The sequence below is a fragment of the Malaya genurostris genome, chromosome 3 (genome assembly GCF_030247185.1).
Source record: "Malaya genurostris strain Urasoe2022 chromosome 3, Malgen_1.1, whole genome shotgun sequence".
In the NCBI taxonomy this organism is placed as follows: domain Eukaryota; kingdom Metazoa; phylum Arthropoda; class Insecta; order Diptera; family Culicidae; genus Malaya; species Malaya genurostris.
Window position 1 is genome coordinate 98,948,901 of NC_080572.1, and position 121,896 is coordinate 99,070,796.

The following is a 121,896-nucleotide window of genomic DNA, read 5'->3' on the forward strand; positions in this document are numbered from 1 at the left end:
CTGTTGGTGCTCGAATTTGTAGTAGTTTTGGTTTCCAAAGAAGTTCTGGGATGTATTTACTTCGATTTGCCATATTTTAGTCACTTTTTATAGCCAAGCGTCACAGATTTTCAATACATCGATGAAAGAATGAGAATTGAAATTCTGCTGTTGCTACCTGAAGACGTTAGTTTGGTTTCATCTTATCACAGAGGAAAGAGTGACGTTGGCAATTATGCTCTCTCATTTTTTCGATGAGAAACGAAAATGCTTCGTCTCTCTTCGTTTGTTTTGGTGTCGGTCATTTACGAATGAGACAGTAAAACATTGAAAATGAGACTGCTGGAATGGTTTCTTTCATTGAGAATGCGTGACAATTTTAAGCTCTGCTACTATATACAAGGAAATTTTTGCAGGGCTTCATTTTCAGTGAGCATAAAAAAGGTCCCCCCACATATCGTACAGAGGCCAACACCGTTAAGACTAGCATACATCACAGTATGAGTAAATTCTTCTAAAAATGAATTTTTGTGGGGCACTAGTCCACCTACGTTGAACTGCGCGAACTATTTACTATCGGTTCACCTCTTATGTTATGTAAAAGTTTTTTAACACAGATCAGCTACTTGCAGGCTTTGTAACAATGCTTGAAGCCAACAATTTATTTTTCTCGACGTTTATCAGAAAAATTACTTCTCATTTGCCTGGAACCGATTTTTGGTTTGAAGTATATAAATAGCTGTAATATTTATACTTTTTAGTTAGTTTTTCGCACGGAATGTGTAAAAAGTTCATCAAAGATGAACTTGTAGTAATTTAGGCTATTACTTATTGTGTTGGTAATTTTCACCCGAAATTGAGTGGGGCTCGATTTTATATTGTGCTGGAGGATGAGAAGTAGGCACAATTCTGTTTTTTGTTTTGGCAATATGTATAATGGCAACACTGTTGGTAAATTAAAAAAATAAACACAGTCTAGATGACAGACTGATTGTTTTTGATAAGGTAATGTGGCGCCATCATGACATGTGCGAGTAATGTCCCAACTACAGGAATATTCGAAACGACCATTAAAATGATTAAAGAATCCAATTTGAGTGTCCTGTCTGTTAGTTTGTGTTGACAATGACAATTCTGATTTGATCCAACCAAAGTCTTTTTTTAAACTACTATCAAACGTATGGAGGACCCATGTTCTAGTTTGAAGCAAGCATATTTCAATTGAATGGGCAACAAATCCTGTTGTTGTTTTAAACAACCAGGATTTTTCAGTATTGTAGGTACTTCCGGCACCGAAACCCGAGAAGCGGTATAATCGAAGTCGGTTCGTATCAATGTGGTAGAAACAGGTGGGGCAAACACAATTCTTTTGTGTTAGTGAAATTAACTTTGCTGCAGCAAGCCAAGTAAAACTAAAAACCACGAGCTTGCTTTCGTCACATCCATTTTGGAATATATAACTACTGCTTCGGAGCCGGAAGCCGAGAATCAAGATAACCGGAATCGGTTTGTTTGGTTGTCTACTGATAATGACTATCAATTGGAGTAGTTTTGAGGCCAGTCTAGATTTTGTTGTGTGTTTTGTTTCGCCGCTTTATGTGACGGTATCAAATTTTAAACTATTTCAACATACAGGGTAACAGAGGTATTTAGGCCACTTCATATATTTTGACCCATCTAACAAACTTTATGGATTTAATCGATGTTAAGTAACCCATGTTGCATAAATTTGAAGCTAATTACATTAATTTTCGTATTGCGGGAGGGGTTTTCAAAGATATAACAACATTTGGTGGATATTTTTACAAAGTGGGCCAAAATAAAATCAATCCTAAGGTGGACCAAAATACCTCTGTTACCCTAATTCCAGAACCAAAAGTCGAATCCGCATGAAATTCTGAAGTTTTGTATGGGATTATAAGATCTTTTATTTTAACTTTATTTTGTTGAAATCACTCGCGCCGTCTCTGAGAAAAATTGATATAAATAGGAAATGGAATTTTTACACTAATCGCCATGTAGTTCCGGAACCGGAGGTCGAATTAAAATAAAATTCAGGAGCTTTGTTTGAGACAATTAATCCTTTCATTTGAATATAAGTTTGTGAGAATCGGTTCAGCCGTCTCTGAGAAAAGTTAGTGATAACTCATTCAGTTCGTGTTCGCATCTCATCCGACACAGTCGAAAATAGCTTACGGCTGAGACGACAGAAACAAAGACAATACAGTGTAGTGAACAATAGAGTATACGAAATGGGCAAAAACGATCTACAAAGGCCTGAAACTTGGCCTACAAGACCAAATTCAATTTGCATTGATTTCAAGTTAGACCAGCAGAAAACGAAATTGGAATCTTACTTAAGAAACGAATATATCTCCAATGCGGTAGAAACATTGGTTTATATCACATTGATATATCTAGACGTTAATTATGTAAGTGAGATTCAATTCAACAAGGCATCTAACTCTGTGTACATTATGTTCAAACGTGAAAGAGCCGCATCTGCATTCGTTTCGGTTAACAACGAGGTGCACAGTGTCGAATATGATACCTAAGGTAATTCCATCTTACATCATTTGTGGTCAAGGTGAGAGACATCCTTGTAAAACGCTAATTACCTTGAGATTCAGCTGATTACATGTCAGTTTTGTGAACAACCCGCACACTACGGTAAACCATGCTCTGAAACTGCGAGAAGGACATTTTCAACAAGTGACAAGGACAACCGATCAGGAACGGTAGCTAGTGAACCCAGTACTTCTTCAAAAACGCTTTTAGCATCAAACCAGCAAGCATTGCAGTCAATGTCCAACAAAACGTATCTAGAGCAACTAGCTATGAGCACAAGACTGCAAACAATAGCGAGAAGAGAACCGAAACCACTGACTATAATACGTTTGACAACAGCAATACGAGCGATGAAGCAATGGATGACACGACGAGCCACGAACACCCCTCTCTCAGCGGCCCTGTATATATACAACTTATATAATTCATACTCTTCCGCCAGGTGTTAAAATTTATGCACTGTTTTTCGTCTGATGTTAAAATTTAAACTCTATTAGTCAGAGTTCACCTACAATTTCTTTTCAAAGTTGATTATATTTCATATTTTTCTAGTCACGCGGCGAATGGCCATAATTAGGTTAAAACTGGGTCAAAAAAAACATAATATTTGTCTAGTAAGTTGAATGAGATGAGTCTTATTCACAATGTTTGAGGTGGTCATCAAATCTGTATGAAATGTTCAGAACGACGAATGTAACAATGAGAGATTCTCTTTGTTTACTTTCTCTTTCGATTATTACGGTACTGTTAGTAATCCTTCACTCCAATTATTTACCGATAATAATAACCAAAGCTATCATCTTTGAATCTGCACTGAAGAAATTACCGAAAAAAGCAGGAACGTTTCGCAATAATCGAAAGAGAAAGTACACAAAGAGAATCTCTCATTGTTACATTCATCGTTTTGAACATTTTATACAGAAATGTTTCATACTACAAACAATTCATTGGCATTTCAAATTGATTTTTATAAATAACGTATAAAGTGATTACAAATCATTCATTAATAAGACATAAAAATAAGTTACAAAAAACGAATCAATTCGAAACAAAAAAATCAGCCCTTGCATTTGTTTATCTAGCGAAACGAAAAATTCACCGCCGTTGCATTTGTATGCTTTACGGTAAACGTGGCCAGAATAATGACCGTTGTGGTGGTGATACGATTTGGACTATTTCCGACTATTTGTAGATCCTTATCAACTGACCTTGCTCATTGTATGCGTACACTGGACCCTGTATCGGTTCAACCGGCGAGTAACGTAATTGAGCTGTGAAACCCATTTGACGACGATCATCTTCAGACTGCGAAGTTGAATACATCACCCGTTGTAATTTGTTATCCTGACCAACGATATAATATTGACCAGAAAAAGCATTAGAAACAGCAATAACCGGTCGATTATCTTTCTGAGTTGGATCACTTTGATCTTCTTCGTCTCCATCATTAGATTCCGGTTGTTCCGTTGATTGATCATTGGTTACAGGTACATCTTCATCTGCAGTCTCGTCGGTGTCCTGATTAGGTACTCCATAAGCTTGATCTGGTCGAGTGACTTGCTGTTGGCGTCCAAACTGTACGTAAGTATCAACAGGTAAAACACGAAGCTGTCCATTTAGAGCAAAAAATGCTTGCGTTTGTTGTCCCGCAGTTTGTTTAGAGGCAGTATTTGCGAAACGATTAGCACTGAGCCGTGCAGTTTGTTGCTGCCTGGATCGTTGAAAATCTTTGAACTGATTGTCTGGTAAACCCTGAACACGGATTGGATCAAGTTCCGGCTAAAAAAGAACGCATGGGAAACTTGAGTTAAAATAAAATTTCATTTGTGATAATTTCAACCTGATCAGTTGTTGTTGGTGGCAAGTACTCGTTGGATGGATTTTGGTCCGTAGTAGATTCTACAATCTGTCCAGCATGCTCGATATTCTCTTTCGTGATTTCCACTTCAGTTTCCTGAACTACTGGTGCTCCATATTCGGAAGGTAGCTTAAACTGTGCACCTTGTGGACGCCATCCAGACGGTGCATACCCTGCGAATGGCGTTTCCGCAGTTACCGCACTTAGAAACAAACACAGTACTAAAAGTTTCATTCTGAATTACTTCTCAGTTCTGGACAGACTGATAACACAAAATTCGTTGCGACTTTATATTTATACATTTTCTGCTGAAGCCATCTTGCGAACATTTGCTGAAACGTGCGTGTCTCGTTTCAAGGAATCGTGGCGCTTAATATGCAGGATAACACCCACGCACAGGGGTCGGCTGTCATAATGATACAACTTACAAGTTTTAAGTTTGATTGTCATTGTGCTGTCGCACTATGCCGCTTAACACTTAGCAGACAATTGCGTTATATTGATGGTTAAATAACCTTTAATAGCCTTTGATCACGGCTAATCCATTATAATACAAAGTATTTTTCAAAGACATTGGTGATCTATGTTTCATTGTTTTTGTTTCGCTTATCAACCCAAAATACAACTGCCGATTGCATTCGTATACCTTGAACTTGAAAAGTCCGATGTTGATGCATCATCAATTTTGACTTCTGGTACAGGTGCAATCGCACAGATCGTGATGATGCATAAGCCGAAACAAACTCATCAGCATGCAACTCTCATACGAAGACCGGTAGAGGCGGTTTATCAATCGTATTCGAAACTTTTTGAATGAAGTATTTTAGAAGAGACCCGTTTCATTCAGTGAGTTTCAGATAGATTGATGTTATTGGTGGATTTGGTGTTGTGGAGAGAAACTCTGAAAACGTTTAACTAGTTCATGGAAGTTTTATTTTGGTGATATTTTGTCATTGATTATGACTTCGATGATTTCATAAACTAGTAAGTGTTGTCCAAAGTTAATGAAATCGATTAAAACCCCTTTATGTGCATTTCATGTTCATTTATTTTATAGGATCAATTTATTTCCTGGACTTTAGGAAAGATTTTTGCACTTCTGTTATAAACCCTTCATTTCAGCTCTATTAGTCCTCTTATATACGCAAACCATTAGTTAGAGTAGGATCTTTCGTCTCTGTCTCTGATTGACTTAGAGAGTAAGATAAAATTAGAAACCATCGCTTCGAGTTTTCGTGTCGTTATAACAGCAGAGCAATTCCAGAAATGCTTAGCAGATAATCAGACTCGACCTTCTCCGATTTGGATGAAACTTTGCTTATGGCTTCAGTATGGCAAACCATAAGTTTTGAACCGATTGAGAGGTCAATCCGACTCACCGCTGATTTTTAAAAAGGGCGTATGTATTTTTGCATTTCACAAAAATTGCCTTTTCAAATCGTTGTAATTCGGAAACCGTTAATTGTACAAAAATGGCATTCAGGAAGAAGTTGTATGGAATCGATAGGGCACTCTAAAAAAAATATACAATGAAAAATTGTTTTGATTTTTTTCTCAATAATTACAAAATAACCCGAAAAAGTTAAATAAAAAGAGCATGGTTTTAATTTTTTTTTGATAATTTTTATTTTAAAGTTGTTATTAAAACCTACAGATTGATGGCTATCCCATCCGTGCCTTTTGAAAAATGAAGAAGTTACAGCTAACACAATTTACAGATATATTCGAAATTTCAATTTCTCGTTGAAAGATAATCATTTAAACAGTAGAATATTATTCTACAGATTAAAGGCGATAAATTTGTTCATGATATACTTTCTTCTAAAAGTAGCTGTTCTTGAGATACTTGGATATTTAATTATAACACCATTTTTTATATTTCCATCAATTGTTTATTTGCTTGCTATATCTACAATTATTACATGTACATGAACAATTCTTAATTATATTTATGGTTTATGTCTGACGGAGCTGCCTCGCAGTACAAAAACAGAAAAAAATTTGCAAGTCTCTGTAAATTTAAATCAATGTATAACATTGATGCTGAGTGGCATTTTTTGCAACTTCTCATGGTAAAGGACCATGTGATGCACTCGGGGGTAATTAAAAGCGAATGGCACGACGTGAAAGCTTGGCTAAACTACATGAACACCCAATCACAACTGCAAAAATTTATATGAATGGGCAGAGCAGAGACGTCGAGATGCATTCACGACCATGTCTTTTTGATATGTGTCACAAGAAGAATATGAACGGGGTGTAACCGAGTGGAGTAGTGTTTATAAGGATACCAATATGATTCCAGGCACACAGAAATACCATTCTTTCCTTCCAATTTCAGAAATCACAATCATCACAAGACTGTATTCGAATGACGATGCACGTAGTACTCATACAATTTTCAAAAACTTAACACCTTAAATATAATTAAGAATTATTCATGTACATGTGTACAATTAATGGAAATATAAAAAAATGGTGTTATAATTAAATATCCAAGTATCTCAAGAACAGCTACTTTTAGAAGAAAGGATATCATGAACAAATTTATTTCCTTTCACCTGTAGGATAATATTCTACTGTTTAAATGATTATCTTCCAACGAGAAATTGAAATTTCGAATATATCTGTAAATTGTGTTAGCTGTATCTTCTTCATTTTTCAAAAGGCACGGATGGGATAGCCATCAATCTGTAGGTTTTAATAACAGCTTTAAAATAAAAATTATCAAAAAAAAAAATTAAAACCATGCTATTTTTCATTTAATTTTTTTCGGATTATTTTGTAATTATTGAGAAAAAGTACGGGTGTATAATGTCAGTTACATAACTGGATGTCGTGGATACGAATAAAACTGACACGATTTCTTTACACTTTCGAATTCAAATTGATAGTTGATCGATTGTGTGAATTGCGAAACTTTCCCCTTATTCAATACTAAAATTTTCAACGATTTTTGACGTCGAATATCTCATTTCGGATTTGCATATTTCATTGAAAGAAACTATCAAGATGCTGTACAGGATTCATTTCTGCCTTTTAGAAGGACCAAATTGTGGAATTCTCTACGATATTTCGCACAGTTCGGAACATTTTTCTCGAACGATTTTCGCACAGCGAAAAGTGCACGAAGCAAATCAAATTATTTTGGATTTTCATTATACTGATGATTTCTACCTTCGATTTGCAAAGAAGTAATCTTAATAGTTCTTTAGAAAACATTTAGAGCCATGAAAAAGGGCGAATTTTATATAATGTTGTCCACTTTTCGTTTTCTTTCTCTCCAATGCAAACGATCAGCAGCTCTGCTGTCTGGCGCAATTGCTCTTGCTTGAACCACACTAGCTTTGAGAACAAACCGCAAATAGTACGGTGAGAGCTATGACCTGTGCGTTTCTTTTTTCAACCACGCAGAAGGTGCGCTCTCCGATGCCGCTGCTTGAACGCGTCTTCTCGCCCTGACATCTGCTTCCATCTAACGCACAAGAAGAAATGATCGATTTTTGCATAAATATCTGTTTATTAATCTTATTTTTGTGTATTACATCAACGTTTTACAGTACAAGTGTTTTGACCCTTTGGCCTTTCATCTTTGTTGTTCATACGATTCGTTATTATTACTAGGTGTTTTAGTCACTCTTGTTTTACAAACTAATGTTTAATCATAATATTTATTTAATCATAATATTTATTTGATCGATTTTCGACCACAGTTCCCCTTTTATATCGTTCAGTTGAAGATATGTATCTGACTACTTCAAAATCGTCGTCCTTGTGCGAAAAACCCAAGCGAAAGTAAAGATCATATTTTTGATGAAATATTGAAGGCGACTGAAGTGATCATATTTTTGATGAAATATTGAAAAAATTATGTTGCTGTCGTTAATACAAGTCGAGATATTCACGGTTAAGTTCTGCCCATTCTTCCATATGGCTAATTTTGAAAAGACACCCCATAGTAAAGTAAGTCGTATTCACGACAAAAAAAATTGTTTTGGCTTTTTGTTCTCGGAATCGCAATAATCTTTTTTTTCCACGAGATTTCCTACTTTCGTAACAAAATATCTTGATGTGTTTATCGTATGCGCTATCTTACGAATACTCCAGTTTTTAAAGTTAAAATTCCCATTCTCTCGGATTTGGTTGCATCTCTTCGCGCGTCTCTGATTATAACAAGGCCTCTAAGAAAAATAAGGAATGTCGGGTCGATCCGATCGACCGAGTGTAAATAGATCTGTAGAAATCGTTAATTAATTTTGATGGTGACGGCAGAGATGCTAGGACTTATTAAGTGCTGAAGACAGTTCTTTATTGCAGACCTCGCAGAAAGGAAAATCGAGTTTTTCACAGATATTCGTCGAAATTTACAGATTATTGTCGTGAACACGACCACAGTTAACAGATATACAGTCTCGAACAAAATTTTTCAAAATTCTGTGTGAATTTCAAATTTGATATACGTTGGAAACATTACTGCCACCTACTCGACTATTCGCCGCGTTCTTTCAAAACGTTCCACTACGTTCCGGAATGATAAAATCCTTGTTGCGGCAGCTTATAATTCGACTGGCAGCACTGTAGAATAGTCATTGTAGGCAGAGATGGCATTTCACCAGAGTGATACACGCTAGAGTCAGATTTTTGCCACACCGAGGATGAAAAAAACGAAGCACCGCACAAAGAGGAAAGCGCACTTCTTCTCAGTGTCGAATAGACAGCATTTGAGTGTGTGCTTGTGGTTAAAGCAGCTGGCGCGAGTGAAACACATTCTCTTCGCATGAATCGCTCACACGCGCTCTCGTCTAAATACACCCAAGTGACCACTGGCGCGTGATGGTGAGCGAACACTTCTGTGAACTTCAATTAATATAGAGTAGATCTGGCCTTGCTATGAAAAATTTGCAAGGAAAACCGAAAATTTTACGATAAATTGTTTTATTTAGCTGATTTTGCGTGTCCACGCTTCATCTACGAAAACCATACAGCAGAGTGCTCACCGGCGTGTACACCTCTGTGAAAGTATCTGCATCCACCTCGGAGAATTTATTAGCTAATGCTCTAGCACTTTGGTGCGATTCAGTGGAAGAGGTAAAAGGAAATAAACAAACGCACTCATGATGTGTGCACACTCTATACAACAGTGGTGTATAAATGTGAAAGAGAAGAGCTCTCGTTGAAGTTGTCAGTGCGAGGGGAGAAATTTTGCTTGCTCTTCGTCACACAGAGGAGATAGACATCTCTGATTGTAGGAATAAAGAACAACGAAAATAATATAATTTACTGTCAAATAATCATTGCGCAATAACGTAGCTAGAGTGAATTTGGTGAACATTATATCTAATAATAAATATTCCACACGATTTCTAATAATAAATATTCCACACGATTGAAGACGTGTTAAAGACGTTCCATTCTAACATATTTATCATTTCAACCAACAGCAAAACAAAAATTTAGCGTGTAGTGAATATTCCACCCAAAATTGTGTTTCCTGTGAGAGCGGCACCCAAAGTGTTCGCTACGCTGAATGAGCAAACACGGTTCATATGTGACCCTGTATATCTGTTTTCTGTGATACGACTTTACTATATGGGCGCCGTTTCGAAATTCACTCTGTACAAGAATGGATAGAACTCAATCGTGAAAATCTTTTGTACTTAACCTAACAACATATTTTTTTCTACAAGCTATCGAAAATATGATCAGGAATTCGTGCCTAAATTTTCCACATTGTTAGATAACCATGAACAACTCAACAACAAGGTTTCCTAAAGCTGTCGGAAACAATGAGTAAAACTCATCACACTTGCTCGCCTTTTTCGCACCCGGACGACGGTTTTGAGAGAGTCAAGCACATATCAGTCCCGATATTCTACTAGACGAGTATAAAAGGTATCCTTTGATCGAAAATCGTTCATTTCTTCTAGTGCGTTAGACGGAACAGGATGTCGTGGTGAAGTTCTTTCACAAACATCAGTGACTACAAACCTGGTATAAAGCGTGAAACGCTCAGATTGTGCTCTCAATTGGTGTTCGGTCGTTGGGAGGAGCAATCACCAGCAATGAAAGCAGACCTTTAGGGTGGTACAAATCTCAAACGCTCAGGTCGTGCTCTCATTTGGACGTCGGTCGTTGGGAGAAGCACTCACTAGCAGTAACAGCAGACCTTGTACGTGGCACAAATTTTTAAATACTCAGGTTGGACGCAAGTCGCCTTTAGTTGCTGAGTACTGGATCTGGACCCGGGAACTGAATTTTGGATTGATTACTCTAAATAAATTCTAAAACTGAATTCCGATTCTATTCTTCAGCAGTGAAAGCAGACCTTGTACGTGGTACAAAATCTTAAATACTTAGGTTGGACTAGACCCTGTCAGCTTGGAGCGAAGTCAATCTTCAGTTCAGCATCGCCATCACACGCCCACATCATCAGATCCGAATGGATTCCGAATCAATTCCGAATCGGCGAGAAATTTTCATTCGGAATTTCATGTGGAAATCATAATGGATTCCGAATCAATTCCAACTCCAGTCCAACAACCGATTCCGAATGAACCGGTTCACCTACAACCGGTTGATTCGGAAATCATTCGGAATTGAGTGAGAAGATGCGGACTGAATTGTCAATTCGTCTTCTTCTTCTTCTTTCCTGATTTTGCACGTTTTCGTGCTGATTTTCAGTTTATTTTTAAACGAAAACATTATATAACTGAATATACAAATTTAAATCTTCATGTTTTTCGGATATACAGAACTAGTAAATAACCAGTTCTTCTTAGAATCCCAACATAAACTATTGAAATTCGCTGGAAATTAACAAAACGGCCTACCTTAGTCAGCATCATCCATTCCTCTAGCTGGAGTGTAGTGAAATGGCTTAAGTCGCTTAAATTTCACACTAACACATTCATAAAATGGGCGAATATTCAATGACATTTATAATGTCACTGTCAATCAGGTTGATCGAACAACCAACTCAGGCGAAAAATCTAGCACTGAACCGATCGAGCACTAAAAAATCATGCAGTCGAGTAAGAATTCATTGCTCATTCCGTCATTTCGATAATGTGGGCGGCATCACATTCAACATATCATGTCAATTGTATGGGTGCGCAACCCTGCTATTTTGGCGCGCACGAATTTGACATTTTTCTCCCCTACTTCTATGTATAATATTCGATGCGGGCTCGTCTGGGGGCGACATGCTCGCAAAAAAGGATGTTGCCAATGATTTGTTCGGGAAATGTGAGAGCTGGAAATCTTGTTAATATGATGTCTTTGGTTGGACGCAAGTCGCATTCAGTTGCTGAATACTGGATCTGAACCCGAGAACTGAATTTTGGATTGATTACTGTAAATGAATTCTAAAACTGAATTCCGATTCTATTGTCCACCTGAATTCTGAACTTTATTTCAAGCTTAGAATTTAGCTTCAAAACTTAGTTTCACTATATTAAAGAGAAAATCTCTTGAGGCTTGTTTGTCCGATTGCATTCTCGTGTTACCAACTGAGCTAATAAGGGGTTTCTCTTTTACAAAATTACCGTGGCTCACCAAGGGCCACCATCGACGATGACCAGCGTGCGAGCCACAGCGGCGACCATAGATTTAAGCAAATAGTAATTTAAAATTAGAAAATGCCATCGGCATCTTCGAGCTTAAGCAGTGTTGTGTCTTTAAACTTATATTATTAATAAAATAACTGGGTAAATATAAAATGTAAAAATTGACACGTTTCACTTATTCTAGCCAGCGCAGTTGACTTTCCGTGAGCTAACCTTCTTTTACTCTATTTTATTCTGTCTAATTAATTTTTGCGTTAAAATAAGTGTGACATTATATCAACTTATGAGTACAATTTTAGACATTCAAAAGTTTCACGTATTCGTATTCACGTCATCCAGTTATGTCTTTGACATTACCCATCCACTTTTTAAAAGGCCATGCTTTTTTCTGCTTGATAAACCAGTTTAGTGTATCACACTTGAGCTGTTTTTCTAAGAAAGGCGAATCTTACAAAAGTAAACAAATCGAGTTTCTTCTTCTCACGAATGAATCCTTCAGAATCCTGCAATTTTGCCTAGAAATTCCCCGCTTGTGAGGAATTCTGGAAACCGTCAGAAGGCTGGCTGCATTCCGGCTGCTGTCAAAATTGACCAGGCGAAATTGCGTCATTATCTCGCCGTACATGTCTTGTTTATTTCCCTCCTCTTTCTTTTTCCATTTTGGTAGTGAGACAGTAATGTTATTGGTAATAACTTTTTCCATGATTAGTATATATGAAGGGCAATAACTTATTGCCTTTCATATGTATCTTTTATTGAAAAAATAACACCAAGATGCTTAAAATGTAGAACCGATTCAAAACGGTTCTGCCAATCTTGTATGGCAAGAATCCGACAGAAAAGAACCGTTAATAACCGCTAGGCGAAATTTTCTGCCGGAAACGGTTGTTGCATTGTTGCCAGACTTTTGCCGGAATTGAAATGACTGGCAGAAATAGCCAGCCGTCTGGGGGGAAATCTGCCGGCCGCGTACAAGTGGGTCAGATTCTACAAAAATTTCTTTCTTAGTAGTACAAAGAATCTTAAAGAGCGAAACTGTCATTCCATTTGTTTCCGTAAGCTTCGTCCTCCGCGTTCTATGTCAACAAACAGGGCGATACTTCAATTGCTAGAACGGAAGAGCGAAACTATTTATTTCCGTTATTTTAACCAGCCAATTTCACGAAAAATACTCGAGAGCGTAACTTCATCATTCACACAGGGAGCATATAAGTAATCAAATCGTAAAAATGCAAAACTATTTTTATGTTGATTCATTCGGTGGATTATAGGAAAAGTTGAAAAAATTGCATGCATCTTAGAGATAAACCAACAGTTCATCGACTTATCAAAAATTGATCTGAGAATATACGATAATTTATAAATAGCAATTGAAATCAAAGTCGAAACATACAGGGTAACAGAGGTATTTTGGCCTACTTTAGGATTGATTTTATTTTGGCACACTTTGTAAAAATATCCACCAAATGTTCTAATATCTTTGAAACCCCCATTCTGCAATAGGTAATTTAATGTGATTAGCTTCAAATTGATGCATGGGTTAATTCCCAAGTAATCATATGCATTATATCACTGCACATTTACAACTCTATTTTTACATTGTTAATGTATAATTGCACTAATCCTACATACTTTAAAGCAATGTGCATTACATTTGCATTCAAAATGTAACTGAGCATAATTTTACAACAACCTTCCGCCGTGCTATATATCGAAATTCAATGCTATATTTTGGAGCAACGAAACTTTAATAGTAACTATAAGAGTAATAATCCTATAAGAGTCTAATAAACGCCCTTTTCCTCCCTTTAAAAACATGTACAACTCCGCTGCATTTAATCAAATTTTACGCGAACTTTGAAAGCTGAATTAATATAAAATTATAATGCGTCGTGTTTACTTGGGTTAACATCGATTAAATCCATAAACTTTGTTAGGTGACTAAACGCTGCCAGGTGGAAAAATATAGCTAGCAGACATTCTGATGATCGACTGCCTCACCGCTGCCAGATATACAACTCAAACGATACAACCGTATCCACCAGAACTTTTCCACATTGAAATCTTTGTCCACGGATAACAGATGTACAGGCTCGAACAAAATTTTTCAAAATCCTGTGTAAATTTCAAATTTGCTATACGTTGGAAACACTATTGCCACCTTCTCAACTGTTCGCCGCGATCTTTCAAAACGTTCCACTACGTTCCGGAACGATAACAAAATCCTCCTGCCAGTTGTAGAAATATTCTCACTACAACAATTTTAACACTTATCACACGATTTCCCTAAGTGTTAAAGACAATTTTATTTCCATGTCGCATAAATCACACGAGAACTCGATCGGAATAAAACAAAAATAAACTTTTCATTTTAACCAACAGCAAAACAAAAATCTAGCGAGAAGTGAATGTTGCACCCAAAGTTGTGTCTCATGTGAAAGTGTCACCCAAATAGTGGTGGCACCTCGTGTCGATCGTGGTGACATCTGCAAGTGTTCGCCATGCTGATTGAGCAAATTTTACACACAGTTTATATGTGAGCCTGTATATCTGTTATCTGTGCTTTGTCATTTCCAGCGAAGGTGAGAAGATGAAACCGCTCGGCTAACTTAGATACAGGTGACTTTGTTTTGTCAAATTGGATTTGATAGAGTGACTATAATCAGAGTGGCGACAGCTGTTCGTTTGGAATGACAGCTCCCAGTTCCAAACGAGCAAACGACCAGTCAATTCAATGTAAAGCTAATGGAATGTTTTGAATTGTTGCCAAAATTACGGATGAGATGTCGTCACTCTGGTTATAGGCACTCTAGGATTTGACAACCGTCACTGAATCAATTTTGGTAGCCGTCTAATGCCATGGCTGCTCAGGTAGCCAAAACGCTATGCGGGGTTTCCTCCGTTTACTGTCAATGTTAGTTTCGCCTTTATTTGAAAAACAGTTCATTTTATAAAAAACTTAAATTCCGCAGATATTTTCTCGGATTTACAACCTTTTTCAACCCTGTCTGAAGATATTTAAATTTTTTACCTGGCATCTCTGTTGGCGTCAGTGTGGTATCGAAAAACCCGAAATAACGCGGCACCGAGTTTGTTTGATTGAGCGCTTATAAGTAAGTTCTTGACAATTTATATGTGGTTTTATAAAATTGATTTAATTGAAATTAGTGTCGTTTCATTTCTGGTTATTAAACTAGTTGTGCTTCTGAATGAAATCATGCCTTTTAATGTTTCACATAACCCTATTTCTTTTCATCTTGTAGGTATATTTCACCTAAAATGCCCAAAAATAAGAAGGATGATACTTCTGACTCGGACTCCGGACCAGATGATGTGAGATAGAATTGTTTCGGGTTTGAGTGGTTTTTGGTAATGTATATTTTTGGTTTTAGTGTACGCCGGCCAAGAAAAGCAAAGCCGTAGGGGGATCGAGCAGTACTACCAACGCTAAAGGTGAAGAAGAATGGCAGCTGGACCGGAATCGCAAAATATCAATCAATGAATTCAAAAATAAGTTGTATGTCAACATTCGGGAGTACTACGAAAAAGATGGAAAAACATTACCTGGCAAAAAGGGTATCAGCTTAACTGTGCCTGAATGGAAGAAACTGTTGGAATATGCGGACGAGATTAACGAAAAACTAAAGAAGTTCTAAATCCGTTTGTTTTCTGCTAAAGTTTAACTTTTTTCTCGTATGTTAAATGTTTTCTAGTTTCTAAAGCCAATTTTAGAAACTGTTGAAAGCAATTATAATATGCATTTGTTCCTGATTTGTTATACTTCGTAATAAACTTTCATGATAAAGTATGATAGTTATAAATTGAATAAATTCCAAGGCCCCCATCGTTTCACGATTACGATTTGTTTTAGATTACTTAAAATGAATACTAGTATTAAATGAAGTTCAATTGTAAACTAAGAACAAAAGTATGCATTGTTGTAGATATCATTTATTAAAATTGTCAATTATTCACATAAATTTAAAATAAATACAGTACATTCAAGGTATTAATTTAATACATAGCTCTTTATGGATAAATTTGACGTAGCTAGTAACCGGGATTTTATTTCAAATAAATAGCTACCAGAGTGCAAGTAATGAGTACTATTGTAAATGGGGTCCAGGTCTTTAAAAATCCCATCAAACCGACGTGTTTTCCGGTAAGGAACATCCAAAACGCTAGGACTACCATGTTCCAGTTGGTATACTGTTTGTATTTCATTAATGAAAGAGCCATGCCAACGTGCGAGTGACAATTGTCGCAGAACAAATTGTGCATTCTCGTTCCATAAACAACCGATGCTTTCGACACGCACTCATCCCATTCTACAACGCCTCCATTGACGAAGGCTGGATCTAGTTGAAGGTATCGGGTGGGCCGACCAAAACCCATATTATCCTCCGAAACAAAATATGGTCCGGCAAAGTCACGAATAACTCCCGTTGACATAGCGATTCCCATGTGCCCAATGAAAGGGAAGAACCAGGTCAGCACCGGAATCGGAGTCCATACTATACAAAACGGAAACTTGTCGGTGGCAAAGTTTATTGGAGCGATGGGACCACTCGAGCTATCACACGACAGCCGTCTGCCGCGATCCATTATAGTTCAATTTCGAAAACTTTATAATTTCACGAATTTTTGGTCAAAGCTTCCAATAGGATTCACTGGCGATGTAAACAAAAAGTATATCAAACGAAATTTGACGTACGTACATAGATGCCAGCAAAGACATCATATTAACAAGATATCCAGCTCTCACATTTCCCGAACAAATCATTGGCAACATCCTTTTTTGCGAGCATGTCGCCCTCAGGTGAGTCCGCATCGAATCTCATACATAGAAGTAGGGGAGAGAAATGTCAAATTCGTGCGCGCCAAAATAGCAGGGCTGCGCACCCATACAATTGACATGATATGTTGAATGTGATGCCGTGCGATGGCGTTGTTGAACTGAAGATTGATTTCGCTCCAAGCTGACAGGGTCTGATGCCAGGTAAAAGGTCAAATATCTTCATACAGGGTTGCAAAAGTCAGCAAATCCGAAAAAACTGCAGTTAGCAAGTATGGTAGCAATTTCTCTATAATGTATGATACGCAAAACTGAAAAAAATCTACAAAAACTCGATTTTCAAAAGTCTGCACAACAAAAAATGTCTGCAGCACTATATACTAAATCTGCAGATCTGGCATCTCTGCGTACGTATATAATATTTTATGAATGAATGTCACAGATTGCGAGTCACGATGTCGAATTAGCACTGGTGGCGAGAAAGGACGGGTTTGGCTGTGTTTCTGCACTCAAATAAAAGTTCACTTTCGATTCACATGAAAAATCACGTAAAATGGTATCAAATGTCAAATTGAATATTTTACGTGACAAAAGTGAATGCAATGTTGCTCGAATTTCAAAAATGCAACGAACGCCAGTATTTTTCGTTTCATAGATTTATAAGAAAATCTAAAATATTTCCCATTTGACCAGTATTTAAAATTGTAATTTTCTGGTATCTAAATTTAATATAAACTGAAAGGTAAATGTGATATGAATAGTACATTATATTTCTTCTATGAAACGCGTAACTCTTACTGGATTATGCATTAAACAGCTTTTAAATGTCAGTCCATTAAAACCTACGTGAAAAGTAGGGTGGAAAATATTCACATAACTTTCCACGTACCTGCTTGTGATGAATTCTGGCAACCATCAGAAGGCTGGCTGCATTCCGGCTGCTGTCAAAATTGTCCACGCGAAATTGCGTCATTATCTCGCCGTATGTGTCTTGTTTTGTTCTCTCTTCCTTCTTTTTTTTTTATTCGACTTCATTTGATATTCGACATTTTCGCATGTACATACAAAAAAACGAATCTTGAGACGAGGTAACTGAGATTGAAATATGTATGTTTGGTAGTGAGAAAGTAATGTTAACATTTTCCATAATTAATATATATGAAAAGCAATAACTTATTGCCTTTCATATGTACTTTTTATTGAAAAAATATAACCAAGACGCTAATAATGTAAAATCGATTCAAACCGGTTCTGCCAATCTTGTATGGCAAAAATCCGACAGAAACAGAACCGTTAATAACCGCTAGGCGAAATTCTCTGCCAGAAACGGTTGTTGCGTTGTTGCCAGACGTGTCTGGCAAACATACCCAGCCATCTGGGGGTAAATATGCCCGCCGCGTACAAGTGGGTAACTATAGCATGATTATTATTTTGAGTGTGCTATCCTCACTAAAGTACACTGATAATAATTTGAACGATCGATTCATATGTAAATAGCATTTCAATTTAATATGCTTTTCCATTTCAATACATAACCAAAGCGATTTGTTTTAAGATTTCATGTGCAAATTCACTAAGATGCAAAATGAGATTATTTTTCACTTAGCATTGGTGTCTTTTTCTTTTGGGTGTGATGTGTTTTGCTATTGAATCGAACTACATGTGTTAAATACTTAATTTTCTAGTGAAAATGAGTACAGCACAAATGTATGTGCAAAACACTTGATTCGGTCAACTGTGTTTCAATTGAAATCTATATGAAAAACAATGTAACATTGATATAAGATTCATGTAGAATCTAGAGGTAATGATATATCTTATCATTTTGATGTGCATTTCAGATAAATGTAACATGATTTCCACGAAATATCAACAGGTTTTAAACTCATTTTTTGAGTTATTTGTATGGTTTCATGAATTTCATGTGTTCTACAAGTAGTGATAGTTCAAATGCTTTGCATATGATAATAGCGTGCAAATTATTTTCAGTGTATGGCGCCGTGATCCACGCAAGTAAACATCGGAATAAAACATGGTTAAAAAGGCGGGTGGGTAATGTCAGAGACATAACTGGATGTCGTGAATACGAAAACAACTGACATGTTCCTTAACACTTCCGAATATCAATTGTATGAATTATGTACGCATTCCCCTTTTTCACATTTTTCGCAAAAACAAAGAACGCTTCACTTGATCTCGATTACTGTGAATTTCACACAGCGAAAAGTGCACAAATCTAAGCAAACTGTTCTTGATTTGCAGTAAACTGAGGATATTTCCCTACGATTTGCAAACAACAAATCCTAATAGTTCTTTAGAAAACTTTTAGAGCCATTAGAACGGCTGATATTGTGCAATGCTCTCCACCGTTGTTTTTTCCCAATGCTAATGACTGGCAGCTGTGACGTAATCGCTCTTGTCGAAAGCGTGCAGACGACACAAAACACATCTGCTCGCAGTGGCGATTGAATCCAAACTGATTGAATTTTTGTTAAGAGATTTCCTTTTATGTGATTTCGTTTGTAGCTTTTTCACTAATGGGCGGTCCTAACGGCTATAAAAATAGCCGCATACAGAATTTTATTGTCGATTATTTCATTTCGGATTTGCATAATTTATTGAAAGAAACTATCAATATACTGTAGGGATTCGTTTCCAGCATTCAGAAGAGTCAAATTGCGTAATTCTCTACGACATTAAACTCTAAAACATTTTTTGCAAAAAAGGCTTCACTTGATCTCGATTACTGTGAGTTTCACACAGCGAAAAGTGCACAAATCTAAGCAAACTGTTCTTGATTTGCCGTAAACTGAGGATATTTCCCTACGATTTTCGAACAACAAATCCTAATAGTTCTTTAGAAAAGTTTTAGAGCCATTAAAACGGCTGATATTGTGCAATGCTCTCCACCGTTGTTTTTTTCCTAATGCTAATGACTGGCAGCTGTGACGTAATCGCTCTTGTCGAAAGCGTGCAGACGACACAAAACACATCTGCTCGCAGTGGCGATAGAATCCAAACTGATTGAATTTTTGTTAAGAGATTTCCTTTTATGTGATTTCGTTTGTAGCTTTCTCACTAATGGGCGGTCCTAACGGCTATAAAAATAGCCGCATACAGAATTTTAATGACGATTATTTCATTTCGGATTTACATAATTTATTGAAAGAAACTATCAATATGCTGGAGGGACTCGTTTCTAGCATTCAGAAAGGTCAAATTGCGTAATTCTCTACGACATTAAACTCTGGAACATTTTTCGCAAAAACAAAGAAGGCTTCACTTGATCTCGATTACTGTGAGTTTCACACAGCGAAAAGTGCACAAATCTAAGCAAACTGTTCTTGATTTGCCGTAAACTGAGGATATTTCCCTACGATTTTCGAACAACAAATCCTAATAGTTCTTTAGAAAACTTTTAGAGCCATTAGAACGGCTGATATTGTACAATGCTCTCCACCGTTGTTTTTTTCCCAATGCTAATGACTGACAGCTGTGACGTAATCGCTCTTGTCGAAAGCGAAACTAGCTGTGCAGACGACACAAAACACATCTGCTCGCAGGGGCGATAGAATCCAAACTGATTGAATTTTAAGTTAGTTAGTTAATTGTGTTTATTTAATAGTTTATGTGTTTTACAATAATTTTGTACATGTCAAGTGTTTCAGCCTGATGGCTCTTCATCTTCAATTTTTCCTTTTACAGTAATTTGTACCGATGTGAATATTTCAATGAGTTGTAATTTACATTGCAAAGTTCGAACTTTTGTTTGTTTTAATTATTATAAAATCCTACCTACTTATGTCTAACCCTAATCTAAAACATTCAAAGTTTGAATTATACCAATTTCTGAGGCTGAGCACCTCTCTCCAAATTTTCTGCACTGATGTTCAAATTTTGTTTCTATGATATCCAGGGAAGCCAGTTCATGTACCTCCGTGGTTCTCGTCCGAGGGGGCAGTTTAAGGATCATTTTCAAGATTTTATTTTGAACTCGCTGGAGCTTTAGCTTGTGTGTTCGAGCACAACCCCGCCAAACGGGGACTGCGTATTCGATTGCGGGGTAGATGATTTGTTTGTAGACAGCCATCCGATTCTTCAGGCACAGTTTTGATGTTCTACATATCAACGGGTACAGAGACCTGATGAGTATGTTACATTTGATGATAATTTTTTCAACATGCGACCTGAAGATCAGATGTCTGTCATACGTTAGTCCTAGATAGACCACCTCGTCGGACCACCGCACGTCAGCGCCACCGAACCGAATTCTGCATTCGTCAGACGGAACAAGTCTAGTTGATCTCGAATGCGGAAACAGGATGACCTGAGTTTTCGCCGCATTGATTACAATTTTCCAGTTCGTGAAATATTCATTTAGAGCATCCAGACCCCTCTGCAATTTGTTCTTCAGAATACTGACGACTCGTCCATCATAAAGGATGGCCGTATCGTCAGCAAACTGTGACAAGACACCACCCCCCGGAAGAGGTGGGATGTCTGATGTGAAAATGTTATACAGGATGGGACTCAGGATACTTCCTTGGGGCACACCTGCAGGGATGGAAAATTTGTCCGATTGAACATTTTGCAGAGAAACCTGAAAAGCTCTATTTGAAAGGTAACTTTTGATGATCTTGATAAGATACATCGGAAAATTGCATCGATGCAGCTTGAACACCAGTCCATCGTGCCACACATTGTCAAACGCTTTTTCGATGTCCAAAATCGCCATTGCTGTCGACTTGGACACCGACTTATTCCGTCGAATGATGATGTAAGCTGATGGGTCGATAGCCTTTGGATAGGGAAGGATCTTTCCCCGGTTTCAGTACTGGGATAACTTTAGCTAACTTCCACATTGAAGGGAAGTAGCCAAGGTCCCAGCACCGGTTGAATATTTTTGCAATAAAGTCAAAAGAGCGGAAACTCAATTGCTTTAGTTCGATGTTGAAAATGTTGTCGAAACCGGGGGCCTTCATGTTTTTGGACTTTTTCACAAAAGCCATCAACTCATCTGCAGTAACTCTTGTTTCTTCTGGAACTAAGCTGTCTGATAGCTCAATCTCGGCCAAGCCATCGGCAACGGCCCTTTCGTGTGGACTAACAATGTTGAGTCCCAGATTGTGTGAACACACAAACTGCCGCCCCAGTTCGTTAGCCTTCTCGGCAGGTGTTACTAAAATGATTCCCTCATCCGCGCCCTCAGGCGGAACCAGTGGAGGGATTGGTTTTGGTTTTTTGTTCAACACCTTCCCCATCGACCAGAACGGTTTCGAATGGGGAAGGATTTGTTGAATTTTTTGTTCGAAATTTTTATTTTTAATTTCCACCATCCTTCCCTGGATAACCCTAGTTAAGTTGGTGTAGGTGGTCTTTTTATCAAGACCACCTGTACGTTGATACTGTCTCCGGTAAATATTCCGGAGACGAATAAGCTGTTTAGTAGTGCAGTCAATTTGGAGAGAAGTACTCACCCTCTGAACAGTTGGTATTGATCTTTCTCTGGCGATCGTGATTGCCTCCTCGATGTTACTAATGGCCATGTCGATTTCCACCGGGGTGTCCAGTGGCATATCGACATTGATGTTCTCTTCGGCTAGTTGCTGGAAAAGTGGCCAGTTTGCCCGGTGGTAGTTGTTTCTGCGAACGGTTGGTGATGACACTGGTGCTGTTCCGAAGGACAAAACCACTGGATAGTGGTCTGATGACAGTTCACTGAAGACGGCCGGAACGTTGTCTATACTGATGTTGCTGATGAAAATGTCTAGAACGGAATGGACTCCCGATCTAGACAGTCTCGTTGGAGAATCCGGTGCCAGGATGTTGTACTGGCCTGCTTCCTGGTGTTCGGCGAGGACGACACCGTTCCGGTTACGCCTTCTGTTGCCCCATCTTTCGTGGCGCGCATTCAGGTCACCACCGATGATGTACTTGGCCTGCCGTCGGGTGAGCGTTGACAGATAGTTGTGTAGTATTGCAGTAGTACCATCCCGGGTGCTGGATTGCTTGGGACAGTATACTGCAATGATGTTGATGGGGCCTCTCGTGCTCTGGATCTGTACCCCGACGGCCTCCAGTAGTCGCAGTTTGAATGCTGGTAGGATCTTGTGCTTGATGTTCCTCTTGATGGCGATGGCAACTCCTCCTCCACTAGAAGTTGCCCTATCAAGCCGATGAATGCGATGTTCTGGGAGATACACCGAGATGTTTGGTTTTAGGTGTGTCTCCGTGATGATGGCTATATCAATTTCCTTCTCGTGAAGGAACTCGTTCAGTTCGATGGTCTTGGTCCTTAGTGAGCAAGCGTTCCAGTTTAGCAAATTTATTATTTCACAGGGCATATTCAATAATAAATTTGCCCAGAATATTAATTTGCTCGAACCGTGTTTTACAGCTCCTAAGTTTGGTTGTCATCGTTTCGAAGATGGTGAATAACTGTTCGGCAGTGAAGAGGTCCTTATTAACTGGCCCTTTATTGAGGTTGCCCCATCCAGGTGGAGGAAGTGAGGATGGGAATTTCCCGGCAGGGGTGGGAAGTTTTCGTCATCCATCTTAGGAGCTGTTTTTCGGTTCGGTTGTTTACGGGTGGTAGCTTGCTGTCGAATCTTCAGAAACTCCGTTCGTTTCGGGCACGATTTACTCGTAGCGGGATGTCCACCTCCGCAGTTGGCGCATTTCGGTTCTGAAGCTTCTTCTGCGAGGCATTCATCTGTGTTGTGAGCCCCGGCACATTTTAAACAGCGACTTTTGATGTGGCAGTTTCTGGCACCATGTCCATATTGAAGACAGTTTGTGCACTGTGTTACTTCACGATGAACTGGTTTATACTTGTCCCATTCTATTACGATGTGGAATAGTGTTTTAATCATCTTCAATTGGCTCATAGTTGCGGAGCCTTTCTCGAGATGGATTAAATAGAGTTGGTCACGGTATTTGTGTTCTTTATTGTGTCGTCTCATTTTGTAGACGTTCATTGGCTTTAACTTAGCCTCCAACAGTGCCAGTTTCAGCTCCTCCTCCAACATATCCGGCAGTCCGCGAAGAACCACTTTCATCGGTTTGTTAGCAGCAATATCATGCGTAAAAAATTGCGCCTTTGTTTGTTTTAAATAACACTCTACTGCCTTGTAGTGGTTTATTGCCGGTACAACAATTTTGTACCCATCCGAGCATAAGCGAATTGTTGCTTGCAAACCTTTGCTAATCAAGGTGTTAAAATCCGATCGGAGGGTCGGCGGGAATCCTTTAACGTAAAAGGGCGGTAATTTTTCCTTCTTCTCTACCCCCTCTTCTGGGAGTAACGCGTACGGATTGTTTCCAAGCAGCTTCTTGGCACAACTGTCGTCAGTTTTCCCATCATTGGGACGTTTTTTCGAATGGCCGTTAGAAAGACCTTTTTTACCCATATCGGGTTCCACAGCTTCGCGAGACAACGCGACAACAACTACAACGAATTAACGGTTAAAGAAAACTTGTGGTGGTGATAAGACCGGGAAAAGCACGTCCGACCGTAACGGTGGTTCGATCGAGAATGATTAATGGAACTGATTGAATTTTTGTTGAGATTTTCTTTTATGTGATTTCGTTTGTAGCTTTTTCACTAATGGGCGGTCCTAACGGCTATAAAAATAGCCGCATACAGAATTTTATTGTCGATTATTTCATTTCGGATTTGCATAATTTATTGAAAGAAACTATCAATATGCTGTAGGGATTCGTTTCCAGCATTCAGAAGAGTCAAATTGCGTAATTCTCTACGACATTAAACTCTAAAACATTTTTTGCAAAAAAAGGCTTCACTTGATCTCGATTACTGTGAATTTCACACAGCGAAAAGTGAACAAATCTAAGCAAACTGCTCTTGATTTGCCGTAAACTGAGGATATTTCCCTACGATTTTCGAACAACAAATCCTAATAGTTCTTTAGAAAACTTTTAGAGCCATTAGAACGGCTGATATTGTGCAATGCTCTCCACCGTTGTTTTTTCCCAATGCTAATGACTGGCAGCTGTGACGTAATCGCTCTTGTCGAAAGCGTGCAGACGACACAAAACACATCTGCTCGCAGTGGCGATTGAATCCAAACTGATTGAATTTTTTTTTTTTCAGTATATATGTGTATTTATTCAGCATTGTATGTGTTTTACATTTGATTTTACAATGTAAGTGGTTCAGCCTTTGGCTTTTCATCTTTGCTACGCCTAATTTAATGTTAATTATGTTCTGATGTGCATTTTTGATCTTTTTACATTATGAAGTTAGATATTCTATTTGTTTTAATGATTAAAATAAAAGAGCCTACCTACTTAACCTAACTTAACCTAATACATTCAAATTTTGAATAATTTCAATTTCTGAGGCTGAGCACCTCTCTCCAAATTTTGTGCAATATTGCTCGAATCTTTGTTCTAGGGTATCCAGGGAGGCTAGTTCATGCACCTCACTGGTTCTCGTCCAAGGGGGCAGATTAAGGATCATTTTTAGTATTTTGTTTTGAATTCGTTGGAGCCTCAGTTTGTGCGTTCGAGCACAACCCCGCCAAACGGGGACTGCGTATTCGATTGCGGGGTAGATGATTTGTTTGTAGACAGCCATCCGATTCTTCAGGCACAGTTTTGATGTTCTACATATCAACGGGAACAGAGACCTGATGAGTATGCTGCATTTGATGATGATTTTTTCAACATGTGACCTGAAGATCAGATGTCTGTCATACGTTAGTCCTAGATAGACCACTTCGTCTGACCACTGTACGACTGCGCCACCGAACCGAATTCTGCATTCGTCAGACGGAACAAGTCTAGTCGATCTCGAATGCGGAAACAGGATGACCTGAGTCTTCGCTGCATTGATTACAATTTTCCAGTTGGTGAAATATTCATTTAGAGCATCCAGACCCCTCTGCAATTTGTTCTTCAGAATACTGACGACTCGTCCATCATAAAGGATGGCCGTATCGTCAGCAAACTGTGACAAGACTCCACCCCCCGGAAGAGGTGGGATGTCTGATGTATAAATATTGTACAGTATGGGCCCCAGGATACTTCCTTGAGGCACACCTGCAGGGATGGGAAATTTGTCCGATTGGACATTTTGCAGAGAAACCTGGAAAGCTCTATTTGAAAGATAACTTTTGATGATCTTAATCAGATACATCGGAAAATTGTATCGATGAAGCTTGTACACCAGGCCATCATGCCACACATTGTCGAACGCTTTCTCGATATCCAAGATCGCGATTGCTGTCGATTTGGATACTGACTTGTTCCGTCGAATGATGTTGGTAACTCTTGTGAGTTGATGAATGGTAGATCTTCCTTTCCGGAACCCAAACTGTTCCTCCAGGAAGACACCATGTTGGTCTGCGAATGCAAGGATTCGGTTTTGGATCGATTTCTCAAACAGCTTAGACAGGGCAGAGAGTAAGCTGATGGGCCGATAGCTCTTAGAAAAAGAAGGGTCTTTTCCCGGTTTCAGTACTGGGATAACTTTAGCTAACTTCCACATTGAAGGGAAGTAGCCAAGCTCCCAGCACCGGTTAAATATTTTAGCTAGAAAAGCAAATGAGCGAGTGCTCAGATGCTTCAGCTCGATGTTAAAGGTGTTGTCGAAACCGGGGGCCTTCATATTTTTTGATTTCTTCACAGAAGATATCAGCTCATCGGCTGTGACTCTGCTTTCCTCTAACACTAAGCTGTTTGATCGATCCACCTCGGCCACACTATCGGCAACGGTCGCTTCATGTGGGCTAACTATGTTGAGCCCCAGATTGTGCGAACACACAAACTGCCGCCCCAGTTCATTAGCCTTCTCAGCAGGTGTTATTAGAATATTTTCACTATCTGCACCCTCAGGTGGAACCAGTGGAGGGATAGGTTTGGGTTTTTTCTTTAGGACCTTCGCCATTGACCAGAAGGGCTTGGAAAGTGGTGTTATTTGGCGAAGGGTATGTTGAAACTCTTTGTTTCTTAAATTTGTCATCCTCTCCTGGATAACCCTAGTTAGTTTGTTACAGGTGATCTTCTTATGACGATCACCTGTACTTTGAAATTGCCTCCGAAGGATATTTCGGAGACGGATGATGTATTTAGTGTGATTGTCGATTTGGAGAGAGGTACTCACCCTGCTTTCTAACGGGATCGTCCTATCTCGAGCAGCAGCAATCGCTTGTTAGATGGTTGAGAGCGCCGAGTCAATTTCCGCCGAAGAACCCAGCGGTAGCTCGACATCGATGTGTTCATCTGTGATGCACTGGAACTGGTTCCAATCAACCCGATGATAGTTTAGCCTGGTGTGCTCAACTCGTTGGACTGAGGAGCTAGCTTCAGCCACCACCGGATAGTGGTCCGAGCTGAGTTCCTGATGTACAATCGGCTGGGAGATGTTGCTCAGGTTCGTGGCATACAAGTCCAAAGTAGCGTGGTTACCGGAACGATTGATGCGTGTTGGTCCATCCGGGCCCAAGATGACGTAGTGCCCTTCGTTGGCGTCATTATTCCAGATTTCGCCATTTTTGTTGCAACGAAGATTTCCCCATGATGGATGTTTTGCGTTGAAATCGCCGGCGATGATGAACTGACCTCGTCGCCGAGTCAGCTTTCTGATGTAACGACGAAGAACAGTTGTTGTATCGTCCCGGGCTGAGGCTTGCTTTGGACAGTATGCCACGATGAAGGTGATGTTACCAGCAGATGTTGTTATCTCCACTCCAACAGCTTCGATGAACTTTAAACTGAAACTCGGCAGTAGACGGCAGTAGATATTTTTTCGGATCGCAATCGCCACACCTCCCCCTCTGGTGTTTGGTCGATCCAGTCTTACCAGGCGGAATCCCGGTATGCTGATGCTCACGTCTGGTTTGAGGTGAGTTTCGGTGAGGAATGCTATGTCAGTATTTTTCTCTTCAAGAAAGGCTCCCAGTTCGTAAATTTTGCTCTTGAGAGAGCAAGCGTTCCAATTAAGCAGGTTTAATTTAACAGCCATTTTCGATGACGAAAAGACCAAGGGTATAAATTTGTTCAAATTTTGACTTGCAATTGCGTAGGCTGGTCGCAAGTTGTTGAAATAATGCTGCGAGTTGCACAGGGGAGTACAGCGGGGAAGTGCTCTCAGAGGATAGAGGCGGATTATTCGGCAGTTGCTGAAATTGCTGGTTGAGATTCCCCCATCCAGGTGGAGGAAAATAGGGCAAACTTGGTAGTGGTTGACCATTGCCTTGTTGATTTCCGTTTGGATTTGGAAGAGGGGGGAAGTTCATCTCCTTTATGTTAATCGGTTTCGATTTCTTATTCGGCTGTTTCTTCTCCATTGCTGCTTTGCGTATTTTCAAGAACTCTGCTCTCTGCGGACACTCTTTACTAGTTGCGTGATGACTTCCTTCACAGTTTGCACATTTGATAGCTGTTTCCTCCATCAGTTCACATTCATCCGAACGGTGTTTGCCTGCGCAGTTCGAACAACGGCTTTGGATGTGGCAGTTCCGTGCGCCATGACCATATTTGAGGCAATTTGTGCACTGAGTTACCTCACGGTGGACAGGTTTGTAGCGTTCCCATTCGACTATGATGTGGAAAAGAGCTTTGATGTTCTTTAACTCGTTTAGCGTTGTAGAACCTCGTTCTAGATGTACCAGGTAGAGCTGATCCCGGTATTTCACGTTTTGGTTATGCCGTTTGATCTTGAATACTGCCAATGGCTTCAGATTATTATCTGCCAGTTCCTTCTGGAGCTCTTCCAACAGCATATCCGGTAGGCCACGTAGAACTACCTTGAATGGTTTACTGGAAGCGATGTCGTGGGTGAAATACTCCAGCTTCATCATCTTCACGTAGTTCTCTACTGAGTTGTAATGCAGTCGAGATGGTACGATGATTTTGTATCCGTTTGCACACATACGGATTGTTGCTTGTAAACCGTGGCTGATCAAGCTGTTGAGGTCCGCACGAAGGGTAGCAGGAAAGCCCTGTATGTAGAAAGGTGGTAGTTCCTCCTTCTTTTCAATTTCCTGAACTTCAAGTCCAGCGAACTTGTTTTTGCCTAACAGGCGTTTGGTTGCATCCGCCTCGTCTCCGCCGGCATCTGGATCATGCTGACGTTTGCCAGCACCTGAGCTGGATTGCCCTTTACTAGATCCCGCTTTTCCCATTACTTGGGATACCGACGAACTAGCGAACAACGCGTGAAAACTTTCCAAATACTTAACACTTTCAAAAATGCGTCTTTACTCGGAGAGAGCTAAACACAGAATAATGATTGAATTTTTGTTGAGATTTCCTTCTATGTGATTTCGTGTGTAGCTTTTTCACTAATGGGCGGTCCGAACGGCTATAAAAATAGCCGCATACAGAATTTTATTGTCGATTATTTCATTTCGGATTTGCATAATTTATTGAAAGAAACTATCAATATGCTGTAGGGATTCGTTTCTAGCATTCACAAGGACCAAATTGAGGAACTCACTGCGATATTCACCACTTTTCGGAACATTTTTCCCGGACGATTTGTTGTACAGCAGCAGATATTTTGTTCTCTTCCTTAGAACGCGTTCTGATTGGCTGGTGTTGACATGGAGCAAATGAGACAGGTTTTTCAATAGTGTACTATTGAAATACTGCAATGCTTTTGCTATACACGTTTAAATTGAAAAATTTCGATTCTATTGGTAGTTAGATTATATAAATCCTTTCACAGATCACTGAGCTATGAGCTTTAAAAATACGAGAAAGGCAAACGCGCCTTATGAATTATCCTCTTTGATACTCGTTTATACCAAACATTTCAGAAAAGTTTAATTTTGAATTATTTGAGACTATGTCACAAAACTGAAAATTTTATCATAAAATTGTGATCATATTTCCATGTCGGCATGTCGCAAGTATTATGTTGATTCATTAGATACAACAATAGATATTCACGATCAGAAACTTATCACTCTCTCAGAGGGTAAATTTTGAAAAGGCACCCCATAGTAAAGTAAGTCGTATTCACGACAAAAATGGGTTGTGTAGAGGTACAGTAAAGTAAATTCCGCATAATTCTTTAGGAGTATTATTATGGTTTTAAGAAGAACCGAATAGAAGTCTGGAATAGAGAACTGGACCCTGAGTTCAAGACCTAAATTTAGATCCAATAACAGACTCAGAATCCAGTTTCAGTCGCTGCTGGTTCTCGCCTTGATGGCCAGCAAGCGAATGAGAGATGCGACCTGAGCGTTTGAGGTTTTTAACCACGCAGAAGGTGCATTCTCCGTCGCTGCTGGTTAACTCCCGCTGCTGCTGGTTAAGGTCCTCTCGCCTCGATGGCCAGCAAGCGAATGAGAGATGCGACCTGCGACCACGCAGAAGGTGCATTCTCCGTCGCTGCTGGTTGATGATTCCACTCCCACGACGTCTGCTTCCATCGAACGCACGAAAAGAAATGATCGATTTTCGCATGCATGCATTGCATAAATATCTGTTTATTAATCTTATTTTTGTGTATTACATCAACATTTTACAGTACAAGTGTTTTGACCCTTTGGCCTTTCATCTTTGTTGTTCATACGATTCGTTATTAATATTAGGTGTTTTAGTTACTCTTGTTTTACATACTAATGTTTAATCATAATATTTATTTTAATTATTTATAAAATGTCTACCTACTTATAACTATCCCTAACCTAATACGTACAAATTTTGAATTATTTGTATTTCAGAGATTGAGCACCTCTCTTCAAATTTCGTGCAGTATTGTTCGAATTTTTGTTCTAGTATATCCAGTGAGGCAATCTCATGTACTTCACTAGTCCTTGTCTAAGGGGGTAGATTTAGAATCATCTTTAAGATCTTACTTTGAATGCGTTGAAGCCTAAGTTTGTGTGTTCGTGCACAACCCCGCCAAACAGGGACTGCGTATTCAATTGCGGGGTAGATGATTTGTTTATAGACAGCCATCTGATTCTTCAGGCATAGTTTAGATGTTCTACAAATCAGCGGATACAGAGACCTAATGAGTATGCTGCATTTTTGAACGATTTTGTCAACATGTGACCTGAATATCAGATGTCTGTCAAAGGTGAGTCCTAGATAGATAACTTCATCGGACCATTGAATGACCTCATCACCGAATCGTATTCTGAATTCGTCTGATGGAACAAGTTTTGGAGATCTGGAATGTGGAAACAAGATGACCTGAGTTTTTGCTGCATTGATCACAATTTTCCAGCTTGTAAAATATTCCGTTAAAGCGTCCAGACCTGTCTGTAGTTTATTTTTCAGAGCATTAATGACACGACCTTTGTAAAGAATGGCAGTATCATCAGCAAATTGTGACAGAACACCACCACCTGGAAGAGGTGGGATGTCTGATGTGAAAATGTTGTATAGAATGGGACCTAGGATACTTCCCTGTGGTACACCAGCAGGAATAGTAAATCTTTCTGAAAGTGCATTATTCAGAGAAACCTGGAATGCTCTATCTGCAAGATAATTTTTGATAATTTTAATAAGATACATGGGAAAATTATACCTATGCAATTTAAACACCAGGCCATCGTGCCACACATTATCGAATGCCTTTTCAATATCCAATATTGCCATGGCAGTCGTTTTGGACACTGATTTGTTTTGCTGGATGACGTTGTTAACCCTTGTGAGCTGGTGGATGGTGGATCTTCCTTTCCGGAACCCAAACTGTTCTTCCAGAAATATATCCTGTTCATCTGCAAAAGCAAGAATTCGTCTTTGTATTGACTTTTCAAACAGCTTGGATAGGGCAGAGAGTAAGCTGATGGGCCGATAGCTCTTGGAAAAGGAAGGATCTTTCCCCGGTTTCAAAACTGGGATAACTTTAGCTAACTTCCACATTGAAGGGAAGTAACCAAGCTCCCAGCACCTGTTAAAAAGTTTAGCTAAGAAGACAAATGAGCGAATACTCAAATGTTTCAGCTCAATGTTGAATGAGTTGTCGAAACCTGGGGCCTTCATATTTTTGGATTTTTTCACAAAAGCCATCAGCTCATTCGCACTTTCCTCAGGAACTAAGCTGTCTGATTGGTCAACCTCAGCTACGCTATAAGCAACGGCTCTTTCATATGGACTAACAATGTTAAGTCCTAAATTGTGAGAACACACAAACTGCTGGCCTAGCTCATTTGCCTTCTCTACTGGTGTGATTAAAGGTATTCCTTCAGCTGCGTCCTGGGGTGACATCAGAGGAGGAATAGGCTTCGGTTTTTTCTTAAGCACCTTCGTTAAGGACCAGAAGGGCTTTGAATGTGGGAGAATTTCTCGAAGCTTTTGCTGGAAGTTCCTGTTGCGAAGCTCAGATATCCTTTCCTGGATTATCCTAGTTAAGTTGTTATAAGTAGTCTTCCTATCTAGGATGCCAGTTCGTTGATACTGCCTCCGGTAGATATTCCGAAGTCGGATGAGTTTCTTGGTGACACTGTCGATTTGAAGAGAGGAACTCGGCATATGTTGTACTGGAACCGTCCTATCACGAGCGACTGTGATTGAATGCTGGAAGGAAGATAGGGCCGCATCGATTTCCATCGGGGAATCTAGTGGAACATTGATATTAATAAGTTGGTCGGCGATTTGTTGAAATTGGACCCAATCGGTGCGATAATAGTTCCTCCGAGGTTGAATAGGCACTGTTTCTGGTGAAGATCCCAACGTCAATATTACTGGAAAGTGGTCGGAAGAGAGCTCGTTGAAAACAACCGGAGAGCTGTCTATGGCGATGTTGCTGATGAATATATCCAAAATGGAATGAACTCCCGATCTGGAAAGTCGCGTTGGTTGATCCGGAGCGAAGATGTTGTATTGTCCAGCTTCGTAATCTTCGGCAAGTACGAATCCGTTTCGATTCTGTCTTCTGTTTCCCCACAGCTCATGCCGTGCGTTCAGGTCCCCAGCAATGATGAATTTGTTCTGTCGTCGAGTGAGCATAGCCAGATCTCGCTTCAATGATGCACACGTACCATCTCGAAGATTGGTTTGTTTGGGGCAGTATGCTGCAATGATGATGATGGGTCCCATCGTCGTTGTAATCTCAATTCCGATGGCTTCTATGAGTTGCAATTTAAAGGCTGACAGAAGCCTGTGCTGAATGGATCGTTTAATGGCAATGGCAACTCCCCCTCCTCTGGTAGTTGCCCTGTCGAGCCTGTGAATCCTGTAATTGGAAATAAAAATAGAAATTTCAGGTTTAAGATGAGTTTCAGTTAAAATAGCAATATCGGCATTCTTCTCTTGAAGAAAGTCGGACAATTCAGCAGTTTTGCTCCTGAGTGAGCAAGCATTCCAATTTACTATAACCAACTCATTATATTGCATATTCGATGATGAATTTGCCTAAGGCGTTGATTTGATCTAACCGCGTTCTGCAGTTTCGTAGTTTTGTTGTCATTGTTTCAAAAATGACGATCAGTTGTTCAGCAGAAAATAAATCACCAGAGTCATCCTTTGCTTGTGGTTGATTATTGCCCCATCCAGGAGGGATTTTTGAGGAAGATTCTTTTTGTGATCCAGCGGCTGAATCTTTTGGATTGCTGCGAGGAAGTGGCGGCAAATTCGGAATATCCCTCTTCGGTGGGAGCCGTGGGAAATTAACTTCGTCCTTCTGTGGAACATTCTTGCGCGTTGATTGTTTGCGGGACGCCTGTTGTCGAATTTTTGTGAACTCAGCACGTTTGGGACACGATTTGCTAGTAGATGGATGGTCGCCATCACAGTTCACACATTTTACAGCGATGTCATCTAGTAGGCAATCGTTGGTATTGTGTGGTTCGGTACATTTGCCGCACCGACTTTTCATGTGGCAATTCCTCGCTCCATGGCCGTAGTTCAAACAGTTCGTGCACTGTGTGACATCCCGATGTACCGGTTTATACTTTTGCCATTCGATGAAATAACGATTTAATCGTTTTCAGTTGACTCATGGTGATGGAGCCCTTCTCCAGATGAATCAGGTACAGTTGATCTCTGAACTTTTTGTCCGTATTATGGCGCTTCATTTTAAATACCATCAAAGGCTTTAGTCCAGCCTCCGACAGTGCCTGCTTTAGTTCGGCTTCCATCATGTCGGGTAGTCCTCGAAGTACAACCTTCATAGGTTTGTTGGCGGCAATATCGTGTGTGAAGTATTCCGCTTTTGTCTGCTTCAGATAGCATTCCACTCCTTTGTAGTGGTTCAAAGCCGGAACAGTTATTTTGTACCCTTCAGTACATAAACGGATTGTTGCCTGTAGTCCTTTGCTGATCAGTGTGTTGAAATCCGAGCGTAGAGTTGGTGGGAAGCCCTTCAGGTAGAAAGGCGGCATTTTTTCCTTCTTCTGCAGTTCCTCTTCGACATCTACTGGCAGATCAGCATATTGGTTTTTACTCAGCAAACGGTCGTTTACCTGTACATCACTTGGCTTCAGACGCTTAGCATCCTTTGGATCCTTCTCGGCTCTATGGCGGTTTTTACCCATAGCTTGGGTAGGTAGACAACTGCGAATAAAAAATAAAACAAAATCGAAATTAGTCGTAGTAGGTTATTCGTCTATCCACATCGAGTGTTAGATGACGAATGATCGATTTTCGACCACGGTTCCCCTTTTATACGCATTCAGTTGAAGCTATGTGCCTGACTACCTCAAAATCGTCGTCCTTGCGCGAAAAACCCAAGCGAAAGTAAAGAGTTTTCCGCGTTGTTTTCAAATTTTAAGAAAACTTAATTTTTGAGTTGTTTGTGGTTATCGCACACTGTTCAAAATATTATCCTGAATTCCTGATCATATTTTTGATGAAATGGTGAAAGAATTATGTTGCTACCATTAATACAAGTCGAGATATTCACGATTAAGTTCTGCCCATTCTTCCATATGGCTAATTTTGAAAAGGCGCCCCATAGTAAAGTAAGTCGTATTCACGACAAAATTCTATTACAGAGCTAATATGTGGTGTTATCGGGAATGTAGTTCAATTTCTCCAAGTTATCAAGTATTTCTCTCTTGGTGAATATGAAATAAAATTCCCGTTTATAGCCACCCCCCACCAGCTATGGAAGCTGGTTCCTAAAGCCAACATATTTTGTTTTGGTGGCGTTGTTGCCAATATGTTAAGCAACGTTCATACCATTTTGATGCGCACAGGATATAGTTATAGAAACTCGGTCTTATACTGAAAATCATAAAATTTTCAATACGGAGTAGAGTAATCAAAAGTCGAAGCATTTTTATCGGCAACCGTTCGGTTATATTAATAACCGTAAAAGTAAATTATGTCTCAAATCATCAGTCATTCCAATAAAGTTCCTGTTGTGCTTCGTTTGTATTTTTATTGAGTATAAGTAAACATAGAAAGAATGGAAATAATATTTGGATATAATTTTTAAGGCTTAAATATTTCAAAACAATTAAATTATCCATTTCTTTCTGCCTTCGAGAAGATTATCAATTTTCAATCAGTTTTATTACATATGCATAGTAGTCATCCAATTAGTGTGGTATTTTGGGTATTACTCGACTTTTAATCGACGAATTGTGATGGAACCTTCTAAAGTATCTTCTCTTCGACACTAAGAAGCAATACCACAGAAAAAATAGTTCGACAATTGTGCAATACTACTATTCATTGCAAAAACTTGAAGCTAACGCATCTATTTTCATTCTTCTCTTGGCTCCAATGGATTGAACAGAGACAGAAGAGATGGTAAGTGAAGCTGAAATGAATTGAGTTTGTTATGATATGTATTTGATTATTACACTTAAGTTAACTAAATTACTCTGAGACTGTAGAGACAACTAAATAGAACAATAAAGCTGGCAACGAGGCCATTGTATTTTTAGGACACAGAACATCTGAAAACATGGTGTCAGAAGTAAACCTTTTACATTAAAAATAATTGTGAGAATATAATACGGAAAATTATTGTAAAGTAATTAATCGGTAGCGGAATTACGACGGAGTACGGAAATATCGGAAACTCGGAGGTGCAAGGTTTCGCTGGTTAGAAAGCACCAGGAGAGGACACCGACATTAGCACGAGGATTTCGTCAGTAGAAGCGACATTGCACAGCGTACTGAGCACAGGAAAAATGCGTCAGTAGTGGTATTAAAAAAAGTCATGGCAGAAGTCCCACCGGCAGAACAAATACCAGCAACAAATATGAGTGTGTTGGGAGTCCGACCACCAAATGCACTAAATATAGGTAGTGAACATTTAGCGGAAGAGTTTCGGGATTTTCGACAGTCATGGGAGATTTTCGTGCTGGCAGCAGAAATTGATAACAAACCGGATCCAGTGAAATTAGCGTTACTAAAAAATTTTTTGGGATTAGATGCAGTGAAATTGATGAATACACTGTTACCAGTGGGAGGACAAATAACACCGGTGGAGATCTTCACTGCTTTAGAAGCATATTGTTTACCGCAAATAAACGAAACGTATGAGAGATTCGTTTTTAACTCGGCGAAACAAGGTGATATAGAAGACATAAATCAATTTGTAAGCAGACTGCGAAAATTAGCAGAGACGTGTAATTTCGGGAACTTGAAAGATGCATTGATCAGAGACCGGATCGTAATCGGGATACAATCCGATGAAGCAAGAAAAGCGTTGTTGAAAACAAGGAATTTAACTCTAGCAGACGCAATCGATGTTTGTCGTTCACAAAAGTTGGTGGAAAACCGAATGGCGGCTACATGTGTGAAGCAAGAACCAGCCGACGTTGATACGAATTCCGAGATAATTGCAAAAGTACGGATGGAAAATTCGAATTGGGAGAAACGATCATGTAAATACTGTGGACGAAAGGACCACAAACCAGGTGATCGTGACTGTTGTCCGGCCAATAACGCAAAGTGTCGAAACTGTGGAAAACTGAATCATTTCGCGAAAGTGTGCCATGCTAAAAAGAACGATGATGGAAAAGAAGAACGAAAAATAGTTCACGGCAAGCAGAAGTGGTCGGCAAAAGTCAAGACAATTGATGAACAAAGTGGAGACAGTGATGACTCCGAATTGATATCGACGGTGGAAAATGTTAATGTGGTAGAGAAGAAAATTTGTACCGAAATAAAATTTTCATATGGGAAAGCTGATCCAAAAACGGTGCAATGTCAGGTGGACACAGGTGCATCTTGTAATGTAATAACGCTTAACCAGCTGGAGAAGTTGATGGGCAAAACAGTAAAACTTGAGACGAGTTTTACCAAACTGAAGGGTTTCGGAGGCAATATGATACAAGCGATTGGGTTAGTGATTCTACGACACCAGAGCAATAATAAGCGATACAGAGTAGCATTCCAGGTAGTGGAGCTTCCAGATGGAGTGCTAAAAATGCAACTCTTAGGCTTTAAAACGTGCATCGCATTGGGAATAGTGAGTGTGCAAGAGATCAATATGTGTGATAACGGATTGGAAAAACAAAAGCGCATAATTAATTCAGAAGCGGAAGAAATTGTGAAGGGATTTGAAGATATATTTAGCGGGGATGGAAAATTCGAAGGCAAAGTGGACATAGAAATGACTGACACTGTGCCGAAACAGCAAGAACCAAGAAGAGTACCAGTGTTGTTAAGAGACAAACTGGAGTGTGAATTGAACGATCTTGAAAAAAGAGGGATTATAAAAAAGTAAACCAACCGACAGATTGGACGAGTAATATTGTGGTGGTAATGAGAAAGGAAAAAGTGCGAATTTGCCTCGATCCAGTGAATCGATCAATCAAGCAATTAAGCGACCAAGATTTCAAATGACGACCTTAGAAGAAATATTACCGGATCTACACGGTGCGAAGGTGTTTTCAATCTTTGATGTACGAAACGGTTTCTGGCATGTTGAGCTCAACGATAAGAGCAGTAAATTGACTGCGTTTTGGACACCGTTTGGTCGATACATTTGGAAGAGACTACCTTTTGGACTATCGTGCTCGCCGGAAATATTTCAACAAAAGTTACACCAAGCGCTACAAGGACTGAAAGGGATTGAAGTGCTGGTGGACGATATCCTGTGCTTTGGAACAGGGAAAACTGAACCGGAAGCAATAGAAAATCACAATAAGAATCTAATAGCCCTGTTGGAACGCTGTAAACAAACTGGAATAAAGTTGAACCGGAAGAAGATGAAATTGAATCAAGCAGAAGTACCGTTTTTCGGACATGTGCTTTCGCATAATGGTCTGAAACCAGATCCAGAAAAAACAATTGCGATCAGTAAGATGCCGCAGCCCAGTAACGCAGCGGAGCTGCAACGGTTTCTTGGTCTTGCCAATTATATGGCCAAGTTTATTCCAAAGCTTTCGGAGATGAGCGTTGATCTTAGAAATGCGTTAAAGGAAGATTCATGGCATTGGGGAAAGCGTCGCGGACAGGCATTCGAGGCTATAAAAAAGCAAATAATGAAGATAACCACTCTTAAATATTTCGACCCTGGGGATGAAACGACTAATCAATGTGACGCGACTAGCTATGCTGTAGGAGCTGTATTGATGCAACAAAGCCAACCAATTTTGTTCGCTTCACGTCTGCTGTCTCAAACAGAGCAAAAATATGCTCAAATCGAAAAAGAAACTTTGGCAATATTGTTCGCGTGTAAAAGATTTGACCAGTACATTTTTGGAAGCCGTCAAGTGATTGTGGAGACCGATCATCTTCCATTAATGGCAATCTTTAAAAAGCCGATATCATCTGCTCCAAAACGAATCCAACGTATGGTCCTAAGTCTTCAGCGATACAATTTGGCAATCAAGTATGTAAAAGGAAGTAAATTGATACTGGCGGATACTCTCTCCCGGAATGTGAATGCAGATCAAACAGCGGATGTTGAAGAAATGGACACGTTATGGAAAGCGATAGAAGAAGTGAACGCATTGGAGCATATCGAAATTCAGGACGAACTGTTGAGTCAAATCAGATACGAAACGGAACAAGACGAGGTTTGCACCAAACTCAAGAACTACATAGTAAACGGATGGCCAAAAGAGAAAGGATTAGTGGAGGATTTTGTGAAGCCTTACTTCCCATTTCATAGTGAACTGGTGATGCAAAATGGAGTAATTTTACGGGGAAACAGAATACTAGTTCCGGATAAAATTCGAATGAAAGCGTTAGGGCTTCTTCACTACAGTCATCAAGGGGAACAAGCTACACTACGAAAGGCACGTTCGGTGGTATACTGGCCAAACATGAGTGATCATATAAAAAATTATGTTAAAAGGTGTGATTCGTGCAACAAGTTCAAATCACGTCAAGCAAGTGAACCGATGCAGTGTGTAAGAATCCCGTTGTTTCCTTACGACGTTGTTTCAATGGATTTGGCAGAGATTACGCAAACGGACAAAAAATATACTCTGTTGATAACCGTTGATCACTTTTCGAATTTTTTCGATATCGATGTTATCAACAATCTGACAACAAAATCAATAATCGATTGTTCAAAGCGAAACTTCAGTCGTTTCGGCATCCCTCGACTAGTGATCACTGATTCAGCCAAACAGTTTACAAGCGAAGAATGGCAAAGGGTTATGGTGAATTACGGTATCCAACATTCGACAAGCGCACCATACCACCATGAAGCCAACGGCAAAGCAGAATCAGCTGTTAAGATTGCGAAGAATGTGTTCAAAAAGGCGATGCAAGATAAAAAAGATATATGGCTTGCGTTGCTTGAATGGCGAAACACACCACAATCAGACGGATATACACCGACGAAAAGCTGATGGGCAGGAAAACCAGAGGAATTTTCCCAGTTCCACAACATCAATTGCAAATCAATCCAGTAGATACTGATCGAATCAGAGAAGAGATGGAATCCAGAAAAGTGAAATCTAAGTTCTATCATGATAGGGGAGCACGGGAGTTACCAAAGCTCCAGCGTGGACAACAAGTCTATGTACAGCTGAAACCAGAAACGACAACGGAATGGTGCCGAGGAAGAATAGCCAATGTTCTGAATGATCGAGATTATCAGGTACAAGTAGGAGATACCGAATATCGTCGGAATAGGAAACATATACGAAATGCGGACACAAAAGTGTTGACTAATCACGAGAATGAGATTGCGGAACCCAGCACTAACAATCGTCAGGACGATATACCTTTCCAGAACTTTTTTAGCGGGACCAGTCGTCAAGATCAGACCAAGAACTCACCAAAGGCAGACACCATCCAAATGGAACTGAAGGATCATCATACGCCAACGATTCAACAAAACTCCACATCTGATCAATATTATGTACAACAACCACCAGCAGCGGCAGTGGGTGCAGAAACATGTAATCGAACGAAGCGAGTCACCAGACGTCCATTTTGGTTCGATGATTACCATTTTGAGGAATAAAAAGGCTTGAAGCAAGGGAAGGTGTTATGATATGTATTTGATTATTACACTTAAGTTAACTAAATTACTCTGAGACTGTAGAGACAACTAAATAGAACAATAAAGCTGGCAACGAGGCCATTGTATTTTTAGGACACAGAACATCTGAAAACAGAGTTATTGTTGCTCAGAACGGTTCAAGAGATTCAAGAGCTTAAACATTAGTGAAATAGCTACGATCAGTGTTGGGAAAAAATCAATTTTTTTTGGAAGTGACTTTCTGACCAAAAAAATGTCGATCAACAAAGTCACTAGAGAAAAGTTTACTACAGATTTTTTGCGTGATTTTCACTGAAACTGATCTCACATGTCGCAGAATCAGTTGTGAAAAGTTCACTAGCAAACATTCCTCTCCATGATGTTTTGAAAAATCGTTCGCACATTGAATCAAATACTCTGATTCTATTTGAAGCATTGAGACCCGGTTTTGGAGCTATCACCGTAGCTAAGGAATAAAAGCTCGAGTTAATCTCTGTAAATGTTCTCTAACGATTAGCAACTAAAACATATGTTTCACAAGAATTCGTTTTAGAAAAAAAACTGGTATGGGACCATGACCAAACGTAGTTGATTTCTAACTACATTTATTTCTCCCGAACTGAAGTGACTCTCACAAATCCTTCGTTTTGAAGCATTTTGTACTGTATGACCCGTAATTATTTGAATGGTGATTAACCATTTTTCCAACTCGCTCTGCTAACAGAAATGTTTTTTTATATTTACCTGTGGCTGGAAACGCCACATTTTGACTCAGGCTTCGAAAAATTTGCATCTCAACAGGCAATAACACAAACCAATTTTGAAATTATTTGCACTGTCACTTTCAGTAATACTTTTAAATCACTGGTATTCAATACCCTAATCACTGGAAACTCAGCTTTACCACACTTTAACTGATAATTTAAGCAAAAAGAAAAAATTCAAAGCATATCGTGTGCATCCCATATTAGACTGCATACAAAAGTTAATACAATCAAACCACACCGGTGTCAAAAGTTAATTTCGTTAAACCCTAATATAAGTATAACTCTAGTCTTGTATTTTCTATGAAACCAGTAATTTGAATTATTTTTGAATAAGAAAAGAAATTTATGGTTTCTTATAGTTTGATTATATTCCTTCGAAATCGTTTCCTGATGTTGGTGCAAACGTATAAAAAAAGATGCGAACGCTGCTTAAACACAGCATTTGACAGTGAACTAGAACCAAAGAACCAAACTGCAACTGGACGTATTTCGACGAATAATCCTGAAACGCTCGATGTTTACACTTTTCTTCCCCATATCGTCTTGTATGACACATTCACACATACACGGGGAAGAAAAACAGTTTACTTCAATATTAAATCAGTTTTGCCTTTCTCATATAGAAAGGCTATACAATCACTGTGAAAACCGACTTTTGAACCGAGGTCCGGAAGGCCGAATGTCATATACCATTCGACTCAGCTTGACGAACCGAGCAAATGTCTGTTTGTGTATGTGTTTGTATGTATGTATGTATGAGTGTATGTGACAAATAATGTCACTCGATTTTGTCAGAGATGGCTGAACCGATTTTCACAAACTCAGATTCAAATAAAAGGTCTTATGGGCTCATAGACCGCTATTGAATTTTATTCTGATCCGACTTCCGGTTCCATAATTACAGGGTGATATGCACAAAAAAAATAAAATAAATGTCACTCACTTTTCTCAAAGATGGCGTGACCGTTTTTCACAAACTTCGATTCAAACGAAAGGTCTTACAGTCTTTATCCGACATCCAGTTCCGGAATTACAAGGCAATATGTGCAAATCTATGAGAAAATTCGCATTCAATTTTTTTCGGAAATTTCAGAACCGATTTTTACAAACTAAGATGCAAATGAGTTTCTTCAAAAAGTCCTCGAAAAGTTGATCCAGATCCGACTTCCGGTTCCGGTATTACAGTGGGATTAGTATAAATTTTCAATTTCTTGAGGATTTTTTCACAAGGGATGGCGAAACGATGTGCACATTTTTATAAAATTTACTGGTAAATTCATCTCGTTGACAGACCTTGTTAGTTGGTGGACCAAAATCTACTTTGGGACTACTACCCGCATACGCATGGCTGCCAGCGGGAGAAAAATGGCTGGCATACATTCTGGTGACCGACTGCCTCGCCGCTGCAAGATATACAACTCAAACGATACAACCGTATCACCAGGATTTTTCCACATTGAAATCTTGGACATTTTCAGCGAAGGTGAAAAGATGAAAACGCTCGGCTAACTTAGATACAGGCGACTTTGTTTTGACAAATTGGATTTGACAACCGTCACTGAATCAATTTTGGTAGCCGTCTGGTGGCCATGGCTGCCCAGGTAGCCAAAAGACCGTGCGGGTAGTGCCCGGTTTCCTCTGGTACGGAAGAAGAAGAAAACGCACACAGCGTGCTTTGTTCAATTTTGTATAGCGTGCAGGGTTGCCACATTTAAATCTGTATTAACTTGATACAACTGTTTACAAATTGAAAAGATTATGGTAGTTTATACCGAAGAAAGTTTTTGATTTTATTCAAGTTTCAAAAAAGGAAACTTGACAGAATCTTCTAGTAATGTTTTTGAAAATATAAGTAATATGAAAAAGGCATCATTACACCACTAGGTGGATTAAAAAAGGTTTTTTTCAAGCATATTGTTAGGTTGTCCTAGAGATAAGCATATATATAGTTTTTTTTCGAAAATAATGTACACTCCATTGAAACTGAAAATGAATTTTGAAGCAACCCGTCATGTTGTCTTTGAATGAAATATGAAATATTTTTTTAGCCATATATAATGCTTGATATATGATAGTTTTCCAGAGGATAAATTTAATCATATTTATGTTCAAATAGAATATATTTATTATAAATTTTCTATGACTATACTTAGGCTAATTCCAAACACATTATGTACAATTTGATACTCCGTTATTTTAAAAACAATTTCAATCAAGACTGATAGATACTGAGTCTTTCGTTTCTCTGCTAACGAAATTGTTACAGGAATGAAATTCTGAAAAGGGAAATAAGTTTATCTGAGTTATACGCCATGGGCTGGGTAATAACGCTTCCACTTCGTCTCTTTCTATAATTTTTAAGTCATCTAAGGTGTAATTGCTTGCTGAAATTGACCACGAATAAACATTAAATACATCATATTGAGCATGTTACACTACAAATTAAAAGGGTCTGTTGGAACAAACTATATTATGGTTTAATGGAATAGTTTATGTTTGAGATACTAACATATTAAACGCCTAAGAACAACAATAGAATATGATTGTTTTGAACATGAATATGGTTGTTTGTAAAATATATTTAGTGTTGAATTAACTAATACATAATATCAAATATCAAATGTGGTTCTCCGTGTTCTCTGTTTGATTTGAATCAAAACTTGGTCATGCCAAATGAAAAATGAATTGTGCGGACTGACTTTCTTGTGGAAATAAACCAACTATTTATAGCATGTTAACCAAAGTTGAGTTGATGTTATTGACAATCGAGCTCTCTCTCTCTCTCTCTCTCTCTCCGACTTCCGGTTCCGGAATTATAGGGTAAAGTGTGTTAAATATTGTACACCGTCATTTAAACTGACGAAACAACAACCGTAAAAAATGTTTGTAAACTGGATTTAAAACCGTCATCCGCAATCTTACCAAAAATTACTGCATATTTTCGGATACAACAAAAATTTAAAACGTCATTTAGAGTACGATGGCAAAATTGTATAATATCTTCAAATTTTGAATAAAAACTAGTAGAGTTTCTACGTCATGTTAGTTGGTGGCCGTACGAATCGACTTCGATTATACCGGTTTTCAGGTTTCAGTGCCGGATGTGCATATAATGATGAACCCACTTCGTTTTCTTAAGGATGAGCTAAGCGAGCAAAGCAATGTTTCATTTTGTATGTTTTACTAGTTAATGCACAAACAATCTCTTTCAAAAATCAAAGAGAAAATTTTGTAAATAGAATACCACAATATTATAAATGAGAAATGCATTATTTCATCACTAGGTGGATTAAAATAGGGTTTTTATTTTACATCAATATTTACGCTAGCACAAAGTGCTTGACTGACCTGGATTGTTTCACTAAAATGTAACAGATTTTGGTATAACAGATCGGCTGAAAAGTTCGTATCGTTTCTATGAGAGAGCACCACTAGAATTAAATCCATACCATTTTCAGTTAGTACCAACCTTCAAAAGATACGTGTATAAATTTGACAGCTGTCTGATTATTAGTTTGTGAGATATTGCATTTTGAGTGAAGCTACTTTTGTTATTGTGAAAAAAAAATGGGAAAAAGGAATTTCGTGTGTTCATGAAACACTACTTTTTGATGAAAAAAAGTGCCGCCGATACCAAAAAATAGTTTGATGAGTGTTATCCAGACTCTGCACCGGGCGAAGCAACAATTCGTAAGAGGTTTGCAAAATTTCGTACTGGTCATATGAGCACCGAAGACGATGAACGCAGTGGACGTCCAAAAGAGGCTGTTACCGATGAAAACGTGAAAAAAATCCACAAAATGATTTTGAATGACCGTAAAGTGAAGTTGATCGAGATAGCTGACACCCTAAAGATATCAAAGGAACGTGTTGGACATATTATTGACGAATATTTGGATATGAGAAAGCTTTGTGCAAAATGGGTGCCGCGTGATCTCACAATCGATCAAAAACAACAACGAATTGATGATTCTGAGCAGTGTTTGGAGCTATATATTATATCGAAATATAACCGATTTTTTTCGTCGATATATAACAATGGACGAAACATGGCTCCATCACTTCACTTCGCAGTCCAATCGACAGTCAGCTGAGTGGACTGCACGCGATGAACCAAACCTAAAGCGTGGAAAGACTCAACAATCGGCCGGTAAGGTTATGGCGTCTGTATTTTGGGATTCGCATGGTATAATTTTCATCGACTACCTTGAAAAGGGAAAAACCATCAACAGTGACTATTATATAGCGTTATTTGAGCGATGGAAGGACGATATTTAAAAAAAAAACGGCCTCATTTGAAGAAGAAAAAAGCTTTGTTTCATCAAGACAATGCACCGTGTCACAAGTTGATGAAAACCATGCTGAAATTGAACGAATTGAGCTTCGAATTGCTCCCTCATCCACCGTATTCTCCAGATTTGGCCCCCAGTGACTTTTTCTTGTTCTCAGACCTCAAGAGAACGCTCGCTGGTAAAAAATTTAGAAGCAATGAAGAGGTAATCGCTGAAACTGAGGCCTATTTTGAGGCAACGGACAAATCGTACTACAAAAATGGTATCAAAAAGTTGGAAGATCGCTATAATCGCTGTATCGCCTCTGATGGCAATTATGTTGAATAATAAAAACGAATTTTGGCAAAAAAATGTGTGTTTCTATTAAACGATACGAACTTTTCAGCCGAACTGTTACGTTGTTTATGAACGGTTTCTTAAGAAAATGCACCAGAAATCCAGCTTTGAAAGCAATCTTCAATAATTTAGTAGCAACATAAGTTTTTCTTCGCCGTAGTATCCACAATACATAGTACATCAAACCTAATACATTTTGAATATGATATCAATATGTCGGTATTCATTAGTGAATCTAAACACTGTTTATCAAGCGATTTGCTATTAAAAATCTCAAAAAAATTGTTTTGTACATGATCTTATAACTATTTCAGGTTTGTTTGTATCAGTTCATCACTTTTATTCAAAATAAGATAGCTGGTTATTGGTTGAACTAATGGAAGAGGAAGGAGTCTAACATTAAATAAAAAAGAAATTCGAACTCCAATGGTCTTAATGAACTGATAAAGAAGTTTCATGTATGGAAGGTCACGACATGTGATGTAAATAACGTGATAATAAATTGATTGGACTCCGGTTTGATATATTTCTTTAAATATTTAATGTTTTATTGAGCCATTACTTTCGTTATAGCCGGAATCTGATTTTCTACGGAAAATCGAGTTGTGTTTTCTATTGTAAATAAAATGGAAGTGCATCCATTCTACGGCGTATATGTTTGGCAATATTTGCTTCATGGGACATATCTTTCCTTATTTTACATTTCCTAACTTTCCTATTAGCTCAACTGCCAACATAATGTTGAAATATATAAATCAATGATAACGAGTTTTAACTGGATTTTTTATTTAAAATTTTGTTTTGATTAATTGCTTAAAATCTCGGCCTTAGCTCACATGCTTGAACACCGATAATTTTTTTTCCCAAAAGGACTCTCGGTAATTTATAGTTTTCTTTAAACCGAAAATCTCGGTAAAAGCAAATTATCTGTGAAATGAAAAACACCGAGGATATCAGTTGTTTTAATGTTTGCCGAGCACTCGGCTGTTCAAATCTCGGTAAAGTTTTGCCGACATTCGGGAAAAAATCTAAGTGTGTGCCTTTGTCGATATTTTAGGAATAATTGAGTGCATTCGACCCAAATTATCTCTATCCCAAGAAGCTTGCCAGCTGGCAAGTGTTCTTTGGCGAGACGCGCTATAGAATTTGTTGAAAGTAATCGGTCGCTCAAAAATTTCACCCTCAATAGCACTACATTTGGCTAAAATATCGGCTCTTTTATTGCCTGAAACGGAGTTATGAGCCGGGATCCAAACTATTGTGATTTGATCATTATTATTCAATATGACGTTCAGGCACTGTTTTATATTCCCTAAGAAAAATTGTCCATGTTTGAGCGACTATCTCCGACTATCTGAGAAGAGGAAATAATGGTTTGGAAATAATGTGACGATTACACTCAAGCTATAATGAACTGCTGCTAATTCTGTTATATAAACAGATGCAGGTTCTTGAAGCCTAAATAAGAGCGAAACATTATTGTTGAATAACCAAACCTAACCCAGTAGTCTCTTCAATTCGTGATCCGTCCGTGTAAAACAATTTTTCAGAGTCAATATGCCTGAACTTACTTGAAAATTTTTTGGGTTTTCCAACGAGCGTAGGTGATCCGGGATTCCACGCACATCGTGCTGCATGGATGTGTCGAAAAATGAAGTTGAGTCAGGGACATTTAGGATGCTGACACGCTGATGCTGCTTTTTTACGCGGTTTTTTATGCGGTTTCTTTTTACGCGGCTTTATTTATGCGGATTTCCGAAGTTACGCGGTTTATTTTTCGCAGATTTCCGAAGCTACACGTTTTTGTACGCGGATTTCTCAAGTTACGCGGTTTTCTCATTTTGTCTTAGAAACGCATGAAACTTCGAGATCTGGTGTTATCCTGAAATTTGTTCTAAGTCAACTCTTTGACACTTAGAAAATTTTCGATTTTTTTTTCAAAAAAATATAAAATGATCTCGACGTTTCATTCATTTCTATAAGACATACGGCAGCGAAAATTATTTTTTTCGATTTTGGAAATCTCAAAAAACTTTTTTTTTTAATTACACCAGATCTTGACGTATAATGCATTTCTAAGACATTTGGTATCAAAAAATTTTTTATTCCATTTGGCGGTGCTTTTCTACGCGGATTTCCAAAGTTACGCGGTCTCAAATTCTCTAAATTCCAAAGAAGACTTTTACAAGAACAATTTTTTTGAGATTAGACCAGATCTGGACGTTTCATGCATTTCTAATGTATTTGGCATCAAATAAATTTTTTTCTTTAGTTTTGAGTTTTTTTACGCGGATTTCCGAAGTTTTTTTTTGCACGGTTTATTTTACGCGGTATGTATCCCCTGTGTGAAAAATGTGTATGCAATTTTTGATTCGGATGAAGTTTGGTCCCAAAATAAGTTGTTTTATGTATTATGTTTCTTACCATCCGTCCATACATGGCAAGATAAACGCTTTAAAGGAAAAAAATGCTAACAATAACTTTATCCTAACTGAATTTTTTCAGTATTTGTATCGAAAAGTGAATAATGAATAATGATAAATTTCGTGCCAACTAAAACGGCGAAATAAATCAAACATTTTTACCGACTTTTTTTTTCAAATGGATATAATCCAAAACATGACAAACCTTTCAATTGTTGTATGGACAAATTTTTAACAAAATTATTATAAGTTTAAAAAATTCGCATTGAGTTCAATATCGTAATATTTGAAGTCGACTCACAAAAAGCATCGTTTGTTGGCTTAAATTTTTGTCCCAAGATAGGTAATTATTTTCCCTACTAACTGTTCAAACATTGCAATATGGGCAATATGCAAACAAGTTTTTCTAACTAAAACTGATTGCAATTGTTTTCTGTGGAATCTTCTCTTAGATTGAGTTTTATTAGGAGTGAATGACCGGGTTGACGGTCCAATGCAAAGGGCACTAGTCTTATAAGCCAGTTGTCGTATGTTCGAGCCCTGACCTGGAAGGATTCTTAGTGTCTGTAGGATGGTAGCTCCAGCCATGCAATGGTTCTGTAGGCAATTGATCGGCTGCGAAGTCTGTTGAAACTGGTCAAATTAAACCATAGGAATGTAATAACAAAGCTTTGCTTTGGAAGTAAATGATTAGGACTTTCAGTTTAGTTTAGTTTAGTAAAAACGACATTATCAAAATAGTTTGGTTCAAAGAAGTCTTTTCCTTAAAAGATCCTACCCTGCCCTGTATGGACGGATGATAAGATACATGATTATCTACCTTGGGACCAAACTTCATCCGAATCAAAAATGGCGTTTTCTTGTAAATTATGATATTTTAAAACTTTTTTCTCAGTGTAAGGTTCAATTAAGATTTTTTTTTCAGCATTTTTTCTAAAATTTGACGAATTTTGTTAAATCTACTCATACAACGTTTATTTGTAGGGCTTGTAATTTTTCGACTACAGCCCTTTAACAAAAAATAGTTAACTTGTTTCAATGAAAGAAACAAAATGTTTGAACATTCTTGAAAGGATTTTGCATTAAATGCAAGGAAAAGAAGTTTTTCTCGTTTGCCTCAACTTTGAATATAACAGTTTCAAAATGACCTGTTTTTGAACTAGTTTTGTCAATAAGTTCAAAAAGTGCTATCTGAATGCTATATCATAACTCACGAAAAAAATTATTTAATTTGTTCTACAAAATGTTCAAAAACACCAAACACGAGAAGGGAATTTACCATCTATATCCAAAGAAGGCTCCTTCAACACTGATCATTTGTCCTGAAGACATCGTAGCTTTAAAGTATAAGGCTAGGCCACAAATATTGTGGATCCGGAGCAGTGCACTGGTTACATGGGAGCTCTGATTAGCCCAAGAAATAATTATTTTTGAAAAAAAAACATTGCCATTGTCTTTTTCCCGAATGTATCAATATTCGAACATTGTTTGAGCAGCTGCACAATCTACAATTTTCTGCATATTGCAATACAATTTCCTCACAAACATTACGAATCATGTATTATACGATATTATTGAAATCATTGATTAAATATCACATATTCTAGATTGATCAAAAGGTACAAATTCTTTTCCTTATACCTTCTGGTATAACATATACTTCTTAATATTAGTGGACACTTATATAGGTGCAATTTTCAACTCGACGAATATATTAAAAGGTGTTTATTAAAACTCTTTTGAATAGACATGATATAAGAAGAATCAATTTAACAGTTCTAGCCGTGGTGTTCTAGTACAGTTTTGGGTTGCGTGGTCTTATTTCTTGTCAATTGCAACGGAACTCTTCGATCTACCGATAACAGTGGCCAACGCTGGCTTCGCAGTTACATTGGGGGTCGGCCGTACACTTCCAATCGGCTTTATTCCAGGAACGCTCTTCTTCAGAACGGAATGATTGCTTTTAGTGACACTACCAGAATTGACAGTGGAAGAAGTTGATGTAGCAGTGTTGGTTTTGCGCAGTATAGCAGCGGTTTTCAATTGAGCGGCCGTTGGACGGGGAGTGTCGCCTCGAGCCACTGGTTTTGTAGTGGCTAGCTTTGATGTCACAGTGGTATTTTTTTTCTGTAGATTAGGGGCGCTATTGGGCGTTGTTTTCTGCGAATCACCCGCATGTCCTGCAAATTTAGATTAGATTATAGCTAATTTCTATATTCATACTAAATCTACGTACCTGGCAGCGACATTCTTCTATTGATATTAGTCAACGAATTGGCCCGTTCTGGCAGTTTAGGTATCGCGAGCCTTTTGCGTATTACAGTTTGCGGTGTGGTAGTGATAGCTGAGATTTGAGGTAAAAGTCGAGAAGGATTATTCAACTTCATGACGAGCAGTGCAGCATCGATTTCATGTCGTGCTACCTGGAGACAGTGAATAACATTCAAATCACGCTCATGATTCTGATCTAGATTCACAGCGTCTTCGAATACCTTCTCATTTGGACTAGATGTTATTAAAGCCTTCATTGCTTCGCTGTTAGCAAAACTGTCATCTGGTATTTTAGTTTCTTGAGCATTTACGACGTTTTCAACTGTTGATTTTTCACTCGGATCACTATTTGATATATCTCGAGTGGCATTGTCAATACCTACGCTTTCAGTGGAGTTGTTGGATTTATTATCTATTTCTTGTATTTTGGACGGTGTCGGACAGCTGTTTGACTCTTCTGTTGGTTCAGCTTTGACAGGACTAGATTCTGAATGATTTGTATTTTTGGCTTCTGGTGAGCTAACTGATTCGATCAGTGCCATAAACTTGCCTTCAGCTGGGGGTGTTACGAAGGTAGTTCTGTCATCTCTGCCGAGCCCTGGACTAGTGATACAAATTTTTGGCATAGCAATCTTTAACGGGGATTGTAAAACGTCTTCGCCTTGTTCAATTGATTTCATGCTGCTTCGATAGTAATCCAACAAATTCGATAGCATAGCTTTGGAGACCATTGAGCAGTTTTCTGAAACCTCTGGTAGTAAGTTTGACGATGTGTTGTTCTTGAACTTCGAAAACACTTGTGGTCCTGTAGCTTGAACCTCCCAAAACGATGTTTCTTTCTCGTCTTTCTCAGGACATGAACAGTCTACCAAATCATAACTCATTCTCGCGACTACTCCAGATCTGTTGCACTTTATTTCCACTATTAGTGTATCAGTGTTGGATTTGTCTTGCTCGAAGTCCAGGTATTCCAACTTTAATCCCATTGATTTTAGTAGCAGCGTCAGATCGATAGCGTCTACCTTCAACGGCTTTAAGTCCGAAGTAGCCTGAAAAGAATCGACAAGAAGTCATAAAACAACGGTTAATATTGTGCTAGTTGTATAGGGTAATGTATAATCGGAAGTAGACCTATTTGAGGAGTCCTGCAATGTAGATGTTTGTTTTGAATATCAATGAGCATTCGTGCCGTACTTTTGCATATTCAAATATTTGAAAATAGTTTTATTTAATTTTAATAACTAGCTAGCTGACTTTGCGAAACAAACCAATTTTGTAAGCTTTATCTAGGACAATTGCATAAATACTTAATATTATTATTAATATCGTTTATTTAGACTCGCCAAAAATTATTATTATTTTTCAGTGTAGTTATCAATTTCGTTTCAATGATTTTTTAAAGCAAAAATTATTATTAGTAGCAAAAATTTCTGGTTTCTTTTACATTCTAGGGCCCCAAACACTTCGATGTTTTGATACGCCTTCGCGACTCAAAATGTGGAAATCACTTCCATTTGATGCCCCAAAACACTTCCAGTTGTAGTTTAGGTAAACAGAAATGTCATTGTGAGAAAATCGACTTAGATATCTCACACTATGTAAAGCGACATACAACTGCATTGCGGATTGTTTATTAACGTTGCAATCCGATTTTTGACGTTCTGATATTAATTTCATCATCAAGGGATATATACCTGGTTTGTAAGAAATGAGCCTGAATAGCCCTTTTATTCACACCAAAATGCATGAAAATACACATACAATATAGAGACGACGGGTACGGGTTCAGAAAGAAAAAAGTTTGCCGTACTCGGGTCGAGTTCAGGTTCAATAATTTGGTCGGGTTTCGGATATTCGGAGTACTTTCGGGTTTGGGTAAAGATTCTAATTTTTATCGGGTACAAGTCGGTTTCGAACCTGGTAGAAAACTTATTGTTGGATTCGAGTAGAGTACGGGTAGAAGTTTTTTATTTTTGATAGGGTACGGGTCGGGTTCGAATTGAAGATATTGCATACCCAATCATCTCTAACGTTCAGACCGAAGGTATAAAAATGTCTGTTAGATGGGAGATTAATATAAGTATTTTCCTGAAATCTACGCCTTTATGTTCTGTATACACATACATACACACGCAAACATTTGTTTAATTTGTCGAGCTGCATCGATTGACACACGATACTCTACACCTCTTTGTTTTGTACACACATACATACACACGCAGACGTTTGCTTAATTTATTGAGCTAAATCGATTGGCACACGATACTTGGCTCTTCGGTGCAGTGATGCCTTTTTATAATAATCATTATCTTTTATGTAAAACAGCGGGATTAATTACAACAATACGAATTAAAATAGTTCGGGAACCTGTTTTGAAGACTTCTTTTGCATAATACCATAATTGTGAGCTCCATTTGCACCGTTGTTTCATGTGATGGTTTTCATATTTTTTCTGTTATTTCGGAACATAAAGTTGGATCTACCAGAAAAATTGAGGAATTTGGTTTGAAGTAATAGAAACATTCCTTTGACTCTAAGCGTGTGAAAGTCGATTAAACATTCTATGATATTCTGAAGTGAGCTCAACTTTAAAGTTTTTGGTAATTATTTACGGCCCTTCCGAAATCGGTATTCATAGACCAGTATATCCCAAAACACTGCGTTTGTTCACGAATAAAAATTATGAAAAAAATGGAATACTTTTGAACCCAACTTTGAAATTTATTTTACGGTTTCATCTTCTTACCAAGTAATGATATTTTTAATGAACATGTAAGAGCAGTAATGTTGAATTCTTCATACAAATTTGAAATGTCATTATTTACTAACCATTAAAAATGACATTACTGGTTCTTATATGTCTTTTTACTTGAATTTTCGTTCATGAAATTCGGGTTCGCTATCTTTGAGAAAACGATTGAATTCTTCATTTCCGATACACTTGAAACCGGAATTCGGAGACCGGTGTAGCTGAGGTCGACAATAATTCAAAAGTCACCTGAAATATTGTATGCTATTTCATTTGTTTTCAAATTTTTGAAAATCTGTAGAGTCATCTTTCAGAAATTAGAGTGCGTTTCAATTCGATTTTTGGATACTTTCCGGAATCGAAAACCGAATAAGTGAAATAATTTTATTTAGTCATCTACTTTCAAAGTCTGCAAACCCGAGAAATTTGTTATCCAATTTAAAGAAATTCGTGTTTCGAATCATCACTTATGAAAAAAAAATGAAATTTACAGTTTTACGTCAAATACCCTGTGTATCCGGAACTAGAATTTGAATCTTAAATGAAGGAAATCGGTTCAACCATCTAGGAGAAAAGTGAATGACATATTTTCAGGAACTTTGTATAAAATCATAGGACCTTTTATATGAATCTAAGTTTGTAAAAGTCGGTCAAGCTATCTCCGAGAAAATTGAATGACAGACATTTACTGATTCGAGTGGTATATTGATGTAAGAATTTTTATTATTTCGAGAGTCCCACGACAAAAGCGTCTAACTACAAATGACAGTTTCTCTTTGTTTACTTTTTCTTTCACGATTTACCGGATTGATTTTATATTTGACGCCTTACTCTTCGCAAAATTTGGAAGTCAAAACCACAAGTTTTCGATTTATATTAGAAACTTTCAAGAAATTCCAGTAATGGCTCCGTAATAAACAAAAGAAAAAGTAAACAAAGAGAGGCTCTCATATGCAGTTAGGCCCTTTTGACGTGGGACGATCGATTTATATCGTTTATTCATTACCGTCTTTAACCAATTGGTCGTTCGCCGGGTCGAGTGTAAGAAGTTTTGTTCTTGTAACAATTATGGCTGTGTTTGAACCAATGTAATTATGAAATTATTTTGAATTCGAAAATACTGCATTTTTCTGAAGCATATGTCATATTCGAAAGGTAATGTTACGATTACGATAACCATGCTAAAATCGAAACGTTAGAAACGTCACGAAAAAGAGTGCTGAACACAGTCTTTTAGATGCTTAGAAACTATTGCAGATAACAGTATTAAAAAACGTATTTCCCTTTGCCTCCGAACATCGCTTTATCATGCAGCTACTGGCCAGGTTTTTGATCAAACTAATCGCAAATGAAAGGTCCCCGTCGCCCTGAACGCTATTGAATGTTTTTGAGATCGGATGTTTACTTTTTGAGTTATATTCGGAATCTTGACGATATCTGTCACATTCGATCTTGAAAACAGAATATGTTTTTAGACTTAGATTCCGCATGGTAATTGCTATCCAACAAGCTTTAGATTATTAAAATCCATTCATTTTTAACGGAGATATTGATATTTTTATGTAAGCAACTTTTCCACTGATTCCAGTAGTAGGAGTTTTACGCGCTTGATGATAAAGCAATGTTTCGGAGCAAAGTGAAACACGATCTTCAATACTGTTTTATGCAACTGTTTCTTAGTACCTAAAAAAACTGTGCTCAGCATCCTTTTTCATGACGTTCCGGAATTCGTCATCTAACACTCGATGTGGATAGACGAATAACCTACTACGACTAATTTTGATTTTGTTTTATCTTTTATTCGCGGCTTTCTACCTATCCAAGCTATGGGTAAAACGCGCCATAGATCCGAGAAGGATCCCTTCCGGCAAGCGGCTCTATTTTGTTGATCTTTGAGCGCTTGTTGAACGATATACTGCACGAAATATTCGTTCAGTTTGCTGGAACGGTTTGTTGTTGTTTTTTCTCTTGCAAAAATAGTGTGAAAATTAGGTGTTACCATCATTTAGAAAGAACATTTGTTGTTATTCTACGTGAAGTAGAAGTAGTGTGCAGGTATGTAGTGTTAGTTTAAAAAATAAGTGGAAAAAACTTAAGAAATTCTCCAGTAAAACTAGTCCAACGGGGCTCCAACTCCTCATATTAAAAATTGCTCAACAATGGACCTCTGTCTGCCGGGTTTGTTGAAATTTGTGTGTGAAAAATAATTTCATTATTTTAATCGGAGATGTCATAACTGATTTCCACAAACTTAGACTTAACACATGGATCAATAAGTCCCGAGACTAAAGCAGAGCGCTCGTAGTAAACCAGTAACCACGTCTTTCTAGAGTACTAACCTTTGCTTGAAACGGGCCAAAATTTTAAGTCGATCCGACCAGAAACAGCAGTTATCAAGGTTGGAGGAAAGTCGTTTTGTAGTTTGTTTAAAAATGGAAAAAAACCGAGTTTCGTGTTTTGATAAAACATTGTTTTTTAATGGGTAAAAACACCGTGCAAGCGAAACAATGGATTGAAAAATGTTATCCGGACTCTTGTCCATCAAAAGCAACGATTTATCGGTGGTTCGCCGAGTTTGAACGTGGTCGTACCGACACAAATGACGCGGAACGCTCGGGTAGACCTGTGGAAGCCGTTACACCGGAAAATGTGAGTGAAGTGACAAAAATTATAATGAAAGATCGTAAAGTGAAGCTCCGTGAGATTGCTGAGATGACACAGATTATCATATGGAAGTGTATTTACTATCCTTCATGAAAAATTCAGCATGAGAAAGGTTTTTTCCAAGTGGGTGTCGCGATTGCTTTCGATGGAACAAAAACAGCAACGAGTCGATGATTCCGAAAGCAGTTTATCGCTATTTACTCGCAACCAAAACGATTTCTTGCGTCGTTACGTGACCATGGACGAAACATGGATACATCACTATACTCCAGAGTCGAAGCGGCAGTCATCTGAGTGGCGCACAGCTGGCGGAAGCCGTCCGAAGCGTCCGAAAACGCAGCAGTCAGCTGGCAAAGTCATGGCGTCAGTTTTTTGGGATACGCATGGCGTGATTTTCATTGACTACCTCGAAAAAGGTAAATCGATCAACAGTGATTATTATATTGACTTACTGGTGCGTTTAAAGGAGGAAATCGCAAAAAAACGACCGCACATGCAGAGAAAAAAAATCATCAAGACAATACACCCTGCCACAAATCGATGAAAACAATGGCGAAATTGAACGAATTGGGCTTTGATCTGCTTCCCCATCCCCCATACTCGCCAGATTTAGCCCCCAGTGACTACTGGCTCTTTGCTGATCTTAAAAAAATGCTCCAGGGAAAAAGATTTGGCTCAAATGAGGAGGTCATCGCTGAAACTGAAGCTTATTTTGAAGCGAAAGATAATATTTTTTATAAACATGGTATTGAAAAATTGGAAAAACGTTGAAACCATTGTATCACCCTAAAAGGTGATTATGTTGATGAATAAAAAAAAATGTTGCAAAAAAAATGTTGTTTCCATTGTTAGTCTCGGGACTTTGATCCATGTGTTATTTAGGTATAATCAACAGACACAATATGGTCCTAATGATAATTTCCATTAATATATCAAAAATTTCCAAGTATCCTACTGCGTGATAGATTGAAGTCGAATCCTGATGAAACGCGATCGAATGATCTCTGCAAGCCAATAATAGCATTGTTAGCACCGTAGTTAGTTTGTCGTAAAGGAAGTCGAAGAAATGCACTGTTGCGAAGAGCACGGGGTCGGACGGTGATATTAATTTCGCGGAGCATTATCTCAGAAGTACTGGAGATTTTTGGGGTACCGATGCCATTAAGGATTGATAATTTCTTGTCTAGTTCTTCCCAAAGCTTACCGTTATGAACGAGTTTTTGACAATATTGGAATTTGGACAGCTGATGGTCGTCAAATGGTGAGATAATTAAGTCCTCACAAGTTCCTATCTCATACCTCCCCGAGCGTTTATGATGACATTTGGTCAATAGAACGGCGTCGACTGGGTACTATCGCCTTCTGCGTTAGTAGCAGGATGAGAGGGTGCGAAATGAATTGTAGTTTGAAGCCCATCCTAAAGTGCTTTATCATAGTATATTGCAATATGTTGTTTGTTGCATTATTTGTTATATATTGATTTGAATTATATTACATTGTATTATATATTGTTATTATTATTATTATTATTATAATTATTATTATTATTATTATTATTATTATTACTATTATTATCTTATTATATTATATTTTGTTATGTTATATTATGTTGTATGGTATTATACTGCATTGCATTATATCATTTTATATTGTATTATATTATATTATATTATGCTGTGTTATATCATCTTATATTATGTTATATTATTTTATATTATGTTATATCACAGAGAACAGATATCCAACAGACATTCATACGTGCAAAGTCGTGTGCAACGGTGATTTTTAATGGATTTTCACTTGTATGCTTTACACAGCTTTTTAAAAAAGTTTGTACTAGCTTGGATGTGATATATTATATTGTATTTTATTGTATTATATTTTTTATATTATTTTATATTATATTATAATATATTATATTATATTATATTATATTATATTATATTATATTATATTATATTATATTATATTATAATATATTATATTATATTATATTGTATTATGCTCAAGTATATCGACAACGGGGAGGGGCAGAGAGTGCATCAGGGTATCTTACAAGTGAATGACTGGATGATGGAGTAGATTGCCAACCTGAGTCACGCGGGGGAAGCTTTGTGTTTCTCCCTGAAGGTCTGAAATGAGTAAGACGCACCCTTCTAACAAACAAACCATCAGGCGGGTTTAAGCTGGTACAGCGAAATTCTTTATTATATGGCCGGATGTTCTTGCTGGAAGGCGCCGGGTCTTCAAAACCCATTTTGGCCTTCTTAACAGCAATTATATGAAAGCTATCTGATAATCAAATTCGGATCTACTGTAAGTCTACCCACAGGCAGGCAGGTAATGCCTTGAACTGATGGTGGCTTCATACATACATACATACATACATATTGGAATTTGGACAGCTGATGATTGTATACGACAAACGGTTTAGGCGAAATCTTAGAGCTCGGAGCAAATGTCACATAAGAAGGTATCGGCGTCGTAAGTTTGTTACACCATTGAAAGGTATCTGGGGAAAAAAATCTTCAAAGCTTCCTTTTTGTGTAGAATAAGTCTCTCCGTACCATGGGACAACGAAAATACCGTTCACACTAACCTGATGGAAGATCATGCACAAGCAATTCTATAGCGTCCCCGATACGTCGTGATAGATATTTTAATGATCCACATACTGCCCATACTCGCATATCAGTCTCATATCGATTTTCGCCAATATTGAGTTAGCTTGAGGAATGCAATCCATCCTCAATATACTCTCAGAAATTTCAATAAAAGTTGAGGGTTTATTCTGTAAAATATGAAAAAATATCAACTCATGTCTGTCCCATATGCAAAGTACCCGCATATCAGTCCCATTCAGTGCAAATTTCAATAATTTCATTTATTGCAATATTGGAATAGCAAAGGTATGTTACTAATATTTCATGTAATAATACTATGATTTAGCATTAGGTAGCACAATAAATCAAAAAATTTGAAAATAAAATTTTAATCGTCTTTTTCTCGACATGCCGATTTTCCATATGGGACTGATATGCAAGTATGGGCAGCATAGTACACGTTTTTTTTGTTTCAGTGAAATCAATTGCTTTGCACTTCTTAGCGAATTGAATGTATATAACATTATTTTCTGTTCTTGTTTTGTTAACGACTAACCAAAGTGCCATTGATCATTTTGGTTTTATAAACCCAATAACAACGATAGTTACATGTTCCTAAGTTGTGATTGATTCTCAATTATTTTTATTTATGGCTTAATATTTGAAATTCAAGAGTCAAATGAAAATTCTTCGAAGAATTCCATGGCAAATAAAATTTTCATGTGAAAGGTTCATTACACCAACAGGTGGATTGAAAAAGGCTTTCGAATGTTGAAACAAACATTATCGACCTCCCGGTTACTGCGAATATATGCATCAACAGCCTCGGAAGCCGTAACATTGTAACGACATGTTTTGTAAATGGACAATTCGTATACTTTCGACAGAACACAACGAAACAATTTCTCATCCACAAATGTTTTCAGAAATGAAAGCATGATTCGATAAAATTGAAATCGAAAAGATGAGTATAAGTAGGCTGCTATCAAGCTTTACAAAGTTTTCAGTGTTCTACAAATATAATTTAAAAAAAACTATTCTTAATCCACCTAGTGGTGTGATAATGCCTTTCTCTTGTTCTGACACAGTCTTATCAAAACGTTTTTTTTGTCTTTTGTACCAGAACAATTGTTGACACTAATTTGAGCTTATTTTTGATACGAATTGATTCAGACTAATGCGGGTAGTTCACAAAAGCATGCTTCAGCGCTTACGTTACACATTCGGCAACATTGCTCAAACCTAATGTATCAGCAACACTACTTTTGAATAATGACTGATGAATATTGTTAATTAATTATTGAGTCAGGCTTTAAAATTTGTGAATAATTATGATTTGGGGGAAAGGAAGAGGCGGTTATTTTTTTGGAAATTTGCCGTGACGTAATTTGTGAATGACGCCATAAAACCTTGTCCCACCCTATTGTGCTGTATGTTGACAATATTCTATAGATCCTAATAAACTAAAACGACTATTGATTATTGCATTTTGCATGTTCCCAAATATGCATTCCTTCAGTTCGAGCACATCAAACGCATATTCAACGCGCACACTTTTATATGCACTAGTTTTTTTTTTGAATTTTGAAGAAATTTTGGATTATTCTGCCATTAAGAACATCTTCGAATTGTATAATTACTTACATGCTCGTCGAGACCTGCTCGAAGCTTCTGCACTTCCATCCATTTAGTGATCAAATCTGGTAGTTTTACATTCTCAGCGGTTGCCGCCATTGTTTCGTATCGACTAGAAAAATCTGTTACAGAACCCGCCAAGCGACACTTTTTTTAATTCCTATTTACCGTTATCAACCTCGATAAAGCAGCCAAAAATTCAATGTATCTTACGGTTTCTCGGATGTGTATTGACTGAAGCTTATATGCGTGTATGGATCCAAGAATTTACATAAAGTCCGCTAATTGTTGAACTACACTGGTATTCGCGACAACAACAAAACGATTCGTGGAGGGAGATGATGGAATGTGTTTTAGCGAACCGCTGTCACTAAAAGCCAATTACTCACTGCAAGTGGTCGAAGTCGTTTGAAAACGTCCGTGCGGCCACTCGAGAGTGACCGAGAGTTTGGGTATGATTTTAGACGCCTTCCATTAAATATTGCGACGCGTCGGTTGATTGATATGTAAGGTAGCTGTTGATGCTTTCAACCTTAAGATGGATAACCGTTTATAGGAAAAGTGTCGGGTAATCGAAAGCTTGTATGCTTTCGTGAACCAATGTTCTCGATGAGTACCCCCGAAACGAAATATTGAATGAAGTTTTGAATACGGACACCATTAAGGCACTCGAAAAAATATGGTATTGACGATTTTTTTAAATTGGGAATGGCACTGGTAATGCAGACATATTTTTATGATGTATTTTATCGTTTTTTAATTATTTGTTTGCATCACAAGTGACATTTGGTAATTATTCATTGATTGATTATTGTATTCCTTGAAACTAAAAATTTCGTCACATGAATTGTTTTTTTTTGTTTGCATCCCACCAGTCAGTTATATTCTAGCATACGCTTTGGAGGTATGCGATTCAAATGCTTGTGTTTCTCTAATGTGAAGGCTTTAAAAATCTGTTTCAATCCACCTTGTGGTGTAATGATGCCTTTCTCATACATACAAATAATACTGTGGTTATCTATTCAGAATGTTTCTCTTCGATTTTTGAAAGAAACCAAGGGATTGTTTGTGCATTAACTAGTATAGCATACAGAATAAAAAATTGCTTTGCTCGCGTAGGTTATCCTTAGAAAACGATGTGGGCTCACTATTATATGTACTTCCAGCACCGGAATCCGCGAACCGCTATAGTCGAAGCCAGTTCGTACGGTCACCAACTACAAACTCTACTAGTTTTTTTTTTTAAATTTTGAAGTTTTTGTATAATTTAGCCATCGTACTCTAAACGACGGTTTAAATTTTTGTTGAATCCGAAAACATGCAGTAATGTTTTGTAGGACCTTAAGATCTTTCATTTGACCCTAAGATTGGGAATATCGGTTTTACAATGTCTGCGAAAAGTGAGTGTGATCCCTTTTTAAGCATTTGAATATTATCTCAGTCGTTAATCGACAACCGGAAACCAGGATAGCACGAATCAGTTTGTTTAATTGTCTATTGATAATGGCTATCGATTTGAGTAGTTTGGTTTCCAGTTTAGAATAAATTTTTTCGTTTTTGCTTTTCTCACGTAGAAAGGTTATGCAATCACTTGAAAACCCGACTGCCCCGGAGACTCAGTTCATCGAGCTGAGCAATGTCTGTGTGTGTATGTATCAAATAATTTTACTAGGTGGCTCAATCGATTTTGACAAATGAGATTCAAATGAAAGGTCTCACGGTCCCATACGGAATTCCTGAATATCATCCGAATCCGACTTCCGGAGTTATAGGGAAAAGTGTGTTAAATATTGTACACCGTCAATACTTAAACCGTTAAAAAATTTCAACACTGAACTCAATACCGATATTCCCAATCTCAGGGTCAAATGAAAGGTCTTATGGTCGTACCAAAAATTACTGCATATTTTCGGATAAGACAAAAATTTAAACTGTCGTCCAGAGTACGATGGCAAAATCGTATACAATCTTCAAAATTTGAATAAAACCTAGTAGAGTTTGTACGTCATGTTAATTGGTGGCTGTTCAATTATACCGGTTCTCGGGTTCCGTTGTACCAATAATAGTGAACCCACTTCGTTTTCTTAAGGATGGCCATTGTTTCATTCTATATGTTAAACTAATTAATGCACAAACAATCCCTTGGCTTCATTCAAAATTCGAAGAGAAACATTTTGAATAGAATACCACAGTATTATATATGAGAAAGGCATCATTACACCACTAGGGGGATTAAAGCAAGTTTCTTTTCACCGGTTTAAGTGACGGTGCACAATATTTAACAAACTTTACTCTATAATGCCGGAACCGGAAGTTGGATCCAGATGAGATTTAGGAATTCCGTATAAGACCTTAAGACCTTCCATTTGAATCTAAGTTTGTGGAAACCGGTCAAACCATCACTGAGAAAAGTGAGTGAGACCTATTTTGGAATATATATGAAAACTATTTCCGGCAGGCCCGTACCCAGGATTTCGTTTCGGGAGGGGCCCAAAGATTAAAAATAATGTTACTGAAGATTCATATAATTCTAATTCTCGGTGTGCCTTTTACGGGTGTTTTTAACAGACACTTTAAACTTTTCCACTGGAATTGTTATTGTATTACATTTCTTTACGTTTACTGTCTTGTTATTTCTGCAAACCATGTTTTAGACCTTCTAAATAATTATATATCTGTTTTTGATTTCGGGAGGGGCCCGGGCCCCTCGGGCCCCCCTCTGGGTACGTGACTGATTTCCGGTGCTTCCGGAACCGGAGACCGGGAACCATGATAGCCGGAATCGGTTTGTTTAGTTACCTACTGATAATGGCTATCAATTTGTGTAGTTTTGAGACCAGTTTAGAAAATACTCTAGAAAAATGTTGTTTGCCTTTATCAAATAGAAAATAATTACTCTGGAAACCTATAACTTCTGAACGAAGGTCCGGAAGGACGAGTGTCAAATGCTATTCGTTTCAGTTCGTCATGATTGTGAACAATCTTATGCAATTTTACCTTTCTCAGAAAGGCAGGTTATCTAATCACAGTGAAAAACTTTTGAATCGAGTGTCGTGTGCCATACACCATTCGACTCCGTTCGTGGAGATCTAAAAATGTCTGTGTGTATGTAACAAAAATACACAGTCGATTTTCTCGCTGAAGACTGGATCGATTTTTACAACATCAGATTCAAATAAAAGATCTCGCGATCCCATAGCTTGCTCTTGAATTTTATACGGGTCGAACTTCCGGTTCGCTAGTAACGGAACAAAATGTTCTAAAAAGTATAAAAAGCCGTGTAATTTCCCTGAGTTGAGGACCAAATACATTGATTTCAGTTATACCGGATCTCTGTTCTTTGTTCCGGAAAAAGTGATCGTATATTTCAAAACGAAAATCATTCCAATTTCTCAGACACTCTGAAATTAAACGTATTGTTGATGTAGATGTAGAATTTTGTTCGGATCCGGTCTTCGATTTTGGTATTACAGTGTGAAGTATGTTTAGAGCGATAATGTTAGAAACGTAAAAATTCTTCTAAGCTCAGCTCATAGCTGTTTCACTCATATATGTTATGTTAGTTTCTGATAAAATGAACCGGCTATACCGGTTCCCAGATCCCAGTTACGTATAAGGTGGTAAAAAGTTCATAACATTTTCTCACAGAGAACTGAAGCGATTTTAACAAACTTAGGTATTATTGCTCCATGAACTACTACACCCTCATTGAATACAACTCAAAATTGAGTGACACATCACTCAAATTCAATAAAAGTGCACGTACTCTAAACTTGAGTTACCACCTATCTACTCATTTTTGAGTTGAGGGACGAAATTGTCAAAACATGAGTATTTTTTATTCAAAATAAGAAAAAAATATTTTGTTCAAAATTTGAGTAAGTTCAACTCAAAATTTGAGTTCCTTGCTCTCAAAATAAAGGAACTTTTTTTCGTTATTTTCATATACAAAGTTATTTTTCTTTCTTCTAAATGCGCAAAATAGTGATTCAAAACCGTTTCTTTTAGAACGGTTTGGAGTCAAAATTGAATTATTTTGATATCCTTATGTTGGGCTTTTCACTAAGCATAACTGAAACCACAAAACATCGATGATTGACGTTGATTCATGTTTTCAAAACCGGATCTACAAACGGCAATGGAAAACGACATATTCTTGCATTCTTTATTTTAATAAGAATTTTCCAAGAATGAAAACGCTCTGAATGCATTGGTTCCTAATTAATTTGGCGGTAAACCGAGTTCATTGAGGGGTCCTATTCAAATGATACATGTAAAATTACAGATCAGCTTATCTTGAGTTTATCTTTGATACCATATGATATGGCATCTAATAATTCAATACATGTGAGTCTGTGCAACTCATTATCAAGTTACTAAGCTTTGAATCTTTTAAAGCGTTTAATTCCTAATGGGACAACAACTTGTTCAAATTGATACTGCATAACTATTTGCATTGCATTACATTGTTTTTGTTACACTTAGTCACGATTCCTTCTATGAGATTCTTGGAAGCAAGATTAGACCAAAATATTATGTTGTATAAGATTAAATCAATTTCTAACTATTCAATTAGGTTACACGATTATTGTTTGGTTCAATAATAGGGTCTGAGGGATTATAATGAGAGATAGTTCATTGTGTTTAGCCACGGTTAATGAAAAAGAAGTATCTATGATTATCATCATAACACAACTTTATAGTGAAATCATTACCGTTTTGTTTGACATGAGGATGACATCATTGAGGTACTGTGGCTACGACTGTGATTGGCTCGTGAAAACAGGTCAATTCAAACCATTTTTGCAATGGTATACTATTGAAATACTGAAACGACGTGTATGGTTAAGTTAAGTGTTTCCGAATCAATTGTTTGTTAAATTGTATAAATCCATTAAATAAATGACTTAGTTATAAGGGTTCAAAATTATGACAGAAAAAAGTTACGTGGTTAGTTTTGTATTTTTTTTAAATTGACACCCAGCCTCGTATAGTGAAGGGTGAGGCATTGTTAATAGCAAAAAAATGGTATGACACTATTTGATTGGCACGAGGAAAGACATTATCACATCGTTAGGTGGATTCAAAAGCATTCTGTTTCCACTGTATAGGTATGTGCTATTATCAGGTGTACAACTTTGCTTCCGGCGTTTTCCGATAGGTGGCTGTACCGGCTGAGGCAGGTCAAATTACATAGATGATAGAAAGAAGGAAACTGGGTGCCGTACGAGATGAAACCGAGAGACATCGAGCGCCGTCTATTTGTATGTGAGCAACTGCTTCAAAGACAAAATCGTAAGGGGTTTTTACATCGAATCGTAACCGGTGGTTCGATACGATAATTCTAAACGACGAAAATCATGAGGAAAGCCCGGGCATGCTACTACGTCGAAGGCAAAACCGAATATTCACGGCGCTAAGGTGTTAATTCGTATTCTGGTGGGATCAGCTCGGTGTGATTTACTACGAGCTCTTAAAACCGAGTGAAACCATCACAGGAGATCGCTACCGAACGCAACTGATGCGCCGTAGTCGCGCGCTAAAAGAAAAGCGGCCACAATATCAAGAGCGACATGACAAAGTCATCTTTCAACACTTGGTACCAAAAGTACCTGCACGGAACCACCCGCGATCCCATTTCAACCAGAATATTAGTTGATTTTCTGAATTCGATTGGTTAAAATTTGGTACAACTAATCGATTGTTGTTTTAACTAAACTGTCATTTTTGTTTTTCGATTAGCAGAAACGATGGTTGAAACAACTAATTTAACTGTTTGAAAAAAAAATGCTGTCAATTAGTGAGGACACATACCTTTCAATTTCAACAAATATTTTAGTTGAAAGAACTGGTGTTGTAATTGAAACAAAATTCTGTTAGTTGAAAAATAAATCGGTTTTATTTGTTTTAGACATGAGTATTGAAAGTGAAAAAAATGAGTATTGAAAGATGATGCCTTCAAACGGTTAAACTAAAGTTATGCACTGATAATTTTAGTCAATTTATATGAGCTTGGGTGCATCAACCGCTGGGAATTGAAATTTTGCGACGGCAATTCAAACGCGCCATTCAACCGCAGCGCGTTCTGTGTGTTTGAAACCCTTCGCTTCTGTTACTTTTATAAATTAAATTCATGTCAAAAAGCGTTTTATTACTAATCCATGAACATCATCATCGGTATCAAACAGCTGGAAGTAAAACAGTCTGCTGGAAGTAAATCAATGATCGAATTTGAAGCATAAAATTTTTGCGCATACCTGAAAGATTACGAGACTATCATTCATTAACATTTTCTAATTTGTCTCCAAATCTTTTTCATCTTAATCAAGGTTAACTTTATCACAACACCGCTGTTAGAAAAACACTTGTTATCATAAATTTCTCAAATCGAATGAACACAATTTCACCAAACGCTTTTACCATCGATGTTGTTTTCATTGACATTTTGAAGCGACGCGAACAGATTTCAACTAGAAATGTTGTTGATTTTGCATTGGGATTATTGTTTTGTTTTCAACTGTCTCCGGTATTTGACAGCATTCAAAACAACATATTTTTCAACTACTTGAATATATGCAAATCAAAAACCATTTTGGTTGAATCAAAAAGAAATTAGTTAATTCAACTATCGCAAAAATCAAAAACTGCGATATCGCAATTTTATGATCGAAGGGTTCTCCGTGTGGAAACGCTGAAATGGGAAGTCTTGCCCCACACGTCCTATTCCCCAGATGTCACCCCTTCTGACTTCCACCTATTCCGTTCGATAGCACACGGCCTGGCAGATCAACATTTTCAATCCTTCGAAAAGTTGGAAAATGGATTGCTTCATGGATAGCGTCAAAAGAGGACTCCTTTTTCCGAGCCGGGATCCGAAAATATCCGGAAAGATGGGAGAAAGTTGTCGCTAGCGACGGACAATACACTGAAGTCTTTTTTTATGCGAATTTTCGAGCCGCATAAAAAAACCGCATAACTCTGAAAATTCGCATAAAAAACGCATAACTCTGAAACTTCGCATAAAAAACCGCATAACTCTGAAAATTCGCATAAAAATAGTCGCGTAAAAAAAACCGCATAAAAAAGACCGCATAAAAAAAGACCTCAGTGTATTTTGAATAATACATCTGTAAGCACTTTTTCGCAATGAAGCTAACTTTGGAAAAAAATCGGCGGAAGCAAAGTTGTACACCTGATATACAAAGAAAAAAGACAGCTGGTGTTTTTATAAAAAGTTTTATTTGAAGAAAAAATGTACATGTTTTTCTGAATATAAAGGAATTTTGATTTATATGGCAATATTATTCCTGAAAATTTCCCTGAATTTATAAGATATTTTTTATGAATAAAATAAAAAAATATAAGCTATTGTAGAACACTATACTGTACATTTCATTAACTACATTGCTTTTGTAGTTGCAACAGTTCGCTAATCATATGTTTCTGCTTATTGACTATAGCGACTTGTAAAACTGTGTGCCCGTGCTCATTGCGTGCATTTGTTATTGAAGTAAAATCTACCTTGCTTGTCTGTAGCTTATTGATTATTTTAATATTACCGTTTTTAGCTGCGGCGAATGCTTCGGCTATCAATTCTAGCAAGTAAGTGATATAACGATTTCCTGATATTTCAAGAGGAGTTTTATTATCATTGTTGGTGGGATTATAAGCAGCACCTCGTTTCAATAGAATCTTCGTAACATCCAGATAACCATTTTTAGCTGCAATATGCAGCGAAGTCGTACCAGTAGCAGTTGTTTTAGAATTGATGAAATCGTTTATTCCGTGTTGTTCCATCTGCTGCAGTAGTTCTTCTACTATAGCTGCATTACCCTTTGAAGCAGCAGTGTGTAGTGGGGTATTCCCTTTATTAGTGGCTTGTGTTACATCTGCTCCTTTGCTTAGTAAAAGTTTAACAATCTCTATCAATCCACTGTTAACGGCATAATGTAATGGTGTTCTACCTTCTAAATCCTTCCCATTCGTATCATCACCTTCGTTTATCATGCGCTGTACTGTTTTTATATCTCCATTCGCAGCAGCAATACTGATTTCGTTCTGTAAATGCATGTGGATTTCTGTTAAATTTGTATATCCTTGCGTTTGCAGTATCTTATTAATTATTTTCATCATTTTCATTATATCACATACAGTTTCATGATTGGGTCCAAAAACTGCTTTAGCTTTACAAAAGATTTTCGAATATGTTTTCAATGCACTTATCCAGTTTCCTTGTTGATATAGAACATTGGCTATGTTGTGTTGAGTCATTAGAGTTTCAGGATGATCTGGCCCTAGCCATGTTTTTTGATAATTGGCTATCTCTTGGAACTTTTCCAAAGCTTTATCGTATTGGTGTTGTAAAAGAAAAATGGATGAGATACTATTCATAGTTCTTAGTGTATCCACATGATACACTCCAAAAACTATTCTTTTCTTTGCTAAAACTTCGTTATATATATTCAAGGCTTCATCTTCTTCTCCTTGTTTGGCCAACACCAAAGCTATATTGTTCTGAGCTCGTATGGTATTACAATGCTGAGCACCTAATTTTTCTTTACGTATGGCGTATACTTCTCTGTTTATAGTCAATGCTTCTTTGCACTGTTCCAGTTCGGTTAGTACAAGTGCCATATGAAATTTTGAATCTAAGGTCTCTGAATGAAATGCTCCGAACAGCTCTGTTAGCTTCCCAACAACATCTCGATAAATGAGAATAGCCTCTTCATTTTTGCCTTGCCTATGAAGGATCAATGCAATAAAATCTTGCGTGTTCAAAGTATCTTTATCATTAGGCCCTAACACCGTCTTATACTTATCGTACACATCTTGTAGTATGACTAGGGCTTCACGATATGCTCCTTGTGCATACAGTGATTTTGCGATGTGCGTTTGAATATTTAGAGTGCCTGGATAAATTGAACCAAATAATTCTCGTCTCTTCTCGAAAGCTTGTTGAAAAACAACGTTCGCCGATTTGTAATCGCCTTTACCCATAAGAATTTCACCTTTCCCAATTGTGGCTATTATTTCTTGTTGTTCAGTTTGACCAATTTGCTTTAACTGCTCGATTTTTGGGTAATTGTTATTCACTGCCACCAACATCAGTGTATTGTTGTTCCTGTCACGAGTACTCATTACAAGTTTTATCATATTCAAGTCTTTTAAACGATTGAGATCATTAATAAGTCGTATGTTTCTCGACTTAACCATAGAAAATGATTTGCTCAAAACCTTGAAAAGGTTTATAATAGTTTTTTCAGTTGCACAACTCGCAGGTGTTTCGCCACATTCGGAGATGGCGTCGTAGTGGGCACCAGCACATAAAAGTGCTTCAACAATGGCTAGGTGTGAAAATTTTACAGCATAGTGTAGAGGAGTTATTTTCTGTTCGTTTACCATATTGGGGTTGGCCCCGTTTTCAAGCAATACCGTCACTACATTTTCGTAGCCTTTCCATGAGGCATAATGCAAAGACGTTCCACCTTCTGAATTTTTACTATCGACAACTGCTCCTTTCTTGATGCAGTGCTGCACATCAATCGGTTTGTTAGCTCTAACTGCAATAAACATTTCTTCAACAGCTGTGAGTGTTTTAATAACCGTTTCATCTTCTGTAATTTCTAAAGGCTTTTTACCGAGTATGTTTTTACCGTTGAAATAGGCACCATGTTGCAGTAAAAGTTTTACAATGTCACTACAACTATTGTTCGTAGCAATATGGAGAGGTGTATTGAGACTAATATCCTTGGCGTTAATTTCAGCACCACGGAGGATTAAAAATATGACCACTTCCGAATGACCTTTCATGGCAGCATAATGCAATAAAGTTTGATTCGATGCACCTCGTTCATTTACACTCAATCCTTTGCTAAGAAAAAAATCAGTAGCGGCTTTGAAACCCTCTCTAGCAGCAATGTGTATAGGTTTGGAGCCAGAATCGTTTGTTGCATGAATGTCAGAGCCTTCGTGCGTTATATATTCTACCATCTCTATGCTGTTTGTCTGTGCGGCAATATGCAAAATCGTCCAACCATCATTACCTTTGGCGTTCAAGTCCATTTCGTTGTCTTGCATCAATGTTTTTACTATTTGTAAATGTCCATTTGCTACTGCCAGTTCTAAACATGACCTTTTCTTCCAGTCTTTAACTCTAGTATTCGCATCATTTTTCAAAAGGACTTCAACAACATTATCATTACCACAAGCTGCAGCTATGTGAAGAGGAGTGCCTTCACTGCAAACTATGTTAACATTTGCCCCATTTGCAATTAAAATTTCTGCAATGTTGGCGTGACCATGTACTGCTGCCATATGTAAAGGTGTTTTATCTCCTATGCCTAATGCATCAACCGAAATTCCAGCTGTAATAAGTATTTGAGTGATTTCTAGATGTCCCCGTGTAGCAGCCAAGTGTAACAGAGTGTTATTCTCTTCATCTCTAACGTGCATACTAGCTTTGCTTATGAGGAGTTTTACAATATTTTTATATCCACACAATACAGCCATTTTAAATGCTTTTCCGTTTTGTGCATCGACATCAACATGATTGTCTACCAAAGTACGAACCATTTCTAAATTATTATTCTTTATAGCACCTTCTAGGACGGAGAAATTATCTGTGATTGCGTGGATATTGGCCTTATTTTCTAATAAAACCTCAACAATGTCTTTATGGTTGTGCAGTACAGCTACGTAAAGCGGTGTATGACCTTTAACACCTGTGATATCTACTAGAGCTTTATTTGCTATTAGTAGATTAACGACATCTTTCCGTCCGCCCATAATAGCTGAATGTAGTGGAGTAGCACCCAAAGAGGATATAATATTAACGTCAGCATTATGTTTTATAAGAAAAGAACAAGCTTTCAAATGGCCACTAAACGATGCTAGATGCAATGGAGTCATACCTGAACTATTTTTAGAATTTATATTCGCTCCATTTTCTATTAGAAGTTCAATAATATTTATGTTCCCATCAATCGAACCATAATGCAATGGGCTATTACCTGAAGTATCATATACATTTACATTTGCTTTGTTTTTTAATAGAAGTTCTGCACAATGTACATGACCTGCCATGGACGCATGATGTAATGGTGTTCGATTTAAAAAGGATTCGTCGTCTACAGCAGCTCCCCTGTTTATCAACAGCTTGGCAGTACCTTCCTGGCCATACTTCATAGAACTGTGTAATGGCGTATCACCGGATAAATTTTTGGCATGAACATGAGCTCCGTGAGTGAGAAGAGTAGAAATGATTTCTAATTTTCCTTGTGTAGCAGCCAAGTGTAGTGGTGTTGTACCGTCCACAGTGACTGCATTTACGTCAGCTCGGTTTGTTAGTAAAACATCAACAATGCTCTTGTACCCATCCTTAGCAGCATAGTGCAACGGCGTATTGTTAAATGTTTTGTCCTTCGGATCGACATAAGCGCCATGTTCTAGAAGCTGTTTTGTTATTTCAAGTCGACCGGTTTCCACCGCGTAATGCAATGGTGTACAGCCATCTAGTATTTTACAATTGACATCAGCGCCATGTTGTATCAACATTTTTACTACTTCCGTATGTCCGTTCAGTGATGCTGCATGTAAGGGCATCCAATTCTTGTCGTTTGTAGCGTTAACATCTGATTTACTTTCTAGAAGAATTTTAACCAGTTCTAAATGCCCGAGCTCTGCTGCTGCGTGTAGTGCACTATATCCTCCCTTGGTTACAATGATATTCGCTGGTGAATTCTTAGGGAGAAAAAGTTTGACAACATCGATGTGATTGCTCATAATTGCAAAGTATAAAGGTGTCGCTCCATAGTTGTCATGTAGAAATGGGTTTGCTTTATATTTCAATAAAAGCTCTACAGTATCGGTTCGACCATTCGCTGCTGCTAAGTGAACCGCAGTTTTTCCGTAATTATTTTTTTTGTCTATGTAATGATTACTATTTTTTAGTAAACATCTCACATTACTGGTTCTTCCATGTTCAGCTGCAATATGCAAAGGATTTTGTCCGTACATGTCCTCTTGGCTTGCATTTAAACCTTGGTTGATAATAAAACTCACAACATCTCTATTAGCTGCTTTGGAGGCATAATGAAGAGCGGTCCATTGTTTAGCATCTCTAGCATATACATCTGCCCCTTGCTTTATATAATCTTTAGCCGTAACTAGATCACCATCTGCCATTGCAAAAAAAAAATTTTCCTGGATAGAAACTATTTTAAGACCATTTTCGAAATTGTACCTGGTTTTGATTGGATCATCAATAATAGCCTTCCCAAGTTTTTCTTTTACTTTTATACAATTATATTTCAAAAGTTTTCTGGCGCTTGATACGATTGATGCAGATGGATCTGATAACAGTATCTCGCCTAATGTATTATCATGAGCTAAATGATTCCGCAAACATTTTCCTGTAAGTATTGGAGTACATTCATCTATAAATAGAAGATTATTCTCTAAATGTTTATCCAGCATCGAAATAATATCTAGTAGTATCATTTCTAGTACTGCTTGCAACTTTTTATCCTTTTTATAGAAAGAAATTTCTGATAATGAGCCGTCTAAAGCGTTTCTCTTTAGAAAAATTTCTAATTCAAATAGCATTAGGGATAGGTGGTAATCATATTTTCTTTTGGTTGATGAAGATTGTATTGAAGAAGACAAAATTGAACTTCCTTTACGTAGCATTGAACCTAATTCCTCAATAAATTGTATATCATAAGTGTCACATTGAGTTACATGATACACTTCTAACATTAATTTTCTAAGAATATCGACTGTTTTAGAATCTCTCTCATACCTACATACAACATTCACAGCAATATTTGTTATTGTATGCAGCACATATTTTATGTCTACTTTATCAATCTTCGTACTTATTTTCTGCAATATTTTGGCGGCAACAAACTTTTTTTGTCTCATACTATTACTATCAGTTACAGAATTCAATTGAGTTATACTCTGCAACAGAACAAATGCCTCAACATAATTCTGCTGTATATTGCCAGTAGCTTTTCTTGCGGAACTGAATATTTTATTTAACTTGTCAAATGATTTGTTTTCTTCGTCGGTCTTATCGATAATGCATTCACTTAGTCGCTTAACTATGGTATCTAAATTGCTTTGTTCATTTACATCAATACACATAGTAGTAATTATCGAAGTGAAATCAATCATTTTAGATATTTCTGCAATTTCGTCTAGTTCCTTGAAATTTTCACTTTGAACTATTTTTTCTAGGAGACATCTAACAATTTTAATTTTGTTTTTGTATAAAATATCAGTTATGGCATCATTTATTTTTTTTAAATCGTTTTGCACGCCAATGAAAAAACAGCTGTCCCGATTTGCCTCAATATTCATGCGCTTGTGAAGTGAATGGGCATGTGATAAGGAATTTCTTAAACCTGTGATTATTGCTCGTGTATTTTTTGGTAATTGTAGCAGTAGTAATTCACTCGTTGTATCCGAAAGTTTTGGAGACTCCAATGTATTTTTCATGAACTCACCCACTACTTGCAGAACTCTAGTCATAATCAATTTTCCTCCTTTCTCTGTTGCATTGACTGACATCGCTAATTTTATATGGTCACTTATTTTAGTGAGTGAATGAATATCCCTGATTTCGTTGTGATCTTTATATAACATTTCAAATTGAGGACACTTGCTTATAATCTCTGCAGAAATCACTTCCCTCTTTGATTTCGGAAGTTCAACAAGTTGCCTCATGTCTCTTCCAGATAGACGATCACTTTCACGCTCCAGTTCCAGGCTGAACAATTCTAAATAGCTCAACAGTTTATTTTTACTCAGAATTGAATTATAGAATAAATTAATTTCCTGTGCTTTTTACGTACTGTTAAGAATCCGATCAAACAGAATTCAATTTCTTCCCAGGGTAGACTAGCGTACGTTGATTTTAACTGTCGCTTCAACACATGAAGATTTTTTGCAACAGATGTTGCAATGTATACAAATCTTTCATCTAACTGGTTGTAAAAGTAATCTTGTTTCAATAAAGAAATATTCTGCACAGTTAACATTATTCGTTCTCTTATTTTGTTTATATAGTTACAAGAATCAACGCTATCGTGAGGCGTATTGGAATAAAAACGCAGGTTCAACAATTTATCCTCGACAAACCATTGCATTTTATCAGACAGTTGATAATTCTTAAGTTTTAACTCTTCATACGACTCGGAAAGAATCTCGTCTAATTTTTCGGAGTTCTTGGCGAAATAGTCTTCTGGCCATTTATCAATGAGCGTTTCGAGCAGACCGGTATCATTTGAACGAATAGCATAGTAAAATGCATTGTGGCATTCTTCGTCCCTATCCTTAGGCTGTACTGGGTTCCTACCCAAACATATATCTAGTTTATCTAATATATTATTTTTATGGTTCAAAATGTGCTCTAAAATCGCCTGTTGTTTGTGTTTGGTTGCCAAAATGATAAGATTCACGCTTTTCATACGAATGCTTAAACCATCGTCTGAGTTGTCAAAAGTTTGTGAAATTTTTATGTCATCTACGATTTTTGTTAATTTTTTAAATTTACTAATGTTACCCTCAACTATCACCTGTTGTAGCTTTGTTAAAGTATCACAACAATGCTTAGTTTTACGAGCTTGGTCGTTTCTGTTAAGGTCATTTACAGGTATAAACGGAGGTACAATTGTAGATGTCTCATTGTTGTTGAGAATTTTAATATTGTCTTTCATTGACATGTTGATATGTGATTCGATTTATATTTCCTATTCCTTAGAAACACGTCTATGAACAACCACTCGAATTCGAAGTGACGTGAAATCAGTTGATATACCTGAAAGTAAATAGAAGAGATTATTTGTATATTTTTATTTTAAAAAACAGCTGGATGTGGTCAAAGATAAAAGCTTAAAGAAAAAGATAAAAGCTTACTAAAGAAATACAAATTTGTTACATCATATTTCACCCTGGTATTTGTAAGTTTTTCTTCAATCAACAATATTTTAATAGCATCATTGGCCGTCATCGCGATGTTAGGTCCTTTACTCATATCTATATATATTTCAAGCAATGATGATGAGAACCGATGGATCGTAAATCAGTTGGAAATCGACAATTCGAACGTGTCCCATGCGGCAGAATCGTTTAAGGAGAACCTGCGACGACTTGGGAGTGAAAGGAAAGCGAGGAAATGCAATCCCGTGAATGATCTCAAGTGCAATTCGAAGCGGTCTGGACTTTATGTCTTCAAGGAACGGGAGACACTTACAGAAAAAGAAACATTCTGGATAATTGTGAAAGGCAAACTCCGGAAAACAGTGGAGTACGTAGGCCGCTACTTATATTTCGGGAACTGGCCACACTAATGTCAATAGCTAAAATCTGGCAACATCAAAATAAAGTTCGACATTTTTTAACATAAACGTGCTCAGAACGTTTTGATGTACAAACGCTATTTGTGTTGTTTACAGTGAGTTTAAAAAATCAATTTGGCTAAAAAATGGAAATTTCAAGAGAAGGATTTCATTGGATTATTTTTCACAACTTTCAACGTGGATGTCGATGAACTTAGTTCTTTGTATGGCGATGAAGTACGATCAAAAACTATTGTATTTACATCGCTAATAAAGTGAATTCAATGGTCGTAGTTCGGTCGCCGACGAATTTCGTGAAGGTCGTCAAAAATCAGTTGTTTTGCCAGAAAGCATCGATGCTGTGCTTGAACTGATAATGCAAAATCGTCTCGTGACATACTGTGAGATAGAGGAATCCTTGGGCATTCGTTCCACACGCGTGCATATAATATTGCATGAACACCTGGCCGTAAAAAAGGTTTGTTCTCGTAGGACAACTTGACAATCGCTTAAAAAGAGGCTCGTGTCGATTGGTGCAAGGAAATGTTAAGAAATACGATCGCGGTGTATCCCAAATTATATAAGATCCTAACAGGTGACAAATCATGGATATATACGTATGAGCCGGAAACAAAACTTCAATCGATTGTGTGGATGTTCAAGACTAGCCAAATCCAACAAAAGTTCGCGCATGCAGCACTTCGAAGCAAATGGTCGCCTGTTTTTTCGGAAGGAGTTGTGAACTATAAAATCCAGGATCATTATTTCTAATAGTTTTGATACGGCACATAAAGCGGCAATTCCTCGATAGTTTGAAATGTGGGATTTGTCGCCTTTCTTGTACACAGGAAAAATATAAGAAATCTTCCATGACTCTGGGAAAACGTTGAAGCGTTGAAGAGAGATATTAAACAGCATTGTCAGTGGGACAAGAAGGCTTCTAGAGCATTTTTTCAACACTAGTGACGGTATACCATCAGGACCTGAACTTGAAGATAGTTTCAACTACAAACCCGCATTGTTAACGACAGCAGTCGTTATCCTAGGGTGAGGACCAATTGATGAACGGAGCGGAATGTTACTGGCAGACTTTAAGATTTGTTGCTTAGTTAAAGTTTCATCGGAGAAAACTTTACTAAATTGAATACGGAATAAATTGCTAATACCAGCAGAGGTTGATGCATTCAATTCACCAAAGCACATGTGAATTGGTAATCCAGATTCCTTTCTCTGGTCATACACAATTAAAAATATCACATTCATGTAACCTGGTGCTAGAACCAAAATTTAAATATATGTACGTTTATGAAAATTATACTGAATAGAGGATATGAAGGATATGAAGGATTCTCTGGTCAGTCGGTGTTGAGCAGTCGTTCGCACTGCACGCGAATAGCTCTTGGCTCCTGGAAATTTTTCTGGCTACCTAGAGTTCCATTGATTCAAGGCTGATTGTATTGTAGCGATACAGAAGAAAATTCTTCGAAAATTCCCAAAATGGACGCTTGTCGTTCTGGGAAGAAATAACAATCTATGACTCCAGTGACGTCGATGATTTTCGACTTCAAAGCATTCCGTACTTAGCTTCCACTTTTCTTCCGGAAGTAACAGTATCATTTCAAATCGGACGAAGAAGAGAATGTCGAGTCTTGGTTGATGGATTGGAAGATTATGAACGTCTTAACCGATATTTGTCCGAGAAACCTCATACATTTTATTCATATGATCTAAAATAAGACAGAACCTTCAAGGCTGTCTTAAAAGGCTTATCAAATGATCAAAGAGCTAATAAAATTAAAAATGAACTAAAACATTTGGCCCTTTCCAAGTAATACTTATGAAAAAAAAGCGAATGGTACTTCTAAACCACGCTCTGGAATTTGAAATGAACCTTCTCTAATACACTTCAATCGAAGTGATGTAAACAATTTGAAAACTATAGAAAAAGTACGTTTCATTTTCCACATTAAAATTGATTGGGAACATTATAAACGGCATAATCGTATTGCAAACTTAACACAATGTCTTCGTTGCCAAGACTTCGGTCGTGGTACTAAAAAATTGTCATAACGGTGTTTGAATTGAGGTAAATCGCATTCGAAAGACTTCTGTCCAATGAATGAAACCACTGATAAATTTTCAGTTAATTGCGATGGAAATCATAAATCCAATTATTTGAAATGTCCTGTCAGTGTAAAAAAATTGAACGCTCGTTCGCTTAGACAACAAGTCAAATCAACGACCTTAAATTTACAGAACATACCTGAAAATCAAAAAAACGATACAAATGCCACGCCTAAGTCTTCTAAGGTGCTTATTTCTTCGAATGTAACGCAAAAAATAGGTACCCCTTACAATTCTTCTTCTAAAGAAAACAATTTACTGACTACCACTTAATTCTTCTAATGTAAACAAACAAAAAACACGAAAGCCTTACAGTTCGTCTTCTAATGAAAACAATTTATTAATCAGGTAGATCGACCACGTCATCTCTTCTAACGACAGTTACACTAGCGTAACAGGTAGACATCTACCTACCAGTATTCCACTCGCTTCTTTAAATGAAGTCGATTTAGGTGATATAGGGTAAGGGCTCCCTATTTCATCTCATTTGTAAGGACGTCGCCTTCAAACCCCGATTTAGCCTCTAAAATCACTGTAACTATTTCATATTACTGCTTCATTCGCCTTGCTCCACGTTGAAAATTGATTCACATTCCTTGAAAATTCAACTAATATTTATAAAACAGCTAAAAACACTAATGATGTTTTCACTACTCTGCTCCTAATTTCATCTCAATGGATTTTTATCCATCCTATCGTTGATCTTTTATTCATCCTATAAATTAGCAATGGCGACAGCAATCAAAACAAAATATTCCACTATTACACTCTCACCCTCATTCGCATGGCTGCCAGATGGCTGACTAAACGCTGTCAGCTGAAAAAATATGGCTTGCAGACATTCTGGTGACCGACTGCCTTACCGCTGCCACATATACAACTCAAACGATACAACCGTACCCACCAGGATTTTTCCACATTATTATTATTGGTAAAAAATTTACTCGTTGAATTATCTAATTAATGGGGCAATGACTTACGGAGATCTAAAGAACTATCTTTTAACATCATTTTATTAGTGAAAACAGATAGAACAGATATAGACTTTCTATGCAAAGTAGTACATATTTTCTATGAAAATACCTGGCATCTCTGTGCACAGCCGATGAAACACACACATACACACACACACTTCACAGCGTTATGTTGGCGTATAGCGGAATGAAACCAGTGCTACTAGATTTGCCACAATGGTTATTTCATTAGTATTTAACACGTTCTTTCTGGTAATATTCGAAACAGAAACAGTTTTATTGAAATATTAATATCAATAATTTAATTAAACTAATGTCACGGATACCAAAAACATACTTTTTGATGATAATTTGAAGAAGATAAACAATTTTTGTTTTGTAACATTATGAGATAACTTGGCAACTTTGCGAAACCAAATGAGATGAAAACAAAGCGCAATCAAGTGAACGAAGTGAAAAACTTTCATCTCATAGTTTTGAAGACTTTTATTGCTTGACGGGTAAATTTTGAAGTTTTTAATCGTTAACTAAACAAGTGGCAAGTGAACATAACTAATTATGAAGTCATTCAGCATTCAATGGTAGTGTAATTGTGCGAAATAGTGATCATGTTTTGAGACGAATCGATTAGTAGATATTCAGAAACATGACGAACTGTAAATCTTGAGACGAAAGTGTGTCCTAAATTGAAAAGTGAGTTTATTTTATATGAAAAAAAACGATCACCGAAGATTTTAAAAACATTTCTTTCAATAGGAAAGTGTGACAATAGCTTTTCAAATCATTTTAAAACATTTCACAGTTTGCTTCCGGTAGGTTATAAAATATTATTCATGTTCAAAGTTATGAGGTGAAGGGATGAGATGGAAATAGGAGCTCAGATGAAATAGGGAGCCGTTGCCCTACCAGAAAATAAAAAGATCTGCCTACAAGATCAACTTTTTTAAATGATCATCCGAATGAATTCGACTTCATAACTTTTTGATCATTGCAAGTTGGATGGCAATTTACAAACAATATTATAATGAGTTTGAAGTTTTACAAAGATGTTAAATAATTATTTGAATATTTTAAATTGGAATGCTCGATCTTTAAAATCGAGTGAAAATGAATTTTATAATTTTCTCAAAGTTCACAAAATTCATATTGCCATTGACAGAAACATTTCAATCTTCAACTGCTCATTCGGTTGAAGAATGTTCGCCGACGACAATATCAACGTTCTCGTGATCCTACTATGAAAAACATAATTAAGGATTTACAAAAAGAAACCAAACATAGATTTACTCTTTCGCGAAATTAAAATTTTGCTAAAGTAAGGTGAATAAATTAAATTATATTCTAAACCTTTCTGGAAATTTCCTAAGGTTCCTAAGTAACCTCAGAAACCAATTCCTGCTCTTGAGGAAGGAAATCAAATACTTCTTACAAATGGCGAAAAAGCTCAAAAACTTTCTCAGCAGTTCGAGAGTGTCCACAATTTTATTTTGAACGTTGTGAGTCTTATTGAAAATGAAGTTTCAGTGAAATATGATCATATTTAAACTCAAGTATTGTTACAAGATGACATTACTGAGACGAATTTTGATGAAATTAAATCAATTATTAGGAAACTTAAAAGCACGAACACTTTTTTTCTGTTATCCCCGTAGTTCGTCTCTGTAATCGTTCACTATAATTTTCAAACAATTTAACTACAATATGAAATGTGCTATACTTCATTACTTTCTAATATTGCTTATTACTGGAATAGTAAGGAAAATGTTTGTGATTGTGTCCAAACATTCGGAAGAGAAACTAAACTTGCTTACTTGTTTGCTTTTTTTTTTACTCTAACCTCTCCGCTCCCTTTATACAAATTTTGTATATATTGCAAAGTTTAATGATTTGTAGTAATAATTTTCGATTCCCCCAATATTTCATGGAACTTGCCGCCCCTGCTCCTGGTAATGATGGAATCTTTAATATTCTTATAAAAAATCTTCCCGATGTTGCCCTGAGACTCTTGGTAAAAAATTTCAATATTTTTTTTAAGCTTACTAAGAGATGGAAAATCACAAAGGAAATTCTCATCCTCAAACCTGATAAAAATCCAGCAGAAACATCATTCTATCAGAAAACGTATTGAAAAAAATATCTTGTTGAGAAAGATGGCTCATATAAATAAGAGTTCAATTTTACCAGAGCAGTTTGGGTTTCGTCATGAACATTCAACTACTCATCAACTTGTAAGATTAACGAACATGATAAAAGGAAACAAATCTTCTGGGTTATCCACTGGAGTTGCTCTTCTAGACATAGAAAAAGAATTCGACAGTGTTTGGCACAAAGGTTTAATCGCAAAAATGTCAGGTTTCCAGTTTTCGGGTTATTTGATAAAAATTTAATTTAACTTATCGCTTATTTATCAGAATTGTAAATTTGAATTGCTACCCGTACGAGCAGGTGTTCCGCAAGGTTCGAGCGTAGCTCCAATCTTGTATAATATTTTCACATGTGATCTTCCAAATCTACCCGTTGGTTGTCATGAATCGCTACCCAAGTAACATTTTTAATATTAATAAATACTTGTAGCTGTCTTTAATGCTACTAATATATCTTGCATTAAAACTTTAAACTCCACGAAAGCCTACTGAAAACCTCTATAAGAGCATGTTCCTGCCAAGTGGACCATTCTTCAAAAGGTTTATAAAGCAAAGTGAAGAATCAGCATAAAGCTGCGTTAAAACTTCAAATTCAAGAAAATTTTGAAACCAGCTTTACGATCAACATTAAATTTATTCGGATGGAATGAATTCCGCTATAAATAAACTGTTGTTTTGATAATATTTTTCTTGACTATATGTGTCATGTCTGCGTTGAATGCAATCAGTAAGAATTCATTGAATTTTATTTACAAGTTTGAGGCTTTAACCGAACGTAAAAACTTCATGCGCTTTTATTTTTATCGTGAATGTATGGATAAAAATAAGAATTATAACCATTCGCCTTGGAATAAATACGGTTTTTGCAAAAGTCTTCATGCTTTATGAAAATTATTTTCTGTGATTCATCGTCTTTTTTGTATAAAACTATTTCGTGGCGGTAAAACTTGTGCATACGTTCTGAACATGAATTATAAAAGTTCATCATACTTCCTAGTTTTTGCATTTCGAAGTTTATTTGATGTCAATAAAGGCTACGGCAAAGAACATCATAATGGCGGCCATGAAATTTTCTTTAATGCAAATTACACTTAATCTAAGAAGCAATGAATCAAATAGCCCACAACAAGAGTGTCATAAATGTACTTTAGAACCCTCAAATTTGCTCTGAGTGGAACTGTCATTAAATGAACACGCACACACACAAAACTAGATTTATGAAAGAATTTAACTGACAATAATGTTTTAAAGAAAAATTTTTAAAGCAATATTAAGAGTGTTTGCATGGTTTTATTCTAGTACAAATTGATTTATTTTTAGTCCAGTTGTTAAGCTAGGTAAAAGGTTTTATAGAAGCTTTAAAAACTATGATATTACTTGTCAAAAGCGACACTTATTATAGTTGTTATAAAACAAGTAGTGATTGAACAAGCAATAACAAAACTCCTATAAATTATAATCAAAACCATAAGGCATTCGAATTGTTACTTGGGTACTCCGTGACGACACAGGTCTGTTCAGCTATAGGTAGAAATCTAAGAGTGATCTGCAGTCGACTACAAAGAAGTTTAAATATTTTCAGTGGTTATCTGTCAAAATGGAAAATTGCACCAAATGCAGCAAAACGCAATTAATTATCTTTCCTCATAAGCCATGAGCTACTTTTCTTAAACCAAACAATAATCACATTATCGAATTGAATGGCTTGGAATTGACATGGTCTGATCAAGCAAAATACTTAGGTTTAACGTATGACAAAAAACTCACTTTCAAGGATGGTATTGAAGGAATCCAGGCGAAGTGTTATAAATATATTAAATGTTTATATCCTCTTTTAAAAAGAAATTCTTAGCTCTGTCTAAAAAAAAACAAATTATTAATTTATAGACAAATTTACAGACCAGCCATGCTTCATGCAGTACCAATTTGGTAAAGTCGTTGTCCTATCAGGAAGAAAACGCTTCAAAAGATTCAGAATAAAATTCTGAAAAAGATTTTGAAGCGTCCTCCCTGGTTTAGTACAAATGAGTTACATATAGAACCATTAGATGTAATGTCAAATTCCGACAAAAATCGATGCAATCTTCAATTTTTTTTTTTCATAAATACGTTTATTTCATAGGCAATATACATAAGTTTTTCTTCGTCGTGGCATCCACAATACATAGTAGTTTAAACCTAATACATTTCGAATATCATATTAGTATGTTGGTACTCATTAGTTAATCTAAACACTGTTTTTATCAAGCGAGTTGCTATTTTAATTACATTAAATAAAATACATTTATTTTGTACATGATCTTATAACTATTTCAGGATTGTTTGTATCAGTTCACCACTTATATTCAATATCCTATAGTTGGCTATTGGTTGAACTCATGGAAGAGAAAACAGTTTAACATAAAATAAAATTTAAATTGGAACTCCAATGGATTTAATGAAATGATAAAGAAGTTTCATGTATGGAAGGTCACGACAAGCAAGAATGTCGCGAACTGGGACATTGGATAGTCTACCTTGGGTACGCAAGGAATTTATTAGTTGAGATCTGACATCACGAAACTCCACGCATGTCCAAACAACATGGTCAATATCGCGGTAACCTTCGCCGCAAGCACAATGATTAGTCTCGGAAAGTCCAATTCGAAGGAGATGTGCATCTAACGTGTAGTGATTGGACATGAGTCTGGACATCACACGAATGAAATCTCTACTCACATCCAGTCCCCTGAACCATGCCTTTGTCGATATTTTAGGAATAATTGAGTGCATCCACCGACCCAGATCATCTTTATCCCAAGAAGCTTGCCAGCTGGCAAGTGTTCTTTGGCGAGACGCGCTATAGAATTCGTTGAAAGCAATCGGTCTCTCATAAATTTCACCCTCAATAGCACCACGTTTGGCTAAAATATCGGCTCTTTCATTGCCTGGAATGGAGCAATGAGCCGGAACCCAAACTATTGTGATTAGATAATTATTATTCAATATGTCGTTCAGACACTGTTTTATTTTACCCAAGAAAAACGGTTCATTTTTGCCAGCAGCGTTTGAGCGAATGGCTTCAATTGCACTCAGACTATCTGTGAAGAGGAAATAATGGTTTGGAGATAATGTGACGATTACATTCAAGCTATAATGAACTGCTGCTAACTCTGCTATATAAACAGATGCAGGTTCTTGAAGCTTGAATGAGGCCGAAACATTATTGTTGAACATACCAAACCCTGTCGCTTCTTCCATTCGCGATCCGTCCGTGTAAAACATTTTCTCAGAGTTAATATGCCTGAACTTACTTGAAAATATTTTTGGGATTTCCATAGAGCGTAGGTGGTCCGGGATTCCACGCACTTCGCGCTGCATGGATGTGTCGAAAAATAAAGTTGAGTCAGGTACATTTAGGAGGCTGACACGGATAGGAATATATCTTGAAGGGTTGATTTCCTGTGACATATGGTTAAAATATACTGTCATGAATTTTGTTTGAGATCGAAGCTCGACTAGTCGTTCGAAATTATTAATTACCATGGGATTCAGCACATCACATCTTATTAGCAGGCGTGATGAAAGCTCCCAAAATCGATCTTTTAATGGAAGAACTCCCGCCAGAACTTCAAGACTCATTGTATGTGTCGAATGCATGCAGCCTAAAGCAATTCGCAAACAACGGTACTGAATTCGCTCAAGTTTGATAATATGAGAATTTGCAGCGGAACGAAAACAAACGCATCCATATTCCATCACTGAAAGTATCGTTGTCTGATACAATTTTATTAGATCTTGCGGATGAGCACCCCACCAAGACCCTGTTATTGTTCGAAGAAAATTTACTCTTTGTTGGCATTTCGTTATCAGATACCTAATGTGTCCTCCCCACGTGCATTTGGAATCAAACCACACCCCGAGGTATTTGAAAGTCAAAACCTGTTCGATTATTCTTCCCATCATATGAAGCTGAAGTTGCGCGGGATCATGCTTTTTTGAAAAGACGACCAGCTCTGTTTTCTCCGCAGAGAATTCGATACCAAGATGAACAGCCCAAACGGACAATTTATCTAAGGTATCTTGCAATGGTTTTTGCAGATCAATAGCTTTGGATCCAGTAACTGAAACCACGCCATCATCTGCCAATTGTCTTAGTGTACATGGGGTTACTAGACAGCTGTCAATGTCATTCACGTAAAAATTATAGAGGAGCGGACTGAGGCATGAGCCTTGCGGGAGACCCATGTAGCTAATTCTGATTGTTGCCAAATCGCCATGTGAAAAATGCATGCGTTTCTCTGACAAAAGGTTGTGCAAATAATTATTTATAACCGCTGGGAGTCCATGTTGGTGGAGCTTGTCTGAAAGAACATCAATGGAAACTGAATCAAATGCTCCTTTAATGTCTAAAAATACAGATGCCATTTGTTGCTTTTGAGCGAAGGCAATTTGGATGTCAGACGAAAGTAATGCAAGGCAATCATTCGTCCCTTTATTTCTACGGAAGCCAAACTGAGTATCTGACAACAAACCGTTCGTCTCGACCCAAGTGTCGAGACGTCGTAGAATAATTTTTTCGAACAATTTTCTGATGCAGGACAACATCGCAATGGGTCTATATGAGTTGTGATTGGAAGCTGGTTTCCCCGGCTTTTGAATGGCGATAACTTTCACTTGTCTCCAGTCAGGTGGAACAATATTTTGCTCAAGAAACTTGTTGAACAATTCCAACAAACGTCTTTTTGCGAGGTCGGGCAGATTCTTCACCAAGTTGAATTTAATTCTGTCCAATCCAGGAGCGTTATTGTTACAAGACATGAGTGCTATGGAAAATTCCATCATTGAAAAGGGGCTATCAATGGAATCATCATTTGAAGAAGACTCCCTAACAATGCTATGCGTAGGAACGGAATCTGGACAAACTTTCCTCGCAAAATCAAATATCCATCGATTCGAGTACTCCTCACTCTCATTTCCTACGTTACGATTCCTCATTCGTCTGGCCGTATTCCAAAGAGTGCTCATTGAGGTTTCTCTTGACAAACCTTCCACAAAATGTCTCCAATAGCTGCATTTCTTAACCCGAAGTATGTTCTTGTACTTGGTTTCTAAAACCAAGAATTTTTCAAAATTCTGAGGAGTTCCTCCTCCTCGTTTTAAAAACGTCTTGAAAGCATTTTGTTTCGCGTGTTTAGCATCTGAGCACTCTTTGTCCCACCAAGGATTTGGAGGTCTTCTGTTAGACGATGGACCAAGAAATCGTTTGGTTTGGGCTTGTTCTGCGGCCTCCAGAATCGAACAAACGAGGAAGTCATATTCTTCAAGTGGGGGAAGCTCTTCCATTGAAGTTAAGACACTTGAAATATTACTTTGGTATTTAATCCAGTCAATATTTTTTGTCAAATCATATGGAATATTAACTGAATTAGCAATGCCTTTGTTACTGCTAATTGAGATGATGATTGGTAAATGATCGCTACCATGTAAATCAGGAAATACTTTCCAGGTGCAATCTAGTCGAATTGAAGTCGAACAAAGAGATAAATCTAATGCACTTGGACGTGCAGGAGGTCTTGGGATCCGTGTCATGCTACCCATATTTAGTACCGTCATGCTAAAATTGTCGCAAATATTATATATTAGAGATGATCTGCTATCATTGTAAACGGAACCCCACATCATTCCGTGCGAATTGAAATCTCCTAAAATCAAACGTGGAGCAGGAAGGGCTTCGACAATTTCATTAAGCTGTCGTTGTCCAACTTGAGCTCTTGGAGGAATATATACCGAAGCAATGCAAATGTCCTTTCCTTTAATGTTTATTTGACAAGCAACAACTTCTATACTAGAAGTCGAAGGAATGTTTAATCTATAAAAGGAATAACATTTCTTAATTCCTAAAAGCACTCCACCATACGGGGAGTCTCTGTCGAGACGTATAATGTTAAAGTCATTAAAATTTAAGGCTATGTTTGATGTAAGCCATGTTTCGCACAAAGCAAATACATCACATTTTTGACTATGCAACAAAACTTTAAATGAATCAAGTTTTGGCATGATGCTTCGACAATTCCACTGCAGGACAGTGATTGAATCATTTGCGGCGGATGATAAATTATCCATCAAATGATACAAAACCTGAAAGAGCTGGCCATTGAGCTGATAACTGTTTCAAAAAAGTTCTAGCTATTGGAAGGAATGCTGTTATGATGGTCTTTAGAGGTTCAGAAATATTGAATGCAGCGAAAATCCATTCTACAATTTCCGAAAATTTCAGTAATCCTGTTGGTGAATGTGAAATGGAGCCCACTGGATTATTGTCTTTTCTTGAGCTAGTTCCTGGATTGGTTTGTGAATTTGACAAACCAGGAGGCACAGTTTTTGGTTTTAAATTTGGCTTTTTAGCTTTAACACGGGGATCTTTTTTTGAAGGTATAATTTTAGGTGTCTTTTTTGGTATTTTGTGGTTTGTTAATCTCCTCTTAACAGACCCTTGAGGAGTGACAAACGAGGTATCTTCACTATTTCCGTCAGAGTCAGATTCCTCTGGCTCCGCAAGATTTGAAAAACCGTTTTCGGTTTCCAAAGGGGAGACATGTATGACCGTTTTGAGCATTTCTGCATATGTGCGCTTAGACCGTGCTTTTAAAGAAAGCTTCATTTTGTCTTTACGCAGCTTAAATGCAGCGCACACTGAAAGATCATCATGAGGGCTTTCCCCACAATAAACACATTTTTCAACATCTTTATCGCAAAGATTATCCTTATGAGGCCCTTGACATTTGATACATTTGGACTTATTACTACAGTAAGTAGCTGTATGTCCGAATTTTTTACAGTTCGTGCAATTCATAACATGCGGTACGAAAAGCCGAACAGGAAGACGAATTTTATCGATATAGACATGGCTAGGCAATGCAGATCCGGCAAATGTTACGCGAAACGAATCTGAGGGACGATAAGACTTTTTTCCATCGACAATAGATGCTGAGTACAATTGTTTGCACTCGAGTATCTTAACTCCCTCAAGCATGGAGTTTTTAAAACGGCCAACTCCATTTTTAAGTAAATCATCTGCTGTCAGACTTGCTTCAGTCACAACACCGTCGATTTCTACCTCCTTCGATGGAATGTAAACTCGATATTCAATAGCAAATAATTTACAGGTTACAATATCGTTTGCCTGTTTCAAGTCGTTAACTACAACTCGAATTTTATCTCTATTAACCTTACAGATTTCTTTAACTTCAGAGAAATGTGATGTCAAATCCTTTGTAATTTGCATCAAGTTTAAAATCTTTTCTTTTTTTCGAAGATAGACTATCCATGGCCCAGTGGTACCCTGTGGATAATGTTTAGCCCTCGGAGTATTTAAACTTTTACTAGTATCCGGAATCGGATTCGGATGATCTTCAATGAGATCATCCATTACATTAAATTTTTTTTGTAAATTAATAATACCAAAATAAAAACTTATGTTTAGTAAAATTTCAGATATAAGAAATAAAAAATAAATTAAATTAAATCTACCTTGTAGCTGATGTCTCTGTTCCTTTATCGTGAAGAACGACGTGAAGCTCTTCCAACGATTTCCAATTGGCAGTCTTTTGCTGTTTCCAATTGGCAGTCTTCTGTCGTTTACTGCTATCTCAGTTGCTCTGCCGTCGTTGTGAACACCACTGCACTTGCTGTACCTGACCCCAGGTACAGTGCTTTTGCTCTTGGTGGCGATCAAATGCGATGCTTGCAGTGTAGCACCTCGCGATATATGCCGTCTCTTTTGATCCTACGCAGCGTACAAATTCTGGTACCTGGTAGATCAGCACTGGGTTGCTTTAGCACCTCTGTGCCTTTGCACCCCTTCGTCTTCGCACCTTTATGCGATGGCACCTCTGTGACTCGTCACTTCTATGCTCTCGCACCTCTGTGTCTCTACACCTCTGTGCGTATGAACGGGATGGCCTTCGTTGCTAGCTTTCCAGTCGGGAAACGCCCCGAATATTGCGTTTGCTATGGGCAGTTTAACTACCTGAAGCTTAGAATTGTCTCGGTAGCAGCCGTTAACTCACGAGCCAGTACAATCGAAACACAACCTCTTCGCTTGAATGGTTTTTACTGAATGATGCAATCTTCAATTGAATCGATTCGCTCTCTGTATTAGTAAGTTAGTTTATAAGTTTCTTTTTCCCTATTACACAATAGGGTAGGTTTACAATTTTTCCTACACAAAAATCACAGTACTACGGAATCAAATTATGTCTTAATAGTAATAACCAAATCATGCATATGATAGGATTGAAAAGTCACAACTTGAACACCCAATTTAAATCTTAATAATTTAAGTTTAACTCATATTTGAACAAATATTTATTTACAAAAAAAATCGAATCAAATCACTTAGAGAGCATTACGATTTTTCAGATTTCTTAATAACTTTCTCTCTGTTTAAGTATTTTCTATAATTTTCTTTACGGATAAAAAGGATAGCAAGATTGTTTTCAATATCATGTTTATTACTTTTTACTTTTTTATTTATGACTTCTGGTCAGGCAGTTATTTTTTCGTTTTTTTAACGATATCAAACTTACTAGAGATCGTGTGAGGAGAAGGAATTTAAAAAATTGTGGAGTAATAGTACTCAAGGAAGAGCAAGAATGTGAAGATAAAGTGCGGAGAATGAGACGTGACAAGAGTCATTTAAGTAAGCAGAAGGTAATCATCCGAGTCTCTGATATGTCAGAAAGTAAAGGTAAAGGTCGTTTACCATTTACTATCTAAACCGGTTGGCTGGTCGTTTTCAAATCGAGAAAGATTTCTCGAAAAGTGAACAATGGAGAAAATTCAACAAACGGCCCTTCTAAGGGCTAGAAATGTAAAACTAAAAGAATAATTTTTCTACTGAAATGTGAAAAACTTTAAATAATAGGTTTAGTGTGAATTCATAACAGAATAATCAGTTTATTATTCGATTCCTTCACGTTTCATCTTCCTCTCATCAGCTGCTTATCCACCTAACAGTTCAATTTAAACCGCTATGCAGAGGTAAAGTATACACTATTTATATAATAATTTTGGAATATACGACCAGTTTCCGGTGCTTCCGAAATCGGAAACCAGGGTAGCCAGAATTGGTTTCAATGGCTGTCTCCTGACAATGACTACTAATTACACATTTTCAAAATTTACCCTCTGAGAGAGTGATAAGTTTTTGATCGTGAATATCTCTTGTTGTATCCAACGTATCAGCATAACTTTTGCTACATGCCATTGGAAATATGATCTTAATTTTGATAAAATTTTCAGTTGCAAAGTCAAATAATTCAAAATTTAACTTTTCTGAAATATTCGGTATTAACGAGTGTCAAAGAGGAAAACTCATGACGCGTGATTTCCTTTCTCGTATTTTGAAAGCTCATAGCTTGGTGATCTGTATAAGAATTTATATAATCTAACTAACAATTGATTCAAAATTGTTCAACTTGAACGTGTATTGCAACAACATTGAAGTGTTTCAATAGTACCCTATTGAAAATCGTGTCAGTATTCACCTATGTCAGCACCAGCCAATCAGAACGCGTTCTGAATACGAGAACAAAATATCTGCTACTGCTCAACTGCATCGATCAAGAGATGATCATTTTACTTTTTCTATCATTTTCTGAGCAAAGCTTATCGAAGCTAGCTAAAAATACGTTGCGCTTAAAAATGTTCTGCTAAAGTGAAGTGGTACTATTTGTATTTTCTAGAAAGTGCATCTGTAGCATAAGGCTTATCAGCAACATTCTTGAAAACGGAATCGAAAAAGCTCTTCCAGCGAGCCATTCTGCAAGTGGAGGAAAAATTTATTAATGCCCGTGAACATTTCGTTGGTTGCATTTCTATATCATCTGTAAGTTTAGTGATAAAGCTCCATACTTTCATGCATTCATGTAACTTTGTTGGGATTATGTCATTGCTCAGTTGCACGAGCGATACCTCATTGAAACGTTTCATTTTCCGCTTAGGGTGTATGTCATTGCTCAACTGTAACGTTTCATTATTCGTTTGTGGTGAGTGTCTTTGCTGAAAGCTATTGCTAAATTGTCAGCATGATGAATCATAAATGACAGTTTAGTTAAAACAACAATCGATTAGTTGTACCAAATTGTAACCAATCAGATTCAGAAAAAGAACTAATATTTTAGTTGTTTTGAGATCGCTGGCTTTTTTGTGAGTATTCATTCTCCATCACATTCTATGAAGTGTTATACTGTTATAAAAACAATCATACATAAGGGACTTGTGACAATGTCATTATTAAACTTTAGGGCATATTCAGGAGTGTTCTAGTTCTAGATGCATAATTTATGTCAGTTTTAAAATTTAAATCTAGCAATTATAACAAAACAATCTCTCAGCCCCAGCAGCATTTTATCTGTGTTTCAAATATAGAAAAAAATTAACGGCAGCGTATACCAGTTTTAAATTTGACAGTAGAACTGTTCGAATACATAAAACTAAAACGGCTTGCTGGGGATACGTTTGTTTCAGTTTCAGTTACATTATATACCACCCATATAAATCTTGCAGCTGCTGAATTTGCTCTTAGACATCACGCGCTTATTTTTCCATCACATCCATTGATTACTCACACTCTGGGATGCCAGGTTCACAGATTAATCTGGGTCTCACAGATTTCCAACTTTCTGCCCAGATTTTCACAGATTTCTGGAAATGATCACAGATTTTCATCGATTTTTGAAATCGATCATAGTTTAGTACCAAAAAGTACAGAGCGGGTGAGCAAAAAGGTACAGAGCGTGTTGGCAGTGAGACCTTTTGATTGCTCACCAAAATGATTTCGATCACTCGGATTTGCTCACCAAAAGGATTCCGACCTACTATTATGGTACGGGAAACGTGCACAGATTTTCACAGACAGGTTTTTGGCTTGAGCACAGATTTTTGAAAAAATGACCTGGCATCCCTGCTCACACTTTTTTGTTAGTTTCAGAGTGCCGGCACTTATTATAATTACGAATAATCATAAAATGTTACAGATACAGTTTTCCAAGAAAATGGCTAAATAGCGGCTCTTACACGAGTCAATATTTTTGTCGATATAAGAACTATTGTCAATTCCTTTTTCATGTAATGGACTCCTCTTCGAATTAACGAAAATATTTTCAAAATACCAAAACTTCTCATTAATCTGACACTAGTTCCTCCATAAAGAAGACACTGTTCAAAATGTTCATCTAACTTTTCTCTCACTGTTCCGTTGTCTAGTTACAATATTAATAGCTCCGAACGTTTGATTTTTTCGAAATATGCAGACGCAAGATACCAAACAAACTAGTTTTACAATAATATTGTCTCGTGTAAGGGCCGCTAATCATGAAATTATCAATATGAGTTCTGCTAAAAATTATATATACTTACCTTACAGAGCTTCTCTCTAAAAATTTCCGTTTGCTGCTAAGTCCTAAGTGAATCGATCCAATTGTTTACAACCTCACATCATGACACTGAAACGAAGAGTGGGCGAGATGGACCTACTATGGTCTCAGCCAGTCTAAACGAAAGATAAGTAAAAAAAGAAACGAAAGTGATGTTTACCTGTTGCTTTTGCATCAATAATACACGCTTATTGTAACTACATAAAGTTGAATCAAAAATAACTTAATTTCACAAAAACATACACTCGAAAAAATCTACACGTTAATACTACGAGAAACTTAACTCTAATGTTTACAATATACAGATACAATATTGGGTTTCTCTATTGCCGTTCTTATTTTGATATCACGTACTTGTTTGAGTCAATTTAGTGAAGATAGCGATAGCGTCTGTTCAAAGCGAACTAAAAATCTGAACATAAATTTGTTAATTTGTATTTCTCGTGTCGTTTTCGCTGGATACTAAACGTAATTTAGTTTCTACTCTAAAAGCTGTAAAGCCGATCGTTGGCAGCCAGTTTCGAACCTAGTTTTAACCAAATACAAATAACATTGGGTTTCTCTATCGCCGTTCTTATTTTGATATCACGTACTTGTTTGAGTCAATTTAGTGAAGATAGCGAAAGCGTCTGTTCAAAGCGAACTAAAAATCTGAACATAAATTTGTTAATTTGTATTTCTCGTGTCGTTTTCGCTGGATACTAAACGTAATTTAGTTTCTACTCTAAAAGCTGTAAAGCCGATCGTTGGCAGCCAGTTTCGAACCTAGTTTTAACCAAATACAAATAATAGTACCCCTAGGTATCATACCAATCGCTTGAATATTTTTGATTCATCAAAAGAACAAGTTGGAATAGCCTTTTTGTTAAGATTTGAACTGACTGTTTCTTGTATTTTTTTTAATAACATAGAAAACTTACAGGGAATGACCAACACGAAATTGATGGTGTCTATCAGTAGAAAGCATTATCGTGCGATACCGGAGACCCTCAAAGACTGATCCACAACATGGTCGATAAAATCTGTAATATCAGTAATATTGAAGACGGATTTTAATACGCGAGTGTAAGGACAACTGGTTCGGGCACAAATACTAATGTTAAATTATACCAAAAACCATTAACTGAAATCAGAAAATATTTCGGCAAGTTATTAAATATAATTTTTTCAACATCATTAATAAGACAAGCACCAAAAAAAACTCATGAAATAAATTAAACCTTGAAACCTACTCCTTATTCATCTTTCATTAATAGAATATGGACTTAATGGCGAAAAGCTTCTTCATTTCTTCAATCACATCGTTCAGCTAATAACAAGCATTAAAATTTTATTCGGAAAACCTTGTGTAATGATGTGTGCAATGTGCAATGAAATTGGTTAGCTCAGTATATTTGCTCTCAGGTTCAAAATATTTCCACATTTGCTTCGTTATAACCCACTTTATTATATATCTCAATAATCATCTAAACGAAGAATATCGCTAATGGCACAACCTTCTTGTTATCAGTAAAGATTCCCCCAAAACTAACTGGGCACATGAGTTCTCTTTCAGCAATATATTCACGATACCTACCAAAACCTAAAACGCAAATCAAAACTAAACAATTATAAACAACTAAACGAAACCTGCCAACCCATTAGTATCCACCAGAACAAATAAAAAGAATTTGTTTCAATCTTCACCCTCTAACGCTTTTCGTCTTTTGCATAATAATAAACAGTAGCTATGGGAAACTAATTTCTACCCTTCAGCGTTGCTAGTAATATGTAAAATTCGTTAGAGTAGACTGTCGCTCTGACAATGTACCGAATATGAAAAAGCGTGTCCTCGCAAATTTGTCGAAGTATTCCGTATTATAATTTGTATTTGTTTTAACATCATTGAACTGAAATTCGAGACAGTTTTGAATCTGATTCTTGTATCCGGTTTGCTCACACCTCCGTTGCTAAGTGTTAACCCAAAACAGTTTTGGTATTAACGACATTAAAACACATTTAAAAAAATAAAATATATCGTGCGTTTTTCAATTTAGTTGAATTTTCGATTTAAATTTCCAGTTCACTTACGTGCATCATTCAATATAGACGTGCCTCTATACAGTCTCGGTGATAGAAACAAAGTACAAAACGTGTAGTGAACAATAAGCAAACTCCATATTTTTTATGGCATGTAGCAGAAATTATGTTTGTGCGTTAAATACAGCAAGAGATAATCAAGATCAAAAACTTATCACTCTCCGAGAGAGTAAATTTTGAAAATGCGCCCCATGGTAAAGTAAAACATATTCACATCATAAAATTTGCATGTGTTTTTAAGATTAATTAATTCATCGACCCATCAAGTATTGAGCAGAAAATATATGAAAATAATTCTTAAATAGAAATTGAAATTTAACTCAATGCACTTATCGATGTTTTGATCCATTTGCTGTCAATGTGCGTTTTGCTTTTCTTTGTAACAAATCTGATATGCATGTATGTTGCCTTTAAACTTACACCAGATTTGAGAACCACCCAGGTTTAGAGTAGGTATGTTCTGCGCATGATTTTACTAACACAACTTGACTTTGCTCTGGTGTCATCGCAAAGGGAGAGCCAATGCTACATCGATGAGCACGTGGTTGTGTTTATCCCGGTATGATGGATTTTGTTTCGATGTTTTTTTGCACAAAATTTAATTCTAGACAAAAATGTTAGATATTTTCATACGTATTAGGGGTACCCAATAGTATTTTATCGCGTGTGGGTTCATTCAAGATAAGGCACCATTCAAAATGTTATTTGAAGTTAGTCATACTATCGCTCTTGTGTAAGTGGTGTCGCATTAGGAATGTATGAGTACATTACGTGTGCCTGAAGTACGACTGTTTCAAATAAGAACATGGTTTGCATAAGTGGTGAAATTTGATCGGTATGATAGTTTCGTCAAGTTTGATGAAATTGGCAAATTGCTAATTATTTGCTTTCTTAGTAAAATATTGTTCCCAAAGTTTCTGTAGTCCAAAATCATTCTAGTATAGACACCTTTCTATGCGCGAATTATTTCTAATCGATAGTGTGAAACTCTCACCACACACATATTGTGATACGAGTGCGTTGAGCAGCAAGAGATTTAGCTTACCTTAGTATGTACCTATGACATATGCAACACGGATTGTGAATAGACTGTAGAACCTCGACAGCTGTGTTTAGTGATCATGAAATAGCTGATAAAAATATTGCCTCAAAAACAACATGCTCTCTTGAGAGACATTAGAAGTTTTGCCCCACCAATAGAGTAGTAGAAGTTCCGTAGTACTCCGGTTTAGTATTTAAGATGCTGCTCAGTGAACCTGTTTATTTCGTTTAGTCATTCCACATTGCTGGTATTGTAAAAATAGCCATAGGCTATTAGTTGCTTTTCATCTGCCGTATATCTAATTGCTATCGCAAATTACCTTTAAAAAATCACAATCCGATTCACTTAAGAAGTGTTACTAGACAAATAATTTAAAAAGTGATAATTCTGTGTGAAAACATCCCGTGTTTGGTGTACATATTCCCCGGATCAACGTCAAACTTTACGCCTTGTGGTAGTTCGTGGAAGCAACCCAAGTAACCTTATCTTTCAAGGCCACCGCTATAGGTTGTGAAGTGAGTGAACTATTTACTGATTCGAACATTGTTTCGTCTTGTGGAAAGTTGACAATCATTATACAACCCACCGATCCATTGAAAAGTATACATCAAGACAAAGTGAAAATGCTGTCCCATTTGTTGAAGGAAAACATTAACGTGATTGTTAGCACCGGGAATGTGCTAAATGTGAGCGACCTTCGGAAGAAAGCAGGCCAGAAACCAACAGATGAGGTAGGTTCTTTCCCAGCATGACTGCACCGGACGGTCACCAGTTCCGAATTCCTGTGTTGAGCGCAAAAAGATACTTCTAAAGCAGCTTTCTACTTTGGTTTCTGTTGTAGTAAAACGGGGAAATACACATCGGAAATTTACACGATTGCAAAATTTATTGCTGTTTGAGCTGTTTTAATGCACATGCTATCGATCTTGGGGTGTTGAAAATAAGCGTAAATGTGGGTAGTCGTGATGTTGAGTAAGTTAAACAATTTGTGGTTGTAGGGTTTTCCGCATTTTGAGTTTTATAAACATTGACCAATAGAGTTTTCGCATATGGCCGATTCAATCATTAACTGAAACCACATGGGTTTTTGGTTTTAATTCTGTTTCTAAATCTAATACGCACTTGAAATACCGATAAAAACTGATTTGTTATCATTTCCGGAATGTTTTATTCTAATACAGCTTCGAAATATAGTCTCGCTACACGCTAATGGTCTAGAAAAAATAAAACAAACAGGATAGACCGGAGGGACGACTGTCATATGAGCCATTCTGAAAATGGATAACAAGTCATTAGATTTCACATACTCCGATTTTAAACAAAACTTTACACATGTTCTCAGTATAGCAAAGCATTTGTTTTGCACTCATTGAGATACCGATTCGATTTCAGAATGATTTTTAAAAAGGGTGAAATACGAAGAATATAGTGTTTCGTGAATTGTACCATTTTAGCAAGTCTACATACAGGAACAATAATTGAATGTAGAATTGCATATAGCTTGGTAAAATTGCGCAATTCAATAAAAAAATTTAATTACCTTGCCTTTCATCGTACCCAGAGGGGGGCCCTGGCCCCTCCCGAAATGAAAAGCAGATATATAATTATTTAGAAGGTCTCAGACATTTGTTACAGAAATAACACGACAGTAAAAGTAGAGAAATGTAATACAATAACAGTTCCAGTGGAAAGTTTAAAGTGTCTGTTAAAAACACCCATAAAAGGCACACCGATAATTAGGTACATAAGCAATCTTCTTTTTTTTGGGCCCCTCCCGAAACGAAATCCTGGGTACGGGGCTGCTTTTCATGCCTAAATATCTCGAGAATGATTGCTTATCGGAGAAGAGATTATTATGAGCAAATTTGTTGACTGTTTATGTTTATGTACACTAAGGTTTTTTTTCTCACAAGGGTTACGTACAGTATTAAAAAAAAAACATGTAAAACAAAACCTTGTTATATGCGGAAACTGTGAAAAGAAATGCGTGTGGAAAATTGGGCATAATAATAACTACCAAAGACTCGTTATCCGGTAGGTGAATTAATCTAAATGGCTCATACTATATGTATAATGTATTACGAGTTTCCAGAAGAATGAGAATAAGTAGGAACAAATTAGAACGTTCAAGTTGAGAAGAGGTGGTAACACCACCCATGAGCATTTTCCCTACGAATGAAGCTTCAGAAAGAGTTTTTTTTTCAATCCCGAAGATGCGATGTGTAGTAAACAGTAACGGTCTTCAAAATGATTTCAACTGAGTGGAAAGACATGGGTTCATTGGATTGGACATGGGCTCATTGGATGAAAATCTATGCTCCTGCTTTAGAGCCAACATTCAGAAGGAAGAATACGTAGAGATGAATGCGATTCAAAGTAGAAAATGTATTGCTATGTGTCATCCTGAAGCAGCTTATTTCATCGACGTAGATCATATCATTCATAGTGGTATAAAATAGTGCTAGAGCTATATCATTCATAGTGGTATGAAATACTGCACTGTTCGATAAAAGGAAGAATCGAAAAGACAGGTAAATCCTCCGCTCCAGTGCCTAGCTCTCCAACTCTCCGAAATTATCGACAATGTTTACAAGAAAATTCAATGTTTTTTCTCGGTGGTTGGCTGCCCTGATAAACTTATCTGATGATATTCAGGCTTAAACGTTGTTTTTTATCACGCTGTACGCCCACTTTTTATTTTATGGTCTATCGGTGGATATATAATGAATTATTAATTCCACTTTTATTTGTACGACAAATAAGAATGTTTATCATAGATACACATTTGGAAAAGTTAACTAACAAATGATGTGGATGATTACTAAATAGCTGTCTGAAGTTTTACGAATTTTGGTAGTTTTATTTCGTGCATTGTAGTGTCTGTTGAGATTGCGTTGTTTAACTAGACATATCCCAGATCTTTTCTCATCCCTACAAACACAATTCCTCTCCTGTGATACTCATTGAGATACATGCAGTCAATGTTGCTCGAATATCTAAAATGCAACGAACGCCAATGATCATCGTTCGTTTCCCTTTGCCTTTGTTCGATAATCGCTCTGATATTTGGACTTGTCCGTATATTCGAGTGCGGACGAAGCCGACGCTGCTTCGTTCCTTGCAGTTGTTATTCTCATTGAACATACCCCCGAATGACCTAAAGCGAATATGGAACGAATATTCATGTAGCGATCATCGTCAAAACCCAATTCGCGATGATCGTTCGTGCTGTCTTTGCAACAAGCAAATTAAGACGTTTTCCTCTGTATTAGTACCGTAGTCTTATGTGTGTGTGATGAACCATATCCCAGCATCCCCATTGCTGTTACCTTACGAGATATGATGAATTTATTAGATGAAGAATGCTTCACGAAGAGGAATGCACGATGTATACCGGTAGCGAAGAATGTATTAGTAGATTCGGGATCTTTTTGATTATTGCTTATTCATTTTCACCCTTCTCTCTTTCGTGCAGTGAATAGTTCAACGTTGTTCGAGACGGGCATGAGTATAGACAGGATAATCGTACCGATGATGGGTGAATGAATTAGTTACACGAAGAATATTTGCAACATTGCCTGCAGTATCTAGAAACATATTTATTTCCTTCTTCAGTAGCACATTATCTGTGCCTAGCTCTATTGACTATTGAATGAAAACCAACTCGGTATTGACTATTGAATGAAAACCAACTCAGCAAGCGATTATATTTTGTTGGTCATTGAACGCTTGTTGAACGTCATACTGCACGAAATAATCGTTCAGTTTGCTGGAACGGTTTGTTGTTTTTTTTTCTTTTGAAAAAATAGTGTGAAAATCAGGTGTTGCCTTCATAAAGAAAGAAAATGTGTTGTTGTTTTTCTAAGTGCAGTAGAAGTATTGTACAGGTATGTAGTGTTAGTTAAAAAAAGTGGAAAAAAACTACGGGAATTCTCCAGTAAAACTAGTCTAACGGGGCTTCAACTCATCAAATTAAAAATGGTTCAACAATTAACCTCTGTCTGCCGAGTTTGTTGAATGAAAAAAATGGCATTCGGTTCAACGGTCTGTTTCAAAATCGGCAAACGAAGGTCCCGTGTTGGACTACCATTGAACGATTGATTCCAACGATCCAACGTATTGGACCAACGAAGAACCACCGTTGAGCTTTTTTTTCTAAGAGGGAAGTTTTGAGTGAATGAGTAAACACAGTGATAACCAATAGCTACTCAAAAGTACCATTTTCTTGATTCATTGTGCATTTTCACTCACTAGATCAACCACGGAATGCAACTACGGGCGGTCTACTTCAGCCCAGCTCTCCAAAATTCTCGATAATGTCAATGACATACAATACGCCTCAACTAAGCAACGTCGCAACATTCTATGGAACGACAGTCAACACTCCCGTGATCTGTTAAATTAATGAATTTTTATTGAATTAGCTACCATTAACGTATTTTTTGGTGGTGATGAGCTCACTTCGTTCGCGTCCCTTGCCGTTATTTTTTAAAGTTGCGATTCGTCAGCAATGCTATCATTTTATGTACCAGTTCATATATCATTGCTATTTTAAATTGTCTTGTAAATCGATCATCAACTGCATATTCTATGTCGTATGACAGATGGTATTGTAAGCGAGCACGTATCCACCGGTTGACGCCAATTGTGAACGTGTCGTATGACCGCTGTGCTGTACTCAATGGGCCGTATGAATAAAATGTAGTAAAGTCTGTTGTTTGTCGTATCTTCTCAAAAACAAAGTCCACAGAGTATAACGCTCGAACATGTAGTTAATGCTACTTCCGAATTTAAGCATTTACTGCATACAATATCGACACAGAGCCGCAAAAGCTGGCATAAGCATGCACAAAGCAAGAAACGTACTTACATCTGTAAAAATGCCACTTTTTTATTTTCTGTACTTCACTTTATCAGCAAACACACGAGTAGCAACCTCTAGAGCTACCTACCGAAAACTTGTAGTAAATACTACAGTTTGTAGCATGTTTTGACAGGAACGTGATCCACACGTAGCATTTACTACCGAAATTCAAGCATGCTACGTTTTATTCATACGGCCCAATGACTGAAAATATTCCAAGATATGCTTTGTGCGATGATTCGTTTAATTCGTGTGTTTGAAAATTTGCGCGTTATATTTTGGCATTGAATTTCACCCTAATGCTTGTTTATACCAAATATTTTAGAAAACTTCAACCTTGAATTATTTGTGGATATCTCATACTACTGAGAATTTTATCATCAATTACTATTCAAATTTTATCATCGATTACTATTCATATTTCCGAAGGCGCCCCATAGTAAAGTAAGTCATATTCACGAAAAAACGGCGTTGATAAAAAAGTCGGGTAAAAAAACTTAGATTCAAATGATAGATCGATCTGTCCCATGCGCTTGGCATTGAGTGGCATAAAATCAACACTAATATGACATAAAAATCCGGCTCGAGGAAAGAAGCCCATATTTTTCGATAAACTTAGGAAAAAGTGATTTCTTTCCAATGAATTAAAAATCATCGAATAGTACATGTTATGCAATATTTGTGATTTTTTTATCGTTATATGTAGGAAATTGCGTAAAGTGGCTTCTAATACAACATTCTACGGTTTGAAATCCAGTAGTTTGCAAATACATATGGAAGCTACTCAATATCATACACTGATACTCCCTGCTGCCCAGTATGGTTACGCAGCATGGTCGGTGATAGAGGCAGATTTTTAAGTACTCCGCGTTTTTTATCCAAAACTCCTGCAGCTCAATGATAGGTGGTCAAGAAGAAAACGGAGAATGGGACAGGCGCATGAATTACGGACTGTATTAAATATACAAATGAGGCTTATAAAACACTGCAAAGTATTATTGAATGTATATGTGACAAGATTTCCGTACAAGAGCCTACGTGATTTGAAATTGAATAACAAATCTATTTAAAGAATTGTCAAAACTTCAAGTTTTTTTTATGAAACATAGTCAAATAAATACAAAATAATGATTTTACAGCTCAAGAGCAATAAGCTTTCCCGCAGTGCTTCTTCTCCTTGAAGTAACTGTTCCTGAGATATTTAGAAATGAAATTTTGAGTACCCATATTTTTGGTCATGTGAGCATACATGCGCCGTATACCCGTGCCAAATGAAAGTTTGTCATACTGAAAACGTGTACAAAGTTTTATCCAGGTAAGAGTGTGTGAAATCGGATGACTCGCTACCCATTCCTGGAATCACTCACATGAACAAATGTTCATAAATTGATCGGTATCAATCAAGTGATCGGTATAACTAAATGTCGTAATTATTGTCCTACTAGAATAAAAAATAAAGAAAAATGAGAAAAGTTATCTCAAGACATCACGTTTAATATGTTATCAGACTAACAACCTCGATGATAACAATACTGTTATCATGTTGTATATTTGTTCATGACGTCATAAACGAAGTAAAATCAACCTACGACAAGATTAGAATGATGGTCTCATTGCGAAGCCTGGCCAGAGCACTACCCTGAATTGTGGAAAACTCTCTGCTGAGCACCGGTTCGATAATTTCACCATTATGACGTTATGCCAGTTGTTTCATGTAAAATCACGTAGAAAGTCGATGGTCACGATGACTAAGCATAAACAGATTCAGCTGAAGTAGAAACAAAACAAGAACAAGATGTTGGTATATCGCTTGATTTTTATAATATTTTTCAAGCACTGCTTCAACCGGTTGCAGGGGTTAATTTATTTTTAGGGTGGATACAACATTAGCTGCGCTGATGTGTCTTATTTTAAAGTAAAATCTGTATGAAATATAGTCATCGACGTTTGAATGGCAAACGTTTCGCTTTAGTTTTAAAATATATACACGTCACAATGTCACGTCGTATCAAAAATGTGTCCTAGTTACAAATATGTAGTTTTGGAGAACGAATTCGAATGTATAATTTATTAACTGTAGTATGATGAGTAACTTGTTTAAAGACTGCTTCGCGGCACAAGATGGATCATTACTCCATTACTGAAAAATATCATTTTTTGAGACTTTTTTTCAGAGTTATCGTGCAACAAAATAAATTCAAATTTATTGCATGATAAAAAGCATCATTCGAACAACATTTTGTAATTTTTTCGTGAAAAAATATTGAGAAATAAGTCGGTGAAGATGTATCTTTGAACGGTTCCTAAAAATCATGATTTGCGGTGTCCACTGTATCTCAGCGCAGCCAGATAAGAAGTCAACAAATCAAAGCAGCATAGATAGAGTAGATGTTTTTCTAGACCCAACGTTTCTTTTTGATTTTTTTTTAAATTTTTGGTGGTTGTTCAAATTTGCCATTTTGTAGCTGTAAAACCTTTCCAAAGTAACAAACAACGAAGAAGAAAACGTTGGGGTCTGGTTTTTATATGTAGAAAGTGTGTGCAAAATTAGAAAAAAATTGGTTCAGTAGTTTTTGAATGACGAATCAATGGAAACAATTTATTACTCAAGGGAGCCCGTAGGGTCTAACATTTTCACAAAACCATATTTTTTCTTTTGTGTTTTTTGATAATGAAACATTTCAAGTATGTTTTGTCCAGTTTTTAAGTCGATCGAAGCAGAAATCTTGGACCTGTGCGCCGAGCTCTTACTTCTTCGCAATATGAGATAAGCAAAGATAAAGGCCCATAACTTGTCAAGTTTTTCTCCGATAGGCTTGAAAATTTCACAGAATATTCTTGAAATGTTTTACTACGAGAAAATACAAAGAAAATAATAAATGATTTTTCAAAGTGTTAGACCGTACCCGCCTCTTAAGTCAGGCCAGAACTTCGCAGGACCGTTGTGTGATCGTATGAAAGGAGAAACACTCCTTTGAAGACAATGAATCCATAGATGCTCCAGTGATAAAACGCTTTTTTCACACAGCTGCATATGCCTTGCCAAATCATCAATTTGCGAGCAGATTTATCTTGAAACACTAATTCAGACTTAACCAAAGCACCTTCCTTAGGTTTAGCGAGATTAATTTATTTGAACCAGAAGCTGTCCACAATCCATTGTGACGTTAGTTGCATCGTCCATCAAAATCAAATTGAATAAATTTTTGGTAACAATGTTTGTTTTAGCGACCTGTTGAAATTTGTTTTCGTAAACAAATTTGTCAAACAGAACTATACAACTAGAGATGCCAGATCTGCAGATTAGTCTGTGAATCTGCAGATTTCGCACATAGTGTTGCAGACATTTTTTGTTGTGCAGACTTTTGAAAATCGAGTTTTTCGCACACTTTCGTCAAAACTTACAGACTTTTGAAATAGTCGGGACCTGTTTTTTTACTCGCCAAGTCAGTTTAGCTTATCATACTTTACTTTATAGAGAAATTGCTGCCAGCAAGAAATGCTTGCTGACGGCAGATTTTTTTTCGGATATACAAACTTTTACAACCCTGTCTGAAGATATTTGAAATTTTTACCTTGCATCTCTGTATACAACGAGCAGAACTTTTTCGCTAGATCACAACGGAGATATCTGGATTTTCTTTTGTTGTCCAACAACCTTTATTTATAACATTTAGGGTGTCAGTCGGTGTTGAACAGTCGTTCGCACCGCACGCGTATAACTCTTGGCTCCTGGAATTTTTTTCTGGCTACCTAGAGTTTCATTGATTCAAGGCTTCAGTCTTTTTCAAGGCTACCTGAATCACTAACTAAGTGACTAAGTGATACAAAGAGTGACTAAGTGATATAAAGAGTGATATTAGAGTGACTAAGAAATTAATCAGCCTTTTTTAAGGCTAGCTAGGAGTCTAATCGAAGACTAATTGAGCCTAGTTAATTTAATTTAAAATTTCATTAATTTCAAAAATGCCTGAGTCCAACCGGAAAGGCAACAAGCCTAAGGCTAAAAATAATTCAATACGGAATAAATCACAATCCGTTATTCAACACTTTTCTAATAACATTCACGATCTTATAGAATCTGAATGTAAAAATAAAAGACAACGGACGGATTTCCCTTCCGTTGATCCTATGCCGTCTAACAATATTTACGAGATTCTTCCTGAATCCAATTGTAGTGACATAGAAGAAAATTCTTCAAAAATTCCCAAAATAGACGCTTGTCGTTCTGGGAAGAAACATCAATCTATGCCACCAGTGACGGTGATGATTTCCGACTTCAAAGCATTCCGTACTGAGCTTTCTACTTTTCTCCCGGAAGTAAAAGTCTCATTTCAAATCGGACGAAGAGGAGAATGTCGAGTCTTGGTGGATGGATTGGAAGATTACGAACGTCTTATTCGATATTTGTCCGAGAAACTTCATAAATTTTATTCATATGATATAAAATCAGACAGACCCTTCAAGGCTGTCTTGACAGGATTATCAAATGATCAAAGTATTGATGAAATTAAAAATGAACTAAAAGAATTGCTTGGTTTTGCCCCTTCCCAAGTAATACTTATGAAAAAAAGAGCGAATGGTACTTCTAAACCACGCTCTGGAATTTCCCATGAACTTTACCTAATACACTTCAATTGAAGTGATGTAAACAATTTGAAAACTTTAGAAAAAGTACGTTTCATTTCCCACATTAAAATTCATTGGGAACATTATAAACGGCATAATCGTATTGCAAACTTAACGCAATGTCGTCGTTGCCAAGGCTTCGGTCATGGAACCAAAAATTGTCATATGGATATACGGTGTTTGAATTGTGGTAAATCGCATTCGAAAGACGATTGTCCAATGAATGAAACCACTGATAAATTTTCATGTTCAAATTGCAATGGAAATCATAAATCCAATTATTTGAAATGTCCTGTAAGGGAAAAAATTTTAAACGCTCGTTCGCTTCGACAACAAGTCAAATCAACGACCTTAAATTTACAGAACATACCTGAAAATCAAAAAACCGTTACAAATGCCACGCCTAATTCTTCTAAGGCACTGATTTCTTCGAAACAAAAAACAGGTACGCCTGACAATTCGTCTTCTAACGAAAATAATTTATTGACAGGTAGATCGACCTCGTCATCATCTTCTTCTAATGTCAGTTATACTGGTATATTAGGTAGAAATCTATCACCTATTTCTTCTAATGTAAATAATCAAAACACAGGACCGCCTTGCAGTTCTTCTTCTAACGAAAACAATTTATTAATAGGTAGACCGACCAAATCATCTTCTTCTAATGGCAGTCTACCTACAAATATTCCTTCAATGCCATTCGCTTCTTTAAATGAAGTCGATTTAGGCGATATAACTGAAAATAAAATGATCTACCTACAAGATCAACTTTTTCAAATGATCATCCAAATGAATTCGACTTCATCACTTTTTGAAGCATTTCAAATCGGATGGAAATTTGCAAATAATATTATAATGAATTTAAAATTTAACAGTGATGTTAAATAATTATTTGAATATTTTAAATTGGAATGCTCGATCTTTGAAATCGAGTGAAGATGAATTTTAAAATTTTCTCAAAGTTCACAAAATTCATATTGCCATTGTGACAGAGACTTTTCTTAAACCAAATGTAAAATTGAAAAGTAATCCACATTATGTGGTTCATCGATTTGACAGGTTTACTGGAATGGGTGGTGGAGTTGCCATTTTTGTCCAACGACAAATTAAACATCGAATTTTACCTTCTTTCAATACTAAAGTTATTGAAAGCTTGGGAATCGAAGTTGAAACCATTCATGGAATTTATTTCATCGCTGGAGCATATTTACCATTCCAATGCACCGGCGAACAATTAAATTTCTTTAAAGGCGATTTGCAAAAACTTACAAGATATCGATCGAAATTTTTCGTAATAGGGGACTTAAATGCTAAGCATGTCCAGTGGAATTGTAGGCAAAATAACAGTAATGGTAAAATACTTCATAATAAACTCTCAGCTGGTTACTTCACAGTTCTTCATCCCAGTAATCCTACTTGTTTCTCTTCCGTGAAAAACCCGTCTACAATTGATCTAGTTCTAACAGATCAAAGTCACATTTGTAGTGAACCGATTACTCATGCTGACTTTGACTCAGATCATTTTCCAGTAACATTCAGACTTTCCAACGAAGCCATAATTAATCCAATTAGTTCTATTTTCAACTATCATAGAGCTAATTGGTTGGATTACAGATCTCACATTGAAAATCATGTGGATCATGAAACTATTTTAGAAAATTCTGCGGACATCGACACAGCAATTGACAATTTGAATCATTACATTATCGAAGCTAGAAATCTTTCAGTTCCCAAAGCTCAAACTAAATTAAATTCTCCTATCATCGATGACAATCTTCAACTGCTCATTCGGTTGAAGAATGTTCGTCGACGACAATATCAACGTTCTCGTGATCCTGCTATGAAAAACATAGTTAAGGATTTACAAAAAGAAATTAAACATAGATTTACTCTTTCGCGAAATGAAAATTTCGCTAAAGAAGTTGAACAAATTAAACCATATTCTAAACCTTTCTGGAAACTTTCTAAGATTCTTAAGAAACCTCAGAAACCAATTCCTGCTCTCAAGGAAGGGAATCAAATATTTCTTACAAATGGTGAAAAAGCTCAAAAACTTGCTCAGCAGTTCGAGAGTGTCCACAATTTTAATTTAAACGCTGTGAGTCCTATTGAAAATGAAGTCTCACTGAAATATGATGATATTTCAACCCAAGTGTTATCACACGATGACATTATTGAGACGAATTTTGATGAAATTAAATCAATTATTAGGAAACTCAAAAACATGAAGGCTCCTGGTAATGATGGAATTTTCAATATTCTTATTAAAAATCTTCCCGATGTTGCCTTGAGACTCCTGATTAAAATTTTCAACAAGTGTTTTTCATTAGCTTACTTCCCAAAAAGATGGAAAAACGCTAAAGTAATTCCTATCCTAAAACCTGATAAAAACCCAGCAGAAACATCAAATTATCGCCCAATTAGCTTACTTTCTTCTATCAGTAAACTTTTTGAAAAAATTATCTTGTTGAGAATGATGACTCATATAAATGAGAATTCAATTTTTTTACCAGAGCAGTTTGGATTTCGTCATGAACATTCAACTACTCATCAACTTGTCAGAGTAACGAACATGATAAAATCAAATAAATCTTCTGGGTTATCCACTGGAGTTGCTCTTCTAGACATAGAAAAAGCATTCGACAGTGTTTGGCACAAAGGTTTAATTGCAAAAATGTCTGATTTCCAGTTTCCTATTTATTTGATCAAAATGATTCAAAATTATTTAATTGATCGTACTCTTCAGGTTAGCTATCAGAATTGTAAATCTGAATTGCTACCCGTACGAGCCAGTGTTCCGCAGGGTTCGAGCGTAGCTCCAATCTTGTATAATATTTTCACTTCTGATCTTCCAAATCTACCCGTTGGTTGTCAGAAATCGCTATTCTGTGACGACACAAGTCTGTTAGCCATAGGTAGAAATCTAAGAGTGATCTGCAGTCGCCTACAAAGAAGTTTAAATATTTTCAGTGATTATCTGTCAAAATGGAAAATTAAACCAAATGCAGCTTCTTTTCTTAAACCAAACAATAATCACATTCTCAAATTGAATGGCTTGGAATTGACATGGTCTGATCAAGCTAAATACTTAGGTTTAACGTATGACAAAAAACTCACTTTCAAGGATCACATTGAAGGAATCCAGGCAAAGTGTAATAAATATATTAAATGTTTATATCCTCTTATAAACAGAAATTCTAAGCTCTGTCTAAAAAAACAAATTGTTAATTTATAAACAAATTTTCAGACCAGGCATGCTTTATGCGGTACCAATTTGGCAAAGCTGTTGTTCCACCAGGAAGAAAACGCTTCAAAGGATTCAGAATAAAATTCTGAAAATGATTCTGAAGCGTCCTCCCTGGTTTAGTACAAATGAGTTACACAGACTCACAAATATAGAACCATTAGATGTAATGTCACATAATATTATAAGCAAATTCCGACAAAAATCGATGCAATCTTCAATTGAATCGATTCGCTCTCTGTATTAGTTAGTAAGTTAGTATATAAGTTCCTTTTCCCCATTACACAATACAAGTAGGTTTAGAATTTTCCCTACACAAAAATCTCAGAATTGCGGAAGCAAATGATGTCTTCATGGTAATAACCAAATCATGTATATATATATATATATATATATATATATATATATATATATATATATATATATATATATATATATATATATATATATATATATATATATATATATATATATATATATATATATATATATATATATATATATATATATATATATATATATATATATATATATATATATATATATATATATATATATATATATATATATATATATATATATATATATATATATATATATATATATATATATATATATATATATATATATAACAGGGCTGAAAAGTCACCACTTGTGGCTGAACACCCAATTTAAGTCTTAATAATTTAATTTTAACTCATATTCCAATAAATAGTTATTTAAAAAAAAACATTTAGGGTGTTTTGGTTTGTACAATAAGTACATATTTTGTTTCGATTTCCTCGCGTTTCGCCTTCGGCTCATCAGTGCTGCTACACGGAGACGGCAGTTCAATTTGAACTGCTTTGAGCACTGATAAGCCGAAGGCAGAACGCGAAGAAAAATTTTCAGTTATATTTTCCGATCATTTGTTCCACTTCTACTATCGTAATGTTTTGTCAGATTCAACATAAATTTCCGAAAGAATCAAAGCGCAGCTCAGAAAGTGCGTAACCCATGCGTAAGTTGACGGTCGGTTGAGGCCAGGTCTATTGAGTAAGCTGCATGTCCAAGACTTCACAAAGTGCCGTAATCATATTTCAATGGTGCATTATCATGAAGCATAATCCTCTAATTCTGTCTAGCTCTATATTTTGGACAATTTTCAGCAACTTACCGACTCAAATCATTCATTTGTTGTTGGTAGTGAACACCATTGAAAGTTTCACCAAGTTTCAGAAGCTCAAAATAGATCCAACCGGTCTGGTCCCACCACACCACCACCTGGATTCATCCATGATTTCTCCCGTTTATGGATTTTACTAAAAATACCATTTTTTACCACCAGTGACAATGCGATGCATGATTTGTACCGTTGAAGCAACATATCACACACCACTATTCGGTTCTACATTTGTATCCCGGTCAGTACATGCAGAACCAAAATTACACAACCCTGTATCTTTTCAATGGTTTGTAGACGTTTGGAAATTTCTTGCTGTTGAACTTCCAGCGTTTCTGCCAGCTGTCGTTGCGCTAGCGTGTCGTCGTCATCAAAAAATTTCGATTGTAAGAGCGTGCGTTAGGTCGAAACCTGAATTGGATGCACGAAAAATGCTTTAAATCACGTTTTTCAATTGCCCAGTATGAAGCGGGTCTAAATATACGCTACATACCTGTAGAATATTTCTAAATTGCGTTGAATAACAACAAATTTTCTTTTTTATTTGAAGAAAACATCTGAATTTTCATACTATTTTTGTAGGAAGAAACCACAACAAACCGTTCTAACAAGCCGAACGAGTTTTTTTTCCTATCGAAAAAAATGACAAATTATTGGGAGCACACCTGGTGTCAATTGTTTGTGTACATGACTTTCCTAGTTGAAGTCCCGATAGCTGAATGAATATAGAATTGAAATTATTCCAACTAATTTCGAAAGGGCCTTTGCATGTCCTAAGTCAACTTAAGAAATCCACCATATTTTACCATATTTGAAATAATTTACAGCAATAATACTCGACTGCTACAATTTTAGATTGAAAATAAAAAAGGTACATCTTCCAAAATATCTAAAAAATCGATATTTTGTACATTTTTTATTTGCAATATTTTCAATAAGGCTCAAATATGAAAGTTGTACTTTTTTTTCTTACACCTTTAGTGAACTAATAATTTTGTCGAGCGAACAATAATGTGTCGACACATATGCTCCAAGTAGTCCTGACCACACACAGAGTTCTTCTAATTTGCTCGAAAAAAATTAAAACGGCGAAAACAATATGCAACTATTTTCTTCGTTTTTTCGCGTTTGGCTCATCAGTGCCTAAAGCAGTTCAAATTGAACTGGCATTGCCTTATAGCGGTTCAATTTAAACCTCTAAGCAGACGCAAATTTTTCACTATTTATGTAACTACACAAATAAAAATATTTACATCTATTTTCATGCACATATTTGGAGCAACCCCATGTGCAAACATAAACTGAAATTCAGGAAGTTTGCATGGGACAAGAAGACCTTTCACTTGAATCTTAGTTTGTGAAAAAAACATCATTTTGCGATTTTTTTCCAGAATTATCGTTCAACAAAATAAATTAAAATGTTTCGCATGATAGAAAGCATCATTCGAACATCATTTTGTAATTTTTTCGTGGAAAAATATTGAGAAATAAGTCGGTGAAGAGGTATTTTTGAGAGCGGTTCTTAAAAATCATGATTTGCGGTGTCCACTGTATCTCAGCACAGACTAATCAGAAGCGAACAAATGAACGCAGCATAATTAGAGTAGAAGTTTTTCTAGACCCCAACGTTTCTGTTTGATTTGTTTTTTTAATTTTTTAAATTTTTGGTGGTTGTTCAAAGTGAAAACTGCGATTTTTCACGAAAAACTTCACCGTTTGTAGCTGTTAATCCTCCCCAAAGTAACAAACAAAGAAAAGGAAAACGTTGGGGTTCTGTTTTTTTTATATGTAGAAAGTGTGTGCGAAATTTGAAAAAAATGGTGCAGTAGTTTTTGAATGACGATGGACACTGTCTTTCAAAACCTACTTTCGAGGAAAACGCGTTTAATGGATTTTGTCTATAAAATCAATGGAAACATTTTATTACTCAAGGAAGCCCGCAGGGTCTAACAGTTTTAAAACATCATATTTTTGCTTTTATAATTGTTCTAATGAAACATTTCAAGAATATTTTGTCAAGTTTTCAAGTCAAACGAAGTAGAAATCTTGGGCATGTGTGTCGAGCTCTTATTTCTTCGCAGTATGAGATATGCAAAGATATAGGCCCATAACTTCCAGAGTTTCATTCCAATAGGCTTGAAAATTTCACAGGAAATTCTTCAAATGTTTCGAAGTTCGGAGCGGCTACATAATTCAAAGTTGATTATCGATGCGAAAAGGAAAGATTTTGAAAAACTATCCTCTAAATTACTTTGATCCATAGGTCTAAACAATTGTCGTGTGACTAAAGTTCTTTTGATCACATTGTTTTCCAAATGCCGAATTCAGAAGTTCCGGAAATAACATCCCAAAGAGTCAGAAGTGGAACTCTCATCGATTTCTTAAAAATATTTAGAAAACTACTACCGACTTTTCATTTGGATCCATTTTGCGATTCCGGAATTGAAGATTCGTAGAGTTCTATTCGCTTAAAAACGGCTTTGTGCTTGTAGAAATTTTGCGTGACATAATTTGTGCCAGACGCCTTACATGGTTTTAGAACTATCTTTATTTATCAAGGTAAGGGAATTCATCGATTCAATTCACCTCTTCTAGACATTACAGTAAAGTGTTGAGAACTATGATATTAAAACGCACAAATTTATTGAATTATAATAACAGTTCCCTGTAACAGCTCAATGATGACTGGTGATATGCATTACTTCGAAATACCACTAGTTTATTTGGTGTGCGGTATTTCTCTGGAATGAAATCATATTCGAACTAAATTTAGCTGGAAACTAATTCGATACCGTAAGTGCAAGGCCGGAAATATCTTCCGGCAAATCGTGACAGATCGATTGAAATGGAATTCAGTTCCATGTTTACTGGATGTGGTGGATTGCATTCCTTGTGAGGAAAACATCACATTGTTCAGATACTGTAACCCGTTATTTCCCATAGATCATAAAACTTTTAATTAGGTTCTAATGAGTCATTAATGACATGTTTTCATTCAATTTGTTCATTGAAAATATATTAGCAACATCACATAAACAAATGGCATAGTCTGTGAACGCCCCCTTAGTGACATCGACGAGGGAGAAAGTCCAACAACGTCGCGTTGGGAAAATATGAGTGCTCACTGTTGCTTTGTTGGAAACTGCCTGATGTTGAAATATTGACTAATCACAGTTTTTCGGTCGACCTATTTATAGTTCCCCGTTTCCGATTGCGCTACTTTTGATCGGCTGCCAAAGCATGATTTGAATAACTAGCTAATTTTCCTTTGCTAATTCCGTTCGACTTCCCTTACAGTTGATGGACTGCTTACGATCCACATTTGCCGAGGCGGAGATCATCGATGCAACCGAAAAGCAACCCGGATTGGTGACTCGCAAGAACGACGATCTGCTGGAAAAGGTGAAAGAGCACAAGCGAACAGATATCAAGATCGGAGCGAAAATATTTTTGAATCACTATTCGGAAACTTGTCTGACAGATGCGGTTGAGAAATTATTCGAATCGTTGAACGTTTCCTACTTGGATAACGTGATTTTGGCCTATCATCCACGAGTGCCAAACTCTGCCGATAGGGAATTGAATGGTGAAGTGAAGGAAGGTGTGATCGAGTGGGCCGTTGGAACTGATAATGCGGTAAATAATCTGAAGAAGCTTTGGAGCAGCTTGGAGAAGTATGCGATCGACAATAAGATTGGCCAGTTGGGAATCGCCGACCTGGACGTGGATTCATTAAAAAATCTCTACGAGGCATCGACCGTGCATCCATCAATAACTCAGATTAATTTGGCGGCTTGCTGTGTAGTACCACCTCAATTGCAGGAGTATTGCGGAAAGAATGACATTCAACTGTTGACCCATAGCGATCCACAAGGTAAGTTGTCTCAGAGCGTTTGGTTTATTACTGATTGGCTATTTCTACGATATTATAAACATTATAAAAAACTAGCTGTCTCGGCGAATTTACTTCCACTCAAAAAATCTCGAGAAAGAAATTAATTCGAGCAATTACGAAATCAGAATTTTAAAACAATCTACGTTAAAGCCAGTGTCAAAAGTACGTGACTATGATCAGGCCTGTACCTAATATTTTATCTCGGGAGGGATCCACAAAAATGGTGGGTGGGTAATGTCAGAGACATATCGTGAATACGATTAAAACTGACATACTTCTTCCCTACTTCTGAAGATCGATAATCGAACGTACGTTGATTTTCATTGTGTGAATTTTGCAACTTTTAATGCTTCACTTGCATAATTCTAACGATGCATCAATACTACAGTTGGGTTGACGACAAACATTATACCACACAATTAAATAAGGTGGAACAATACTGAACAAAAATTTACGTGTTATGTACCAAACACAACCGATTACGATGACAATAGGAATTCAATCATTGATTCAAATTTGAAAAATACACGACGATTCGTTGCTATGGGATTTCTGTCTACCGTGGTCTACCTTAAAACAGCCTTCATAGGGGTAGGGTCAAAACGATAAAAAAATCATAATTTCTGCGATTTTTTTCCAGAATTCTCATGACATGACATTTTGCATGACAAAAAGCATCATTCGAACCACATTTTGTAATCTTTTCGTGAAAAAATATTGAGAAATAAGTCGGTGAAGAGGTATTTTTGGAGACGCTTCTTAAAAATTATGATTTGCGGTGTCCACTGTATCTCAGCGCAAACTAATCAGAAGTGAACAAATGAACGTATCATAGTTATAGTAGAAGTTTTTCTAGACCCCAACGTTTCTGTTTGATTATTTTTTTTAAATTTTTGGTGGTTGTTCAATGTGAAAACTGCGATTTTTCACGAAAAATCCACCATTTTGTAGTTGTTAATCCTCCTCAAAGTAACAAACAGCAAAAAGGAAAACGTTGGGATCTGTTTTTTTATATGTAGAAAGTGTGTGAGAAATTTGAAAAAAATTAGTGCAGTAGTTTTTGAATGACGATGGACACGGACTTTCAAAACCTGCTTTCGAGGAAAACGCGTTTAAAAGTTTTTGTCTATAAAATCGATGGAAACAATTAATTACTACAGGGAGCCCGTAGGGTCTAACATTTTCAAAAAATTATATCAGTTCCAGTGGAAAAGTTTAAAGTGTATGTTAAAAACAACCGTAAAAGGCACACCGAGAATAAGGTACATAAGCAATCTTCAGTAACATTATTTTTTAATCTTCGGGCCCCTCCCGAAATGAAATCCTGGGTACGATCATGATGCTGCCAAATTATAAACTCTTCTCGTAGCGTCTTTAGTACCTTTTGTTTTTTGGAAGTGTGAGAGCCAGGGCCGCTTTTATATAGGAGCAGCGGTGGTAGGTGCCCCGGGCCCACGGTCTTAGGGGCCCCGGACAGGACCAACCGAACAGAAAAAGACATTGAATTAGCTAGGGGCATACAAAAAAATATTGCCCCCGGGCTCATTAATACGAAAAAGCGGCGCTGGTGAGAGCAAATTAAAAAATTCTTATGAATTAATAAGAGTTTCCGAATTAGTATAGAAAATAATGCGAATACTTATATATTTTCGATGGGACTGTGAGGGATTGAAGCAAAAGGTTCAAGTGTAAAAAAGAGAACGATTTTTACCTTTCTTATACGAGACATAGGCTGCTATTAAAGGTTGGGTCCTTATTCGGCTTTCGGTTCCAGAATTACAAAATGATGAGTTAATATCCAATTTCAAGCATCTGTTAACAAGTGCATTTAATTATTATCATTAGAAGGAATTGGTTAATAAAACGAAGAAACCTACATACACGCATGTTTTAGTCCGCCATGGCGAATGTTTCGGTTAACTGCCGAAAAGCCGCTCGCAGAGGCGTCGAATTTTTTTGCAAGTAAGCCTAAATAATTTCCTTCCAAGGAAAATGTATCAGATGCAACTATCTGTCTTAGCTTTCTTTATTTACTTTAAAAAAATTGCATTTTTAATGCAAACGTTATCATTAGTAACGATGTAAAAAGGAGGAAATATCTTAAAACTATTCAGTATACTCTTCTATTTCTGTTTCGATTTCTGAAAGATGGCTAGCCGATTCTCACAAACTTATGTTTTTCTATAAAGGTTGCCGGTTTCAGGTTCCAGAAGTAGCAGTCAAAAATTCTGAAACAAAACTACCATCGATTTCTCAGAGATGGCTATAGGTGTGGGAACACAGATAAGGAAGTCATTTCGGCTGAATAAGGTGGATGGAGAAACAGTTGAACCTCTTTTGTACTTCTTGTTAGATAATTTCGTTGCGATTTAAACCTCCAATCAATGATCAATCAGCCTCCCTAGGCCGCTTCGGAACATTCATGCCGGCTTCAGCCTATTGTCAAATAATCATTTTGTTCTCTGTCGTGTAATAATGGATCCAGATTACGCAACAGTTACAAACAGACATCTAAAGTGTAAATGAATTCTCGTTCTTGAGTAAGGATGTGCGTACCTCATTGGACCGATTTCCTTTTCGATTGCAGAATACAATGCAGAATGCAGAATAAATCAAATAAACATAGATTTCCCAGTGCAATACTAATGTAGTTGAGCAACCCGTGACAGCAAAAGCACCGTCTGGTGGAGAATGGGTGCGTAAATGCTCCTAAAATGCATGCATAAAGTTGCCTGCGCATTTAACAAAACCACAGTAGCTAATGGAAAAAAGTACACCCGTTTCTCACTAGAGGTGCTGTTAGTGTCACCGTACAGTCGGAAATCTATGTTTATTTGATTTATGATACTACTCAAACTAATCTCGAGCACCTCCACCTCCATGGATCCATGTTTCATCTATTGTCACGTATCGACGCAAAATAATCTGATATATTATTTTTAAACAAGGCCAAACACTGCTCTGAATCATCAACACACTGTTTGGTTTGATCGACTTTGGGTGAACGCTCTTGTAGTCAAATGTTCATTCATAATTGTAAACACACTCCCTTCTCATATCTCTATGGCCTCAGTTATCTCACCTAATCTCAATTTACGATTAGATAGAACCAATTTGCGATCTTTTTTATGTTTCCTGAAGTAACCACCTCAATTGAACGACCAAAACGTGCACCATCATCGGTGTCTGTGCGATCATGTTTAAATTCAGCAAAACAATAAAAAATGTTTCGTTTCGATAAATCAGAGTCCGGACAATACTTTTGAATCCATTTCTGAGCTTGTACGGTGCATGCCCCAATAGCCATCTCATTTATAAGGACGTTACCTCAAAAACCTGATTCAGCCACTAAAATCACTATGATTACTACTGTGGGCAAAAAATAGCGAGACTTCAAAGAACTTTATTTATTCTTACAAACCTATTTCGTTTCCCTCAAAGTAATTCCCCCCGACCACAATACACTTATGTCAACGTTTTTGCAATCCTCGAAACGGAATAGCCTTCAATGTGCATAGCGATTTACGTTTGATGTCTTTAAATGACTCAAAACGGTTTCCCCGGAATGATCATTTGAATTTGCTGAATAGCCAGAAGTCTCACGGAGCTAAATCAGGCGAATACGATGGTTGCGGAATGATATTGATTGAATTTTTGGCAAAAAAAAATCACGAACAATCAATGCAGTATGCGACGGGGCAAAAACCAAGAGTTGTCGGCCCATTATTCCCATAATACTAATTCCTCCGATATTCCAACGATCCCAGAAAGGTCTCTGACTGTTAATTGTCGATTCTCGAGTTGGTGCTTGATTTACTTCCTTGATTTTATTGACGTGTTCATCATCCGTTGATGTTGATGGCCGTCCTGGATCTTGTACCAATCAAAAACACTTCCGCACACAAAATTTAATTGAAGTTCTTTGTTGAATAATTTCACTCATTGTAAAAGTCGCCGGCTGTACTTTTAATACTTCAGAAAGGCAGACCACTAATGAATATTTTGATGTGACACTTAGCACAGATATCACTGACAGTCATACCAACCTAGAAAAAAAATTCGACGAATAAGGTTTCCACGCGAAATATAATTCAAAATCTTTCTACTTTTTACCCACAATAGTGTCATATTTCTGCTTAATTCGCCTTGCTCCACATTAAGAAAAATAGCTAGAAACACTTCTGATGTGTTCACTACTCTGTTCCTAATTTCATTTCAATGGGTCTTTATTCATCCTATCGTTGATCCTATATTCGTGCTATTAATTTGCAATTGCGAGAGCAATTAAAACAAAATATTGCACTATTACACTCTCAGGTTCAAAATGTCAAAATACTTCTGAAATAGACCTAAAGCCAAAAGTGAGACAACACACGATATTTTTAGAACCAGTTTGGAATCAATTCGACTTTTAAAAATTATTGGGTCGCCGATGAAACACACACACTTAACGGCGTTATGTTGACATATATCAGAATGTTACCAGTGCTACTAGATTTACCATGTTGTTTATTTCATTAGTATTTAACACGCACTTTTTACTAATACACGAAGACGGAACAGTTTTATTGAAATATAAATATCAATGATATAATTGATCTAATGTTATGAATACCAAAACTATAATTGCTGATGGTAATTTAAATAAAACTTTTTTTCCATAACATTTTGAGAAAACTTGGCAGCGAAATGAGAAGAAAACTCGGCGCAATCAAGTAGATAAAGTGTAATTTTTGTCTCATATTTTTGAGGATTTTTTTTGTAAACGAGTAACTTTAGAAATGTTCAATCATTGATTAAACAAGTGAAAAGTCAACATTACTAATTATGAAGTCATCCAGCTTTGAGAAGTGGTGTAATTATGTGACACTAGTAAATATTCAGAAGCATGACGAACTGTAAAACTTGAGACGAAAATGTTTCCTAAATTGGAAAGGGATTTTTTTTAATGAAAAAAAAAAAGATCATTGGAGGATTTAAAACCATTTGTTTAATGCGAAAGTGTGACAAAAACTGAAATAAACATTTTAAAACATCTGATAGTTTGGTACCGGTACGTTGAAAAATGATTCATGTTCAAAGTTATGCGATGAAGGCATGAGATGGAAATAGAATGCTCAAGTGCAAAAGGGCGCCGTTACCCTCTTTTTTCATCAAGAAGCAATGATAATTTTTTTTGAACCCATTATTTTGAAAATGACAAAAATAGGTTCATACTTTTGCGTTTTCAGCAATGGATATTTTCTATTAAATTGTAAGTAGAACCTTAATGTCAACCTTTATGCCAATGTTTCGTTGCATATTTAATCGAAGTCGATATTTTTAATCCGTTAGTTTTACGTTAGCAGCGCGCCCCTTGGACCATTTAATAAATAGTCTGCTCGGTACGGTTACTCTGCTATAGATAGTAATTGGTGCTAATTAATGTCAATTTTTGAGCAACCTCCTAGATAGCTGTGTAGTATTGGTAGCGATTCCCAACACTACGGTACACCTGTTCCGGTGGTATTAGTCCACCAAACATGTAAACCTTGGTCACTGTGCTCCCCTTTTGCTTGTGTCTACCGGATCAGATTCAAGAACCATTTGCACTGGGTTGCCGTTCGGCATCCTGATGACATACCCAGCCCATCGTAGTGTACAACCGGTCTAATTGGCGTTTTGTACATGGTCAATTTCTTGCGGTGGCGTACTTCACTCGATCGTAGGTTTTTCTGAATCCAAAGTACGCACGATTTCCTGCCAAAATACGTCTCTGAATTTCTCTGCTGGACATCATCATCTTTTATCGATGGGAGGCATAGTGCTTCATCTTCAGAGGCTCTTGCTTTTATGTATTTTATTTTCAACGCAATTATAGCCGGTCCTAGTTTCGGCTTTCAGTCCAATGTATGTTTCTATCATCTTCGCAAAGTCGTCAATAAGTCAAAAAGCTGTACGATTTTCGGAAGATCGTACAACTCGTGTGGATCCTTGCTCTTCCAATCAGCTTTATCCTAGCCCTCTCCTAAATTCAATGGGAGTTGAGAGCGTCCCAGATACTCGACTTCAGTAGAAAAGTTAATTTTGTTATCTTCCTTTACACGTGTGTTGGTATGTTCGTTGATTTCCTGCGTCAGCACCCTCTACAACTTTGCAGAAGATGCCATAGAATTAAATGCATAAGATTTCGGTTGTGGATCATTGTGCATTGGCTTGGTTTCTATGTTGTTTGAAGAAACTAATCTGTCTTATTGCTATTATTTGTACAGGTTTTGGGCTCGTCGTTAGCTGGACAAGGCGCACCTTGTTGTACATTGGTAGCAGATAGAAGCTACGTTGATTTGATGAAGGAGTTTCATTGTTGTGAAGCTCCGTTTCCGAATTACTGGGATGGGTTGGACCTGAGTAGAAGAAGTCTCGTTGTCCTTGAACGTAAACGATTTTTATCAACCATATTGACATGTAGTCAGTAGATAGTCGTAGATGACAAGCAATTTATACGAAATCCTGAAGTCCTGATCAAAAGTCACATGAGAGACCTTCTTTGAGCGCGTAACAAACATACGCCATTGAAGATACCGGGAAACGAGATTCTACTACCTGGAGAAATTTTCTCCGTACAGCGAAATTGGTTCTTCAAGCATACAAATCGGTCTTAAGGAAGATCATTTATGAAGTGATATTAGTTCCTATTATAGGCCAACAACTATCCTCTGAACATAATCAACTAGACACTGTATAAAGAAGCGAAAAGAGTTTATAGGTTCTTCGTCCATACGTTACACGAGAATCTTCTTTCCGTGACTAGATTGAATGAATCAGTCAGAATAATTTTGAGATTAGTACCCTTTGTTCGTGTAGTGTTAATAGTATAAAGTTAGAATTTCACCTTCGCTACCTCGGTAATTACGGGAGGATTTGTGTTTCCAATTTCAAAGTATATCGATTTGTAGGTTATTTTAGTTTATACCCCTATTTTGTTGTGTTTTATATGAGACTATATTCAATTTCTCATTGATAAATGACAGAAATAGCAGATAATCAATGCCGCTTCTCTTAATCTGTTAAATATTATGATTTTAATCTGTGCGCAATATGAATCAACCGGTTTGAATAAATCATATTTATTCGTTCTAACTGAAGATTGAATTTATTTAGGAAAGTTTTCAAAATTACTAGCATTTAACATTTTTCTTTAGATTTTAGTGTTTTCAGTTTCAATGAATAAGAATTGTGAACTTCTTTCAGAAAAATGATTGTATAGACAGCTGAATACTATTCTGTCTCCAAAGACTCACGAGAAAACATGACATAGTAACTCAGGCCCGTGCGCAGGAATCATCCATGGGGGGGGGGGGGGGGGGGGGGGTTTCAAGGGGAGAGGGGGGTGTCCAAAAGGCGAAAAGGCGCCTCATCCACTTCAAATTATGTCAGTTTATAAATTGATAAAAAAAATGATAAAAAATATGAATTTGTCAAGTTATTTGCACTTTAATATAATAAGTACTCCATTGTTCATGAAACTTAATTTAAAAAAAAATCTTCATGGGGGGGGGGGTTAAAACCCCCAAAACCCCCCCCCTGCGCACGGGCCTGTAGCAACTTGTGGGCGCTTAGTGTGGGCAGCCACTTTAAACTGTAAATTGTGATATTATGAAATTGTGTTTGACATTCATTATTGTTTGCTTTCAATTAAAGTTATACAGCGCAGATTTTAGCATGCGCTCAATCAATAACTGAAATTGAAAATAATTTTTCCACTTCTTTTCAGAACTTCTACCACGTCAAGTGTTGGACGATCTAGAACTGCGTGCGTATCGAGCTACATGGACAACCCGTTATCAAGTTCACATCAAATGTCGCGGTGTTCTGGCAGCCAAGGGATTCATTGTCGGTTTAACTAGAAATTAAGTGTGTTAGAAGTTGTTGCTACATAGTCAGTGTAATTCATCGGTTGGTCGTGTTAATTAGGGTATGTTTTAGTTGGACAGAATAGGCTTTCACACTGTAACAGTCATGGGCACAGTTACATTTCTAGAATCGTAGTACATGAACTAAACAACAGAATGCTTATGAAAGTCAAATTGGCATACTCGTGACATTCGTGATTTTTATGAGTGAGAATCGTTTACTCTTGAAAATTGTTATGATAGTTACGGCCTTCACTGTCATCATGAAATAAAAATAATCAGTGGTTTATGTCTCGGCTCTAGGCATTCGCTTTCTCACTATACGAATAACATGCAATGTTGAATACAACTAATTGATTCGCAAGTACCTCTGCAAGAAGTATCGATGTTAACGAACGCTAGGTGGCAGTTTTGCATTAAATACAAGAACGTGTAGAAACTATGTGATGTAGATGATATATACAACCACCACATTCAGATAGGCACGTGGACTATAATGGTAACCACCACAACGGAATAATACTAGGAGTATATTTCAGGGACTTTTTCGTTGAATGATGTATTAAAATATAGTTATTACTACTACTGAGAGTAAAAACGGGAACCAGTTAACAAAACAACTAGGTTTTTATTTTATTTTGTAGGTAAGCTTCTGAAATCTTAACTATTCATGCATTTTTAGTTATGTTGTAACCGCTACGAACAAAGTGTATTGTTTGTTAATTATTTTTATACAATTTAATCGCAAAGACTATTTTTGATAGGGACTTTTCACATAATTTTAGACACGAAGAAGTATATAAAGAAGAAAAGAACACGAAAGAAGGGTAAAATAAAGATTTAGTATACCGAAGGCTCAAATTCACAGCAAATCCCATAAATATCACCGACCAACATGTCCCGTTAAACGTCTCAGACTGGATGTTCTGTTTGCCGCACTGATACTGTCGAATTTGCCGAAATAATTCCCCGAAATTTGGATCGGCAAGCAGAGCAATCCAATAAATGCTGCTTGGTCACAAAGCTGCGGGTGCATAATTTATTGAATTGCAACAAGTCACAACAACACTGCCGAAAACGAGCGGGTGAACGAGAAAATACCGAAAGGCAGCATCGACAAGATTAAGCAAATTCCAATCGCTGCACCTAAAGAGCGCGACTTACGCTTCTTTTGCCTACCAATCGGTCCGGTTTTTAAGGGACACAGCAAAACCCACTGAAGTACAGGCAGCATTCGGAGGCCCTCGAAAGG

The 121,896-nt window shown here is 36.9% G+C and overlaps 6 protein-coding genes across 7 annotated transcripts; 2 read left to right on the forward strand and 4 right to left on the reverse strand.

The window, feature by feature from the left end:
* Positions 1 to 3,494: 3,494 nt before the first annotated feature.
* LOC131437547 (uncharacterized) lies at positions 3,495 to 4,657 on the reverse strand. The gene is made up of 2 exons (XM_058606962.1): positions 4,388 to 4,657; positions 3,495 to 4,326 (listed from the first exon to the last, which is right to left on the reverse strand). Exons 1-2 carry the CDS (start codon positions 4,637 to 4,639, stop codon positions 3,730 to 3,732), a joined length of 849 nt encoding a protein of 282 aa, XP_058462945.1. The 5' UTR covers positions 4,640 to 4,657; the 3' UTR covers positions 3,495 to 3,729.
* Positions 4,658 to 14,914: 10,257 nt separating this feature from the next.
* LOC131438150 (RNA polymerase II transcriptional coactivator) lies at positions 14,915 to 15,775 on the forward strand. Its single transcript, XM_058607980.1, has 3 exons — positions 14,915 to 15,083; positions 15,234 to 15,303; positions 15,363 to 15,775. Exons 2-3 carry the CDS (start codon positions 15,250 to 15,252, stop codon positions 15,624 to 15,626), a joined length of 318 nt encoding a protein of 105 aa, XP_058463963.1. The 5' UTR covers positions 14,915 to 15,083; positions 15,234 to 15,249; the 3' UTR covers positions 15,627 to 15,775.
* Positions 15,776 to 15,908: 133 nt separating this feature from the next.
* On the reverse strand, positions 15,909 to 16,694 carry LOC131438148 (transmembrane protein 222). The gene has a single exon (XM_058607979.1). The coding sequence runs from the start codon at positions 16,573 to 16,575 to the stop codon at positions 16,036 to 16,038; it is 540 nt and encodes a 179-aa protein (XP_058463962.1). The 5' UTR covers positions 16,576 to 16,694; the 3' UTR covers positions 15,909 to 16,035.
* Positions 16,695 to 49,312: 32,618 nt separating this feature from the next.
* Positions 49,313 to 60,223, reverse strand: LOC131435442 (uncharacterized). Of its 2 annotated transcripts, XM_058603337.1 has the most exons (4): positions 60,003 to 60,223; positions 59,844 to 59,946; positions 50,149 to 51,232; positions 49,313 to 50,092 (listed from the first exon to the last, which is right to left on the reverse strand). In XM_058603337.1, the coding sequence occupies exons 2-4, from the start codon at positions 59,931 to 59,933 to the stop codon at positions 49,731 to 49,733; spliced, it is 1,536 nt and encodes a 511-aa protein (XP_058459320.1). In that variant the 5' UTR covers positions 59,934 to 59,946; positions 60,003 to 60,223; the 3' UTR covers positions 49,313 to 49,730. The 2 variants fall into 2 exon arrangements, with proteins under 2 accessions (XP_058459320.1, XP_058459319.1); XM_058603336.1 differs by having other exon boundaries at positions 59,844 to 60,223.
* Positions 60,224 to 67,097: 6,874 nt separating this feature from the next.
* Positions 67,098 to 91,972, reverse strand: LOC131435441 (uncharacterized). Its single transcript, XM_058603335.1, has 2 exons — positions 91,821 to 91,972; positions 67,098 to 74,655 (listed from the first exon to the last, which is right to left on the reverse strand). The coding sequence occupies exon 2, from the start codon at positions 73,560 to 73,562 to the stop codon at positions 67,230 to 67,232; it is 6,333 nt and encodes a 2,110-aa protein (XP_058459318.1). The 5' UTR covers positions 73,563 to 74,655; positions 91,821 to 91,972; the 3' UTR covers positions 67,098 to 67,229.
* Positions 91,973 to 94,886: 2,914 nt separating this feature from the next.
* LOC131436233 (glutamate--cysteine ligase regulatory subunit) lies at positions 94,887 to 121,505 on the forward strand. The gene is made up of 3 exons (XM_058604854.1): positions 94,887 to 95,689; positions 112,155 to 112,731; positions 120,506 to 121,505. The coding sequence occupies exons 1-3, from the start codon at positions 95,582 to 95,584 to the stop codon at positions 120,643 to 120,645; spliced, it is 825 nt and encodes a 274-aa protein (XP_058460837.1). The 5' UTR covers positions 94,887 to 95,581; the 3' UTR covers positions 120,646 to 121,505.
* The last annotated feature ends 391 nt before the right edge of the window (positions 121,506 to 121,896 follow it).

Excerpts from the sequence above, each read along its gene's own strand:
- LOC131438148 (XM_058607979.1), bottom strand. The coding sequence starts at position 16,575 with ATGGATCGCGGCAGACGGCTGTCGTGTGATAGCTCGAGTGGTCCCATC.
- LOC131436233 (XM_058604854.1), top strand. The coding sequence starts at position 95,582 with ATGCTGTCCCATTTGTTGAAGGAAAACATTAACGTGATTGTTAGCACC. Across the intron at positions 95,690-112,154 it reads GCCAGAAACCAACAGATGAG|TTGATGGACTGCTTACGATC; the intron begins GTAGGTTCTTTC and ends CTTCCCTTACAG. Across the intron at positions 112,732-120,505 it reads GACCCATAGCGATCCACAAG|AACTTCTACCACGTCAAGTG; the intron begins GTAAGTTGTCTC and ends ACTTCTTTTCAG.
- LOC131435441 (XM_058603335.1), bottom strand. The coding sequence starts at position 73,562 with ATGAGGCAACTTGTTGAACTTCCGAAATCAAAGAGGGAAGTGATTTCT.
- LOC131437547 (XM_058606962.1), bottom strand. The coding sequence starts at position 4,639 with ATGAAACTTTTAGTACTGTGTTTGTTTCTAAGTGCGGTAACTGCGGAA. Across the intron at positions 4,327-4,387 it reads CACCAACAACAACTGATCAG|CCGGAACTTGATCCAATCCG; the intron begins GTTGAAATTATC and ends GTTCTTTTTTAG.
- LOC131435442 (XM_058603337.1), bottom strand. The coding sequence starts at position 59,933 with ATGGCGGCAACCGCTGAGAATGTAAAACTACCAGATTTGATCACTAAA. Across the intron at positions 51,233-59,843 it reads GAGCAGGTCTCGACGAGCAT|GCTACTTCGGACTTAAAGCC; the intron begins GTAAGTAATTAT and ends GATTCTTTTCAG. Across the intron at positions 50,093-50,148 it reads TAGAAGAATGTCGCTGCCAG|GACATGCGGGTGATTCGCAG; the intron begins GTACGTAGATTT and ends CTAAATTTGCAG.
- LOC131438150 (XM_058607980.1), top strand. The coding sequence starts at position 15,250 with ATGCCCAAAAATAAGAAGGATGATACTTCTGACTCGGACTCCGGACCA. Across the intron at positions 15,304-15,362 it reads CGGACTCCGGACCAGATGAT|TGTACGCCGGCCAAGAAAAG; the intron begins GTGAGATAGAAT and ends TTTTGGTTTTAG.